The 144,179-nt window shown below is 30.2% G+C and overlaps 8 protein-coding genes and 1 long non-coding RNA gene across 21 annotated transcripts; 2 read left to right on the top strand and 7 right to left on the bottom strand.

The window, feature by feature from the left end:
• Positions 1-13,636: 13,636 nt before the first annotated feature.
• Positions 13,637-15,098, bottom strand: Act57B (Actin 57B). The gene has a single exon (XM_088181948.1). It carries the CDS (start codon positions 15,011-15,013, stop codon positions 13,883-13,885), a length of 1,131 nt encoding a protein of 376 aa, XP_088038074.1. The 5' UTR covers positions 15,014-15,098; the 3' UTR covers positions 13,637-13,882.
• Positions 15,099-41,753: 26,655 nt separating this feature from the next.
• Positions 41,754-62,034, bottom strand: LOC148238916 (uncharacterized). The gene is made up of 4 exons (XM_088186802.1): positions 61,785-62,034; positions 51,875-52,188; positions 47,535-47,622; positions 41,754-42,570 (listed from the first exon to the last, which is right to left on the bottom strand). The coding sequence occupies exons 1-4, from the start codon at positions 61,912-61,914 to the stop codon at positions 42,044-42,046; spliced, it is 1,059 nt and encodes a 352-aa protein (XP_088042928.1). The 5' UTR covers positions 61,915-62,034; the 3' UTR covers positions 41,754-42,043.
• Positions 62,035-92,515: 30,481 nt separating this feature from the next.
• On the bottom strand, positions 92,516-94,023 carry LOC148238915 (uncharacterized). Of its 4 annotated transcripts, none has more exons than XR_015812744.1 (6): positions 93,939-94,023; positions 93,344-93,468; positions 93,222-93,278; positions 93,049-93,152; positions 92,863-92,984; positions 92,516-92,784 (listed from the first exon to the last, which is right to left on the bottom strand). It is a non-coding gene; the product is annotated as an uncharacterized LOC148238915 (long non-coding RNA). The 4 variants fall into 4 exon arrangements; XR_015812756.1 differs by having other exon boundaries at positions 92,863-92,997; positions 93,840-94,007; XR_015812737.1 differs by having other exon boundaries at positions 93,840-94,007.
• Positions 94,024-94,212: 189 nt separating this feature from the next.
• On the top strand, positions 94,213-98,185 carry LOC148238914 (GATA zinc finger domain-containing protein 1-like). The gene is made up of 3 exons (XM_088205932.1): positions 94,213-94,647; positions 94,721-94,907; positions 97,385-98,185. The coding sequence occupies exons 1-3, from the start codon at positions 94,237-94,239 to the stop codon at positions 97,555-97,557; spliced, it is 771 nt and encodes a 256-aa protein (XP_088062058.1). The 5' UTR covers positions 94,213-94,236; the 3' UTR covers positions 97,558-98,185.
• A 1,446-nt stretch (positions 98,186-99,631) lies between these two features.
• On the top strand, positions 99,632-100,516 carry LOC148238913 (U6 snRNA-associated Sm-like protein LSm6). Its single transcript, XM_088205809.1, has 2 exons — positions 99,632-99,767; positions 100,275-100,516. Exons 1-2 carry the CDS (start codon positions 99,647-99,649, stop codon positions 100,421-100,423), a joined length of 270 nt encoding a protein of 89 aa, XP_088061935.1. The 5' UTR covers positions 99,632-99,646; the 3' UTR covers positions 100,424-100,516.
• On the bottom strand, positions 100,509-103,395 carry LOC148238912 (uncharacterized). The gene is made up of 3 exons (XM_088205690.1): positions 103,182-103,395; positions 100,959-101,041; positions 100,509-100,857 (listed from the first exon to the last, which is right to left on the bottom strand). Exons 1-3 carry the CDS (start codon positions 103,326-103,328, stop codon positions 100,740-100,742), a joined length of 348 nt encoding a protein of 115 aa, XP_088061816.1. The 5' UTR covers positions 103,329-103,395; the 3' UTR covers positions 100,509-100,739.
• A 2,372-nt stretch (positions 103,396-105,767) lies between these two features.
• Positions 105,768-106,791, bottom strand: Xrcc2 (X-ray repair cross complementing 2). Its single transcript, XM_088205576.1, has 2 exons — positions 106,658-106,791; positions 105,768-106,592 (listed from the first exon to the last, which is right to left on the bottom strand). The coding sequence occupies exon 2, from the start codon at positions 106,577-106,579 to the stop codon at positions 105,773-105,775; it is 807 nt and encodes a 268-aa protein (XP_088061702.1). The 5' UTR covers positions 106,580-106,592; positions 106,658-106,791; the 3' UTR covers positions 105,768-105,772.
• A 4,678-nt stretch (positions 106,792-111,469) lies between these two features.
• Positions 111,470-113,414, bottom strand: Mdh1 (malate dehydrogenase 1). The gene is made up of 3 exons (XM_088205465.1): positions 113,277-113,414; positions 112,773-113,144; positions 111,470-112,695 (listed from the first exon to the last, which is right to left on the bottom strand). Exons 1-3 carry the CDS (start codon positions 113,277-113,279, stop codon positions 112,072-112,074), a joined length of 999 nt encoding a protein of 332 aa, XP_088061591.1. The 5' UTR covers positions 113,280-113,414; the 3' UTR covers positions 111,470-112,071.
• A 7,599-nt stretch (positions 113,415-121,013) lies between these two features.
• Positions 121,014-143,681, bottom strand: Ufd4 (ubiquitin fusion-degradation 4-like). Of its 10 annotated transcripts, none has more exons than XM_088196552.1 (39): positions 143,522-143,681; positions 140,744-140,775; positions 138,895-139,034; positions 138,711-138,826; positions 138,383-138,641; positions 138,130-138,305; positions 137,415-137,566; positions 134,847-135,225; positions 134,610-134,774; positions 134,407-134,539; positions 133,597-133,780; positions 132,571-132,793; positions 132,217-132,432; positions 130,925-130,960; positions 130,204-130,336; positions 130,004-130,134; positions 129,562-129,945; positions 129,094-129,497; positions 128,210-128,509; positions 127,930-128,130; positions 127,578-127,861; positions 126,445-126,652; positions 126,222-126,375; positions 125,960-126,150; positions 125,529-125,648; positions 125,001-125,266; positions 124,585-124,930; positions 124,317-124,524; positions 123,976-124,246; positions 123,794-123,906; positions 123,543-123,729; positions 123,336-123,476; positions 123,049-123,172; positions 122,686-122,985; positions 122,425-122,621; positions 122,141-122,354; positions 121,833-122,074; positions 121,625-121,769; positions 121,014-121,553 (listed from the first exon to the last, which is right to left on the bottom strand). In XM_088196552.1, the coding sequence occupies exons 3-39, from the start codon at positions 139,032-139,034 to the stop codon at positions 121,416-121,418; spliced, it is 7,581 nt and encodes a 2,526-aa protein (XP_088052678.1). In that variant the 5' UTR covers positions 140,744-140,775; positions 143,522-143,681; the 3' UTR covers positions 121,014-121,415. The 10 variants fall into 10 exon arrangements, with proteins under 10 accessions (XP_088052678.1, XP_088052703.1, XP_088052695.1 ...); XM_088196577.1 differs by having other exon boundaries at positions 125,972-126,150; XM_088196569.1 differs by having other exon boundaries at positions 125,960-126,144.
• Between the last annotated feature and the right edge of the window lie 498 nt (positions 143,682-144,179).

The raw sequence follows: 144,179 nt of genomic DNA, 5'->3' as shown, positions 1-144,179 counted from the left end.
AATAAAATTTAACTGATAGGCGCTAATATGCTGCTCTAAAATGTCTATGAAACTCAATTTGACAGTTGCGAAACGTACATTTGCTGTTCAAACACAAACTAATGAAAGTTCTAAAGCTAATTATAGTTTTAGAACTTTCATTAGGTCAAGTACAAAATACCAACTAAGCCAACTCACTATCAGAGGAAAATAAGCTAAAGAATAAGTACAGACAGATATTTCATATATATGGCTCCACAATTTGTCTGCATTTCGATATTGCACTATGTTTTAAAATTTGATATTTATCCTTACCGATAGTATTATGGACTTTTAATATAAGAGGGCTGATCAAAGTATATTAAAATCGAATTTTGGTCAATATGAGAGCGCAAAAACAATTATTACTTCTCAATATGTATTTTTAGTATCTATTTTTAATAATTTTTAATGTCTAATTAAAATATTTGGCTTAAAATATGATTTCAAAAAATATGTCACAACGGTGGGTAATTTTTATATTTATTTGTAGCATAGAAAGAGTTAACTCGCTACTATTATTACTTTTAGAAAAAATAGTATAAATATGTTATATAATATATAAGATGCCATTTTTGTCACGAGGCCTGGAATTATTATCGATATTATAAGCATGTTATAAATTGGTAAACACTAGGATAGATATGGGATTCGAACCTAGGTATCTTAGGTATTAGTCAATGATTTATTTTAATTGTTCTATCGTGTTATTATACATAGTGAGCAATAAAGTACAATGTACTTTATTTTATTTTACTCATAAGTAACTGATATTAATCCAAGACATAATTGTCACAATTTATAATCCAAAATTTGTTAAAAAAAATATTTTTTTTATATAAAAAATATTCCAATTTATAATTATCATTAGATCACTATGCATATATTTTTAAATAAATGCCAAAATATTATTGTGTATATGTGTTAAGCTTTACGCCGGTTGCTGAAAATTCTTGGCGTTTATAACAAATTTCTCAAAATAAACGACCAGCAAACTTTTCGTCTAACACAAATTTTCCAAAAAATATTTTCGCAAATAATCGCGTGTATCTTGCTCACAGATAGCACCCATTACCGTTATGAACTCTGGTACTTCGTTTCACATACCAAAGATACCTTAAAATTATTACGACCATAATTCGGTAGCAAAACTTTTCGAAACTACTTCAAGTATTCGCCCTTTCGCATATGAAAATCAACAGTCGTTTTGTGTGAATACGTTTAATATTGCATATAATATTTTATTTTATGTTATACAATATTCAAAAATGTAATGAAATCGCACAGCTTTCACTACTGGCCGGTAGGTGAAGTATTTCAAAAAATTACGATTGGTTTGAAAATTAGCTAATAATTTAATGTTATTTTTTAGCGTTTTGATTTTTAAATTCTAATTTATTTAGATCAAATTATTTAAAACTTTATTGAAAATTAACAACACGTCCATTATATTAACAATTAAAACACGCAAGAACAATATGTCTGCAACGTCGCGGGCCAAACATTTAATGTGAGGATAGAACAAGATGCTGCGACGAATATAAAAAAGTAATATTCGAATTAGCACCTGAGGACGGTTAAAATATCGCAAACGAAAACTTGTGCGAATAAATAATGTTGATTAGTCATATTTTTTACTCAATTTCTAGGAACCTGTATAATAATTATTTTTTATCAAAAAATCAATTACAGATAATTCGTGATCATGGCTGGAAAATCGCAGCCGAAATATAGAAAGAAAGTAAGTGAAAATCGCGATGAAAGCCGAGACTCAAATTATCGCGAGATATATATTTATAATCAATATTGGCTACGGATGCCGTCACGATCTTACTTGAATGTGAGCGTCTAACGTTTCGAAGAGTCTGTCACTCTTCATCCTCGGAGACCTCCTCTGTCGCTCTCGTCCTCGACCTAGACATGTAGGGGTTCACCGGTGTTAGATTAGATAGATTGTTAGATTTTTTTTAGTTTTTAGGAAAAACACTCACACCAATAGATATCTGTATGCCAAGTCGCATCATCACCATGCACAACTGAGATCGGTGGCTGCAACGCTTTACGACAGAGCGGAAAAACTAACTAAAGAGCTCAGTCCTTTAAGCTAATGTTTATAAAAAAGAGTTGCGTCGTGTTTATTATTTTTCCGTTTGTTTGTTACTAAGGAACCAACAAATGGATTCATTTTCGAAATATTTTGTTTAAATAAATATATATTTGTATGAACTTTGTTTAAAAAGTTTAAATTACCTTGGTTTAAAATCTATCTGTTATTTTATTTAGTGCTATTTTAATTTTAATTTAGATTTCAATTACATCTCTACTCTTTTTTACAATTGAGTTTTTAATTTTGCCTAAAGTTTTAGTTGTATCAAAGTTTATATGATGATTTTCATTGATAGTGTGATTTGCCAAAGTTAATTTTTCATCAAAACAATTTTTCGCGTTTCATGATATTTATCTAATCAATATAAATTTCACGAGCATAAAAAATTTGGCACAATATAATAAAATAAACACTTTTTAATTAATTGTTTTAGAGTAGATAGGATTATATATATAAAGCATTGTATAAAAGTTTCGCCTCAAAGTGCATTTTAGGGCTGTAAAACATATTAAAGTCTAGTATATATTTAAATAATAATATTAACGTTTTATCTGACTTTTACAAGTACAATAATAATATATTATAATATATGTTATAAAAGGTATAAGGTGTGTTTCGATTATAACGTGAAAATTGTATTGATTTTCCAAAGTCCATTATTTCAAGTTCCTTGGATGAAGTTTAGCAACCATTAAGGCTAAGCCAACACAAAGCGGTTCCCCTCGTTAGTTTGAGGTTTCATTAGATTTTTTGCGTCAGAGAGCGTCTGCGCCGAGGAGCGGGGCACGAAAAGTCGTCAATTGTAACGAGGCGAAAGGGATGATACGATTTTGTCGACAAAGGGTGTCCCAATTGGTCGGGAAGACAGGTAATTAACTCACCCTAATTACTCTGTCCGCCGATAATGGACCTGCGCCTGACAGCTTAATTCTGGAAATAAACAACATCTCATGGAAACACAATAGGTACACAATTTAAATAAATCAAACATTGCTTGTGTCAGACGACCTGGGATATTAAAATTACCAGTGTAGCGGTTATTTAATAGCACATATGTATATACGTATATCACTAATCTAGTGGACAAAATATATTAAAGTGTATCACTTACAACTCGTTCGTTATTCTCCTTATAAAAAAATAATAAAAGAACGAATGAGAGATTCAAAATAAAAGAAAATCACGTCGCAGTGGGAACGCTCGGTAACGAGCATTCCACTGCGACGGCGACGGCACGATTTTATTGTTTTTGACGTGGATTTTTTACTTCTGAGAAGGGATCATTTTTTTGCGCTATCCTATTGGTTAAAATTCGGCTTAGACGTTCTTTATTAGATTCTGACTTATTGTAAGTCGTAATATTGTTATAACCGCCTCATAAAAGATGAAATGAAAAGCTCCCTTCCGACTTAATAATTAAAAAAATCTAGATAAAAAAATAAGGAGCGAAAATTTATACATATTTAATTTATTTTTATATTTATTGGCTACACAAATAAATTGTAACTCAAAAAACTATCAAAAATATTCTATAATAGCTATTAAAATTATATGAAAATAAAATGTAAGACTCTTTTTACAAACTTTTATAAATATATGTATATACATAATTACATATAAATATGTATATATTTTTTTATAAAAAAATATTTCAAAAATGTACATGCATAGGTGCAATACCATACAGACACATTAAATGCACAATACTGGTTCATAAGAAATGCCATTGTTTACAATTGGTAAAGTTATATAATAAAATAAAAAATGATAATAAATTATCCGTAAGTATACTAAGTTTAAGGAAAAATATATAAAACTTTTTACAAATTTAAAATTTATATTTTTTTTAATTATTAATTTTTAAATATTTAGAATACAATATATTCTTTACGCGATTTAATGTAGCAAAATAAATATGCTTATTTCACAGAATTACTTATAATTTTTAAAAAAATATTACTAAAAATTTATGTTTCAAATATATGTTAAATAAAATTAATAATTTAATTATTTATACATAAAATATTTATTTTACTATTTTGCTTTAGAGACATCTATGAGCAATAATAAAAATTTAAGTAATTTTGCTATTTGCCAATAGATGTCATTTAATATATTTAATTAAAACTCATAGTTTAACATGTTTCTAACACACGTTAATAAAGAATATTTTTTATAAATAACTATAAAATTATATAGACATATATTATTTATTATATACTACACCTAACTGAGCCTTTTAAGCAAAAACTTGTATTTCTTCTATTAATAATATAAATTAATAAATAACTTGAGATTTAATAATTTTATTTCAAAGTGTAAAACACACTTCACACTAATTTTCCAAAAGAAAAAACCTTCCAGCCACCGATAGACGCGGGGTGCATATTAAAGAGCCACAAAGAGAATTAATTGTCTTCGTCGTCTGCTTTATCGTGGCGCAGAGCAAATTGTCAGTATTCTTTTAATTACTTGTCTATATTAAGCGACGTCCACCTTCCTTCCTTCCTCAAAGCATCGACAAAAATACAATTATCCCAGTTTTAATTAGTGGAGTAATTTCAAACGAAGTGCAAATGATAGAATAACAATTTAATATTGTCTGTGGCGCAAGACTGTGTGGGGTGGGTGGATGTCTCTCCCTAAACGGTGAATAAAAGGGGCGTATTTGCGACAGATTTATATATCGGATATATAGATATATGAACAAATACTAATTTTCTATTATAAAGCATTACATAATATTTTTAATTAATTAGTTAAAACAATTGGATGTAAAAATCTTTAGCAACCTTTTCAAATGATTTGATTTATTTTATCGTAAAACACAAGCTCTTTATATGTTCCTTTTTTATATCTAAGTCCAAAGATTATTTTATTTTTTTTGTGTTTTATGCATACATATACCAGCTAATGTAAATATTAATATATTAATAAACCAGAATATGTTAAAAAGCAATACAAATGTCTTCCATATACAACTGAATAATCTATTATAATGTATAATTCAATACATGAAGTAGCAAGAAAGATTAGACTCTTAAATTATCGATATTTAACTTATTCAATGGTATTGTTTAGATACAATTCAGAAGGAAAACGGCAAAAACGCAGAGCCCGCGGTTATATATTTAGCCAATGGCCTTTGTAAGAACAATGCGACAACAATTATGTCCACCTTTTGTTAAGATTATCGACCATTACAGGATTAAAACCCCAGAAGCACAATGGTCGTAGCTTTGTCAATAGTGTACACCTTTCGCCGCCGCTACAAAAATAATGCTTCCATTTTCCATTATTTCGTAATCTTGTATCTGCTCCTGTGTTAAATTTGCTTATATGCGCTTCCTTTTGAGTCCATACGTGTAATAGACATTCGCCGCATTTTTCCAAGAATGAGATCAAATCTTTAAATGGCATCTAAAAACCAGTAGCTTACATGCTACCTAATGAAATTATTTCTTAATTTTTTCTAGCCGAGGAATCAAGCAGTTTGGGAGTATAAATGCAAAATTAATATTCGCAAATATATTTATTTTTAATTAATTATAAAAAATATGGAATCTATGAGAGAACATTTGTTACGACTTAATACGTTAAATATGTAACTAATAAAATAAAAAACGATACGGTCAAGAATAGAATTAAAAATGTCATATAAAATAAAATAGCAGTTAATTTTAAGAGTGCTCAAAAGTCAGTATTTCTTAAAAATAAATTTGAATTTAAAATTTTTTTAAATTTTTTTTCAGTTAATAAAAAATACATGGACGATTTTTAACATGAAACGGGGTTTTAATTTAATTCATTAATTTACAAACGCCCTCATACAGCATTAATTTAGGCATATTTTGTAAAATTCAAAAATAATAATAATAATTCAAGAATAATTAAAATAGTTATTATTAATCAATAAATATTATTTTAAATGAATTAGTTACTTTTTTTGCACTAGTTTGTTAAATATTTTTTTATCGGTAAAAACCGAGAAAAATATTATTATTATTATATACCAATATTCGAATACTTCATCCATTTTTATTAAATATTTGAATAATTGAAAACTACGAAAAATTGAGATCCAGGGATTTTATAACTTTTTTAGATAACAAAAGTAGAGGACCCAGATTGGATCAATGTGGCATTCCAGAATGACCGAAATACTTATCGAAGAGATGATTGCCATAGCTCACATACTAACGTTGGCGATATAAGTAATTTAAAAAATAGCTAACAAGATAATTCGAGAAACCGAAACTGCTTAACTTTTGAATAATTAACTTATGACAAACTTTGTCAAATGCTTTTTTATAATCGGTATAGACCATCGCTAACTAATGTATTCTACAATATAAATTCTCATTCGCCTAATTTTCCTTTCTTGATAAATTTATTATATTTATTTTCGAAAGCATACAAATAAATATCATAATAATAAGTAAAATATAAAATTAATATATTATACTGTATGCATACAAAACTAGTTCAACATAAAGTATAAATACCTAATGTGTGTTTGTTTGATATAATTATATCTGAAAGGTAAGATACAACGCATACGTAGATAATTCCTATAAAAAATAAAAATAAATTCATTAAACAAAAATATAAATATTTTTGTACATTGTGCGGTCTATGTGACCCCTGGACGTCTGCAAAAGTATAGACGCAGCAAACGTAATGAAACCGCCAATAAACACACATTCGAGATACATTTTCTGTTATTAATGGCCCCAGGCAACTATCAGCAATTCTATCGAGGACGAAACTGACACAAATTATAAATATCGTCTCTTTATATATATTTTTTCTTTTATTAACTCTTTATCATATACTTGTAAATAATAATAGTATCACGGCACTCTACACACATTTCACTTCTGATTTAAAATATTTGCACTTGTATTTTAAAATAATAAGTGAAACCAAATATATATATTTTTATACAAATTTAATTATTGCCATTTAAATATTACGATATGCTTATAAATCTAATGTAAATATGATGGTATCCAATAAAATCAAATAGTCGAATTACATAATTTCATATAGCATGTTTGCTCTCGGAAGGATCCGCTTTAATGTTAGCGCCAATCCACGAGCCAAGTCGAAATAGTCGCCTAACTGAAACTTAACTTGATTTAGTGAATTATATAGTTTGCGGCAAGGGGTTGAAGAAAGACCACGGGGAGTTAAGGGGGCGATATCTAATATTGAAGTCTGCCCCGTAACCAGTTATGCTTGTCAACATGAAGACGTTACTCAAACAGTGGCGCAGAAAATAGTAAAGTTCAAGCTAAATTTATAATATAATTTAATATGTTGAATAATATATGTAATTCTCTTCGATATATGTAATGGTGCATAAAATAATTTTCTAAATGGTGCATAAAGTAACATATTCATTTTATTATGAATATTATTCGTTTTTTCTAAACATGACACTTTGCCAACTGTATAATCTCATCATCTATTATTGTGAACAGGTATTTAGCAACCTATGAATTTTTGCGACAACAACATAATTAATGCACAAAGAAGAATTTGTCATTAATTTAAAATAATGCATAACAAAACATTAAATTATAATTTTCTATATTTTGCTTAATAAAAAGTATATCAAAATTTATTTATTAATAATTTCATTAATTTATTTTGCAAATATAATTATTTTAACACTAAATTAATTTAAACTGAATTAATTTAAAAAAAGCATACATAAAATAAATATTAACATTTATTTCTTAATGCACAAAGGTGTTTCTTTATTCTATTTAGGAAACCCATTACATTTTTATTTTTTCGTATTTTTCTTGGAATATTATTGTATAATATTCCCCTGGCCGTACTCGATTTCTTATACAGCTAACTGACCTTAAATTGTCTCTATTTCTAGTATTGAATATATGTACTTCTTTATTTCTTATTAAATACTTGTGGTAACCTATTATTTCCTAACTTATATATAAATACTAAAACATTAATCTTCAAAATTGCCTAATCTATTTTTATTTAAAACTACTCTCATTACTCCATATTGTAATTATTACAACATCATTTTATCTAATTACACAATTTAATTTTTTATCCAACATTACTCCTAAATATTTTATATTATCAACTATATCTATAATATAGTTATCTATAAATATTTTTATATTACTATCTAACAAATCTTTATAATTAATAAACATTTTTTAACCATATTTCTATTAAACTTTATTAATTATTAAAAAATACTAGTAACAAATATTAAAAAACAAACGGCCGAATGAGAAATGAGAAAATATCATTAGCTTAGTAAACAAAAAAAATACTAAACTCACCCGAATTGTGCACTTTAAACTTATTTTAATGTATTGATATCTACTGTCTATAAATTTAATAAGTTGTTTTAATATTGAAAAATCCAAGCACTTCACTGTTTTTAGTGTATATCAAAATTAATATTTCTCATAAAAGGGGTGGATTGTGGAGATAGAGAGAGAAACGTACTACGTGTGTCAACGTGTGCATGTCCTCATACAGTCACATATAATTGAAATAGCGACGTTCACGTATTACCGTAAACTAAGTTATATAATTTAATGCGTTATTACTTGACTTAAACCATAATATATACCAGATACACATGGATCGTGCGGAGAATGCAAACACAGCCGACAGATTTTTATTAAGCTATATTAAACTTTCTACGCGACGAGAAATATTAAAAATATATACAAGCGTGTCTTTCCGACATAATTTAAAATAGTAAGAAGAACATAGTAAATGGTTCTTAAATATAACATTCAAGTTTTCGTAACTCTTCCGTAATATAATAAGAAGAAAGAATTCTTGATATAAAAAATATAGTAATAATAATATTAGAATTAACATATGTACAATAATTAAATTAAAATATTTTGAAATATATATTATAGTTTAAAACAATAAAATAGTGCATTTTCGTCTATCGAAGATCTGTGTTCCGCGCAGCTTCCCGCGCGATAAATAGTTCTTGCGCGTTTTAACGATCGCTGCTCCAGTTGCCGCAAGGAATTGGAATCTATTATCATTAGCTTATATTAATAAACTTATTATTTATTTACATTAAATTAAATAAAATTTAATAATTTTGTAATATAGTTAAATCGTAAACTTTTTTTAAGGTCACTGTTATTTTAATACAATTTCGAGATTCATTTATATAAGTTTATATTTTTTTATTACAATATTTAATAAACATTATAGTTTTGAGAAGAATCGCTTTAGTACGTCGTAATTAAATATGATAAAAATCGTTACTGGCCATTCGCTCGAACTATAATATTGGCTCAGCCATTATGTCGGATGTCCCTTTATTACTAAAGTAGATGAAATTGAAATTGTGTGGTCCGGAGCCTGGGGCGAGCAAACACGCCGCCGACCTTTTATTGGATACATTCCTGGCCAAGTCCTAGACTTCTGCACTTACATACACAAGCTAAAGAAGGATATGATAATACCGACGTAACGAGCCGTAAGCTTCATTGTTGGCGGATGGCAAACATCAATCGATTATGCTTCTATAATAAATTACTTTATGGACGAGTATAATGTTATAAATTTATGGAACATTAATTACATTTATTTACTCCATAAAACGTATCATATTCCTTATGATTAAAAATGTTATTTTTAAATATAAGATAACCATCATAAAATAATATTTTTTTCTTATTTTAAGAAAATATATCCAAAAATAATAAATATTTTTGTATAATAATTCGCTTTATTAGAATCTTATTGTTCAAAATAAATATATACTCTCTATAAAATTATATTTCTAATATTATTTTTACATTAAATAATTATATTTTAGATACATAGTGTAATTGCTTTTATTTTTTACAATAAAAATATTTTTTGCACTTTGAAAATTTGTTTTTGCCTAACTGGAATACTTCACGTAATATTTCAAGAACGCAGAAATTTAAAAATCATTTGTGAATCCGACTTCTTTAAATCTAATTTTATGTCATAGCTTACATAAAAAGTAGCACATCAGACCAGCGATATTTTTATATATACTCTGATTATGTTTCTCAATCGAATATTCAAATATTCGAATTATTTGCATGATTTTAAACTATAATTTGAATAAATAATGAAATATTGCTTTATACTATCTCGAATGAAATTTAAAAAAACCTTAGTTCATATAATCGGTTTTCCCTCAATATACACAAATGACTAGTTCCGCTCTAAAATCCATGGTCTTTTATACACAGTGGCGTAGCTATGGTGAGGCGGAGGGGGCGAGCCGGGCGGCACTTACTTGGAGGCGGCATATTCGCGATGGGATTGTCTAGTGTGGTTCTTTACCCTGAATGCACTAAAACATCCACGAATAACAAGATCTTAATAATAACCAATTTATTATTTTAAAAAATGATGATTTTATGACGCTGCAAAAAAGGTATGGGGGGGGGCAATTTTAAGGATCGCCGTGGGCGACACATATCCTAGCTATGCCACTGTTTATACGCCTTTATTTTGTTTAAAAAAAATTGTCTTTTTATCAATATTTATTTTCCATATTTCAACGACAAACAGTCTCAAATCGTATATTTAAAAAGTAATAAAAGCTGCATTCTTTATATTTGCCGAAATATTATATTTTTGATATTTTCATATTTTTGATATTTTCATTCTTTATATTTTATATTTTGCATTATATTTTTGATATTTTCATAAACTCGTCCCTGATCAAAACGTATGTAAAATAAAAAATTAAGCATTTTCCTTTTGACACCCTTAGTGATCAGTAATTTACACAGAATTGTATTATGCATAATTTATGAAATTCAAAAAATTTAACGATTATGTAAATAATTAATGAATAATTAAAATAACTATTTTTTAATCAAATAATATTTTACGGGCAATAAATTGATTTTTTTTACTAACTGATTAAATAAAATAATACCGGTAAAAACCGAGGGAAATAAATACGAATATATTCAATATTTGAATAGTTGAAAACTACGAATAATTAGTGTTATATTATTAACTGAAATTAATTGAATCCTTAGAGACTAGCTAATTACATCACAAACTAGCAATAATTAATAAAATAAATAGCAATCTAAGACAAGTCGAAATTACAAAAAAAAAATATAGAAAGTATAAGCCGATTTTTTTAATTTGAGCTATTAAGTTATTTATTTTTTTAATTAATTTAGTTAAGTGTACGTACATCATGATTTTCGTTGTCAATGAATAAAGTCACTAACAGTCCGAGGCGAAGCTAGGGGGGAGAAAATTTTGAGGCTTAATTTAATTTTAATTCGCATATAAAATCATAATTTTTATTTTTCATGTTTAAATATGACGTAATTGACTAGTTTGCTACAGAAGAAAAATCAAGAAAATATTCTCTACAGGTAATTTATTTTTATTTATAGCTTTTTCTCTTTTTTTGTATGTTTTTATATAATAATATATTTTTAAATCTTTCATGTTGGATTTTTTAATTTTTACAGATCATTATGAAAATCAATATTATTGTTTAGATACTTATTATATTTTCACTTAATAATATTAGCTATATTATTTTTAATTATATAGATCAGGGGTGGCCAAAGCGTCGACTGCGTAACTATTCCTAGTCGTCCGCTAGAAAAAAATAAAAGAACATATTGTTTTATTTATAAAAAAAAATTAAGTTTGTGTGAAGTAACCATTAAGTTAGGTTATTAAAATAACTTTCTATTGAATAGGTATTGTTATTATCTATGTTTATTTTAAATTTAAACTTATTTTTGGCTTTAAACTACTACTTATGATCACTTAACACATACGACGTTAGTAGACCGACGCCAATAATTTAAAAAAATTAAACATTAAATAAAAGATTTTATTAGTTATGTTTACAATCCCATAGAAAATTATTATTAGTTATATTTACAATCCCATAAAAATTATAATAAACAATTTTATTTTAATAAAATTTATATTACTGTTTGAAAAATGTTTTTGAAAATTGCGAAATATATATATAAAATGAGAGGGGGGGCATTTGGATAGTTTGGCGCATCCGGGCGCCAAATATTCTAGCTACGCCTCTACTAACATAAAGCTGGAATAGATTTGCTTTTAAATAATTTGGGGCATGGATGTGTAAAAAAAACAGTGTAAATTTGGATGATGAAATACGAGTGAATATTGAGATGACCAAATAAGCAGTTGGCAATACAATAAAAAATGTACAGCAGTGTCTAGTTACACTGCTTACGGATATGCGCGACTGATTCTGTAATTGTGAAGATCATGAATAAGCTCGAAGTTTTTAAATGTGGTATTATAGAATATAGTCGAATATTGAAGATTGCATGGGAAAACGTGTGTAATGAACAACACGTTACAAAAAATAAAATATTAAAATTCATGTAATATTTCAGGCTCCTTCAGTTACTAATAAAAAGAAAAATTGTAAATTTAAGCTTGCAAGTATTATATTATATAAAAGTCACACAGACTGAATTCTAAAAAAACATAATTATAGTAAAGAATATAATAACAAAATCGATCATAAATATTATATACATACATAAGAGCTGGTGTCAAAAGATCGAGGGAAACCCCCAGCAACTTGGCGTCCCTAAAATAATCAGTGCGGCTGAATGGTGTCTGCCTGTGTATGGGCCCCGACGCCGCACTCTATTCCTGGCTTCACTGCCATTCATGGGCCGCCGCATGGTTCCACCAAATGCGTGAATGTGTGAGTGTGTCCGTGTAATCGTATTTCCAAACCAAGGTCATGGCATCCTAGCATGAGCCCTTTGCCAAGAGTTCAAAGACTTCCGAGAGATCCGTCGAAGCGAGAGCTTTCACTGAAAGAAGAACATCAAGATTATTGATTGAATTATGCAATAAATATAATAGTTACTGAATGTTGATGAAGCTTACGATCAAATCGGTTCAAATATACCAAGACCAAGAATAACTCCGAAAAATCTTCGCGGGATAGCATCGACGCTAGAGGAGGTCTTCGCTTCCATCCGCCTAACTTTAAAAGGAGACAAGCTATGCCAACATATGATATTCCGAGTAGATAATATTATGATACTAAAAATTGCTCGTCTATTTCCGGACCACCGGCCTGCTTCGATAGACTCTTGGTACTTTCGTAAATTCCGTCTTGGCATTGCTTGTACATCTATCTATCTACACATACTAGCACTCCTACCTCCTACTTTCCCTCTTGTTGAATGTTTTCTATCGATATGTTATATAATTGGCAACGATTCGTGATTAGCGCATTAGGAAAATACTATCGAATTTCAATCATAAAAATACTTACTTATCGCTGATTCTATTTCTGTATCTATGTTTATGTGTGTTCGCGTATGCTTCCATATGGTAAGATGTAATTCGTCACCGCCGCGTGTTCCAAATGTAAACAAACTCTTACAGGAGATTAAGGACGGATGCGGAAGCAGGTAAGTGAAAAGCGATTGATCAACTGAGCAGAAATGAAAAGTGTAATTAAAAATAAATAAATAATGGTTTATTTATTTAAATACAGTATTCGATCGAGTACATTAATACTCAATATAAAAATTAAATTAAAATTTATTTATAAATTATACAAATTATATCGATGACAGGTAATAATAGTTTCTATAAAATGTAACAATTGTATGAAAGTAATAAGTATGTATAACAGTCGCCACGAGATGTAATGTGGACACGAGCCAAAGATGTAACGTCGCTCCAGCGAATTGCAGGTATTTAGAAGCACTTGCGGTGGACGATTCCAGGGCCGGATTCGTCGTACTCTTCCTTTGAGATCCACATCTGTTGGAAGGTAGACAGGGAAGCGAGGATGGAGCCACCGATCCATACGGAGTACTTCCTTTCTGGGGGAGCGATGATCTTGATCTTGATGGTTGAGGGGGCGAGGGCGGTGATTTCCTTTTGCATACGATCAGCGATACCGGGGTACATGGTGGTGCCTCCAGACATGACGGTGTTGGCGTACAAGTCCTTACGGATGTCGACGTCGCACTTCATGATGGAGTTGTAGACGGTCTCGTGGATTCCGCAAGATTCCATTCCCAAGAATGAGGGTTGGAAGAGGGCTTCTGGGCAACGGAACCTCTCGTTACCGATGGTGATGACCTGTCCGTCGGGAAGCTCGTAGCTCTTTTCCAAAGAGGTGGAAGCGGCGGCGGTGGCCATTTCCTGTTCGAAGTCCAAGGCGACATAGCAAAGCTTCTCCTTGATGTCACGAACGATTTCCCTCTCAGCGGTGGTGGTGAAAGAGTAGCCCCTCTCGGTGAGGATCTTCATGAGGTAGTCGGTCAAGTCGCGGCCAGCCAAGTCCAAACGGAGGATGGCATGGGGAAGGGCATAACCTTCATAGATGGGGACGGTGTGAGAGACACCATCTCCGGAGTCCAAGACGATACCGGTGGTACGACCGGAGGCGTACAAGGAGAGTACGGCTTGGATGGCGACATACATGGCTGGGGAGTTGAAGGTCTCAAACATGATTTGGGTCATCTTTTCCCTGTTGGCCTTGGGGTTGAGGGGAGCCTCAGTGAGGAGGACGGGGTGCTCCTCTGGAGCCACTCGCAGCTCATTGTAGAAGGTGTGATGCCAGATCTTCTCCATATCATCCCAGTTGGTGATGATTCCATGCTCGATGGGGTACTTCAGGGTGAGAATACCTCTCTTGCTCTGGGCTTCATCACCGACATAGGAGTCCTTCTGTCCCATGCCCACCATGACGCCCTGATGACGGGGGCGGCCGACGATGGACGGGAAGACAGCGCGGGGCGCATCGTCTCCGGCGAAACCGGCCTTGCACATGCCGGAGCCATTGTCTACGACCAACGCCGCAACATCATCGTCACACATGGTTAATGGGTGGGCGTCGACTTAACTGACAAGAACTAACTGACTCGAAGACGAGCGGAGCTGCGAGTGTCCCGAAATGCGGCGAACGGGGTTCTTATACCCGCGGGTGCCCCGGGGACCCCACCTCACTCCCGCCTATGCAAACTATTAATATCCAGCTGCGCCGCCCGCTCTTTGCTGCCTTTAAAGGAGATACCGCAGACAACGCGACGCACGCCCTAGCACTTTCTTCGGCCCTTAGAGAACGTTTCTCACCCTGACTAAAAAGAAATCGACAATGACGCATTTCAGACACCTATTCGCCGATTAACTTCCGCTCGAGTCTCAGACTCGAGCTCGAACCATATACGCACCCTCAACACCGACTTTTAATTAGAACCACACACCAAACTATAATCATTTTTTTATCAGCACTAAATTGTTTAACGCTGGTAATTTATTATTTAATTAAATTTACCATAGTCGCGATTGAATATTATTTTGCTTTCATTTTTATTTACACTACAACTAAAATACATACATACAATTCAAATCGTAAGAAAGATGCAAAAATTACAGTATACATACAGCAATATATATATACCAGGACTTCAAACTGTTATTTTTGTTTTTGTTCTGATTCAATTAAAAAATTTATCAATTCGGTTCCGGTTTTCGTTCCGGGAAAACTAAAGTTTTTTTCGGTGTTTCGAGTAATACTTTTTTAAATAATTTTATTAAAATTAAAATGTATTTTCTATCATAATTCCTTCATAATAACCATACTACATGAATGAATACAATAAAATAATAATAATAATAATAAATAATCAATTAAAGGTTTAGTAATTAGAACTGGAAGTATTTAATATATGATATAAATATAATTTATTAAACGAAACAAATTCATTGTTACTTCTAATTATTAAAATATCTTTAAATGAATTTTCATTTAAGCTATACTCGTAGAATAAACTTTATAACACACTTGTGTTGCTGAAGCTTTTAAAACCACCATTGCAATTTTGTATAAATAAGGATATGTATTTTTATTTTACTCCGCAAATTCTAAAATATTTCTTCTATTTAATCTTTATACATGGTTAAAGTTATTCAATGTGAATTCAATGTCCACATTTCTAGAAATAGGGAATCTTATGTGTCTCTATTGCTAATTTTTAACTTCTTAAAAAATCCTCTAAATCTTCGTTTTATCTGATTTGTGATTGAAATGGATTTCTCTAAGAATTGTAATTTGTTATTTGCACTTTTAGTGACTGCATGTTTGAACCTGTTCTGAACTGAAATAAACCGATATCTTTTTCGGTTCAGCTTTGGTTTTCGTACCGACAACAATAACGTTTTTTCCGGTTTTCGATTTTCGGTTCAGTTCCGCTTTAAAGTCCTTATACATACACATTCACATACTCGTATATTTTTTTATAAAAAAAGTTAAACATATTATTAATTTAAATTAACGATTTGTTGTCGCATACAGTTTAAGCAAAATAATATTTTAATTGTAATATATCATATTATATGTACTGTTAATGCTAAAGATAAAGTACAGCAATAATAATAATAATTATTATTATTTTTAAAATGAACAGATGTGAAAAATATTTATTTAGAATAACTTGTTATCATATCCATCGAAGAGATAAAGAATTTTCTCTCATTATAAGCATATCAAATTTATTATATAGTTTTCAAGATTTTAATAAACATGATTTTGAAGAATTATTCAGCAAATATAAAGTAACTGAAGACAATCCAGTTAACATAGCTTTTAGTCCAGAAATCAAAGCAAAAATATCAGTAAATACGAGGAATGAGATTTATTTACTTCAAAAAATTTGCACTGCAAAGTTATTCATTTACAAAATATTTTTTATTTATTTATTGATTTAGCTCATATACCTAATTTCATATACACTTAACAAAACATAAACAGAATAAAAAAAATACTTTAGTATAATAATTTATTTCGATTGTAGAATCCTGCTTCATTTATTTTTGCTAATTGTTCTAGGAATATTTCTACACAAATTCACATTTCCGTACATTCCTTAAATTATCTCTATTTCTAGTATTAAATCTATTTACATATTATTACATACTCTGGTAACATAATAATTTCTATCTTATACATAAATAGTATAAAAATATATTTTAATATCTCTTGAATATGTATATGAAATGATTAAAAATAAAAGTCTAACTTTTAATAAATATTATCTAAGAACAATAAACTAATGAGTGTTTTTTCTAAATATTTATTACTTACAAGAAGAAAAAATTTAATACTAAATAAAATATTTACGTTAATTTTGTTTTTTTAATTAAAATAATAAAATCTATAACTTTTATCGTGTAAATTAAGGGACTCTCCACATATAATAGTCATAAGAGCCGTTAGAAAGCATAATAAAAAGTTTTTGCGATAATAAGTAAGTTTATATTACAGAAAAAAAAATAAAATAAAATTTTAATACTTAAAAAAGGTAAGAAGTATTTTTCTGATAGGTTATATAAGTGCATAATTTTAATATACACTGTGATCCCTTTTTATATGGTAGATGCGTACCACAAAATACCCCATAAAAAATATTGAAAAATTAGAAATGCGTTTTATAATTAATTTAATTACAAATACGTTCTATAAGTTCTAAACCGCATTATTTTTTTATTTTAAAATCTTTCGTTGTAACCTGACAGGCTTCAACCCAATGCGTTACAAAGGGGTAAATCCTAGTCAATCAGACATAATAAATACCTACAAATAATTATTAACCACCAGACTAAAAGACTGGTGCCATGAATATTATTAAATATTAATTATTGTGTATAATTTATAATTAACTGTTACTGCAGCTAGATCTGGTTTTATGCATTTATGTTGCGTAATGTACTGCGCAATTCTGACCTTTCTCTAAATTAGTGAGCCAAAATATGCTCTCAAAAAAATGTTTCAGAAAAATAATACGGTCTAAAAATTCTTACGATTTTTTTTATTCATTTAATTTTAATTTTAATTTAAAATTTTATTACATGTATTTTTTTAGAATTATCGTCACTATCTATTGTTCAGCACGATTTTTAATTTTTTTTTAAATTGATTTTATCATTAATGGTCATCAGATATATGTATATGTATTTAAAGACAATGTTCTTACTATCGATCGGTGTTAATTTAACAACCTTCAAGGTAATCAGCGATTTGTCTTTGTGATGCTTTTATTGATTTGATGATTATTTTTTTATACAATTCCTGATACCCGGACAAACAGTTCTTAAACTCCGCTTTTCTTCCGCTTCATTATCTTTTTCTGGTTCGTCGGCGATATCTAAAGTTATATTTATAATACCTTATTTATTTAAGGCATTATTCGCAAGTAATTCATCGACATAATTTGGGCTAAGGTTACTAAAACCTTCTCCAGGAATTTTATTCGCCAAAGTAGTGATTTTCGTTGATATATTTGATGCTGTATCTAACACATCCAGGCCATTCAGCTTTCCAGCAAGAATTTAAAGTTTGTAGTCTTATTTCAGCGATAGCGGATGAAACATGATTAAAATAGTCTCAACTAGAAAACGCTTTCCAAAAGTCAGTTAGTGTTAATGCCACATTTTTTATTTATCTATAATTCATCGATAAGTGATCTTAATGTTATTTTTTAAATAAGCATTTATGACTTGATCGAATGGATGAATATTACTTGTTTTGTGTGGAAGAAACACTATCTGCACATTTTGCTTTTCTAAATGCAAATGCCCTGGTGCATTGACGACAATCAATAAAACTTTAGAATTGAGAGCTTTCAGCTTCATATATCCACTTATGGTAAAAAGCAAGTCGTGAAACATTCAGTAAATATAGCAGCAGTCACCCAGACCTCATGATATTAAAAGAGACTTTACGATAATAAAAATTACAATATTTTTTTTTCGAGAATTTGCGATAAATAATAACTATAAAATCGTATTAAAAAAATACGCATAAATAGAGAGTTTATTGTATATATATTTAATTTTTTTTTTATATTAAAATTAGGTAAGTTTTAAATTGCTTATCCTTTGATAGCTAAATAAAATATTTGCTTTAGGTTACTCAAATATATTAACATACTATCAAAGGTAATTCGTAAATTAAAATACAAAAGAGGTTTAAACCAACCTACTAAACTGACTATTTATTTCACTAAAAACTTTAAATTAACTCATATTAAAAATCTGAAAAAGGAGCACATTAAAATGAGTGTAGATTTTAATAATAATAAATATTATTTTTCACAAAAATTTAATGATAAATAAATTTTGCTTTTAAGATATTGTTAAAAGCTATATAAATAGCAAATAAGAAAATTTATTAAAGTTTATATTTTAAGTTTGGATTTAAATATGATTTAACAGTAGTGAATATAACTCAAGTCTAAAAGCAACTGACTAGATGTTAAGGTAAAATAAATTATTGCATTTTTTTATTTCCGAAATACTAAATATTTAAATATAATAAACGTCGAAGCAATTCATGAACCATTGTATTATATTTCTCATTATAATTTCCCTGTGCATACAATTTCATTGTGAATTTATGAATTTTACTTATTTATTTTAAGAATTAGATTATATGCCTATATATTTTTAATATATATATATTTATGAAAAAGTATAACAGTTTGCTCAAACAATCTAAATTTACGGGCTGCTTGGCTTTTCGGAAAAACCATAAGCTTATCAACATTATATTTTATTTTTATACTAAATAAAAAATAATATTTCGACACTTTCATTGCGGAGAATGACATTCTTAAGAAAAGTTTATACTGCTAATATAAAATAATATATTCTTTTCTAATAATAATATTTACTTAAAAGAAAATTATCTACAGATTTTTTTACTTTGTACGACAAATGTTTAATAATATGATATTACAATTTGAACATGATAAGAACGTTAATGGAAATAAGTTAAAATTAATTCCTATTTTATGTTATTGGCTTTAAATTTTTTACAAATTTTTATGGCACATTTTTAACGGTCGTTGTGCATATTACACCTCTGAAACTATATGATACTGAGAACATTTATTTAATTATTGCTTTTTGAGTAATTTAATTGTTTATATTTTTTTAATAAAGTTATTATAAAATACGCGAAACATGTCTAAATACAAATGTGTCAGTCTGTAAAAGACATCAATATTTTGCATATATTTTCTCTTTAAATGCAAATCTTTTATATGTTTTACATATAATATTCCAATTTCATTCATTATGAATTAATAACAAGGTTTCAGTTTATCGCATAACAATAATATTATTACATATTTTATAGGTTTTTAATCTCATTACTATCCTAAACACATGCTTACATGTGTACATAAATACATATCTATAACAGGTAATTTGTATCAAAGCGCGCCTATAGCTATGTAAAGCTTTTAAAGCTCGCGCGCCTAACAACTTCAGGTTCAAGAATGTCCAACCGTCCAAAAGTCAAGTTCTTCACATTTGTACCGACATTTTTGGCCACCGTTCAAACATTCATTTGAACTCATTGATCTGCAGCCGTTGCCTTCGATTTAAAAATCGATCATTAAGACTACAACGAGAGAAAGCTCCATTCATCGAGGACAGGTTAATTATTTAGTGTGTGCATCGTTCCGAGAATAATCCATTGACGATACAATTGAACCGATCGGTTACTCGACATCTATTTTAGAGTATTGCGTTTAGACCGATGCTAATTCGGTTAGTTGTTCTTTGAATTGATTCCAATTAAATATTTTTATTACTCAGCTATTTATTTATCGTCCCTTCTCTTGAGTTTTTCTAGGATTGATTACCTAATATGGACACTGATATTTAAAGCATTCGACAACTCCCCCTAGCTTACTTCCCACGACGTATGTGGGTGGCATTCTTAGCACGCTATATTGAATCACCTGTTGGTTTATTTCAGTACATAATACAAGCATTATTAAACTGTCGATGATAAGTTTTCGCAATTGTCGTAGCGTTAATTTATATCAAATATAGCTTTCGTACCTGGTTTCGCTCGCTTTTTGTTCCTTTTTATACATCATAGTAGTTTTCAATAATTGACCACATACGATCCTTTTTGATAAATTGTTTAAATGCTCTGCTTGTGACAGCGTGACATAAAATGTACCATTAAAGACACACAAATCTTTTAATTAAATTTATCTTATATTATATACATAATGACTGTCATATAGTAGTGAATTAATTTTTAGATACATATATTATCTGAATATTTACGTAATTTCTCATGAGTGATAAATAACTCATTCTACGGTTACAATTTTATACATTAAAATTATAAATTGAATACGTATACGTTTAGAAAAATATAATAAATACACTTAAAATATTATTTATTAAATTTTAAAAGAGCAAAATAGAAAAATAAGAAGCATGTCAAATGAAAACAAAAATAACATCTATTATATATTATATATGTATTATTTATTAATTTTATTTTATTTGCTTAAAGTTACATGAATTCATTAAAAAAATATTTTTTAATTTTGGCAGATTTAATTACATTTATTTTTAAATCCGTACTATAAATGTGTTACAAAATTAATTTATTCTATTAGGTAGAATTGATTTAATTTTTTTTATATAACTAGATAAAACAGACATAGGGCGATAATTGTTAGTGATCCTATTTTTTTCGGCTTGTATAAAGGAGTTATTATTGCAATTTTCAGACAATCGGAAAATATTTCCTTTTTCAATAATTTATTCAATAATTTTACTAAAATAGGAGCAATAGAACTGTTAATTGATTTGGTTGTTTCAACTATTATGCCATCAGTATCAGGCACTGAATTATTTTTTAATTTGTTAGTATATCTTATGACTTCTTCTAATTTAATTTGGTGAAAATAAATGCATCTTTTAATTCTAGCTATATTAGTGATGGTGTTTATATCATTTGCTCTGATAGAAATGTTGCAATTAAGATGAAATATTTATTAAATTCATTAACTATTATATTAGGTTTAGACATATAGACAACGCCTTTACAACTAATGGCGATTCATTGTAGAACTTGAATGATTCGAAATTCCTAAGCGACATATGACAATGAAAGTAAGTTTGCGATATAATAAGTCACTTGAATTTAGAAAAATAAAAAGCCTAACAAATCTGTTCATTATTTTGTTACTTTAGTAGAAATGAGTAAAAGTAGAAAGTGATTTTGCTTATTGCTTGGCGCAAATATTGCACTTTTAAAACATCACTGCTTATCTGAAATATTTATTTATACTGTAACGTTTGGGCTAGTGGCTTTTATTTATTGCCAACTATTTTAAATAAAACAAGTGCTGAAATGGAAATAATAACTTTGTTTAGGCATCGCCCAGAAAATCCTCTCACAACTACAAAAATGTATGTAAATTGCCCAGATAGTGCTTTGGTGTATACAATGAAATTAATTGAAAAGTCCTGGTGGATTTAGACTAAAAGTAGGGGAGGATTCGGGCCGAGACCAGACCAAAGGGCGGGAGGACACCCTTCCGCCATCGCCATTAAGGGCCACGCGGCCCGCGCGCGCCGCCCGCCGCCGCTAATTTGAAATAAAACCCTTCGCAGATTTACCGAGATAACGACCGTAGGACAGAGACGATAAAGTGTGTCATTTTATTGGCTGCGGCCCCAACTAGTCGCGCGGCAAAAAGGGCAATAACTTTTTTAATAGACCCGTCGCCGCCGCTCTTTGGCTTATTGAATTTGATGCGTTTAAAAAGCTTTCAAATTTAAACAATTTAAAATATATCGGTCGAGTAGACTTTACAAATCTGTAAACATTAAGTTTAGGTCATTTAATGTGACAAATCCAATATCAATGTATATTTTGTGTGTAATATATATGAAATAATAATTACAAATAAAATTTTAAGACCCGAGAATACCCATAATTTAATAAAATCTAATTTCTGAAAACATGTTCAGAGTCAAATAATAATCACTAAAATGTTACTGATAAACGTGAGTTTAAAATTAGAATCTCAAAAAAATATAATTAAATATATTGGTAATACATATATTTTCATCACTTAAAAATCACGGAAAATATTCCACATGCTTCGGATAGCTTTGCTCGTTCCAACCAATGCTTAAATAAATCAGATATTATGCGGTTACGAATTGCATACAATTTTAAATGAACATGTGTAGAAGTTAGTCAAAAATAGACGCTCTCACGTAGAGAACGTTTTCTCTACACCTGGCATCAAAAATAGAACTTTAATGAAAACGATTTCAGCGCCACTCCAAGAAACTGTATACCATTTTTTACTACTCGTTTTATGTATTTTAATAAGCGAATCTAGAAAAAATCACGTATTTCATATATTGCGCACTTCCGCACACAAATATAATGCTAGTTATAAATATATAATCTCGCTTTTCGATTTTAATAGTATCGACGACATGCGTAGTTAAATCTGACAAACGCAAATATGCCGTTTATTTATGCGGTGTGTAGTCATAAAACACGCGGAAAATCCTCGACAATTTACTCGACATTCAAGGACAAAGTGTGTGAAGAAAAGCTTTTTTTCCAGTGCCAAATGAAAATGTTGTGAAAATAACACTTTCATGGTCAGAAGCGAGTGCTTGCCACGAGGCCAAGATCAAACGACAAATTACTTGTGACTGATATTAAAAGAATTTATGTGGGAAGATATACAGGTAATAAAATACTTTGGAAACAATACAGATTTTAAATACAATAATATTAAAAATAATAAACCTTCATGAAACTAATATTCATGGTTAAAAACTAAATTAACGCCTCATGTATATAACATAATGTATAAAATATATGCCAGCTCAATCCTTATCACTATTTTTATTGTAATCAATTAAGTATATCGCGATTATGTTATGGAAGTGGTTCATTGCTTAGCACCCTCCCAATTTCTCGCTTCATTGAATACAATATTGTTGCTAGAATTTATTATTGCGCTAGTTTGACAATGCATTTATCTAGTAACGCATTTAGGACCTATATACAAATATATTTAAACTTTAATTAAAAATACTTCATTACTAACGTTTAAAGTGTTAAGTTTTGCCAACTGTGCCGTTTGCCAATTGAATATAACTCAAAGTGTGACTATCAAAATAATAATTACAATTATACAATCAATAAAGTAGAGTGACGCAAGAGTACGCACCTAATTTTTTACAATAACTTTTTTACACATAATCTAATGATATTTGTTTTCTAATTAATTTTAAAAAAAATTAATTTAAAAGAACATTAAAACAAATTATAAATCAATTAATATAATTTTATAGACGAGATATTAGTATTAAAATCTATCTAGGAAAACATGTTTTATACCACTACTCAAATTTCTTACACATAATCCAATCCTGCAACGAAAATTGACTGTTGTTGTTAAATTAGTATTGATTTTTAATAGTATAGAATACAAAATTTTATAATGTTATAATAATTAATATTTATATGAATATATGAAGAAGAACTCAATGAAAACTTCAAAGCTGTAGTGATACCATAACATTAAATTTACTTGAAGATGTATTTAAGATAAATATATATTTTTCAGTTATGCCTTAATTAAACTTTAGTTTAACTAATCTGTTTATTTGTATTTTATTATATATTGCCGCCCCCTAAATCGTACAGGTTCTGGTTACAATTCCTAATTAAATTTAATATACGTATTATTTTTCAAATCCTTTTCGAGTGACTTGCTTGGGGTAACGAATCATCTAACGACTTAGCCTTTCCAAACATATATGTACACTATATGTCCTGTACAAATAATAAGGTATTTGCAGGGATTAAGCTCAGCAGGTCACGTGTCTAGGCGCCTGTCGGCTACTAGTCCCTGTTTATATAGTCAACTGCTCAAAGGAAGCCCTGGACAATTAGCCCTCAGGGTAATAACAAAGCCAATAATATATCGATGAACAAAAATTATAATTAAATTTTGCTTTATTAAAAAAACTTTTTTCTCTCGTATTTAGTTATTGAATTTCAATTCAATTTAAGATCGCTCATATACCATAGACCATGTAAATAATCTGTTTTTAAATGCACACAGCACAATAGAACTATTTCTCTCTGTCTCTCCCCAATCTCCCCCTCGGAATAAATGTTAAACAAATAGTAGGTTTAATATTACGATCTGACGAAATGAGATTTGTTCGTTGCCGTCAAACATCCCCCATTATTCCAATTATTTAACAATATTCTCACGCACATAACGATAATATCGTGCGCCAGATTATTAATCGGGTCTAATGAAAAAACATCACAAATCTTGGCAACGAGGTTGAACTTGAATTTTAACTCAACTGAAAAAATTGTCCATTGAAACTAGATCTGAGTAAATGGGTCAGTGTCCTGTGTTTTTATTATTTATTTGTGAAAAGCTTTCGATCTGATCGATCGATCTATTTTAGGGATTTAACCGGGGTCCATTTATGTTTCGCTTTCTCTATCCGTTTCGTTATAAACATATATAGCAAGCGAAGGGTGAAGAATTTATAAAACAGACCGCCGCTGCAGTCTATTAATGGATCTCTTCAAGAGTAGCTCACCACACGTCATAGCACATAAGAATAACACGTCTGACGGTGTGCGGTCAAAAATTCGACAGACTTAGAACACTTAAAATATATTATTTCTAACTTTAACTGAGTTTTGTTCCCAGTAAAATCGAATCATTCGACACTTGACCATTGACAGTGTTTTTGGTAAATTACTTCAATTACTTTTGGTAAATTTGGTAATAAACATTATTATTTAAAATTAAATACTGTTAGCAATATGATAAAGCTATCAATCAAAACAGTACGAAAAAAATTAAACTGTATGAATTAAAAAAGCGTGTTTAATAAATTCGCTACTAAATATATAGTACATTACATAAATTTAAATAATTATTCCACTACCTAATTCATAATATTATTTAAAAAAACAAAAACTTGAATTTTTATTATAAAGCCAGAGCAATTATTTTTTTATAATATTTTTCTATTGATCGTGATCATACATTTACTGCAACGCTTACATCTAACAATATACTAATCGTGTTAACTAAATTTCTATGAGAATACAAAAAGCTTAAGTTAAATTATCTTACGATGATAATCATGATCTATTCAAATAGTTTTATTATTACCTAATAATTAGAGATGTATCGTTATAGAATATATAGTTACAATTAAATTATTCCATAACTTGCCATAACTTTGGTGTTTTGTTTAATTATCGTACAATTTAATACAAGTAATTTAGGTTTAATATACATACCTAAAGAGTTTTATATCACAAATTGCACTACAGTCTCTATTTAATATTGTTCTCTAAATATATAGTAAAAAATATGTTTTTATCTCGTCTCATGACATTATATCATTTCTCATGTTTTTTAGGATTATCATTGTTTTTAGTCTGATATTTTGTTACCTCATAAATTTATAATTCGGCTTCTTAATTCGTCTCGGTAGTTTTTCTGATCCATCATTATAAAGCCCACACATTTTTATTTAATTAGTCTGTGAATATTTTTTAAGAATTAATAAACTTATACTTAACTACTAACTTGTACATTTATTAAATAAAAGGAAAAGTATGCACCGCCAGATATGGAATAGAAAAATAGAGTCGAATCGTATAAAACTTTTATTGTATTTTCATTGGCAAAAATACATAATTAATATAATACATCTGCTGCTATTAAATTATTGTCATATTACAAACATAAAATTTAAATTAATATTAAACGCTAAGTCATGCTTTTTTATTCTCTCACCAATCCGTGGAGTTGCTAACTATAGTGACGTCTTGGTACTGGCGAACCCATAACATTACTTAATTTGGATATTTCTTATTTTGGAAACCCAGTCAACGTGCCAAGAATGTATGCTCTAACAAAAATAATACTGTATTATATGTTTATTGTACTTTATGAAAAATAAAATATTTAATACAAGATAGCTATGAACACTATATCGAACAATTACAAATATTTTTTTAATATTAATTTGGGTTAAAAATATAATATTATTAATTGATTTATTTTATGATTCATTAAAAATTCTCATATCCAAGTCGAACGCCTTAAAATTAGTTGCGATTAGAATAGATTTAAAATTGTATATTTGTATTCATATATATAATATAAACAATAGTATTAATAGATCTACAAGTAATTAAATACTGCCTAATAATCTTTGAACAATTCATATATAATGAAGATTAGATTTGATGTTTAATAAATAATTTTTCATAGGTTTCATGTGTTATTTTATTCATGTGGATATTTCAACGGTAAAGAAAAATTTAAAGTGTAATAATAATATTATAGCTTTTGCAATAATATTCTTTGAGAATATGCCGATGAAATATAATATTTTTTGTAGTCGATTTATTAGCTTGAATATTTTATTTAATCATCCAAAATTAAATATTTTAACTATGTATTAGATATATAAATAGATAATAATTTAATACTATTTTAAATTATAATTATTATTTTTATTTAACACTCGAGCTTGTTGCTTAATGCGTTACAATAGAACGATAAAAGGCAGACTAAACAAATCTAAGAGCATCAGACTTCAATTTTAATTTATTATTTGTATTTTACTATTTAAATCTCTATGTGCTATACAATTATTAATGTATAACCTTTATTTAGTGATACTGCATTTTTAATATAATATATATTTACTTGCAAGATAATAATGAAAAATAAATATATATTACTTCTTATTATTCCTACAGATAATCAAACATCTACACTTTTTAGGCAATTTTCAATAGTCAATGAAAATTAAATTTATTATTATCCGGGCGCTCGGGAAAATCCCACGGCGTAATGTTGTCAGTTCTTTTCCCAGACTTTCCCCACCACATTTTCGTTCGCCTGCCAAGCAAATCATATAAGGTTTGCTCGAGATGAGCAACAGTTTACTGCGACCCTCACTCCTTTTAGCGTCCGAGCGGCTACCGGCCAATCTCGCCATACCATCAGATCAAAAAGACGTTTCTTGCTAGCAACCAAAGAACACGTCAGAATACCATTTACAAACCAGTCTCAGTGCTTAGCTTATAACATGTGAATTATTAACATCGATATAGTGAATAGTTTGTGATAAAACAATTTTTAAATTTCGCCATAAATCATACATAGCCTATCAAAGCTTGTCTCATTACGCATACGAGGAATGCTAACATAAAAATAAGACGTATAAAGCTCGCGTCCAAAAGCACTAAACATACATCATCATCTGATGCATCGCCTTCCCTTTGCACGTTGAATCAAAGGTAAAATTTGTCTGGCTTATCTTCAAGAATTTGCCCTCACTTAGCGTCAGTCTCGGCGGTGTTTCGTTGCTTGGTGCCATTCTTAGTGCGTTTCGAATTCTTCGTATAATTAAAATGCTCGCCGGTGCGGAGGGCGTTTATCTTTTCCTTTAATTTTAGACAGTAGTAGAGCTTTTGTAAAGGAAATGAATGTTTTGAGTGAGAGAAAAAATGTTTCGACGCCGTTTTTACACCTTTGAAAGATGCGTAAAGTGCACTCGACCGGCGTAAAAGCATATGCATAAACCGATGCAGGTAAATAATTTGACATAATGAAGGTAAATCCTTCGAGGAAGCTAGAGGTGAGATCGCGTTTTCTGCACAAATGCATTTAAACTTTCCACGAATGCCGATGAAGTGAGTCGAACTTCCTTCGAATTTGACTGCAAAAAGCAATAATATATTTTTTATTCACATGACAGGTTTTCTATAAACCACAACCCTGTATCTAAGAATCGTCGTGTTTTGATGAAAGTTAATTTAATAAATAGTAAGTGCGGGATTGATGGTCTTAAATTAATGTTGACTAAATATATTTACTAATTATTTCAATATGTGCTTTTATACATAGATAACTTTATGAATGTCGAAACAGAATTTAAATTGTTAATTTTACGTAATAATTTTTTTTATATTCATATTCAATCACGCGGATTAGAGATTTATATTTTTACAATGCGCTATGTTCTATTTAAAATATATATTTAGAAAATTCTCGGATAGCTACTTTTATATTTTTCGTCAGTTACAATATTAATTTTATAAGATATTTTTAATTATTGTCTTTTATAAAATATTTTTAAAAATTACCCTTTATTTATAAAATATTATTTATACTCGTTCCATAAAATTAGATTGTAAATTAAATTAATTGAATTTTACAAATTACAAATACAGGTAATGTCGTTAACACTGTAAATTATTGTAAATTTATTATGTGATTTACTGGGGTTTTTTATAATGCTAACTAAATACTTTTGATAAATCTAATTTTTAGTGTACATGTTTATTATATATTAAAAATCTGTTAATTCAATTGGATTATAATGATAAAAAACCAAAGTAGAAATAGAGTATATTTTTAATACATATAAGGTTTTGTTGTGGCCAGTGTATATTTATTAAAATATCCCTAATATTTTCATTCTAAAATTCGACCGCGATCGTTTTATCCACCATAACTAATTTATCTAATTATTCAAAAATATCATTGAAAAGTAAAAGGTATATAATAAAACAGTGTGATTGAAAAAGTAAATACAAACTTAACGTACTATACGTAATTTTAAGAGATTTTATTAAATTCTATAATAAAATAATATAAATTCAAAATGATCTCGAATTTTAAAATAATTTATGATAGATTATGATATAAGTAGACTTACTTAATTTATTTATTTTATTTGCAAGTTTTCTTTTTATTTTTTATATTCTATTAATCTTTATGCTTTTATTTTGTTACATGCTGTATTTATGGTCATGTTTTTTTTCTACAAACTCGGCATGAAAACGTTGTTTACACCACTTTAAACAGTTTGTCCATGAAATTGGATGACACCTGGACGTGAATGAAGACATTTGTGTCAGTAAGTATGTGCCGAATTTTGTCGCAGACCTTTTATAATATTACAAACATGCACTTTCCGGTTGAATTAAGCGCATTGTAAAACGCACTTCCTTTCCCCTTCTAACTCGTACAAAAAGAGGGCTCAAAAGGGATGGAAGTTCGTTATTGATACGATGTAATAGAGCGACTAAATAATACCTTTAACATTGTAATGTCGAACGATAAAAGATCGTTAATTTTTTTCTGTATCATTACGCTGTGATTAATGTTCGTTTCATTTGATATTAACAATGCACTGATAACGCACTGAATTACATTGCTAGTTATTTATGTTTAAACACAATTAATATATCGGTCAAATTAAATGTAAATTTTATATTTTTTACTAATCGAAAAAATACAAATATGATTATGAAAGAACTCGTTTTACGCGGTTGAAATACTGCCGTTTCCGCTAGTGTCCGAGTGACAAAATTTACATGGCCTCAGTTGCATAAACGTATTTTTAAAATATCAGTGTCAATTTCTTATCTTACTAATTGCAAAGTTTGTTTAAGAATCTGTTTTTTCTGTGCGAAAGGAGAAAAAAATGCTTGTGTTAATGACAATAATGTTACGAACAAACAAAAAAACGGCTTGAATTTAAAGCATGAAAAAAATTAAAAATCTAAGAAGACAATAGTTTTAATATTAGTTTAACAAATTAAATACAGAACGGTTACCGGTAATTACCACACTATGTGTCGAAAATAGTCAGCGCCAGATTTCAATGACTTGAAATCAAGAAACTTGTCCTTAAAAGAGTACTGTAAACGTATATAATATTTTTTGGACCTTAAATCTTTACTCTTTTTATACAAGCAGTGTCTAGATCTTGTTACAACCCTATTACAAATGACATTACATATTCATCGCCAATTTCACATGTCAACCGGAATGTCATAATGCCAAATTTAGGCTATCGAATCACTTTTACGAGTTTCAATGAGTAATCGCAGAGGACCGGTCGTGTTTTATTGTCCAAAGACCGTTTCAGACCTGCGGATTAGACCGCCTGCTGATATGGCACAAAACACCCCAACCGTCTCTCGTTAGTTAAAAAAATGTTGGGTTTTCATTTGAAAATTTAACCAAAAGTCTATCGACCGTGTTTATAATCAAAACTTTAAGTTAATAAATCTGCAGAGTATTAAATAATTCATAAATATATAATATACTGAAATGTGAGACGCTGTTTGCTATATTGTAATGCTATACTAGCCTATTTTGCATTGTTGTATATTTGTGAATGATTTTTACAATGGAACGTAAACATTGTGGTTTGAATGTTTTTTTTATACTATATATGTATGTTACAATTTGACGAAAGTGTCACAATGGAGACCACATGCAGTGTTAATTGTCAATATGAAACCGCGTGAAAATATAAGTGTAGTGTGTAGTATCATACTACGCCCTGCCATACTTTTTATATAACAGAAAGCGATTCCCAAATGCTTATACATGTTGTATTTTTTTATATATTTTTAATAATATTGTATTAATTGGGACAAGTTTTATATGATGTATAATTTTTCTTTTAACATGCAATAGCATTAGAAAATATTATATTATATTATAATTACATATATAATTCTACTTATTTTGCTATATTTAGTATAGTAATTCATTTTTAATTGAGAACTATTGGTATTTAAATTATATTTTACCCTTAACCTCTTAAAATACATATTTTTTATTATTACATTTCAGTAACATATTTAAATTTTTAAAAAGCTTTTCAAGAATTTGACACAAGAACTCTACTTCTTAGAAAAGTTAATTGCAAATACATTTTATTTATTTAAATAAGCATTTATAAATACATGGTTAAGTATGTATATCAAAATTAGAATTAATAGAAATTGCGTTCTTAAAAAAATAAAAATAAAAATTCCTTACATATTATATTCTAAAAGCGGTAACTACCAGAAGACAAAAAAATACGGCTCGCGAGCCGCATGAATGTATATTATTTTTAAAAAGTTATTTTAAGCGCCTAAATGATCTTTCATCTATTGCGTTGTTTTTTTTTTGTAAAATTACTGGTTTATAAAACATCTCGAGATTAATTTGATCTAGTTATGAAATACAGAATAAATAAATATGAATCTTGCAGTTCTTCAAGTGTACTACGCAGTTTTTTAATGCGAAAATAATTAGAGGTACATAATTCTTTCAATTTGCGAACTAAGTAAAGATTTTTTAGAGACATTCCTTCTTGTTGAATAATAACTTGAAATTGTAAGTTAAACATAAAGCCATTAAATATTTAAATTTTATATTTACGTATAAAACTAAAAATGATTTAAAATAAAATATTATTAAATAACTATTTGAGAACTTTCGCAAATGACGTATGTCACAACTTTACAAAATGAAGCGAAAGTCCATTATATTGCACTATGAATGGATCGGCGCGTAACGCGATATGAAAATAACAAAATGATTGTCAATCGTTACAAACAAATCATGCGCAAAAAACTGTCAGTATATACAAAAGTGTCAATATACGCAAAAAATATTACACCCTCAAATGTATATTTAAATATCTCACATCTTTTATCATAAAACGTAATATAGTTTAAATAATAAAAATCTAATTAAGCAATGACGTATAATATTTTATCATATTACATTTATCATAAATGTGTTTTTTTCTATAATATTATATACAGAAACGCGACAAGAGTCACGTACACTTTTGATATTATAAAAAGGGCAATTATTCTAAAATGGAAGACGGAAACATTCATTACGAACATTCGATGTCGAATCAGAGCGCCACACGTTTGTTGGGGACCTCTTTTAATGCAACACAAAAGAGTATGTATACTTTCATAAATATAAAATTCTTCTTTGTGACTTTGTGAAAATGTAGCATTCGATTGTGGAAAAATTCAATACGGTGATGGTATCAAATATACTACGTCGTTATCGCCCATTTCCACGCGTACATACAAATAATTTCCGAAAATCCGCCCGCTTTGTGATAATGTATTTTTTATTATTAATAAAAATTTAACAAACGATACCATTTTTTTCTGAAATATTTAAATAATAATGACTAAGTATTTAATCGACTAAAAGAATCAATAATTTTAATTAATTATAAAATTTACGGCATTGTGCACAAAAATCATTAAATTGAATTTTTCACAAAAACATGCATTCTATTTAAGAATCGGATCATCATCACCAAAGTCATCCAAAACGAATTTTTATTTTTATTTTGTAAAAACTAAAAAAATTACATGAATATCGATTTATTACATCCAATAACTGTCTTCATTAAAATAAAATATTTACCGATGACCATACAATTAAATTAATATATAAAAACGAAGAAATACATCAAAAAAATTGCCTAAATATTTATTTTCTAATTTATTGAGGTAAATAGTTAAGTAAATGGATATAGAAAAGCATTGCAAATTTTAACTAAACAGACATATGTATAATACGCAATATAAACATAAACAGAAAATAAAAAAAATAACTTTAGTATTATACGAAGGTATTCCTTTATTCAATTTTGAAAACTGTGTCCTAGGAATATTATTAAACAAATCTACATTATTCCCCTCGCCGTACTCGTTTTCTTATACCTATCTATCCTTAAATTGTCTCTATTTCTATTATTAAATCTATGTATATCTTTATTTCTTAATAAATACTATTAACATATTATTTTATAGCTTATATACAGGCCTGCCGAGAGACGTAGAAAAGGGAGCAATTTCCGGAGCCTATTCTCTTAGAAGGGCCCGAAAATCATAGCAAGAATATATTTATAAAAAAAGTAAAAATGGACCTCAAATTATGAATCTGAACTAAGCTACAGTTGTTTGAGATTTGTGTATTGATGAATTTCAGGTATAATTTCCTTCAGTCTTTTTTATACATACAGGAAATAAAAGGAGCGGAACATTGCCTTCAATGATGATTTTTAACAATTTAACAAGAATTTTTTTCAACATTTCGAATAAATACGTATTATAAACTATTAAATTTTTACATTCTTTCTCGAAATTAATTTTCACACAAAACATCAAAACTTACAATTATTTTTTTTCATACATTTCAATACGAACACACAATTAAAATATTTTGCCCTCCATACCATAGTGCAATGGATCGAAATTAATTCGCGTGTAAGCGACACCCAGTGAATGAGAGCCGAAAGACGAAAAGTTAGTTTGGGGTTCGCAAAATCAAAAAGAACCAAACCAGGCACATTCTCACGGGAATGAGTGGGTTTAATGAGACAGATAACCATACACAATGGCTATTCTCGGTTTAATTACTTAATTTTCAGAGGTTGGACAGATGGTTCGGTAGACTATTGATTGTTGATTGTCCACGCTAATCGAATTAAGGAGTATTCGCAAACTTTCATTCATCTAATACAATAACATTTTTTCTTTAGAAAGCATGAGAAAATTGAACTATAAAAAAATAAATCAAATTTTTTGGGTTGTTTTATTTATATATATATATATGTACTAATTTTCCAATTTAATTTCCAGGTTAATACAGAAAAAAGTTACATAGGTTTTTGTACATTTATATGTTCAGATACAAACCCAAAATACGTTATTTTTTTAATCCTACGTTATTAGTAGATGACTGATCGATTTCACATACATATTACATTTAACCGCAGAAATAATCCCTTTTTTGCATTGTAAAAAAGTGTAGACACGTGTCGCTAGCGTTGTGTAGTGGCCACTCCTCGGAATCAAACACTAAATTGAGCAATTAAACGCACTCAAACAGCATCTCGAAAGCCTCTCGACGTCCTCCAACATATAAAATTCCAATTTAATCCCAACCCCATTGCGAGTAATTGCCGAAATTAATACGTCATCCACTCAAAATCAACTCGTGTCGTTTGATTTCACCATTATTAAGCAACGCGTGCACATTTAGATGAATTCTCATCGAATAATTAAATGGAACCACAACCACTTAAGTATCAATCTTTCTAATATAATAGTAACTTGTTCAGCAAATAAATAATTAAATGAAGCTTAAGATTTGTGCCGATTTTTGGTCACTATTACATAATTATAACCTATTCTTATAATTATTTTTATCATTGAAGGGAATTTAAGCAAGCAAAAAATATTTAAATTATAGATTAGTAACTGCGCGATTTTTCAATAAATAAATCTTTTCCTTGTGATAATTTTCTCGTTTTATTTTTAATGTCCATGCATTTCAAATCTCATTCTCTCTATTCTGTACATATTCCTTACGTGATTGTATCAAAAATATACACTACGTGATCCCACATTGTAAAAAGCGCCAGAATCTTAAAATATTATATAGTATATCGCAAATTCTAATTTCATTTTCATTTTTATTTAAAATTTAATAAGGTTTTTATTTATTTATTGTAAGTCTTCTATTGTAATATTAATATATGTGAAAGTCTTCCATTGTAATATTAATAATAATATACGATAAGTATACGAGTACCCACTAGACTGAAACTAAATTTATCTATTTGCTTAATTGTAAAATTTTATTATAGCTTTCAATTTCAATATGTCACTATGCAATTGAAACTTGTTTTACTATTCAATAAAACTTATATAATAAATAATAAATACCTTCATTTCGGGAGTTAAACCATCTGCTAAGCAATTGAGACGTTAAGAAGAATAATGGCGAATTAACAATCGAGATAATTAATTTGGTATATTTAAACTTCTTGGTCTTACCACAACTTTTTAAAATCAGATTATTGAGTAATTAGACTATGTAACAAAATATGTATCCCACACTATACTTTATTCCTCACTATACATAAGAATATTAGAAATCACGCATTTTGGATTGAGTTCAAATTAATTCTGGTAAATTTTCTATATTTATACCGCTTAGTGCAGATTTTTTTATAATAAAATTTTAGAGTTATATTGTGTTTCTCTTTAAGGTTGTTTTTATAAAATAAATAAACTAAAATCTGCTCTAACTTCCAAAATACCAAAAAAATATTGTATAAAACTGACCATCATAGCATTTCATTATAAAAATATTATCTATACATTTACTAACATATAATAATGGGTGTAAATATAGTACATCTATTTTAACTTATGATAAACGAGTTGTCAGATATATACTAATTTTATAAAAATTACAGTTATATTAAGTATGAATCATTGAAGCATTACTAATTATAAATATATTAATATCACGCCACACTTTAGATAGGAAAGAGCAATTAAAAATATATTTATGGCTCACTGAAAATGTATTATTATATATAGTAATATAATATTTTAAATCAACTCTTTGTAGTAACAAATATTTATAGCTAATTACATTTCACAAAATGATACATAAATATAATTTTCGCCGCATAATTGCCTTTGTAAAAAGTTAAAGTTTAACTTGCCGGCCGTAAGATTAATCCTGTTTATCTGACTGTGGGTGGCCACGATTTTAATATGTTAAGTCAAGAACGGATTTACGAGGGTGAATGCTTTCGCTCCATTGTTTCTGGTCGTGACTCATGAAAATCTGTTTTCATCTTTTCCATTCGCTCAAAGACGATTAATATTGTATAATTTTAGCGTTTGATATTTTATTTAGTCTTGAAACTTATTAATCGCTGGCAATCTTCAAACAAAAATCGATGGTATATGTTTAATTAACTCATGTATTAGATAATAAGCTGAATATGTAATCCTAGATTTTTTGAAATATTTAACCATCGCTAAAAATTAAAATGCTTCTTAGCCTGCATTAAAATAATCTCGTCCTAAATATTTTTTTTGAATAATAGCGCATTATTTTTATGAATAAAAATTCTAGTGTCGCTGACGGAGCTGGAACCCGCAACCTCAGAATTTATAGTCTGTTATGTGCGCAGTTTAAGAAACACTGCAGCATTTTTACATATATGAATCAGTGAATTCTATCAATGTTTTATTGACATTAGCAGAAAATGCGCCTAACGTAGTGGCGATATCCTTGAGGTGATGATGACCTTAAAGAATTATTAAAATACTGTAGATTTATCAACAACTCTTTAATACATTTCATTAGTGAATATAATAATTTAACACTTTATTGATTTGAAAAAACATGTTTTCTGTGAAATGCATTATAGTGATTTTTGGATTAACATGACAGCCAAAAGGACCTTAAAATTGTTGTTAAAACAATTTTAAAATAGCAATTCTGAGCTGAGCTTGAAATTTCAATGGCCAATTAAAGAGAAATTAAATAATTTAAAAAAACATACATTGATGTCATTAATTGAATATTTGCAAAATAGTTAATTTTTCATTAATCATAAAAAGAATAACTTTTTTAGTTATTCTTCAAAATCAGAGTATGTAAAATGGGGAAAGATATTATTCGCAGATTATTTAATGGCTCCATGAATTTGAAAGACCCTTGAGACTCAATTGAACCATTAGAATCTATAGAATCCATTGACGAAATATCATCAATAATTAGAGAAAGAAATTTTTTCAGCCTTATAGAAAGTAGTCTAGGAAAACCAATATCACACCGATTAATGGAGAAATAATTTTAAATATTTAAATCGATAGTCAAGAAAACAAATAATGTATAGTGCCTTTTTGAAGTATTGTTGTCGACTAAACAACATCAACAGAAAACTAAGAATTTTCTACGGGCAAAAATCTTTTAACAAAAAAAAGGATGTTTATTTTAAGAATATTATATTAAGAATATTATATTAAAATGTATCTAATATTAATTCATACATACAATAATAATAAATTATTAATGTTTTACTATTCTTCCTCTTCAATCAATCCGACCTTCTACTTTACATTCTTCAAAAACGCATGCATGAAAACTCGTTTCTAATCCAAATTTAAGAGTATTTTGCGCTTTGAAAATTATACAAAATATAAATAAAAAACTCGAGTAAAAAATTCTTATGTCGTGGCGAAGATTTGATAAAAATTAGACACTTTCTTGATTTTTCTAACAATAGTACGTACTACGATCTAAAGAATTATCCAAAATGCAAACATAATAATAAATTTATAATTACACATATAAAATCTTAAATTTTTTTAAGAATCAGCTAAAACTCAAATAAACTTAAACTAAAATACCATCACTTTTATACATTTATTGCTAATTATTAATAATTTTGAAATCCGTATATTTACACAAAATAATAATAAATAAAAATTCTCTTATTTTACTTGAAAGTAATTAAAAAAAGTGAATAATTTTAATTTAAAAAGAATCTGCGAGTCGTCAATATTTTTAAAGAGACCGCCACGCAGGAAATTTTTTTTTTTTAAAATGGTCTACAACAATATATTGAAAAAAATCATTGCACGCCTAACCACTTTTTTTTAATGTTTATGTAGACGTATTTATTCCTTATGGCAAAACCGATAATTTTTAAATATGCTTATTACAATATGTATTATACTCAATGGAAAAAAATATACATATGTACATTTTTATTATATAAATAATGATATTTTTCATATTGTAAATCAAGGGTTGAAATAAATGCGATTCAATCTGCATATATCATTACAAAAATATATGTTTAATATAAATAATATACAATAAACACGCTTATTGCAAAATGTTATTTTATATTTTTAGAAAATATAATATATTAATTTATTTTAAAGTTTTGAATTACCATGAAAATAATGAACGATTTTTCGTTCGACGTCGGTAGTATTGAACGCACGGGGTTTAAGACCAATTTACTAAATGCCTGCCTCTTGTAATATGTTTGGATGAGGGATCGAAAAGAAAGAACTTAAAACCTGCACTTTGAAAAGCATTCAGTTGCTTGAGTGGAAAATCTTGCATATAGAACGGTGTTAAACCGTTTCCGATAGCTGCAAAATTAAATAAAAAGTTAATACGGAATATTAAAAAAAGTCCTACTTATACAATACATTACATGGAATATTTTATATGTTCTATACTGCTACATAATTAAATATTATAAAGTGACATCTCATTTTAGATATGAATTAATTATAAAAATTTAATTTTATGTTCTGTATATAATAACGTAAAATATTATATTGTCAAAGCAAGAGTTGGTTAATTTAAAATAATTTTTTTGACGGTATATAATGACTATTTTGTAGTTATTTTAATATGTATTTACCGTTATTTCTTATAAAAATACATATTTATATTCTAGGGAACATCCCTTAACTATTACTTAGTTGAAAATATATTATACTGACCCTGTATTTGATTTTATTTTATTTTTTTATTACGTCGATTTAAGCCGACCGGTAATAATCTGATGTACACATATAATGCAAATATTGCGATAATACCTCTTCTACATTAATAATCATTAAACCGTATTTTATTATGAAGTGGACGGTTTATTAAGTCAGGTGAATTAATACAAAAACATTATTAAACGTTCGATACACGTTAATGTGAGCAATAAAAAGCAGGTGCTAGTGCTCATGCTGATAAAACGATATCGAAATATTATTGAAATTTAATACACGTATTGCATACGTTTTTCGTTTTTTACAGTTGAAAAACTTGTATTTATTTAGGTTTTTTAAACAAAAATAAAAAATATAATAAGTTAAATATTAACGTAAATCATGTTGACTTTTAATAAAGTTTATAATATTTTATTGATTGTTATGTATTTTATGGTGAAACTACTAATAGTCTATCTTGTATCCAAGCATAATTATTTTTTTTATCTATGTGAGATTATATTATAACAAAAAAACCCATAAAAATTGCTCTTGTGATAGCCTTAAAACCGCTGATGCTACATAATAAGATACAAGATAAATAAATTATGATTTCAAGTAATTTTAATTGATGTGTCACATATAATCTCAAAAAAATTATTGTTTATATTTTCATTGTAACATTAAAATTTTCTATACCTTTTGCGCACCATGAATGTAATTTACCATTACTGTTACAGTTAAATAATCAATTTGTTTTTTAAGCATATACTTTTAAAGATGTTCAACTACCATTGGAAACAAAATATAGTCATTGTCATCACCATTTGGAACAAAGTAAAGCCAGATTAAGAAAAAAAATGTTTAGTAGCATAAAAGTTTTATAATATTTATTTCAATAAAATATATAAAAAACGTGTATTTAAAAAAAATAAAAATGGGAATAAGTTAACAAATAACTTTTGCTTATAGCTTTCATAATCATAAAATACTACATAGGATCGTACTATATAACAATGTTTTTGTCGGCAAGCTTTATTCATAATAACTAATGTATTCAAATTTTCTAAAAAATTATTTTTTAAATCTAAAATGCTCATAATCACTCGCTTCTATCTACTGGTAGATAAGAACAGGCGTCCACTTTCTATCTACCAGTAGATAGTAGAACGGTACTGGTATATAACCATCTGCCTACCTAGCGACAATTGAATAAAAAAGATGAACTGCCATAATTGCATATAATAACAAAAACTATTATTTATTAAAAAAATAACTTAGCTTTTAAAAGATACTTATGCTTTTTATCGATTTTTGTACCAATTATTACGCTTACTGTAAAGCAGAAATGCTTAAAAATAAATAGACAATTAAAAAAATAATTAAGTTATGTCTGTGACAAAAATCTGTAGATTTGTATTTTTTTTACAATAGCTGTTAAAAAAATGTCGACTTAGTTATTTGATACTTGCCTATTTATTAGGTAGTGTATTAAAATATTTATGACGTATATTTTCGTTTTTTATTCAGTTTCGTGGAAGTATGCGTGGCACTGGTTCGTTATTACATTTTAATATTGTCCGTTCGAGTATGTTGTGTGTATAAAGAGTTTTTGTGATAAGGTAATATATCATTATGATATGAAAATTAATCTATTTTTCCACCATTAGAACATATATCAAACGTTAATTGCTATACCTGCGGAGAAAACTGTATTATTACAGTTTGTCGACTAATGATAGCAACCCACAAAAATCGTTTGTCGTTAAAAGGGAGTTCGTTTGGAGTGACATACATATTTATACTGCAACCAGAAAAATATTTTATTGTTATTAAATTACATTATAATTATTTTTAGTGTGATTCGTGCCCGATGCGTTGATTAAGAGTCACCTGCTTAAAACCATGCATATGAGAACAAAACAGGTGTAAAAGCTCACCCTTTATGACGTGTGATCAATCGCAAACACACCTGTGTGCCATAAAATTCTGACAAATAACAAAATTACTGTATTTTTATTATTATCGGTGTCTTACTTCATCCCTGTTGTAGTGTAAATAATCTATCAATCAAAACAACACAATAATGCTTACTTTGGAATGTTATTTTATTTTATATCATTAATTACATGGTGATAATTTGCGATTACTAATACATACCTACGATTTAATTTTTGGTTTTAATTTAAAATACTCGATTAACGTGTTGTTTAACATACATATTTACATTTTTATACTAGATTACAAAATTTGATATGATATAATTGTCAATAGTTTATATAATACACAATGACTCATACTAAAATTGACCAAACATAAATACTTTCCTAAACACGAAACCGTTATATTATATTATATAATGAAGCAATATTAATTTAATTATATACATTTTTATTGTTTATTGCACGTAATTAATATTATTAAACGATACACTATTTGTATTCTTTAATGAAATATTTATATAAATAACTACAACATACATAACTTTTAAATACTAAGAAATATTTAATTGATAACACTTCTATAGTGCATTGATCCAATACAAATCAGTTATTATTTTTTATAATTTGTGATACTACTAATATTAGAAGAGAGTAAGTTCAACTTTACTTGGGCTTGTAAATGAGAAATAAGTATATAATTTTATCTCTAATTAATGCAAAAAAATCGGGTCTCCTAGATTTTTTTCTTCTAATTGTTTCGCCCCTTTCTTTAGTTTACATTTAATATGCATTCAATTGAAATAAATATATGTTTTTACTCAGTTAAACGAACCCTCTCTAGTATGGCAGCGTCGAAGCTCTGAACTCTAGAAATGGCTTTTAAAATACATTGACTCAATCTTATTATGTTTGAAGTTTAGGCTTTGGCAAAAGCAGATGTTGTCCTCCACTCATTAATAGATGCTCTTGAGCGCGGATTCTCAAAGCGTCAATGCTATTCTTTCTCGATTCTTCAGAGTCCATAGGCGGAGAACGGCTTCCTTCGTCACTCCTGCCCGTCGATCTTGGGCTTTTAGAGCTTTCTCTCACATCATCCGGAGACATGGATCTAGACGGAGCAGGATTTGAGCTCAGGCTCGGTTGTCCTGGTATATGTGCAAAAGACGGAAAACCAGGTATCCCTGGAAAGCCTGGCGGCACAGGAAGATTCGCGCTTCCGGCTAGCATGTACTGAGACAAAAGCGCGTGAAAGGACGGAACCGGAAACTGGGGAGGACTCTTAGCATCCTGAGTGGACCACGGCAGTCCCAAGTTCGAAGGATTGGGATGCAGACCGGCGAACATGTGAGGGAATCCCAATCCCGGCCAGAAAGGATCGGCAGACACCGGCGGCATGGCCAGTTGAGCGTGCAACGCGAAATCGGGTACACCTGGAACAAAAAAATGCATATAATGTTTATTTGTCGATTAGAATGCCTATCTGAACTTTCATCGGTAAGCGCGTGTTTCAATAAAAATAACAACAATAAAAACGCGAGTTTTAAGTAAATTATAAATAATTACTCAAAAACAGTGCTGTCGATTGTACGATTAGAATGATAAGGCGTATTATAATGACACCTTGTATGCGTCATGGGGTGTGGAAATTGCAATTTGCCACATATGTACACTGAAAATATGTTTAAAACATGCGATGTTAACTAAACGTGTATATGTATAATAAATAAAATCGCTTAATATCAAAATCCATTAAGTTCGCGTCATAAGCAACACTAATGTATCTAATATATATTAAAATACTTAAGCGAAACAATCCTTTCTTATCTTCAACTTTACTTTAACGCGTATTTGCGCAATAAACTGGGCTTTAACCAACAACAAAATTTTCATCAAAAGAGCATCATAATGCTTAGATATATAATTTGCGTTTCCGCTATCAGTTAAATAACAAAAATTACTTTAAAAATATTTTAATTTAATATCAAAGCATTTAGGATAATAAATTAATAATTTAACAAATATGTATGACAAATTGTTTTTATTTATATATTCTCTTCAAACATAACAAATCCATTGTAGAAGGTGACTAAAATACACTACAGCTATGCGTTATCCAATAATACTTATATTTCTTGGATTCATGTAGCAATCCTTAGTTAATAAAAAATAAATTATATAAAAGTCATTATATAATACTTAAATAAAAATATGATAAACTATTTTAAAATTGTAAAATATATCACCATACTACATGATTTGTTTATAATAGATATGTTTTTTAATACATATTTACAATAAAAACTTAATGGACATGACAACTGAACCAAGCCGATGAAAAAGATAATTTAATTGCAAAATCAATACAACAGTTATGTTATGGTGTGATAGTTTGTTATATTTGTATCGGATATGATACCGGTATTAATATACATGGTGTTATATTTCTAAACTTAAGGCGCTATAAATAAATAATACGCGAGGTCTGTGCCAATTATTTTAATATCTCTTACATTCGTGTGAAAGTAATAAAAAAATTAATTAAATTGTCTTTCACAACAACAGTTTATTAATATATTTAACACTTTTCAAATGTAACAGGTGATATTGGTGATAATTTTTAAAATTTTAATTCAATAATAATAAATAATCATATTACTAAATACGATACTAGTTTTAAAATTATTTGCGTTAATAGTTACCAATAACAATAATTGTTGAATCTAAAATATATTGTTCTATCACAAAAAAAAATTCAGGACTATAAGAAAGTTCTCTAAAATATCTCTTCTTCCTCACTATCTACAAACTCGATGTAGAATACAAAGGTAAACCACTACACCAAATTTAATATTCGGATACAAAAATAAAATGTATAAAATTTAACACCATGTACAGTACGAAATTAGCGCTAATCGTGTTTAAGGTTAGGAAACGTGTAAATAAAAACGCGGACAAGATCCGTATCTTTTAAAATGGTAATGCGACAATAATGGCGATAGGTGTATAAAACGGGGGGGACAACTAACTATCATCATTTATTTCATGTCATTATAAAATATTGCCCACGCACTTAGAACGTGTTTTAAAATGAATAAGAACTGTCCGACACGTATAAAGCGAATTATCCTACCCGGTCATAAATATATGTAGTACTAAAAGCTAACGTTTACACTAATATGTATACACATTTTATTACATGTCAATCGTATCGCCGCCATTTTGTTTCACTGCACAGTCGTTATACAAGGTTACTCTAATGTGTTTACATATTAAATTAATGTGTATAATATATTAGATTTTCAGATTTTATGGAATTTTTTTGTCGAGTAAATAGACACTAATATCACAATTCTAAAAAAACGTTTTAAGGAATTTCGTTATTTAAGTCAAAGAAAATGAGAAAAAAAATTATCGTCCGCAATTCACCGCCAGCAATTTATCGCTAGCAATTTACCGCCGCGTCAGTTGAACGCATAAACAATTTATAGCCTACAAATGATCGCCAGCATTTTGCTGTCTAGAAGCAATAAGATGTGTTTAAACAAACCTAATTGGTTAATAAACGGTGCGGTAAGTCTAAAAAAAATATTATTTTAAATTAAAATTTTGAGAAGTTTAAATTATGAAATGTTTTAAAATATTTTACGGTTACAAAACGTTCATTTGCTGATCAAACCCAAACCTAACCTGAAAGAATGGATCTTATGGAAATTCAAATACTATAATTTGTTTTAGAACTTTCATTAGGTTATGTTTGGATTTGAACAGCAAATGGACGTTTCGCAAATGTTACAGAGAAGATATATTTTTAATAATTTATAATATAATTTTACTAACTATGCCAGTTAAAATATATCGAAAAGTTATTTATAATTTCACTGGTAATATCAGTAAAACTGTATTTATTCCCTGCGCAGATGATAAAAATAACACCTATAGAAATTATAAAAAGATCAATAAATTTATATAAATGATACGTATTGCCTGGCGATAAAATATCTTAGCGATCATTTGTAGGTTTTAAATTGTGTATGCGAGCCAATGACGCTGCGGTAAACCACAAGCGATTAATTGCTGGTTGCGAATTGCTGGCGATAAATTTTCCGGACTCCGAAGAAATTATGCTGAAAAGGCAATTATTTTGTGATAATAGTAAGCATTTATAATTAATAAGGTTTAATTAAAAATTAAAAAATATTTACCAACCTTTGACAAAAATAAGCAATTTCAGGATTTGTATGCTAAAGATATTCTAATAAAAGATTCATTGGGAAAATACCTGATACAATGACTTTTCCCATTTAATGAAGAAATTTTAGCTGAGAATCCTTATCAGAAAGGTATACTAATACGAGAGGTAGAATAAAAATATAATATTCTGACTAAATTCAATTAGAAAAAGAATTATAAAAATAACAATATAAATAATAAAGTTTATACAATATATACTAGCAAAATTATTTTTAAAAATCGTTTAATCTTAAATTTAAAGCCAAAAATCTTTAATTGCGGAGATCAAGTGTCGAGAATTCATAAACCAAATAGGATGCAGCAAAAAAAATATTTTTATAATGTACTAATTAGGTATAGCAATTATACCAGGATTTTTAATACTAGTATTAAAATCACTATTATTATTTTAATTAATTGGTAAAATAAAGACCGAAAAATAAATCAATTGGCAAAACCCAAATATTCCAATACCCTAGCAAAAATTGTTCTGGTATATTAAATATTTTAATTATATTATTATCCCTTTAAATGTTTACTACATTTCACCACAGGTGATTATGTTTTGTAGAAATTTGTGTGTGCTTTTAGATTTTTTTATTTCTTAATGAATTGTTTTTTTGCAATTACAACTAAATCTTATTGATCAGATAATCTCTAAGCATCGCTCACCAGAGATGCAAAACAAAAAAGGTCAATTATCAGCGGGTAAAAATAATGAAAAATATAAAAACATAATATAGAATTAAAAATACGTAAAATATGTATAATAATATTATACTTTACTTTCCTACACCGATAACACTACTGAACAAATAAAATGTACTGATTTAAAAAAAATTGGTACTATCGGTAATATTTTTTTTGTAATACCGGTAGTATCGACGATAGATTTTTGCCCAAATACCGGTATTATTGGTATCGGTACTTCCAGTATGGCAATCCCTAGTACTATAAACTGGTGGTACCATGTACGATTTCCAGCAGCTTAATCAAATAAGTGCTGCTGTAAACTACAACTATCTGTATTATATATAATTTACAATAAACTAAAAATTACTGTCTTGTATGATATAAATTACTAAAATAAATATCGCAGTATATTTATTAGAAGCCCTTTTTGTGTAGATAGTTTTAAGGTAAAAAACTGCCATAATTTAAATAGAGCCACGTGAATAACGGCAACACAAAATATGAAAAAATAAACTTTCTATGGGTATGCAAATACACACCGGGAATAGAGGAGTTAATTTACAAAGAGTAATGGGGTTAGCGATGACAGGACGCAAAAATGCCTCTAGACATAATATCGATGTAAATTTGCCATTTTTCGATTAAATCTCTGCACATGCGAAAGGGACGTTGACAGACAAAAATTTGCGTGTATGTGTAAATTTTTTTTAATTAAAATTGTAATAACCCATAGAATATCCCCACAAAATTAATAATTCGTTATGAGTTGCATTTAACACATACGTGTTTAAAATTAAAACTCATTTTGCATGTATAAAAAAATAACTAGATATTGAGATAATAAGCAATAATGTAAAGAAACATGGTTTAATATAGCTATACGATCATATTTTATATTGATGAAATTGAAGTAGTACTTCTATTAACTAGTCGCTTATTCATCGTTAATAACTTTAAAATTTACTATGTACTTTAAAATCACTTATTATTATATGAATAAAGCATCGAGCTCGTTTTTCAGGCGATGAAGATAGGGCGAGACATATTTTTTTCGGTATACAGATATTTCAAGCTAGCAAAGTTAATCGCTTTTTAATTACGAGTTCAGTACTATAGTTTTTTTGTAAATGAATATATCACAAAACGTGGTCCTAATTGACGCCGGTGTTTAATATCCCTATCTTCGTATATGTTTTTAATGATATTTGATTTTTAAGCGAACGTGATCTTATCGAATCTGAAAACGTGTTGTCACGCCATATTTTTTTTCTATAATAATGTTTATAAATTAAATGTATTTTTAATAAGCATATGTAATTATGAAAATATTTTTTACATTGCAATTTGTTGTGTCTTTTTTTGCATTTAATTTAAAAAGAATATAATATAGTGCCGATATAATTTTAGACGTTACAATTGTACGATGGTATAGTTGTTTATTTAATTAAATATAATAAAACATAAAAAATACCTTGATCGGGATGCATGAATGATGAAGTATCTCTCCCTAGTGCCTTTTCACGCTTACGCCATTTTGCTCTTCGATTTTGAAACCAAACCTAAAAAAAAAGATTAATATATAAATCAATAGAGTAACGCAATGATTATTATACATATTTTCTTTCAATCTGGTAATTATCCCAAATATGAATTGTAGCAATTTTATTGCAAAAAAATACTTGCAATTGTATGTTTTAAGTTCGATTCGTGGTTTGTTAGCAAAATGTAATTTTATAACATTATGTTAACAAAATGATCATTAACACATAAGCGATATATACATCAGCTGATTTCAATAATATTTGCAGTTATGTGCAATATTCATACTTCTCTAAAAAAATCAAAGTTAATAATTCGTTCAATTGAATAACTTAACTACTCTAATCTTGCATTTAACCGAATAGTTGATAATTGCCACAATTAGACATTTAATTCGTTAATGCTTAAACGCTTCTGAAACAGGTGTACACACAATTAAACTGCATTAACTGTATATTGTATGCAATAATTGTGTCAGTTAAATGCCTAACTAATTACGCCCATTTAACGCTCTCGCGCGCGCGCCAAAGATTCGCAACATTTTTTCATAAAGAATATTCTTATTTTTAAGTGAATGCTGCTAAATCATACATTTAAGACAGTGCTAAGTCTCTATCACGACCCAATAACCATAGTATCGCGTTAACAACTCAATCCACAGCCGAACAACCCTGCCGCACCATTTACATTTCAATGCTGCGGTAATTCGCTTAATACACGCTACATTACGAGCATTGGCTCTCAAACTATGTAGGATTTGACAAAAAATATATATTCGGATATAATTATTATATTTAAAATAAAATTCTTAATCTAATAATATGGATTCCTTCGAATAATACGATCGTTAACAGTTAAAATTGAAATTCTCTGAAACGCGAAACGTAGTCAAAATTTTTCGAATTTAACTACCCTTTCATATGCGGGGGCTGGTTGTGGTGGGTGCAAAGAGACCACCCATCCAATTGGCGCTCATTACGTGATCCATTGTTGCTTTACAATAATACAGCGAATTATTGCACCGAGCCACTATAATTTAATAATCCTTCATAGTGTGGCATAGGTAGAGCAGTTACAGTTTCACGTATAATCTTCACATGTTCGAATGCATTTACATATTTTAAAGTTAATCATTTAATTTTTACTAATATAAAAAAAATATGTTATCCTAATAAATACTTTTTTCTTATGATAAATTATTTTTTATTTTTTATTGGATCATGTGATAATTATACCTTTGCTCTATCGTGTTGGTATGTATATCTTCTACCCATATAAATAATTATTATAAATAGGTAAAATTTATGGTAGGTAATAACTTCTACCTATTTATAATAAAATAAAAAATCTATGATTTGATATTGTGACATGTAGCAAGATCGAATCAAATATGACGCATAAGGGCCAGACTACGCGCGTGATGATCACTCATTGAAGATCAAAACGTAATAAATCTTCCACTTCTTATTTATTTTCTTAATTTTACTGTGTTTTTTCAATACAAGACTTGACATATGGTTCCAGCAGAATCTATTTCTAATTAAAATGCAACTAACATCAAAATATAGAGTTGAAATATTATTTTGCTTCATTAATATCTATTGTATATTTATATGAACCATATAATATTAAAATAAAATATTTAGCTAAAACTTTAAAGATTATTTTTACGACATTCAATCTTTATTTAAACATTAAAAATAAATAATAAACGCTTTTACAAAAACTTGTTTTTTTTATAATTCAATAATATTTATCTTATTAATATTAAAAATATGATTACTTTAACTTTGTATAAAAAAAATAGTTTACTTATCCACCGACAAAATTGATATCAATTTGACCCATCAGGGACAATTTATATATAGATAGATGAAAGTGATGGTCGTAATTAGGGTGTGTGCCGAGCTACAATGGTACCCAATCGGAAATGAATTAGCAGACGACACTCGTGTAGGCGACGAATGGTATCAATGAGCAGTGTGAGGCACTAAATGAAGATATATAATATAATACACGTATGGGTTGTTCCACAAGTATATATTTATAGACTTTCATTTCAATAACTCTATAGAAAAATATTTTTGGCACTTATTTTCAGTTATATTATATTTTATATAAATACATATTTTATATATTATACATAAGTACATACATTATAACATAACGTATAAATATAATATATGAAATTGGTTAAATTACGGTTAATCCCCTTGTTCAACCCTCGGAACAATCCGTCGCCATTATGCAAGTGCTAATTACAAAATTACTTAAATGCCCAGTTACCGCCTGGTTAACTTAAATTACGGAAATTCAATTATACAGACCATTGTTACGTACACAGGCGCACACACACAGTTATTCCGCCATTGTACTGCTGGTTATTTCACATAATTACTTTAAATTTGTTCGCGAGTTGATTCATTTAAAAGTTTTAACCGTAACTTTTATTTGAATAGTCTGAACATATTAATTATTATAATTTTAATCTTATTGCAGCACTTGAGGAGTGTGCAGAATATTTATCTCGAAACCATTATCTTTTTTCGGTGTTTTTTTTAATAATTAATATAATATCACATAATAAATATTTAATTAATGATTTTAAACCATGATGAAAATACAATAATTAACTACCAATAAAACATGCAGTGCAGTGTAACTTTACACTTAATTTCTACTCTACAATATAGTCTGCAGCTACAATATATACTGTATTCAGAAAAATTTAAACGAATCAAAAAAAATATTTAGAACGCAAAAAGTTTATGGTCCGGTATTTATACACTCACTAGCTGCGGTACCTCACAGCAGCGAGGGGCCGACAGCTAGTATTATTGAATGGACCAGATAATCAATAATACAAATTATAATTGAATTATGTAATATATAATCAGTATAAAAAAAACTTCCAGATAATCTATATAATTTTTATATATTATCATTAAAATTTCATCAGTATGATACTAGAAGCATAGTACCCGTTATGATTTCTTTTAAATGTTCTGGTTGTGCAACATTGCTACGCGTATATAAATTAGTAGTTAATAACGACAATAATTGAACTCGACGATTTACCAAATTCGCTTAATTAACTGTTATAGCCGTCGGCCTCAGTTAAAATCGTTCAAAGTGTACAGCGTTGACGCTGATCAATGATTTATAATATTGAAAATTATTCGCCATTAATTACATGACCATATACATTCGCCAAGCGATGCACACTCGATTCGCGTTATCAAAATCGGATTAAATTGCAATTTTCATTTTGTGTTATAACAATGTCATAATTAAATTGAAACACAATTATCGGTTTGAATGGAAACGCTCATACACCCACTCGAAGTATCGTTAACAAATACCGGTAACGCAAGAAATTTTAATAATAATTAAAAATATCATAACACACTATTTACGAACATTCTCTCTGTAAGCAAGTCGAAAAATTAAAGTAGCTGTGTATGGATATCGGTAACGCGATCAAATACTACAATAATAAAACAATTTTATTTATCAAAATTTCAGTATCTTACTTGAAAATATTTTTACTGTATGGCTTTTAATTTATAGGTAATTACTGCATTATTTCCGTGTCGAAAAATTATAAAAGCAAAATTGCCTTCGGGCAACTTTATTAGCAAAATTAGTGTGTAACTAACAATACTCATTTATAACATAACTCAAATTTGTTTTATAATGTTATATAAAATGTGCGTATTTAATTAAAATGACGTATATTTGACATCATGGAAATATTTTAGCTTAAATTTATATTTAATTAATTGACGTACTACAACCTTAAGGCATAATTATTCACAGTATATCAATGAACAATTCCGGTATTAGCAAAAATGACTAAATCCGGTTTTTGAAACAAAAAAGCTTATAATCATTTTTTACGTTTATAAATTAATATTCTTTGAATTTTATTAAACGGCATATTATTATTTTTATAAAATTTTGCTACAGCATAGGCGCTTAGCTAATACTAAATTATAACTGGGAAAGAACCAAAAGCTACTAGTATGTATTTTAACACCATACTAGTGAGGGCTTTTTTATATTAAAAATATTTCAATGTATCTAAAACAATAAAAGGCAATAGAATAAAGCTAAATTGAAATAATTTAATCAAATTATCACAATATATTAGATAAATCATTTGTTCTATAGCTCTATAAAATATTTCACTATTGAATATATTAGTTATTGAAGTGTTATTTAGGTGTAGTTAAAAAAATATATTCATAAAACGTTCAAAATTATACTAACTTGGACTCTAGCTTCGCTGAGGTCCAACCTCATTGCCAATTCTTCTCTGGTAAACACATCAGGATACTGTGTTTTATCAAAAGCCCTCTCCAACTGATGCAACTGATAAGTAGTGAAAGTCGTTCTCGATCGTCTAACTTTTCTAGGTCGTTCGTTTCCTGCTTCGTCTCTGGAAACAAGATCAGCCAACATAGGCAAATCTCCCAAGGATTCTTGCTGCTGCTGATGCTGCTGTTCTTCTGAATCTCCTTCGACTTCTTCCTGGTCTGAAGCCAATTCGGGGCTCATCGACTCCGGCTTCGACATGTGAACTTCTGCAACAATAAAAAATAAATCCGATCGTTAGTATCCAATTATGAGATGACAAGGGTTCTCATTGGGTTTAAATATATGGTACCTTAATCTCTCGTCCGCCGTATTATTATACAAATATTCACATGGCTTCGACAAACGATTCACATGTACATAAATACAAACATTACTAGTTTTTTTATATGAGTGTAACGGTGTATATATTTTTAAGGGATTAATCCCTTGAAAACGTGGGGTCAAAAATGAAAACCTTTTAATAAAAAGGCAAACAAGCGTATTATGCGATTTGAAGGGCGTAATGCAATGAAAGAAATGAACTATCATGCTGAAATCTCTCAGTAACAAATATCTATAATGTGATTATGTAATTGAAATACATGTATTATTTAAATAAATATTTTTTTTAATTAAATATATTTCTAAGAATTAAAAAACAACATTTAACTGAACTTTGTAAAGGGATACTTCCAATAAATAAATTAAATGTTCAGTGTATATTAATTTTAATTCAGTTCCTTGGCAAAAACTTTTTCTTTATATAAAAGATAGTTTTATTAGTTGAAATATGTTTGTACTGTGCTAGTTAAAAACTTTAAAATTTGATTTATATTTATACATAAATATGCAAGATGGGTGCATGATCTAATTAAACCAAATCCATGATCTAATTAAAAAATATTGTCAAATTGACTATTTGACTAAATACTATATATATTATTATTATTATGTTGTAAATAAGAGTTAATTTCTGCGAACTGGCAACTTATTTATATCAATGACAAAAATTACAAAATAGTGTTGGGAATGTAAGGCTGAAAGAAGATTATAATATAAAATTGCATTTAAGGCGCTCCTTTGCCATCGATTAATTTAGTAAAAAAACATATATTGATAATAGTCCTTTAGTCCTACTTTAAAACGCTGGAATCAAAAAGCTCATCGATGTCCATATGATTACCTTCTTGAAAAATATAAGAAATGCTTAAAAAATATTTTCTGGAATTAGAATCTTTACTTTTTGTCTCTATATCTATATTTAGGCCTGCCGAGAAGATGGGAGAAAAGACAAACTCCAGGGGCTGTTCTCCTTGAGGGGCCCAACTCCGGAAAAAATCATAGCAAAAATATATTTACAAATATAACCTCAAATAAAGAATCTGTTTAAGATATACCTATATACTGATCTATTTCAGGTATAAGTTTCTTTAACCGTTTTTATATATATTATACAAGAAATAAAAGAAACGGAACATTGCCTTCAAAATCACCTACTTTCTAGATAGTACTTTCACAATAAACATTATTATTTAAAGGGGCAGATTGTAATTTTTGTCGCGGCTTCGTTTATGTTAAAATTTGTTTGCAAATTAAAGTTGACTTTATTGCTTTTTGAACGTTGAAAAAATATTATATAAGAGAGGAAATATTCAATGAATGTAAATTAGTAGCAGTAAATATTCAGATCGAATACGTAACAAAGAAGCAAAGAAATACCAAAAAATCAACAACAGCACCAGCTGAATTACATAAATTTAATGTTTTTATAGATTGTATTATCGGTAATTTGACAACTAGATTTAATGCAGAAAAATAAATAAATAATACACTCACTTTCATATGCTTATTCTTATAATAAAATCTATAAAAAAAGTCTCGAATATATCCCGAAAATATTTTTTTATATATATCGTTTCAGTAAAATCATATCGGAATACATTTTCACCAATAGATATATATTTTTACCAGTGAAATATAAATTATCTGGCAGATGCTAGTAAAATGATTTAATTTCAACTTTTTTATATATAGTAATATAAATATATTATTACATACTTATCATTATTTATTTCCATCTGATGTATAAATGTTACAGCGAATGTGAAGTTATATTTTTACTAGTTGTCCAAATACATTTTCACCAGTAGATACATATATATTTCTATTAACGAAAGTTAATTTAAACTGATATGTATATGAAACTCAATTTTAGTGGGAACGCTCGATAACGAGCGTTCCCCTTACGATGGCTACGGCACAATTTTATTGTTTTTGACGTTGATTTTTGACTTCTGAGAAGAGATAATTGTTTTTCGCGCTCCCTTATTGGTCAAAATTTGGCGAAAAAAACGATGGCACAATTTTAGTGCTTTTGACCTGGACTGTAAATTCACTATATGGCAACACTGAGCAGCAAAGAAAACACGACAATCAGGTAAATTTTATGACTAGATATTTTTAATAATTTTTAATGGCAATTTAAAATATTTCGCATAAAATATGAATTCAGAAAACAAGTTGCAACGTTGGCTAATTTTTATATTTATTTGTAGCATAGAAAGTGTTAACTTGTATCTATTTAAAGTTATTAAATAAATTATATATGATTTTAGAAATATATAAAATGACATTTTTGACATGAGGCCCGGAATCATAGTTTTCGCAAGTATCGGGCACACACGGCGGCCCTGTCTATATTCCTCACTTCTGATACATATGAGTTGCTTATCGTCAAGATAATTTTCTACTGTAAACAATCTTTATAAATTGTTGGAAAAAAAAGAAAAATCGAAATTTACAAATGTCTGATTAACTAACTAAATACGTACAAATATTGCACGATTAAACTCGTTTCTGGTACAATATTTGCCAAATTATTCCCAGTATATAAAAAGCAGTGCCACAAAGACGATTTGCGCTAATTGGACGGTTTGCTTTCAGCGAATTTAAATTAGTGGATGTTGAAAAATATCAATGTATGTTTTACACATAGAATTATGTATACATACATAAATGTATATTTTTGTGTACGTGTGTGTAAAAAATGGCTAGCAACGGGCGATGCACCAACGCGGAGGCACACGTCATTTAATTCCACTTATACAAGAATGGCTTTATTGTGCTCGCGGATTACCATTTGTGAAACTTCAGCTTTTTATTTCCCTCGCCGTGTGGACCCTCTGCTCTCTCACACTACCGGCCCCTGGCACCAAGGGGACACTATTTGTTACGTGCCTGTGTTCCAAATACGCAATCGTACTTCACGGCGCTGCAGTGCAAATCGACAGATTTTTGCATCAAGCTCTGCCCGAAATGGTTTTAATCGCGCAGGTATTTGGCGACGGTTAAAAGCTAAAATGTTTCTTGACATTTCCTCAATAATTCTAAACTGCTTATAAAAGACATTGGGGGGAAATAATACAAGTCACATCGGTAAATTTCCTTTCATAAAAAGTCATATTTCTGGTTTTTAATTTAGATTTACGAAAATTGTTATAAAAATGATACTTCATATTATTATCTTTATTTCTAATCTTTAATATTATAAAATATTTAGTTAAAATTTTGGTTGCTCAAAATAAAATACTTTAGAAACTAAAGAACATTTTTTTTAAAAAAGTAATCACTCACATAGTACAATATTTATGTTATATAACGATTGTAATGTCCATCAAAGTAAATTTGTAACAAGAACTAAAAAAAAATATTTTCAGTCCTTATCGTTGATATCAAATATCAAATTTTTGGTGCACAGAAATGGCTTAAAAATGATTTATAGTCTAGCATAATTAATCAAAATTCGATTATATATGAATTTGGGTACTGGATATCTTAAAAACAGCGTCGTGTTTAAAAATACTTAAATCTTTTTGTAGTGTGCAAATTATCTAGGAATATAAAATTATTACTTTTTTAATGAATAGATAGTAAATATCTTCAATATCATAAATTGAAACAAACATCATTTATTTTAACCATATTACTTTATGTTATAATTGAATATTATAAACATTATGATGAGTAAATTAATAAGCTCTTTTGACGTCACAATAATAGTTCATTAATCATCGAATGTCAAGTTATAGATTGAATAATAATTAATTATTAGTTGTTAATTGATTTTGAATTTAAAAACTATATTAGTAATTACTACTGTATGTTTGCAATTTATATAATTATTTTATATTAATGTTTCTATTAGACAATCTCAATGAAAATAATGCATACATTATTTAATATAAGATTTGTCAAATATTTTTTAATACCAGTACGTTTATATGAAGCTTTAAATTTTCAATAACAATAACAATTATCCGTAAAAAATTTCGATTCTCTACCCTTCTCGTCATAACCGACGTTAATGAACACGAAACGTCGGGTCATAAAGCGGGGAACAACGCATAAAAAGGGGTGATACAATATTTTGATACTTGTGCGGTGTTCAAATGATCACTTATGAATATGTATGCTCGTGTTTTACACAAAGGCAGTATATCAGCGCCGGAGGGGACGAACTCACCCCATTGATTGATACACAATTAAAACCCATTTAAGACACATTACTTTCTGTCCGGCGGAGCAGCCAATTTCTGTCATATATTTCCAAAGGAATAAAATTTTAGTGTTCATTAATAGAATCATAACTGTTTAAACGGCAACAATAGAAACGAAGACGAGCATTAAACGGCTTTTGTCAGTAAATTGGCGCACTCGAAACTACTATGCTTTGAGCGGTATTTTGTTTGATTTCATTATAATACTGTGTAGCCAGTGAGACATAAGTGGTCCGACTATTGTAAGCGTTTACCCCTAATTTCAACCCCTCGCCGACCCCTGGTACTGTAAAGAAATAATCGGCCGTTTTTTTTTTATCAAACTGCACGTATGATGGCCTCACTTAAAATTAAATCCGATGACTAATTGCCCGGATACGATTTTTAACTGTTCTTTGAAACATACTCGTATATGCACCATTATAAGCACCTGGGTCTTGTACAACGCATGAAGCTAGTCGCGAGTGAAATAATACATATTTTAAAGTAACTTAATTTATTTACTTTTAATCATTATTTTATTGTCTGTGTTAAAAGAAAAGAATAATTTAATTTTATACAATAGTAAAATTGCAAATTTTTTCCTAGTACATACGATATTTAATATATTTTTAGAGTACTATATTTATAGATTATTTTATTATAATGATTATTTTTTAGAATTAATAATGGAAAACTTTACTTGAATATCTCTAATACGAGGGATGTAGAAAATATGAAGAAAACGAGTCCAGAACTTTTTTCAAAAACTACTTATTATTATGGGATTGACTGATATTGCCTTCAGAACGTCAATCACAATCTCTGGATCAAGTTTCTTAATTCTAACGTCCTAAAATTCTCGCACCTGCTTTTTCTCTTTTCTGGCACCCACCGCAGCTTTCGATAGCCTAATCTTTTAATAACCGTTTAATAAAACAGAAACAGTTCAGTTTCTCAAATAAGTTCATCAGTGACATGAAATGGCATACTAATATTTTTTTGCTATTTAAATTCGCACTGCCTTACACACTATTGCGTAACAATAATCCATGAAATAAAACCAAAACAAAGAAGAGGGAAGAACAAAAAATATAAAAATACTATTACTGAAATATTTCGAATTGCATCTAATTTAAAAATATATATAAAAATTGCTGCCATACACATATGTATATAATTGGCTCAAATAAAATATAATATAAATAATTGAGAACTATTGCTTTTTTCTGGTTAATAGGGGCTTTATGTCGATCGGGGAGAGTCGGTGTGACCAATTATGTTATAAGATCGGATCATCAAGCAATGCTTCCCCAGCCAATTTCCTCCTTGCATTTCTCATACTCGGTTATCCCACGTAAATTCAGAAATAACAACTTTTCAAATGGGATAACAGTACGTTGCTTCAAAGCAAAGTCGATTTAAAAAGCGCAAATCCTTGATTTCATCCCCTTTTAATATATAAGAGGGTACATTTATTATCTACGGCACGATAGACAGACGATAGCACACTTGCTGGTATTAAAATATTTTTAGTAGGTTATCTCGTGGCTCGTAGTTTACATGATATTTTTGCTAAAGATAGTTCCATTTTAATGAACTCATACACCTCGTTAGAAGCGTTATGCATATATGCAAACGTTACACAAAGGGCGTTAAAAGCAAAACCGGACCTTTGATATTTTCATCTCAATTGGATCCGTTTAAAGCCGACCGGTTATATGTGATTTCGTTTGCATATTTTCCTGAAATGGCTGGACTTTCGTTTGAATACATAATATTAAACAGATTTTGGACGCAAAGATAGAGAGCATTCTATGTAAATTTATTAAGTGATAAGAACCGAGCAATTATACGCAAATTTTTTACGTGGAATATATTTCAAACAAAATAAAGCTATATTTTTTAATAAATTAATATTGAATTCATTCAATAGTATTTTAGTATTTATTTTACTATATATCATATTTTTTTTCATAAATATGACCAGGTCTGCCGAGAGGGAGAGGTGACAAATTCACGGAACCCGTTCTCCTTGAGTGGCCAGACTCATAGCAGGAATATATTTATAAAAAATGTAAAAATCGACCTCAAATAATGAATCTGAACTAATATGTTCCTTCAGCCTTTTTTATACATACAAGAAAAAAAAGAGCGGAACATTGCCTTCAAAAGCACCCACTTTCTAGGTAGTTCTTTAACAATAAACATTATTATTTAAAAGAACATATTGTAGTCTTTGATGCGGCTCTACTTGTGTTAAAATTTGTTTGCAAATTATTGTTGATTTTATTGCTTTTTGAATTTTTGAAAATATTAGATATGAGAGGAAATATTTAGCAGTAAATTTAGGAATTCAATCTGAATTTTTAGATCGAATACCTAAGGAAGAAGCAAAGAAATAACAAAAAAATCAACAACAGCACCGGCTGAATTAGATAAATTTAATGTTTTTATATATTGTATTATCGATAATTAGACAACTGGATTTAATGCAGCAAAATAAATAAATAAGACATTCAGTTTCATGTGGTTATTCCTAAAAGAAAGTCTAAAAATACAGTATCGAATCTATCCGAAAATATTTTTTAAAATATGTCATTTCAGTAAAATCATATCGGAATACATTTTCACCAGTAGATACATATTTTTACCAGTAAAAATATCAATAATAAAAAATAAAAATAAGAGTAAGTAAAAATTTTTTTTAAATAAAAATAAATTTTTTAATTATAAATAAATATTTAACAGAGCGCCCTCGACAATTCAATATAAGTTAAAAGATTGAAATGCATACTATTTAACATAAAGCCTAACAGTAAGCTGTTGTGGTTATTAGGAAGTTATCAAATTCTATACGTGCTACATCTAATTAGTTACTCTTCTATAAACAACAGTATTTTTTATGCCATCTTATTTTTTTCTTCCAATATTATTTACGATTATAATTTGGCAAATTTAATTATCTATATAATTATAAATTGTCTATTTTTTTCAGTGGTTATAATAAAAAATACACGTTTATGAACTAATTGTATTGCTGTAAACTAACTTGGATTTCTGTTCATTTTATTTTAATGCTATTTTATGCTTGTATCCAAAATTTCAAGATTATTTTATTTGTACTAAGAGTGGGTGCTTCGTTTATTATTAGATATTTCTCAATCATTTAGTTATGAAAGATTCTTAAGGGCAGCTTTATGAAAGCTACGCGAACTGTAAACAATTATTTTTTTAGAAACACCGCCAGATGCGGACTGTGTAAATCCGTCATTATTAAAGTTACACAATGTGCATTATAAAGGCGCAGCGGGAATTCAGCCGCTACAAGTCTATTTATTTAAACAAATATAAATAGTGTATTGTGTTTTTGAGACGAGGCGCGAACCGCGTACGAGCCACATGGATTGCTAATATTCAGCGGTACACTGATAATTCGAGTGGGGAAATGAAAGGATATTGTCGAACGAAGGTTTTGAAAGGCCCTCCAGATATCGTATAGGCTAAAATGTAACCCTTTGCTACAAATCACGATGCATTAAACTCTCGAGACGCACTCTAGCCGTTCAAGAAAGAATATTGCAGATGAAACACAATGCGCCATTTACGGAATGCTCTCTGACTGCTCCACTGCTGCGCCCTGTTATTAATTTTCGATTATGGTGTTAATGGTTTTCCTCTCTGAGTGAGCAACCGTATCTAAGAAATTAATATAATTTGTAAATTCATTTAAATATTATTTAATTTTATTATCTATATACATTACGACGGGATTAATGAGTATAGCAATAAAATATGAATCATGTGAATCATGATATCTAAAATTTCTAAAAAGGAATTTCATTTCATTTAAATATACAAATGTAAAGTAATTATTTCAAGTGAACATAAACACCATGCTATAAGATAAAATCCCGTAGTATATTAATTTAAATTCATATTTGTAAAATTAGGAAATAGATATAAAACTAGGCACTAATATTTGTATTTTAAATATTGTAATTTATTGTACCACTATTTTATATCGAAATAAAAACATTAAAAAAAAATTAAAAATTATTTCAATTTACATAATACAGATTTTTTCGAAAAGTTAGTTGATAAAAATGTAGTAAACTTTGCAATATGAATAACAATATTTTTTTTATTCTAATTTCTAGAATAATAAAAATCAATATTTATATATAAAAATTTTAACCAATATATCAATTGCGAGCGATAAAATGTTTATTATATTTAATTCATTATGAATTACACTTATAATAAATTTATAAATTAAAAACTTATTTTTTATATATCGATTTATTGCAACTATATTTTTTTTATATGAAGTTCGATCCCGAATACTTTAAAAATTAAATTTCGATCGTCATTATTATAAATATTTTACCATTCATTCTTAAAATGTTTAACTATAAAAAACTAAAATATCTTGCATTTATATTTTTAAAAACATGCCAAATTATAACATAATATTATAATATTTATATACTCACATTAATAAAATATAATAAATATGACATTAATGTACATATATTACCTTATAAATATATTTATATTTAAATTCTTTCAAATAATAAAATTAATGACTAATTAACGATTTTCCTGTTATTTGATAATATTATCCATTTCTTCACAACAATCTTATCGCAATATTTGTATAATTATATTGCAAATAAAGTAAAATTTTAAAAACAGTAATTAAATAGTAATTAACTTTTTAACAAAATAATTACTTATATTTTATTTCCGGAATACATCGCGCAAATATTACTAATAATAGGGAAAAATAATAATATGCAACTTACTACACCCTCGTCAGTTTTTATTTGTAGCATATTGTATGTAAGTATTTTCTTGCACAGATTTATAATTTATAAAAAATAGTATTATTTAATTTTTGATAATGACCTCTGTTATTTTTCTACTAAAAAATATTATTTAAAACAAAACCATATTGAACCAAAATACAATTTCCTAAATGATTTGATCGATTTTTAAACTAAAATTTGATACCTAAGTATAAAGCAGTATCGATATGCACATACATATTAAATTAATTTGTCTTATTGTGTATTATTTTATGCATGCAACAATGCTTATAAAAAACAACTAATTAATCTAAAAAAATATAATCAATAATAAACCATTTCAAAATAATATCATAAAGAATATGTGAATTTAATTAATTTAGTTTATCGTTATGCAGTTAACAATTAAATCACATTGATTTAGTACTAGTTAAAAGTAAGTTGCTTGTTTTTATTTTAATAAAATACTTAACATACCTTGATGCTTCCTAAACGGATCCTGCGTAGATTGAGTGTTTCCCAAAATTTGATCAATGCTGTATAGCGATCTTGGCCTCATTCCCGAAGTTGCAGTCGGCCTCGTGTTTCCTTGTCTCGAAATCATCATAGATTCATAAAACACTTGAAGTACTGTCACACATACAAACACTCCTCTACAGTTTTAAACAATGTTTCCGAGACGAAAGCAGGGCTACGAATGACACCCAAAGTGAATCAAATCGAATTTATGTGACGTAAATCATTAATTATAAATTGATGACAAGTGACGACGATTTATGTCCGTATCTCGTGGTGTGCTATTTATTTGACAGGTCGATCAAAGATCGAAACAAGTTGTTAGACACTGTCGAGGGGTGGAAGGGAGGTCTATGTCGCACAGCCCTTCCAGCGAGACTGTCGAACGACAACTGAAACGGGGTACGAATTGCAGGGGTCGCACAAACACACGGTCATCGGCGATCACGTGGTGTGCAAAATCTGATACAGGTACACACCCCACTCCCTGATAAAAAAAACATTATAAAATAGTATTGCACGCGATATCCGTGCTAAATGCACGGTATCGTATATTTGTAATTACTGGTTGGATTTACAACATCTTAATTTGGATAATATAATGTTGACAGAGAAGTTTAATGTAAACTGTCGCTTCATTGATAATCGATTAATTAATTAATGAAGCGGAAATTAAATTAATATTACATAATTTTAATGGCCTAAAGGGATTGCTGTAATTTAATTATAAATAGTAATATTTTAATAATAATATATAAAATATACTTATATTGTTAAATATCATATGTATATTAATTGTTATATGAACAAATACTTTTTTAATATTTTTAAGAATAACAGATTAAATTTCGACTTCATTTTGAAACAATGCTAATTGTTTTATTATTATTTTTTGTAAAACATATTAGACACGGCATATGAACGATTTATTAGGTTATTTATAATAAACAATATTATATGTTTAATAAAAGTCGTCTTTGATCGAATCAAAGACGACGCAGCTGAAAAGTCTGCGGAGGTCAAAATAAAAACCAGACTTCGCCTGAAATGACGACCCCCAACATCGGAGGTGGAAACGTCGGCAAAAGAGATGAGAAGAAGAACGATAAGCGAGCCCTACCATCTTCAAAAGCTAAGTGACATGTTGATATCCGCAAGTTTTCGTTGTTTTCGTTTGAAATATTTGGTTGTATGAGTTTTTGCAATAAATTTAATTTAATTTAATTTAGTTTGGTTTAAATTTTATATTTCATTGCTATTTTTTTTTATTTGTATTTTTTATCACTATAGTATTTCTAACAGTTGGGTTTTTAATTTTGAATAAAGTTTTAGTGGTATGAAAATGTATATGGTGGTTTTCGTTGTAAGTGTGGTTTGCTAATGCTGATTGTTAATTAAAAATTTCGATCGCGTTTTTATGTTCTATTTTTTTTTGTGAAATTTCACGGTGTATTTTTATGCTCTCTTTTGTCACAATTGCCGCAGAAATTTTTTTATAATCTTTTTGATTCATTTTATATTTTACCCTTTTTATTTGGTAAAATGCATCCTATTTTATTATACGATTTAAAAATTGATTTTAACCTCCTTTTTGTAAAGAATTAGACCTACCTTTTCCGAGATTCCTCGAACATATTCTGAATGTAAAATACTATTTTTTTATATTTTTTTATTATTTTTGTTAAATTACAAATATTAGAAAAGCTACTTAACTTTAATGATTTTTTTATTTTTTAAATTCCTTAAATTTATCTGAAAAGCTGCTATATACTTTTATTAAGAAGGATGATGGTGATAATTTAATTATAGCTTTGCGAGATGGAAGGGCTCGCGTATCACGCCTTTTCTATCTCTCCTCTTTTTGCCGACTTTAATCTCGATTTTAATCTCATCATCACGGCCACCGCAGACTTTTCAGCTGTGTCGTTTTTGATTCGATCCTGTAACTTGTATCTTAGTGTCGATCTTATTTCGTTGCGGCGTCGTCTTTGACCTGATCGTGTGATAGAACTAATTAATTAAATTTATATTAATGCATATTTTTCGAAAAGTTTAATTTTGGAAAAACTATTTTTATTTTTATATTTTTTTTTAATCTGATTTCTAGAATATAAAAAATCAATATTCATACAAAAAATTCTAATCAATATATGAATTATTAGCTATAAAATGTATATTTTATTAAATACAATATAGATTTTATTTTATTTTATTTGTATTATTAATTAAAAACTTTTACAAGTTATAGTTTTTTATATTGAGATCGAATGCTATTATTATTTTTTTCGATCCCGAATACTTTTATATAAAAATATAATTCGTACTTTATAATAAAATTAAAAGTCGATCGTCATTATTTGTAAAATAATAATCTTGTTAAATATAAGGAATATCATGTAATCATCACTCCCAATTTTTCTTTAAAAGTTGGCGTTTATATATTTAATTACCACTATGGTTAATTTGATTTATAATAACAACATGTTTTTATATTTATTTTTATTTTTTACTAATAAAAAAATATATATTTTACATATACACAGTAAGAAAATGGCGGTAAATATATTTTTTAATGAGTAGGTATGACATTTTTTTATTGATATTTGCAATTTAATTTTTTTAAATATTTATGTGACAAATAATAAAAATATGATATTGAAATTATATGTTTTATTTTCAAATAGTGAATTGATTTTACTGCTTAATATTCCATAACTAAAATATTTTAGGCACTTCGAATTCATAATAATACCTACTACTTTTTTAAACACTAAATAATAAAACTTATAAATTTTCTACAAATTATAACACTGAAATACAAAAAAATAACAATATTATTTACATATTATAATATTTTACCGTAATTAATTAATTATTTTTAAAAAAAAATATTTTCTAAAAATCAAGTTAGCATAAAAGCTTTAATATTCCTAATAGCAGTAAGTGCTTTTTAGGCATAATTTTTAATCTAAAAATGCGTTAAATACCTGACATTCGTTTTACCATATTTATCTAACCCGTTTTTTCGCCACTTTTATCTAAGAGTTAATATGATTAGCAAACCACAAAGAACATTTCAGCTTAAAAAAGATAACGTTATGATACCTGCGCTATACACTTTAGCTAACTGATTAAAAATAAAAAATATAAGATCCATAAAATTTTACCTATCTCAACATTTCGAAACACGGCAATTTTTTGGAATAGCAAAATTTCTTTTACAAAAATCCATTTTCTAAACTGTGGTTAGCAATATTTGTGGTTTTTTACAGTTTTCCTTATCTGAAATACCTACAAACGATTATTCTAGCACACCACAATCCTTTACACACTAAAATCATAATCTTCAACTGCAGGTACTGATCCAACTTTTAAATTCTCTGGATAGACAAAGTAATAATTATACTTCTCAGTATTCAAAGTTTACTCATATTTTTGATTTAGATTTTCATACACCTGTCTCCATTTAAAATTTTGGGTACATTGCAAAATCACAAAAAAAATCACGCTCTTGGTATTTTTGTTAATGATGTTGGAGAATAATCGTTTTTGTCTGGTTCTTTTCCAACCCGCTTCTGACAATGTTGCACTTACTAATCCTATATTAGGAATGGTCTTACTCTTTATCATAATAATGATATTATCATTCTATATACATATAATAAATTATATGCATATGTATGTATATTCAAATAATTGTATATAGATTCTACATGATTAATTAAATTTTAAAGGCACCTAAATGCTATAAAATCTGTCCATACTGTACCATCATGTTTAGGCCGTATCTACATCATAGTCCCGGATGTGAGCCACCAATGTGGCTGGAGGGACCGCTAATTGAATTAAAGCCGCGCCGCGGAGGGTGGGAGGCAGTAGAGCCCAACCATTGGTCGAAATGCCTCCACGTGACCCCGCGACGGGTTACGCCCTTCGATACAAGTACAACCTTTTTATAATTTACACTTCATCAACTATGCTACTTTTGAGTATTTCATAAAACACATTTCACACATCAACATCCCATACGTGCAATTATTATGTGATACAAACACGTTATGGTTAATTGGCAAAATGACATTGAGTTAAAAAATATTATTTTTTGTGAGTGCTATTTGAAGCTAAGCAAAATCAGTACTATATTTAATATGTGACTGAGTTCTCGCATGTTTGCTTAAAATATAAGACAAAAATTGCCAATCTTAATATTTAGTTTCATTGTTTACTTACTACTTGCCATCGCCGAATAGTTTACAATATAAACAGAATACAGTCTTTAGAAATTGAGTACTGTAGCTATAATTGTTTGCTATATACAAAGGTTTTTACTAGTAAAATGTTCTATGTAAGATATCTCTGGGAAAATCCCATTTTTTTATTTTTCCAATTATAGGCCACGCACTTGCATCTTTCGAGTTAAAATCGCATAAAGATAATTGTTATGGTTTCTTCAGTCCTGTTAAACTACTGATTTTTTTTAATATTCTATATTCTAAAATGAGATAGATAATGTTCTGTATTATTATAAGTAATTAGGTAAGAGAAATAGAAATTTAAAATCTATTTAATCTAAAAAAATGTATTAATATTAATTTAATTTTTACTGTGCATCATTATATAAATCATTAGCTCTTTTCGTTTTAAAAATTCAATCAAATACCATTTTTACCATTGACAATAATATTTAAAGTCATGTATTTATTGCGTCAGTAATTTTGCTAGATTTTGCTTAGTAATTTATTTAAAAAGTTAGTAGTTAAAGTAAATGTTCAATAACTTAAATAAATGATCAGTAGTTAAATAGTTGGTATATTAACAAAGAAATGTAATAAACTTTTATTGTTTATTAAAAATCAAGTATACAATAATGTATACAAAAAATAATGTAATACTTGCTTAGTTTTAGTAGAATTGTCCATAATCGAAGCTTTACAGACCGTTTGTAAAAAGTTTCTAATCATGTATTACCCGATTTATTCATAAGTCGCTATTTGGAATTAAGACGCATGGGATTAAGATAAAAGACCACCCAAGAAAAGTAAGACACCTTCCATTATCACTTTCTTTGTACGATAAAAATTAACTTATCTATTTATGACAATGGATTTTTATTGAAAAGTAGTGCTATTACGAAAAGTGATATATACATAAATCTTATACGTGAACGATTTTAATTAAATAAAATAATAGTTCAAAAAACAGTTATACTTATATTTTTTAAGTAGGTTTTCGTATTTTTTAAAAAATGTTTGGTAACATATTCGTGATGATAGTTATTATTATCTTTATACTTAAATACGTGCTTACACTAAATCAGTTAATTAGGCAACAATAGCATTTTTTGCCTTACCTGCAATAAGTTGCACTCAGGCGCCTTCCGGAAAAAAAGGAAGTTATGTTAAATGAATAGAAAAAACTACAACTAATCCGTTTAAGTTAATAATACAACGTTCTACGAAACTCGTCTCGAGTAAAATGAATCAATTTTGAACGAAACTATCGACTGACGCCACCTTAATCCCCAGACTCTCATTGAGAACCATTTGTAAATTACCTGCTAATTTGGCACCACAATAGCAAAAGTTGTACATAAAAATATTATCCAATATCGAGAATGTATCTGTATTTAAGTTGTTTTTTCTTTATGCAAGTTGCTCCGTATGCGACAAAGCGTTCCTAAGATATCAATTACCCAGTACGGGTTGGTATAGACGAGGTGAGTAAGAAGGAGATTTCAGTCTTATTGCAGTCCCATTTGCGGCGGTGGTAACACAATAAAGGCTAAAAGTTCACCCGGGATCAACCCCAATGAGCAAAATAAAGTTACGTTAGCTTTTATCAGGTTTATTAAATAACTCGGGCTTTCTTGCAACTAGGGATGATAGACGAAGCGGTACGCTTTTGATGCTTTTGGTATTTGTTCAAAACTAATTGTAGTTTATTAAAACAATTATTATATTTCGATAAGTGATTAGTTAGTGTATACTTATAGTTAATTTATAGCATGTTAATAAAAATACATGAGGATTTTTTTTCGCACTTTTTTTATTGGTTTTAATGTTAAAAATACGTTAGTTGGAATATTATTACCCTCACTGCTCCGCGGATAGGAGCATACTAAAAATTTTTTTATCGATTGTTTGTCGTATTGTTACAAATCTTCGATCGTTGAAAACGATATACAGCACATTACTGTTATTATTATTATTATTTTATATTTTACGCGATATTATATTTAAAAAAAAATTATTTACGTGTTTTTTTCGCGTTCATCATGTTTTTTGAATAAGTCTCTATATTTCACCGAAGATTGTCCCAGCATCATCAGGAGTTTTCACATTTTTTAGAGTACACTTTTTTTACATCGCGTAGAGAAGGATTTTTTATTCGCACTTTTTTTATTGGTTTTAATTTTAAAAACACGTTTATTTGAATATAATTACTCTCACTGCTCCGCGGATAAGAGCATAATAAAAAAAAATTATCGATCGTTTGTCGTATTGTTACAAATGTTCGATCGTTGAAAACGATATACAGCACGTTACTGTTATTATTAATAAATTGTTTATATTTTACGCGATATTATATTATTTTTTAATTATTTACGTGTTTTTTTCGCGTTCATCAAAAACACGTAAATAATTTTTTTGCTATTATATAATTATTTATAATTTATTATAAAAAAAAAATTATTATAAAAAACAACATAATTTGTTTAAAGAAAAAAAATCTTATTAAATGAAAGGCGTGATGATGAATACAAATAGTGCCCGACCGTTGGTTTTATTAAAGTTGTTCATGGCAGAACTGGCTGGTTTACTTAAATGGCGCAGATTTCAGTTCTCAGTCTAACATCTGATTAAATGTGCTCGCTGCAAACATTACCTTTAATTATGACTAATACATCTATAAATTATTAGATAGCAAAGAATAAAAGTAAATTACCCTTAAATGAAAAATTTTAATTTTCGTTCCTATAATTTAATTAATTAATTAATTAATTAATTAATGTTCCTTAATAGTTCGCATTACTATGTTAATTTAAAAGATAGATATTTTTCTTAATTAAAAAACTTTATATCAATTTTACATGTAAATAAATACAATATTTGAGATACAATAATGATAATAATTTTACAATTTTTTGTCAAAAAAATTATTTTTATTTAATACGTAAAATGTACACTGGTTTAAAATCCCTGATTTAAAGATTGATTAAAAAATTAGTCATTAGCCACCATTTTTATATATTTTTTATTGCATATTTGCTATACTAAATATCATACATTGTATGTTTAATTAATTTGAATGTAAATAAATTTGATAGAAATAGATTTTACAAAATGTTTTTTGCTATTATAGTGACATAAAATATTTTAAAAAGTTTTTTATTAGCAAGAATAGTTTATTTTTATTTTGAGTCTACCATTTTTGCAGCTATACGCTAAAAACGGAGGGGAAAAAAATATTTATTTGGAATCATCCTGCAATTACACATTTAACTCGATTTACTTATTTATATTTTTGACAAAAATATTATTATGTGTAATTTAATAATGGTAAAGAAATAACGTACTTTAAATTTATAAGAATAAAATAAGCAAATAATAGTGAATGGACTCAACAAACAGTAATGAAACCTACACTTTCATCTTGGTTCTTTGGTCAAAATTATTATTTTATGTTTTATGATACTTTTTTATAAGAACAGTTATTTTTAATTATACTATAAGGTTACAGCAAGAGCACTAAGAAATCATTATAGTGTTTTCTAGGCAATGAAGAAAACATTAGGAACATTCTTACATTAACAATAAACTACTTAGGTTACGACTGATATTTTAGAAATATCCCTATATTCACAAGTTTCTTAAAAAAATATGCAGAAAAAGTTTAAAAATCCACAAAAGATTTTACAGAAAAAAAAATATTTATCCTTGCAGTGAAAACTTATTGTACCAAAATTTGTTGGGGTTTTTTTTTTGCATCACATTTTCTCTTCATTAATGCATTTTGCTAATATTTCTCCACTAAATAATTGCTTTGCAATTATTTGTGAAACGCTGGTCCACAGTTGAATCGTGTATATATATCATATATGTATATTTGCACATGATTGAGTAATTGATTAGAACGCCAAAGTTATTCTGGCACAAAAATGCAACGTGATGTGTCACCATTGTTATAGGTTCACTTTGAAGAGGTGTTGCGTGTTTGATGTCGACTCACAATATGGAAATTACTGCGAAGCAGAATTGAACGCTAACAGAGATGTAATAAGTGGAGATTAATATGAGCTGGGACATGCCTCCATCGTCCCGTTCCAAAGGGCGACCTCCCCCCCTCCTTTCGTACTATTGTCGACGTTTATCCAACCATTTTGGAGTCAGGACAGCGGACCACGACTCCGGGGAATAGTCGATTAAATCCGATTGCTAACATTAATATATCTTAAATTAAAATATGATGAAATTCTAAATAATTTAAAATGACATTAGTTAGTTTATGATTACTATAAATTGAGATCTACTGAGAGAGGGCACTTTGGAATGTTGTTATTGAGAACTGCATGCAAGCAATAATACAAATATATTAAGATATTTAATAAAACTGTTATTTTTTTCGTAGTCACCTAATGCATCCATTCTTCTCTATCCGGTAAAGTACAGCACGCAATTTGTACAGCATCTTTTATATAGAAAATTATCTGTTTACAACACAGCAGTCATATCGCAGATTGTTCTTGTGAAACGCGGATTGTTTTTGGTGCTCACGGTAGACCCGCGGTCATTCTTCGCGATAATCCGCGATCTGACCCTTATACAAGATCTCTCTTCTTTCCTTCTTACATCATAAAACATATGCTAGTGTTTTCATGATTATAAGATATATTGTTTAGAATCTCACAACAGTCATCTTGTCAAAAATAATATATTTTATTATAAAATATATGTTTTTAAACATACCAATCATCGTCCCTATCATGAAAGTTTTATTTTTGTTATAAATTAAAAATATGTATATTACTAAATATCTTATTGAAAGTTAACATATTATTGGTACCCAGTTTATATATGTACAAGATAAATGCATACAAATCAATAAATACTATTTAAATATCTTGATAAAATTAATAAATTCAATAGCATTAAACAAAGACTTTCTATTAGATATTAGAGTTTTTTTTAAATATTATTGTTTGTTCTCTTGACAGCAACTATTTACAGTTGAATCAAAACTCGCATACTAATGTGAGCGGAGAAAGTTGTCAGCGTTCTATTTTTTAATAACTCCTACGCAAGCGATAAACGGGGATGAAGACCGTCAAATTGGGGAGATTATCGAAAGATGAGCGAGGTATGCGGCCGTTCAGGAATGAGGGGTGGGTGGGCGTACGATCATCCCTCTTTGATCCCGTTGCTCTTTTGTCAACACAATGGCGTTCATCCGTAAATTCTTTCCACTTAACTGCGAATATAATGATAATTAACTTGTCTAGCGTTCCTTTTAACGAACCGAATCACTCGCTACTATGATTTCGTTTTTATCTTTCACTACGACGACGTCTGGCAGCCATTGAAAGTAAATTCGTCGTTTAGAAGCTTCTATAGTTCTATAATACGAAGCGAGATGAGAAACGGCACGGATTACAAGTATGTAGCACAAAATACGTTTTCAGCACTCGGAATAATGCGGAAATGCTTATTATGCTTTCAAATGTAACTAATTAATAATAATTCAGCTACTGCTAGCTTATTAATTTGACTTTCATTAAAAGTTTCTCATTTTCTATACATAAAGTAGCAAATATACGTCCATACCTATACATATTTATTAATAACTTTTACAAATAATTTGTGTAATTTTACATATGATTTTTTTAAGAATTTTACCAACGTGCCAACAGCGATACGATTGCCATTTCAACTAGATATTTATTTCCATTGAATTTTTCAGAATTTTTAACAAATAGCACAATGGACCAGTAGAATAAATTGCTGATAGTGTTCTTTTAATTTCTATAGTGTAAAGGAGATCAAAATTAGTAATTATTATATATTTGTAATTACAATAGACTATTAGATTTTCGAAATATTTCTAATCTAAGTGATAAACAATAAAATTTAAATATAGCTTGATCGTGCCATTTCTGTAAAAATAATTATTTAGTAAAATAGATGTCAGTATTGTAAAGCATTGAGCACGTCAACTGTTGCAAAGAAATATTTATAATAAATATTGCAACGTAAAATAAAAACATATTTACTGTGCATAAGTCAATATAATTTTATAATTGATATTTTAAATAAAGAAATTAAGTTCTCAATGGATATACTATCTACTGAACTGCTTCTTGATTTTTAAACGATAACATTGTACAGTTTTATTTATTTATTTAGCTAATTTAGTAAGTTATTTATACACTGAACAAATATAATCAAAACTTATAAAACATAAATAGAATATAAAAAATACTTTACTTTTTTTTTATTTATTTTATATACTCTGGTAACATATTATTTTCTAACTAATATATATATATATGTAAATACTAAAATACATATTTATAATATTTCTTGAATACCCAACCATTCCAATCCTTCAATTATACTTCTACAGCTAGTAAATATATTTTTATTTAAAACAACTCTCATTGTCCAATTTTGTAATTTTTGCAACGTCGTTTTATCTAATTTATTAGGCATATTCTTGCACAATAATTAAAGTGGGGCATTATAATACTATTGTAGATTATTTTTTTGTATTTATGCTAAACATATTTCTCAATCTAAATAATATACCTATTTTTCTACAATTCCTTTTAATTGTGTAATTACAATCTTCTTTATCATTTTTTTATCAACAATAATGAAAATAAAAAAAAAACGAAAAAAAATGTATTTTAAATTTATCATAAATTCAAAAAAATGATAAAAAAGCAAATAGGCCATATTAAAAAAAATAATATTGCTCTACATGTAAATTAAAATATGGAATATTGTGGTTAAATACGTTTATTGAAATTTCGAATGGATATAAAATAACCGAGAAAATGACGAAAATAAAAAAAATTAAACTTATACATTTTTTGGTGGCAATTTTTATAACAAAAAAATAATAAATGATCTAGAGTTCAAAACTCAGTTTTAATACATTTTATGTTTCATAATTTGATGATCTATATCTATGTAACTATATTTCTAAAACAATAATAGTTTATAATTAACAAATATATTTTTTTATATTTTTTACTAATTCATTCATTTTATAATACCTAAATAAATTTAGTTTTTATTATTAACTGTGGTAAAAATCACGTAACCTAGTCAATAGGAATGACACATAATACAATATTCTCGGATCGTGAGAATCGTATTTAATACAAAACACAGCACTCCAATACAAACATAATAAAATAAATAGTATTAATATCATACAAATAGACTCATCACAAAACAACAACAATTTTCCACCAAGTCGAGTTCGCATATATATAGATACATCTACTACAATAAAAGCCGAGAATATAAGTATGTATGCATATTTTCATTATATATTATGCTATACACATACATACATGAGTATAGAGGGGCTCTTAATGTTTTTAATCGCGTAATTTACATCAAAGCAACTCTGACACTATTATGCGAGAACATTATTAAATTTTATATTAAATATGTTCAGAATTTGGCACCCCATTCAATACGTGAGAGACTCACAAACAATTTAATATAAGAGTTAATAGTCTTGCTTTGTGTAATTACCTATTAAATTCGGCGAGTTTCAGCTACTACAATATTATCTCCTGATCATAAGGGTCGACCTGTGAATTAAAACAATCTATACATGCGCGAAAGCACAATTTACTGACATGCTTTAATTAAATTAGGTATTTATGTAATTAATTATTATTATATTTTTAACTGAAATTATTTTTCGACTGAAACATATTTTTTCAATATGAAGGCTTACCTATGCAAAAAATATTTTAAGAGCTAATGCAACTTGTTCATAAAAAAATATTTGCCCGAGTGGGATACATTGAAGTGTCCTTTTATATAAATGTATCTATGATACAATTATGCTGAATAAAGATGCCTCACCCCCGGAATTCCGTAACGGGTAATGGATACTATAATGAAACTCCAACAAATATCTTGGATTTCATTATCGATCTTCTTAGTCAGTTATCATAGAGTATTGATGAATTTTCTATTTCGCTCGAAGACTTACTTGAAGAATCCATATTTGAAAAAACTAGGTCTTCTCCTGGCCACGGGGTCAAATTCAATTCTATCATAGGAAAACAAAATGATAATATACATATATATGTTCTTTTAAATAACTGGCGTGATCTTATGGAGATTTATGGTGACACTTAAGAAATTTCTTAGTTTGTTGATCGATTATTTTTTTGGTATGCATTTCACATTTCTATTTTACGTGACTGTAACTGTGTCAGTGTAAAGGAAATAATTAAAAAAATATTGCACAATATTTGTATAGAGTAAAACTCCCAGCTCAATATTCTGGCACACAATCTACTAAAATATAATGTATGTATACTTAACTGTAGACCTAATCGCGTAAATATGTTAAAACTAGCAAATATATTGATAATGTTTAGGTATTATTTTAGTAATTATTATTTTCTAAGCAAAATCTCGACCTTTAACAACTAAATTATATTGAGATATATTATATATTAAGACGATAATAAAACACAATGTAATTTTGTGATAATTGTTTAAAGAAAGACTTCAATGGTAGACTTTCTGTATGTTGTATTTTTTCTTCAAGTACCTAGCTGAAAAATTGCATATAATAAAAATTGCTTATTATCCTTTGACAGATTGCAAAATAAGGGAAAACAAATATTGAAATCACTTATTGTTTCTTTGATCTATCTCAATGTTACTTTAATAAATATAATATTTTTTAACAATAGTACACTTTTTAAATAAAGCATAAATAGCACAATGGTTTAATTTTTAACGATTCGGTCAAAATCTACTTACCACCATATTTCGAGATGGGGACGTATGAATTTTGGCCATGGCTGCTGAAGTACTACATGCACAATAAATCTCAAGTGTTTGCCCGTTTTTTAATCTGTCGACGTTTTATTGAGCCACGCTGTGCACGATAAAAGTATAATGCACCCTCGAATCGCAAAAATGTCTCCGCTTCACAATTAAACGTCGCAAATATCAATACAATCCTTCAATATTCAATATATTTATAATTATGATAATATCCCATAACTAATCATCTATATAATTCAAGTTATTTACTTTAATTACGGGTTTTCATAGCCGATAAAAAAGTGTCGCTTTCATAGTTTATGAACCTGTCTTTGACTTCAAACACACAGGATATTCATAGCGAGCTTTCGCAAAAAAAAGCTCAGCATCAATAATCCGCTATTTGCAATCTCTGCTTGCCATCAATCGCTCATACACATCGTATATATATTTATTAAATACTATATCATAAACCTATATTGTATCTTTATATATTTATTTAATATAATATTACGTAAGTAATAATAGCACAACACGATGCTAGATATCAGGGTTCACCTGCAAGGGACAGCGCCCGCTTACCCTGTAATTATGTAAACTTGGATAATAAATAGCATTACGGTGACATCTTTTGTTAAGACATCAGATACACTCTGCAGTACCCCCCTTTCGTAAGTTGATAGAAGCAAACGATGATAGCTTTTAATAAGAACTAAAAATATATGGTAACGATTTCCAATTTTAATTATTTTAAACATGCTTTCGCATTTCTTTAAGTAATTTTATTTTTTATAAAATTACCATTACAATTTTTTTGTTATTCTTTAACAGTTAAATATCATTACGCAAGACATTTTATAGATAAGAATAGTGATTTAAAATATTAATTATTTAAAATCAAGTTATTTTAAAAATATTTAATTATATTTATAAATACATTTTACGTTATATGGTGAAATTATTATTGTATTAATATTATTACACAATATAGTAATTAAAAGTAATATAAAACATACGTAAATTTTGAGATATACACACGAACGATCAAGCTCTCTATTTACGACTTTGAATGTATTTATGAAAAACAGTCAAAATTATTGGTATTGACTGTTTTTCATTACGTTTTAAATTAATTGGTAATAAAAAAGACTAGAAAAATAACCCGATTACTACTCGCATTACTGCTTGTAAATTTAATGTCATTATATTGAGAAACAATGTCATCCTTCATTGACATCAATTCTACAGAAATTAATTTATGATGTAATACATTTTAATTGTATAACAAAATATATGTATATTTGTATCATTAAGCATCGATATCGAGCCAATTATTAGAATAATGGACCAAAGTCGAACCTTTGGTAAAGTTCAACAATTGTCTTTCAAAAGAACGCAGTTTACCGCAGATTGATTAAGTTACCATTGCGCACCGCTGCTAATTTGCCGGTTTCCTTCCTGTGTGTTCTTCTTTGTACTGTTATTGCGAAGATATATGTTGATTGAATTGCGGTAATTCAGTTTCAATAACCGCTATACCGTTATTTAACCTACATATATTTTTGCAAAATCACACATCGCGGACCAATCGATTTCTGCGAGGATAGAAGATGATTACTTGCTTGAAAATAATACTTTAGTTCCACTCAGTACATGAAGATGATCGCCACATCGCGATCGAAAGCTTATGCGAAAATATATATATATATTGCTTTATTTTGTTTAGTGCATATATACTTACTTATATTAGCTTAATAAATTATTATTATTATGTGACTGTACTGCACTAATTGCAAGTGTTGCTAGTAGTTGAAAGGATACACGAACAATTTAAAGCTTCTTTCTACAATGAATATAGGCAGAACAGACTTATAGAAAGCACATTTCATTTTTAACACAAAGGGTTTCTTTTTGTCATGTCGAAGCTTGTTATAAACGTATTTAATAATCTAAAGTTCAATCAATCAATTGTGCCTTTAACAGTGTAATTTTCTATAAAAATCTGAAAATTGCATTTCAATATTAATTAGTTAAAAATCTCGTCTGTTCTATCGGGACACCCTGACAAAGCCGCCACAGACAATCGTCCGTCTCTTTTTGTGTCCGCTCGGTGGAAAATTTAAAATGTCTTTCTTTCTTCTTGCTCTTTATTATTTACAATTATTCGTCAATCGGTGCAATTTGGACCTCCCCTTCTTCTTCCGACATCCCCTAGCGGCTTCCTCTATCCGCAAATTACGTTCTAAAAAGGAATGCTCGACCACTCACGCAAATTACTAATATTCTCATACATACATAAAATATACGAAACAACTTATACGATATTCAGAAAAATTATAAAAATATTTATAATGCATAGAAACAATCTCTAATGTTGGGTTTTTAATAAGTAATGCAAATATGAACTATAAACATAATTGTAGAATAAAAATATTATTATATTCGTTAAAATCATTTGCTGTGCGATCAAATAAATAACAACATTATTTTTAACACTTTTTTTAAACAATTACTAGTAAGAAATCTGAAATAAGTATGTGAGGAATTTAATTTCAACCTCAAACAGATAAAGATATCTAAGAAACTTTTATTTATTTGTGGTTTTAGGCTTTTAAAGTTATTTTGAAAAGTATCCTTACATCTTAATACGATAACATTTTGTTTAAAAAATGAAACCAAGGTTTAGAAAGTTCATGCGTCGTTCATTTTACGATCTAAGATAAAATTATCTGTTCATAACGCGTAGTTGAAGTCTAGTCTAGTTTAACATTAGAAAAATATATTTATTGAATATTAGCGTTATTGAAAGAATAATAAAATATATTCTCTGTTGAAAAATGATAAACAATATTTAACAAAAATCATATTTTAACCGCCTGACTGACACGTTTTTAGACAATGATATCAAAATTAATATAAATAACATTATAATCATTAAACAATCCTTTAGTAATGCACTTTACTCTGCATTTCGTTACAAATATTTTTATGTTGCTGTTTTTAATTTTATGTATGACACAATTCATTTAAATTATTGTATTTAATTGAACATATTTATTTATAAACATATATATTTTTTTATAATTATATATTTATTTATTTACGCTAACTACCGAGAATTCAGTAATAAGAAAGCATTAAAAAATACATTTTCAAAAATAATATAGTACATTCTTACCTACATATAAATTATAACATACTGTCTTATTTCATAAAATACAACAATATTAATCTCACGCGGCATAAACGATTGGGTGGGTTTTAAATTAAGCTTTCTTTTAAAATACAATATTTGAGTATTCAGCAGCATTTATATTTAAGGTTATATCACCATTAACAATATAAATTGCATTTAGTATTATGAAATAGATACCTTTATCGAACACACTAAATTAAATAAAAAAACACCGCGAGAGAATAAAATCTCATAATGTATAATATATCAAGAATAAATTAAAACATTTTTTTCTTATTAAATTATAATACAATAATAGTTAATTTAAATAAAATAAAATAAATTTATGTATGCGTGTATAAAAGAAATTATAGAATAAAAAATTTAAAAATGCTGATGTTTGTCAATACAAACATCTACCATAACCAGCTAAATAGGTAAGAGATCATTATCTAGAAACTGCGATAAATATTTTATACTGTATATGCTTTATAAATTAATTACATTTTCCAATAATTTATTTATTGATACTATTATAATATATTTTTTTTATTATACTAACCTTTTTATTTACTACTATTAAATTGACGTTGTTATATGCAATAACTTCAATAGATAACTATTTTAAAATCGAATTGAAATATTGATGCATTTAAATTATCAATTTTAAAAAATATATTATAGTCAAAAAAAATAAGACAATAGGCGTTGATTATAATCTCGAGATCTGGTGAAGAATAAGTATCCATATTACACCACAGTCAATGACATGGCACCAGCCATTGTCAATGGAGATTAATTCTAGACGTAGCAGAGAACAAGTATCCGCTTCCAAGTTAATGCTCCTCGAGCGCTCATTACTTACTCAATACAAAATAAAATATTTTATTAAGTTTTATATATAACGTATAAATAATCTATTTAAAATAATAATTAAAATATTTCTAATATGTATCATACTTTCAGAATCTACTTAGATACAATGGCTCATGCTTCCTTTTTTAATTACGAAGCGACAAAAAAAAGAATTTATTAATTGATGTAAATATAAATAGAAAATATGAGACCTCTCAGCGTAAAGCATTAATGGCAGGGCCGCGGTCGCCATTATCGGCTTTTCTTATTTGCCCGTCATTTTGCTTGCTCGCTTGCACGTTTTAATAAATTCGGCCCTAGGTACAACGATCCAAAGAGATTTTATAAATATATTTATTATTTATTTCCTTCTAATAATCAATAATATTTACCACCCCCAAAGTTTTATTTCGTGCAGAGTCACATTTTGAATACGATCTATGTATATTAGCAATCCCATAACATGGCCCAAAGCGCATAAATAATTCCACCTCATCTTGAATGTCAGCATAATTGTACTAAATGAAATGATTCTTCACCTTTTAATCAAGTTTGAAGCTTGGAACAGACAATAAAATAATTAAGTATCCGGACGATGCACATATCTTCAGTACTTTGTAATTAAATGGTTTCCAATGAATGCAAAATGATGATTTGGAAATGCAACTTTCAGAATTTTAAGATAAGATCTAGGCTCAAGAGTTTGTCAAATTTAGTTTCAAACTTAATAATCTGAAAATAAATTGTTTGTAGAATCAAAAAGAGTACTACTACGAACAAGAAATTTAGAGTGCTCGAAACTGATTACCAGATACTTTTAGCACCCTAAAAAATCTAACGATGACTTTCACCCATTTTTTCCCTCTACAAACTTTTAGAGACCTTATTTTCGGCGTTAAATAATATCAAAACCAAAAAAAGAAAACGACCGATAGATTAAGTGAGTAAGCTTGAAGTGCACTAAGTACCAACCCTATTATATATTAAAGATTTAGCAAATGCAATTCAGCAACAAAAAAGTTATTAAGTTAAATATTTATTTGATTTGTTTTTTAATAAATAAATATGGCAAAAATACATTTTAGAAAAAATTATGGATATTTTAGATTTTATTTTATTTTTATTAAATCTTCCGTTTTAACCTGACAGGCTAAGTCCAATGTGTTACAGCGGGGTAAATCTGTACCAACTAAGTAAATCAATCAGATATAATGAAGAGATGTGACACGGTATCCAAGTTAAGCTAAAAATTTGTTTTAACTTTGCCACTATTAAAAATTGTTTTCATAATAAAAACTTTTTTTCATGGTTAACTCTACGATGTCAGATTTATATGCCAATGTGAAGTTCGGTTAAATTGCAAAATTTATTTGAAGAAGGACACGATTATAACCCTACCATTTGGCCGGCAATTTTCTAGTCAGGTCTTTTGGAGCTCAGTTAAATATTTTGCATCGGATTAATTAAATGTTTTATGAAAACAATTATCACTTCTCAGAAGTCAAAAATTCACGTCAAAAGCAATAAAATCGTGTCGGCGCCGTCGCAGTGGGAACGTGGATTTTTGACTTCTGAGAAGGGAGAATTGTTTTCTGCGTTCTTCTATTGGTCAAAATTCGATTTTTACCGAATACCCACTAATAACAGAGTATTTTGAAAATTGTATGTCATGTGTATGTACTGCAGGTACATTATCTGAATTAAAAACACATTAAATGAAAGATTGTTTATTCGTATAACTTTCATTTTGTGGGAGAAACAGGTAAACGCTCCTAACACTTTCTTGTTAGTTCTTCAAATTTTTGAAAGAACGTTTATTTTTACACTTTTTAATATTCGTGACTACAGTTGGTCAACAACAGTTCCTGATATTTATTTATTTTATAACAGTTCAGTCTCGCCGGTAAAGAAAAACGGTCGTGAAATCTTGGTTGAAATAATCAACATAAAATCTAGAAAGCCAATATTTTTTAAATTGTTTAGGTATCCTTTAACATTTTGACGTTTATAATTTGTCGTACTGTACATTTTATTAATGTTGAAAATATAAAATTCTCAAATGTTTGTTATTTTGTAATGAATATTTGTCCTAGCGTTATCCATTCGGTCGACTGTGCTCACAAAGGGAAAATTAATCCACCATATCAAGTGTAGGTTAAAAAGAGGCAGCTAAGTGTATGGAAATGATTATGTATTTAAAGGCCGCAATGTCTTCGACTTCCTATCGTCATCGCCGGATCGAGCTGTAATCGTTCCACTTAACCCACACCCCCCAGTGCGCTGCCCCTACACTTGCAATACTTCATCAGACGCGACAGGGCCAGCTTAGTGAAGTAAATAACGATTGCTCTCAATCTGAAATTTGGTATAAACACCAATATTTTTTTATTGTATCTATTTATGTGATGATAATAAATTCGTGCATTTGATTTTTAGAAATTATATTTCACATATCACCAGGTGATGGTTTACTTAATATGACTTATTTATATAAGGGTTTAAAATATTAAGCGGCAACCCAACGAATTTATTTTTTGAGATAATCAATAATAATCAATAATAAGTAGCAACTAAAATACCCGTAAAAATATGTATTAACAAATGAAATTTTTTAAACACAAAACATCACCTATGCACCCTAAAGTCAAGTTTTAAAGGATACACTATAACCTGGGACGTCATTTGGGGAAGGGGGGGGGGACATTTGCATCCTGTTCTAGAATTTAGTCAAAGAAATACATGTCATTTAATGAAATACTGTGAATTTAAATGTAATCGAAATATTAATAAAACGACCCTGAAAAATATATAAAAAAAACATTCTTGAATTTATCTCGAAAGAATATTTTTAATATATTATGTCATTTCAGTGAAATCATATCTAAATACATTTTCACGGGTAGATATATATTTTTACCAGTGAAAATATAATTTTTCTGGCAGGTGCTAGTAAAATTATATGATTTCAACTTTTCTATATGCAATGTATAAATGTTACAGTAAATGTGTATTTTTCAAAGAATATATATTTTCACTAGTGATGTATAAATATATTTTCACCGGTAGATATATATAATATTTCTACTAGAAAAATATAATTTAACTGATAGCGTCAGTGAATTATATTCTGCTCTAAAATGTCTATAAAACTCAATTTGACAGTTGCGAAACTTCCTTTTTCTGTTCAAACATAAACTAACCTGTATGAATTAACCAAACCCAACTTGACAAATTATAGTTTTAGAACTTTCATTAGGTTAAATCTAAAATACAAACTAAGCCAACTCATCTCTCAGGGGAATATATGTTTGTGCATGGTTCCTTACATAACGGTAATTATTTTATTATATTTTTATTTATACATTATAGGTGAAAACGTCCATTAAGCGCAACAGTAAAGAGATGTCGGTGTTGCCATAACGATAAAAATCGCTAACGGATATAATCTGCGCTTGATATGAGGTGAAGGCGCGACGTCAGATCACCATTATGCACATAGTCAATATCGACTCGCGGATGCTGCATCAAAGGGGAATTTGCATTTATTGCTGTTTCCGCTTTTGATTTTGTCGCGATATGTCGAGTGTTGCCATTCCGTCCTTTGAGTGTTACCCGATGCGCCCTACGCCACGGCCGGGCCTGCGACTTTATTGCCGCGCCATGTCAACTTATTGACATATCAGATTCCGTTCGCCAAACCGTTTTATATTTGCGACTCGAAAATGTAACGGTCAAAAATATATACATATATGCTCCGTAAAACATGCTAAAATATATTATGTTTGTCGAGTTACAAAACTAATGTTCGTATGTACATATACAATGACTAAACAATGTATGCATTAACTTTGAGTTTTGGTTAAAGCTTACAATGCTTTTCGTGTATATTTTCCCTAGATAATGTATGCTTTAACTAGTGAGTGGCGTTAAACATTATTGTAATAATTTTCATTCCTTTTTTAATAATTCTTTTAATAATCGATAAATGGTCAAATATTACATCAAAAAGAAGAGGTTAAATACTTGGGAGTATATCTGGACAGAAATCTCACTTAGTGGAAACATATCTTTACTAAAAGGAAACAATTTCGAATTCAACTGCACTAGATGATGGGAAGAAGATCTCAGATGTCTCTGGAAAACAAGCTACTAATGTAAAAGTCAATTATCAAACCAGTATGGACATGTGAGATTTGACTTTGGGGTAGTACCTGTGCTTCAACAAAAACTAAATACAAAAACAGATTAGATGGATAAGATGACATTCCTTTGCAAATCACAACGATTATTCCAGATATAAATATGCATTGCGATAAAAAAAACAGGTCCAACCTAGTCATTAATGATTTTTTATATTAATTTTACTTGTGTAACTTTGTGTTTTTTTATTATTTAGCTCTTGTATTTGTGTGTATCAATTAGTTTTGTATTGACGTGTTTCATAGAAAATAAAGTATTATTGCGTATTTTTCTTTTTATTTTTTAACCAGTGTTTCAATGGTCTGGAATTATTTTTTTCTGAGGTAGTCTACCCTCACTGTTGATTGTGATAAGCAAAAGAATGTTTAAATGGGCACTGTCTTAAATTGTAATCTAATTTTAGGGTTGCTTGAAGAATATTATAAACTAGAGGTGTTCTAAAGGGTGTGGAAAGTTGAAGACCTCTGAAATAAACCAATAGGCTATCTCATAGGAATATTGAACAATTATTACTTTCAATTAAAACGTTTTTATTGCTTGTTTTTATATGAAATACTGGTTTATATAAACCTAAAAGTGCCGCGGTGTATTTAGGGGTCGCAAATGTGATCTCCCCGCGGCTCACACCCCCAGTGCCCCTACAAACTCACCTCGCCACCCTGCCCCTAAGGCAGCCTTTATTAAATTCATATCAATGAAATCAATAAAGAGTATAAGTACACCTTGAGATCATGTCTAGAGGGACGCATCTCGAACTAATAAATCTTCCCCGCCTACATGCAATTAATTTTTAAAATCGATAAAATATTTCCAACTTACTATTATAGTTTATTGTGAATATCATTGCATATGAATATGTTTCTTATTTTAAATTATATATTACATAATAAATATATAGTTGGTCATTAATTATCTTTTTATCTAAAATAAAATTATTTCAACAGATAAAAAATAGACAGTATAAACCCCATGCTAACTGACATTTTTGTCATAAATTAGTTATTAATTAACATTCAGTAGACCATGTTTTATGGCTCTAAAATGAACACACTCGCGTTTCTCGAAAACGGCAAAAAAGTCTAGTACCAACAAATTGAGCAAATGTAGCAAATTCTTTCAAATTCTACCTACTATTGAACAGACGATATACCAGGATGATTCAGCTCAAGTTTTGTAATTAACTACAGTTTTTTTGGGAAAAATTATAGTTTAAAAATAAATATATAATTGCTAATTTACGTATTTTTTAACAATTCAGTCTTCATATCCATTATACAACTAAAAACACATCTCAATTTTCGAATGGCTAAATAATATCTTTAAACTACCTGTACTATCATGCATATTTTATTATTTTGATTGCTATATTATACATTTAAAAAATATTTCTCTATGACAAAATAAAAAAGTGGCATTCTGACATAAACATTGCTACAACCCTGGCGTTAAAGATTAGATGAAATTGAATAGAGTATTGGGCCGGATTTGTGGAAATGTCCTCAATAAAGTGGGCGCCATGGGCGGACCTGTTGGGGGCGGAGCCGCCCCCAAACGCGGCTTACTTTTATATCACCGTCATGGAAAACCAACATTTTTTGCTAGATTTTTTTATGCAACAACATTTTTTTACAAAAAATATTGCATTTTACACATATTTAATTTTATGTGCAATATACTAATGGTATTTATTTGGTTATATGTTTTTATACTAATCAAGTAATTTTACATACATGTAATTTCAGGTTAATATTGATATATTTTATAGTTTTAATTTTTAAACAATCTGATAATTACATATGCCATCCAGATATAAAAAACATGTTACCTTTTCTAATTATAAATTATAAATTCAATAGAATATTAATTCAATTAATTGATAATTTGAGAGACAGAGAAATTTTATGACAAGTAGTGCAATGTCTAAGCATTATGTCAACCTACAGAGCGGCCAAACTTTTTTACGATTTTTTACTGAATTTTTTAATGATACCATTGTCAAATATATATTAGCGAACTTGGAAGAAATGAGGAATAACAAACGCATGGCAACTTTAATCATTCTGTTTGACCTAATATCTTATTGGTTGTTGGCATATACACTTAGTAGTATTAAAACAAAAATTATCTACCAGTTCTAATATTTGAACATTATATAATACATCCAATAATGCATGAGTTGAATTAAAAAACACAACAATTCCTTGTATGTGTTGACCATTATCTGCTAGTTAATATATAAATTAATATATCAGTTATGGATTTAAATCTGCGTATAACCCGTAATAAAAAATACTTTATACGCCCCATGGCGCGCGAGCGGGGTCACGGAGACCCATTAAATTAAAAGGGAGTTTGATTCTTGTGCAAACATTAATAATAAAAAAGAGCTATCAAAAGCTTATCAAGTCTTCCTGCGCTCGTGATCGAAATTCTGAAAGGCCCTGGCTTGGTGGCCGTGTTTGCCGAGGTCTTTGCACGTTAATTCTCACACTTTGTCAAAATTGTACCCTTACATTCCGCCCCTACGATAAATTCGGCGGCAATATACCAACTTATTCTAGCGCTTTATTTGTGCCACCCCCTAAACCCGGGCGCCCGCCGCCTCCATCGTAGTGTGTAGGGTAGGTGCGGCTCTTTGGCGTTCGTCCCGCTCGCGCTAATGCCAATAACGCTTTAACTGAATACCCCAACTTTACATGGGGCTAAAAAAACCGAAAAGAGCGCCAGCCTACTGTTGGAATACAAATGCCACGCGAAATCGGAAAGCGTGGGCTAGTGGTAATGTAGAGTTTTTTCTTTCGGGATTTTTTGCTTACCCGAAAATCGAGTTTTTTAATAAAATAGTGCAACATTTTATTTAAATCATCCTGGCAGATAACTGCTACTTAACCATCTCCTCGCGTATTGAAAGTGAAACTCTAAAGCCGCAAGGGTCTGAATGACGTAATCCGTAGGATTCTGAATAATCCAAAATCATGGGCTCAATTCCCGCAACAGAGTCGATGTTTTATTTCTAGTAAAAAATGCACTAGCAAAAAAATTAGACCAAGTTGTATTTAAAGTAATGTAAAGTTATACTATAGTACAATTTTTTTTATTTTTTTAAATAGATGCACCAATTACCAAATCTCACTTTCAGCCCGATGTTAATTGTTAACCTCAATGCAACGAATAAGACTAAAGATAAAACTGTCAATTCAAAACAATACTGACAATAAGATATTTACAAAAATGAACTATGAAAATAAAAAAATAAAATATTTTGAACAAAATTATCCATTAATATATTGTGGGGTATTATTAAGTTACAAAATTAATGCAACGTGGTTTTTTATGCTGTACGTTTATCAATAATGCACCAAAATAACGGAAGGAAAATTAAAGTATGTCACCAAAAACTTGGACTGCTCAAATTATTTAACAAATACATTACCCTCTGACGTAATGCAATTTAAATAAACGGACTCCGTAAAATTAAAGTGGACTTTTAAAGAACGTCATTCGGAAATTCTTCCCCGTCAGCAGCTTGACATCAACGTCTCATCAATCGAATTTTATTTCTCACTTATGTAAACTATTTTAACTGTCAATATCCGTCTGTGTATTATTCGTTATTATTGATTTGTAATTTTAATTCAACAATAAAGTTAAATTTCAATAAATATGAAAAATATGCTTCAATTGAAATCATTATCTCAAAACTGTCGAGCTGTGAATTAATAATTTTGATTGTTTTTATAGCACTTTTTCTCCTGGTATTTTTTCTTGCCATATTATTTCCTTACTTTTTTGCTGTAATCGGTGAGGGTAGTTTCTAAATTTATTCCTTACCTCTTTATATTTTATAAGTTTTGTATGTATTAAGTTATATACAGAATTTTACTGTAACTAAACGTGCTTAGAACCATAGTATTATACCTTACTATTAAACATATGTATATATAATACATACTTATTAATTAGTTAATTGTTAGCTACGCTACTCCGATGTGACAACGTTAATTTTTCAATATAAATAAAAAATAAATATATATAAATCACGGCGAAGTAAAATGGAGTAGCGATCGGGATAACACGGATAGAGTCCTCGACTCTGCAATTTTCCAGCGTCGAATAAAAGATGAAGAAGTTAATAATGGCAGATGAAAAATACACGAGTGGAGCAAATGCCGGCCCGACTACTTACACACGGCTGATGCGCTCGGAATACTGTAACCGGCGATGGTGCGAGGGTCGTGGAGGCTCTGGCGGATCCATGGTGTGGGAAACCACCTGGTCGAGACCTAGACATGGAGCGTGGGAAACCAACACCAGCATATTTGACAAATTAATTACTATTTATCTTTTGTACATTAAATATTTTTTTTATTTTATTTCCACGCGTTTAAGTACTTACTCGTCGGATAAGAACAACTTTAATTTTTACACCATTGCTTACTTCAAAAAATAAAACAATAACTACAACTGACGAACTTTTCTGTGTAATATTATTTTTAGTGTACATATACATATAATTGTATATGTTACCTAAAATTGTCATATATAATGAATAAAGTAAGAGAAGCATGTGCTAACTATAATTTTTATCGCTTACTTCCACTTTTCTTTATTTATAAATGATCTCACTAGCATAGCTTAAAAACGGTTGGAATTTTTTAATTAAATTTAGAACTAGCAAATGAAGAACATATTTACTACACATTTGTATGTAAGCTAAATATTATATGTACATAATATTTGGCACAAATGTGTTAAGTGAACATATTTTTACTAAAAAAAAAGTTTGGCTATAGGATCGCGATCGACATTTGGCTATAGAACAGCGCGTTTCTTTGAAATTAAAATTACTTCAGGATGATAAAAATGTTGTTCTGTTTTGTGAGAGCATTATGTAAAACGTGTTTTATTTACAGCACAATTTATTTTCATTTTTTCTTTTATGTGGGATTAAACATTTTTTTTGAGAACATGATAACTGCAGTAATTTAGATTATATCGACATAAAGTATTATATATATTGTGACTATTTTCAATAAGTTCTTTATCCATCCTGATCATTTATCTAATTTTAAAATAGCGACTAAAAATTAAATTGTTACATTTATAATTTAAAAATTGTAGCTCTGCTTAAGAAAAATCTTGGAGAAAAAATTAAAAAAAAAATAATATAAAAATTATAACGCAAAACTTTTTTACATATTGTTCAATATACATATACAGAAATCTACCTAACTTTTTTCTACCTACATTTTATTTTTAATGTAATTAATATAAATATTTAAAACATAGAACATTCTTTAATGCCATATGTAATTGACACAATGCCATTGAATATCAAATAATTATCAAAATTAGGTATTACCTGTTCTGAGAGAGATAGAGAGAGAGAGAAATTTTGCTGTTTAATAAATTTACATTTTTATGAATAAAAAGACAGCGGCGAAAACAACTGTATGGCAACCACAGAGCAAAGAATATAATGACAATCAACCAAAGAGGGTACAGTAAAATAAAATATATGGTTACTGTGATATTATTTATGTTGTCCTATTCCAAATCATTATTTTCACTATTCAGGGAAGCTAAAAATATTTTTAATCCTTTGCTATAATTGTTTTAGGGAAAGTAAAATAATATTTTTCGATCAGAATATTTAAATATACTGAATATATTATTATCATTTGCAATAGTTTAATATTAGAAGATCCCAGGGCATTGGCATTTTTTTCAAACATAATTTATAAATAATTCACAAGTACAATAGAAAAACAATACACGTGTAATTACATTTATAAACTTAGACAAATCAAGGTCAATCAAAACCAGATACGTCATTTTAGTTTATTATAGGGGAGGGCAATTTTTTTGATTCATAATAAATATAACTAAGATTTTTAGAATTTAAACGCTCGTTCAGTAAATTCCCTTGAGATTGGTGTTAATGAATTTAGATTTGCTAAAATAACATCCACACAAACCAGTTGTATATATGTATAATGCACGTTTACATATCCAGTATATAATGTATACACTCTGGATACTACTATGCGTTTTCCTACACTACTGGATATTGATAAAAATGGATAAAGGATGTTTGGATAAATTTTAACGATTAGTTGCTATTCTATCATGCAATTATATCTATATATTTATTATTATTATTAATCGAAATTTGGGTTTTAAATTGAATTTAATTAAATAAGGTTCCGTCTCTAATTTATGTATTGTTGAAACACTCACACACGTACGTATGTATATATAATATGTATATGTGTTGTAGGTATGTATATATGTGCATATTCATTACAAAGAGGGAAAAAAGCTTTGTAGAAAGACTCCACGTGACCATCGGAACCAAGTTGAGTTTTCATTAAAGTTAGTTACAAACATGAACGGTGGCGGCGACGGGGGCTGACGGTGGATCTGTGGGGTTAGCAAACACCCCGGTGAAATTCAATAAAATTCCGTGGTGCTTCCTCGGCAAACTGCGGATTTCATCAGATCTTCGCAATCTGGGAATAATTGTAAAGGGTGTAATAGACCGTCTAGCTGCTCTGTGTAAATAAAAATTTATACACCTCCGAATACCGCACATATTAATAACAACGTCTATTCAAGCACCCCGCGATAAACGCAAATGGTGTACTTATACTTTAGTTGTATTAGTGTAGAAGATTTTATAATATAAATTAAATAAACAACTAACCACAATGAATCATTAGTTAAAAAATAAAATCAATATTTTAATAGCTTTTCGTGTGCAAAGTTCCATATTTAAGCCTCTAAATCTAATTTTAAATGCTAAATAACAATTGTTAAAATATAAATATGCAAGATTACTAACTGTTATTTTCTGGTGTTTATTTCAGCATTTTTTTATTATAATGATAATAAATATATTATATTCAATCGATAATAATAAATATAGGATAATTGTTTTTTTACCGATTTTCGACCTTCAATAAATCTTAATTCATTTTAATTGATTTAAGCCTTTCTCACAGGAAGCTGTAGTTACAGAAAGATTGAGAAATATTCCAATGGCAATAATAGTATCCGGATAAAACTTAATTAAATAAAAGTCACGAATATACTGTAAGATAATTGCAGTTTTAATGCTTATATATAAGTATCGAGACTTCGGTGTTAGCAAACATCCTGTACGTGTATTTTATGAGTGGTAGGTGGATGGCAGTTCGAATGCTCTAAAATGGAGCAGCGCTCTATAGCAGTCACGCGTTTAATTTTATAGAATACAAAGTTATTAAAATAATAATTTAAAAATGAATTTAAAAAAAAATCAAAAACGTTTTTGAAATACAGTACAAGTCAGCGAGCGTATGTGTGACCGCGTGCATACAATTAGACACTACCAATACATGTTTTCAGCATCAACGGCAAATGGAAAATATTATTGGATAACAGATTTAACTTTAAAACCATTTTGTGAGTCATTAGGGAAGTCGTATTGAATGTCTTAAACCGTTAAAATATCAAACTATACCATGTAATTTTAGATAATGTACTAAACTCTTTTAAAAAGCGTTTTCAACAAACTTACGATCATCTGAAACAAAGCCGTGCGAACGAAGGGAGGGGGTCGGCCCAGGGCCGCGAAATCAGGAGGTGCGCAAAATCGTCATTACAAATTTGAACTTTAAATATAAGTTTTAAACTCATAAATTCAAAATAAAATGGAAAATCATATTGAAGGCAATAATTTATTAAATATTCTTAATTGTACTGAAAATAATTTGACATTATGAGGTTCGTCAAATTAAATTGACAGTAAAGATTGCGACATTTTTCTTAAAACTATGAATTACCCAGAAATACACTGCTATGTCAAAGCCGCAAAACATCCAGGAAAAACAATAGTTTACTCAGAATAAATTTATACCATACTTGCCAGTGAAGTGTGAAATCTTTTTTTTAATGAAATTCATACACAAAGCACTTTTCCATTGTACTACATTATGATCACAGTGCCCAAATTACTTAAATTATAAGATATGTTAAGATTATGAATAATATTAATAATGAACTAGTATTGGAATTAATTTTGAGTATTTCCAATTGAATCTGAATTTTGCTTCAGAATAATTTTATTTAAAATCCAAAGATTATATTTTGAAATACACTAAAGATAAATATTTTATCGTTACAAATGTGGTACAAAAATTAATGTCTTCTATTGACACTACATATTTGGCTGAATCCGCATTTTCTGACATTATAAAATCAGATAAACGAAATTATTTGCGTGATGAATATATTGATCAATGTTCACGACTATTTCTTTTGTCGTATAATCCATATTGCCAAATCTGGGCAGATTAACGATCTCATTAATAATATTTAATAATATTTATGTAGTATCGTGATGATATTCTATAGACCAGCGTACACTACAGCTTCCACTTTTTATCCAAAAAACACGCACACTAAACTAATACATCGAATGTAGGCGTTAACAACCTGCTATTGTGATATTATATATTATTTATTTTGTGCTAAATGGGCCGAAATATTTACATTTATCGCCGGATGTGATCTAGACGAAATACCTTGAAACTAGCATTACCGCTTTACGAACAAGCGAGACAACTTAATATCTCAGGACATTAACTCAGGAAATTGCATTGATTATATTATCGTGCAAATTAACTTTTAAAAAAATATTTCAGAATGAATTATTGGATGTTTTTTGGATCAAAATGGGTTATAAGGAATATATAGAATTGAGTGGAAGGGATGCCATTCCAAACAACCTATCTTTGTGAACAAACATTCTCAAAAATGGTGTCAACAATAAAGAAAAATAGAAATCACATTCAATTAGAGAATTGCAATATCTACAATTATACCTAGGATTGACATAATGATTAAATAATGTATCTGATGTGTGAAGAGGATTTTGGTTGTATGGCGGTCCGGGACGCAGCATACGCGAAAGTGAAGTCCCGCTGAGCCTTGCACCCGAACTAAGCGGTGCCGTACAATGACGCCGCATCTCCGCGGCCGCAAGCAACGCGCGGATTGGGGATACTTTTGCGCATCCGACCGGGAATATAAGGCAGGGCCAAAAGTTCACATATTCATTCGACTCCGGAATTCCGACTCTGCAACACTCACTGGACTACAACTCGCCGCTCCAATCTCATCTTCGCTCGACTTTTAAACTCGGATTCTACACCTCGCCTCCTGTCTGAGCAACTATCTCCAGGACACGCGCTCGAGGATTAATATCGACGACTGTCGAAGGATCATCGTCAAAACGCGCCAAGAACTTTCTGGAAGATTTCGCAAGGGACACTTTGTACAGTTCGCTGTACAAACGTCCTACCGCAAATCGTCAACCGGACCCGCCGAAAACTACAAAATAGAAGCGTAAACACGACCGCTTCAGTTGATTGGGTACAAAAGGAAGTTGATTGTTTGTTTAATATTTTTTGTATATTTTTAGAAATACATATATGACTAAAAATTTAGTATTTTTACTTACAACTTATATTTTCTATGTAAATTTTCTGTAAATATATTTTCTATGCACGTAAATCTATATCTATGATATGTATGTAACTTTCGGTTTTTTGCTTTAGTTACATTCACTGGAACTTCAATCACCGAAGCTTTTAGAAATTGCACACATTTTTCTAAAATAGCAATTTTTTATGCCAATGTCCCCTCATCTGGATATTGCTTTCTATTAACATATATAAATCGTAAGATTGTATGTAATATGATTAATAATAATAAATAAAAATACATATTTTACACTAACAAAAACGTTTTCAGTTTAATCAAATACTCTTCCTTCATTAATCGGGATCGTTTTATATATTCATTCTTTTCTTCCACCGAAAGGGCTTTATATGCACTTATAATTTTAGAGAAGATCTCATTCTGTAAGTTTAAGCTTTTGATTAACATCGAAGTTAGTTAGATTAAAGTAGATAGGACTACCCACAAATAATGCATCAGGATTTTGCCTTCGTACAAATGGCTGTTATTCTTTGATATATATATTTGAATCGCATCCAATGGTTTTTTGGGTTTATCGGGAAGAGAATTCTAAAAAAAAATAATTAAAATGCAATAGAATATTTCGATAATCTAAGAAACAGTCTAAAAAAAGCTTACAGACGCTTTACTCCGACACATATTTTTACAATCTTCAGTGTAATTGTCAAAAGTAATCTAAAAGCAAGTAATATATACAAATGAGCGCCAAAAACAAGTATAGTACATTATCTAAATATTACCTTCTCCTATGGAAGTTTATTTACGTGCGGCTTAAAAGTTAAGCGGTCAGGTATTAAGTAAGGTATTTGTTCCTCTAATAGTTTTAACAACTTTAATATGTCGCTTTCTGGCCAATTCAATGTATCTATGAAACATTACATATATAAATAACATTAGACATAATATATACATAGAGAGTCGTTATTTGTAATTTGTTTGTGGTTTTAGCTGTTCCAAGCCTTTTTTTTATTAATCTAAAATATATAATATTGTGTATATTTTAACAGAGCGTAAGCAACATTAAATAAAGTAAATTAAAAAGTACACTCATACACATATAAGTAAAAACACGAAAACAAGATAACATAACAGACACAAATCACCTCAACAGGTGTGCATTGTCCCATACGAATTGAACCAAAACTCCATATGGGCATGTGAAAATGTCTCTGTGTGTGTCTGACTCCATGATCAAATATGTATGTAATATTTTGTTGCGATATTAAAGTTGTTTACATGTTTACCAAACGGACGCCCGGAAGATTGCCAGTGGCGAGAATAGTGCCGCCAACTTTTGGCCATAACAAAATCTAAATTTAAATGCAAATATTATACCGGTTTTGATAAAAAGCCATTGAAACTCAGCGTCAAGTTGACAGTTACGTTAAAATCGTTCATAGCAATAGTTGGACCTAATACCATGAATTGTTGAGCATGGCAGATATATATATGGAGTGAAAACCTTTTCAGAATTTAATATTATTTTAGTTTAAAAAAAAACAATATCAAAACAAAATCATCGCTCAAAAATGATATACACATAAATAAAAATGTAAAAATTTGCGATTTGCGAACGCACGCACGCGCACGCGAACGCCGCGTCGTATGCATTGTCAGAATTGTTAGCGTCGAAATGCCGAAGAATCCCGTGTGCGTCCAGTGCGACTCGACCCAATCCCTATTGTGGAGGTCGATCGAGGGCGGAAAGTTATGTCATGAGTGCTACCTGATGGACGGCGGCGTCGGCGGCGCCGGGCCGGCCAATCCGGAGGAAGTCAGGGACGAGTCCGAAGACGCGAAAGAGAAGCCGGAAGAGCAGAGTCCGGCTCCCGCCAGGTCGACCAAAAAGGGCGGCAATCGCTGGACGCGCGCCCGCACCGGAGCCGCCGCAGCCGCCGCCTCCGCCTCCACCTCGTCGACGCCGAACCCTCCGAAGAGCGCCCCCGCGAGAGGCCGCGGCAGACGCTCTCTGTTCAAGCGCACTCCTCTCAAAGCTCCGACGGCCACCGCTACGGTGGTCACTTCGGACACCGTGTTTCACAACGTACTTGCCCATACCTATTCGCACTTATTAAATAAATATTTACTTAATAAATAAATAACACCGCTCATTTCAGGGCATGTATATGCAAGTCGGAGATATAGTCTCAATGATCGACGAGGAAGAAGATATCTACTATGCACAGATACGAGGCTTCGTAACGGACCAGTATTGCGAGAAGAGCGCTGTTATCACGTGGCTCTTGCCGACGAAAGCTAGCCCTCCGCCGAATCGAGGCTTCGATCCGCCCACTTATATCATCGGTAAATTAATGTCAATTCCCTCTTTATTTCAATATTATTCATGCCATATATTTAAAGGGGTTCGGTTATTATCATATAAACCTATACCAGCAAAAACTATGGCAACAGCTTGGGATCAAAATAAATATCAAAACATTTAAAATATCATTTATTTTAGTTATATCTTATAAAATATATCGCGAGCACCAAAACTGTTAGACAGGTTAGGTGTTAGCACGCATTGGTCAGAACATTAAACACCCTACCAATAACTAAACGAATCCATTTAACACCTTGATAATGGCCATCTGTCAACATAAAACTGCCCTTGAGGTTAAAATACAGATCATATAATATAAATACTAATTGAAAAAATTATTCTTCCTTAGAAATTCTCACCCGAAAAATACGAGCCATAAAATATTACAACTTTCTTTTTCAAAGCGTCGACTGAATAATAAATTTAATTTATCTCACATTAGCTGAACTCGCAAACGACTGAAGTTGGTCAGCTTGTTCCTCAAGTCTATGCAGTCTTTTTCTTACATCTGCAAAAATATATAACTTTTTATAAATTAACGATAATTTCGGTATTCTTTCAGTGTTTGTTGATGGTAGTCATATCAATGATGCTATTTAGTAACGGGATGTTTTTTCTTTTAATATTTTCAACCCTAAATCAACAATGGCAGTGGAGATAAAATAATCTCAATTAAGCTTTATTATGCTTAATGAGTTTCAACTGGGTCATAATGTGCCATTAGCAGTTAAAAACATCTAAAATGCAATGGGCAAGGATGCCATTAAATTTAGAAACTGTCAAATGTGGTTCTGAAAATTTTGTTCTGGGAATTTTGCCATTGAATATATACATTTTAAGGGGTTATTAGTGAAGATATTAGGGCTGCCATCAAAACAAGTATGAGATTAACGATACAGAAGCTAGCACAATAGCTCAACGTATCGCCTACATCAGTTCACAAACATTTTTTAAAATTAGAAAATGTGTTAATTTGTGAATATGGGGTCAAAAATCTCAATATGCCAATAATTCTAGAACAGAAATATTTATTTTAGAGTCGAATTGTTACTGAAGATGAGAAGTGGTGAGAACTTTACTTTAACATGCGACCTAAAACCATAATTCATTTTGAGTAATTTAATTATAGGCAGACAATGCGCTCGGCTAGTTCGTTTTAAAGCGACTAACCATTAAGACCTCTTATAAATCAAAGAAGCGTAATTTTAAACCAAAAACACCTCTCGCCCCCATGTAAAGAAGAAAACGATAGAAAAAATCGATGAATTTCCTTGGAAACCCTTTATCACCCATTGTATTCTTCGGACATTTCTCCAAAGGACTATCATCTATTCAAATCCTCGAAATAGTTTTTTTGCTTTAAAAAAATATTTTACAAAAAAGGATACAAAAAACAACACTAAAGAATTTATTGCTTCCACAAATACATTATTTTTCGAATCAAATTAACCTGCACATTAAAAAACACAAAGACTACCTGATAAAATGCTAATAAAGATTTGTTATTTTTTAAATAAAATAAAACACTTGTACATGATCATTGATACAATAATTTTAACAGATTTGAAAATTTAGTCAAAACTTTTGACTAATGTTAATTAAGTATGTACTTTCCTTTAATATAGAATAAAATTTCTTCAGGTGTTGCTTTCCATTTTAGAATAACTTCCGGGTCACGTTTTCACTCGGAGCAGTTATTCTCACCGTTTTCCTATTAATTGTTTACTGCGATCTTCCGCCCATCGAGGGCATTCATGGTACAGCGTTTCATAAACGAGCACTTCACTGTCGTTTCCAAGCGGCTAACATTTTTTAGATGCCATTGATTATAAAACGCACCCCTGAATTCATTGTCTCCAAAACATGGTAATTATAAATTTTTATCAACGAACCAAATCCCTCCTGCAGAGGAGCTGGAAGAATCACTGGCAAGAGCTGAATAACATTGACGAATCGTGCAATGGATTCCTCTCGCTTAGAGGAGTTGATTACTTTTATCTAAAATACCAACTATGACCAAAAATATATAAAAACTTTGTCATTTATAAGTGTTCGTGTTACCCGTAAACGGTATACCTTTCTGACACATTTTCAAAATGTTACTCGCTGCACCTTAAATAGCCTCGCAAGCTACGGGTCGAACGTCACTGCGATAGGCAATTTCAGGAACAATAACAAAATTGTAATACCAAGAGTTACGTACTTATATTATTCTTCTAATGAAGGTCGGTAATCATCTGAGCCCCCATCATATCTTTATATGCTATCATTTAATTTTCCCTAAAAATATAAAATTCAGATACAAATAAGGAAACCTTTTCACATATATTTTTTCAGTACATGTTGCCATTTATACTTCTATTTGAATGTCAGTGTAATCCCAATTTTACAAATATGCAACATTTTTATCAACTAGTAGGGTTAAATTTATTTATGTTTATTTTTAATTAATTTTCAGGTCCAGAGGAAGATCTGCCTCGTAAATTAGAGTACATGGAATTTGTCATGCATGCACCTTCCGAATATTATAAGAGCAACAACAATCCGTATCCGCCTGTCGAGGCCGAAATGATCTCCAAGGCAGTCAGTGGCTTTGTGTGGTGGTCGATGGAGCCAGTCGACAAATCATAATATATTAAAAAACGATAGCCGTGTTGTTTGACCCTTTATGAACCATTTATATTTTTTTCCGTTTAATATTATATTCATATTTTTTAAAACAAAAATTATGATCGTATTGTTCGAAAATAGCCAATAAATACCAAAGATTTTCAAAATAAGTTAAAAAGCATGCATTCCAATTTATTGTTTCCGATCGATCGAAGTAAGCTAGTCAATTTTAAAAGTCTACTTTGTAACTATTTTGTTGATTTTCTTTTATATCTGTAGCAATATATTCACGATTAATTTTATTTTAAAGGGTTCGTGGGTTAACATTTGACCAAATTAAAAATTTTGGGTATATGAATTAATACAATTTTGAATTCATTATTGTATAGATAAATATTTTTATTACTGAATTAAAATTATAGCAAAAGAATATATAATAATTATATTACTGGTTTATTTTAGCTTAGTTGAAAAAATATGGATTCTGTGTATTTAGTTAGTTTGGATTAGTTTTGTTTTGTATACTTATTTGTTATTATATATTAAGCATTTTTGATAAAATTCTCGCTTACGGCTTTTATATATTGTATTTTATTTTAATTTTTACCAAATATCATTAGTGTTTACGAATAAAATATTCACTATTATATAATCTGCCTTTTTATTTAATAGTATTATGTACAGTTAATAAAGAATGGAATGGAATCAATAAACGCATAGCAGATAATATAAAAAATTTAAAACTGCTGAGAATAATATAAAATGGCTATGAGAATTTAATTTCTCACATTGAATTGCAAATACATAAATTTTGCTACTATTTATTTTCAACGATCGATATCTTTGCAATCTTTTAATAATTAAAAATATTAATAAATGTTTTCTGAAAATTTACAACTTTCACCAAGTTGTATTATTATGCCAAAATAGTAATTTTTCTTACTCTACCAATATTGAGGAAAGAGTTAATGATGACAACGACAACTTGATAGAAATATAATTATTATGCTTACATACATATTTTACTTTGTATATTAATTTATTTTAAGTCACTCCTTTCTGTTCGACACATACACACTGAAAATATTACACAAATAATGCTGCATATGCTATTGTTTTATAATATCTATAAAATCCTTCTTATTTTAAAGTCACTAAATATTAAAAATTGCTACTTTGACTGACATGATTTTTTAAAACTTTATAATTCTTTAATTAATTTTAAACTGTATTAATGAAATAGAAGAAGTTAGATATCCACTCCTCTTAAAATAGTTTGGAGACCAGTGACCTAGAATAGCGCTCTCCGACTTGTTTTAGCTTACGGGGCCACATAAACGATAGTTATTTCTTGAATCAGTGATTTCATCAATTATAAATTATAAGAATCTTTTAATTTTAATTATATATTGCTTACATATAAATTTAATAATTTTAAATATGATTTTTTTTTAATTTTAATAGTAATATTTAAATGGTTTAATTAAAATATAGAGATGTAGAATTAAAGAAATTATAATAAATTCTACGTAAATGGCTAATAATATTAAAGAATTTATATTTGCCTAAATTAAAATTAATTTTAGTTTAAGAATTTGTAATTAAACTTTTCGCTCGGCCACAATAAATAATTGTTTATTTAATTATTAAAAAAACTTGAATTTCAATAATAATAGATTTTCACTTATGGTGCTTTCTAAAATGTTGTCACAAGAATTTTTTACCCCCCTCCTTATGTTACAAGATTTCATTGAGCCAGTCTCCTGTTTGTTTCACACTGTCACAATTTTGCTAGCCCCCCTCTAAACCTGTGACATAATTTATTATATAATAATTAAAATTTTAATAGAAATTATAATGATCGGGTACTTTTTTAGACGAAGAAAGTAATGTAAAATAGTCAAAAATAATAGCCAGCTACTACCTACTTATAAAAGTATATTTGTAGCCCTACTAAATTATTAAAGCTAGTAACAAAAAGCATGAATATCCGCGAAGAGACGTAAAGTCAAATAGTTCTAGCAAATAAATAATAATCAAGTTTTAAATAAAAAAATAAATGGGTATTTTTGCTATTGAAAGAATTATACGTATATAAATATAGATATACATGTCCGACATTTTTATTGTTATTGCCAAAATGAGCCGTAAAGAAGCTCTGTCAACTTTCATCCAGCAAATTCACGGACGTCCCGTCGTCGTGAAGCTCAATAGTGGCGTGGATTATCGTGGTAAGTCTAAATTAAGGTTAACTATGATATAAAATATATATTTATTCTAGTAAACAACTATACGATATACATAACCTCAATTTTTTCCGACCGGTATTGTTAAATAGTATAGTAGATCTTTATATTTTACGGTAAAAAATAGCATTTTACCTGGAATTAATTATTGAAACAGATATTGAGGCCACTTTAGTATCACCCCGCACCCAATTAAAAGTGACATTAACATACTATTTAATGACAAATATTTTATATTAAAATCTGTTAAAGAATATATTTGCACGTTTTACATTTATTAACGAAACTCATAATTGGACCAAAATATCAATACTTGATGGATTAAGTTGAATTGACGGTACGTGTAAATTTACAATTTTAAAATAGATTAATTCATGAATGTATATTAAGAATACTTTTTATTTAAGTTATACTCATAAATTGAAACACAATATTTAGTATAAATTAACTAATTATATTTGTCATTTTTAACTAACATATTGATTTTTATAGGTGTACTCGCTTGTTTGGATGGCTATATGAACATAGCATTGGAACAAACTGAAGAATATGCCAATGGACAACTGAAGAACAAATACGGAGATGCTTTTATACGAGGAAACAACGTTCTGTACATCAGCACTCAAAGACGACGTGTTTGATTTAATTTATAAATAATTTTAATTTTCTCATCATGTTAAATCCCAACATGTAAATATTTAATTTTATAAAAATAAATAACACAAATTAAAGTATAGAGCTGTATTTTTTATAATAATAAGCTTATATTTAAAACTATAATTCTCATATTTTTATGAATATTTAATTCAATATCTCATTATTATTATCTACATTCAATTTAAATATACGGTAATAATCGTTAATCTTCAATGGTCTTGCTTATAAAATTAATACTAATTTGAAGATTTGTCCGTATCAATATGTTACAATAATAAATACTATTTGATAAATTTTGATTTAATGAATTCCTTCCAAAGGCGAATATGTCTTGTATTGATACAATTCTGGACCACCATATCCATACAGAAGTTTTCCTTTGCCATTTTCATCATAGTATGGATATCTGTATTTTGGTCTGAAAAATATTTACATCACAATATTATTGATTATATACTATATGAGTAATTTTATTGTAAGAATATTACATGTATCTTATTTTAATTTATAATTATTTACCTTTCGAAATATTGAAAATTTGGTGCTCTCGGTGTTATTGTTGCTAGAGTCGGTACTGTGATATAAAGAAGGAATAATAGCGTCTGAAAGTAAAATAAATACTGCTTTAATAACTTTTTAATTAATTCCATATTCATATTTTTATTTTTCACGAGAAAATTGAGACAACGGTACAAAGCTTACTGATTATTTATATTGAGTTTTGTAATTAAATAACGCTCATTAGAAATTCTGGATGCCTGTCCAATTCTGTTCAAAGAGTCAGGTGAGTTTTTGGATATTATAAAAAATTCGAGAGATAAAAATAAAATGGGTATTTTAAACATACAAAGGTATTTAAATACGAAAGCTTGCATATAAAAACACGACTTAAAATTGTTAAAATTAATGAGATGTGTAGAAAACTTCAACGTAAACCACAAAATGTATAATATATGATATTTTATATTTCGACAAATGTTCATAATACGAAAGCTTGCATATAAAAACACGACTTAAAATTGTTAAAATTAATGAGATGTGTAGAAAACTTCAACGTAAACCACAAAATGTATAATATATGATATTTTATATTTCGACAAATGTTCATAATCATGTGTTAATCGCTCATTTGGTATCATTATTTATAGTTAACCATTTTTTAAATGTAAACCCCATTTTTTAAACAAATTAACAACTCTTAAACATGTTAAATGATAAGACAATGTCAAATCACATATTTTATAAAAAGTGTAATTAAACATAAAACAATATTTATTCGTAAACCAAGATTAAAAATTCTCACAATGGGCAACTTTGGTTGAAAAAAAAAGATTATCTTTTGGCTACCGTACGCTAAACAAGACGATGTTTCCTATGACCACTTTGAACGACTTTTCGAGAGAGATAAACATGCGTGATAAGACCTATATAAAAGATAGAAATCGTTTGCTTATCACACTTTTCTGAGTGCTTTCGAGGTACCCTCTCTTTCATCAGGCGCTAAAGAGAGCAACAGCTTATATCGGGTCGTCGGCCAAAGCAGAGTATAGTGCATTCCCCATTTTCTTGGCCTTGCAGCAGGGCTTCTTTAAGCCCTCAACTTGTCGCCAAGCTCTCGTCCTTAGCCGGTCGTCCCCATCGAAGACTTCACCTCGTTTAAGGTATCCTCCGAAGAACGACTCCATCGAGACATCCTGAGACTGCACCTTCACGAAACGAGTAAACAACAAGCGACGGAAAAACAGAAATAAATTAAGATACACAATCGAGTCGAAGACGACGCAGCTAGAAAATCTGCATCAATAGAGATGAGATCAAGACTACAAGAAGGAACTATCTACCCTTCCATCTTTTGCGTAATATGTTTATGTAATTGGTCCGTTCTGTGTGAAAAACGGGATATTTCTGACATTAAAATTAAAAAAAAAAGTTTTAATTTTTATCGTGAAATCACTATTTTTAATAAATAAACGTACAAATAACAATTGTTATTTAATTTCATTATATTTTTACTCCATCGTCATCTACATTTGCAACGTATAAATTCAGTTCGATTTTGACTGATAATTAAAAAGACAATTTCGGCCGGTCATTCTTTATTTGTAGATTCATACCGTAGGCAACGACCGTGAATGAATTCACGATTGCGAAATAAAATTGCGAGGAAAGTTAAACTTAGTACGCGCGCTTGGTCGCGTCACCATGAACGGACAACAACCAATAATTACATTTAAAATGGTCACAAAAAGTGAGAATGACTTCACAAAAACCATATTAATAATATTAACAAAAAATAGTTTTGCAATAATCACAGTGCACTATGTTATGATTCCGGTATGTGATTTCAATCTACGGAAATCCATCGAATTCAAACGTTACATAAAAGTGTTACAATCGAATCTGAATAATTTTCCACGCTCTATCGCTTTTATTCATAGTTATGTAAAAAGAGCCATTGAAATTGCGTAAAATTTTAGAAATTTTGTTGACCTTGTTGAAAGTAAGCTGTATTACCGAAAACCATTACCGAAAATCGATGGCCGCAATTAAAACGCTAAAAAGGTCAAAGAACAAAAAACCAGTTAAGCGCACTTTTCACAGTTAATGTGCACTTTTGAGTGCAAAATATGCGTTACTCGTACTTTGTATGAATCTTAAAAAATCTATAAAACATGATCACGTAGATTTTTTACGGAATAGGGAAGAAAATATCAAAATATATGTTTATTTTAAACAACTTACTAAGAGAAAACGAATGACCGCCATGATCGCGTCGACGTCGAGTGTCTCAACACTGACGTTCGCTTGCAGTCGAACAGGTTGAATATCAATGGAGGGGAAGTCAGGTGTTTTCAATTTTCTCCTTATTATTTTGCTGATCCTTAACATTAGTTAAGCATTTTTAAATATATGCAACCATCAAATAAACTAATTATCATGGAATAAAGTTTGTCCTAAAAAATAACAGATCCGAAAATTATTTAAGATGCCATCAAACAATTTTAATATTTTAACAAAAACCTTTCTTTAATCCTGCCATGAAACGTTCAAATAAAGATTAAAAACAAATCTTCAAAAATGATCGTGAAATATCTCGCTACGCGGTACACAAGTTTCAAATCGATAATTTTACGTTTTTGATAACTTTCGATAAATATATCTTGTAACAAAACACATTTGTTTATAAAATAATCATTCAGTAAGATACAGAAATACGTGTTAAATAAATAAAAAAGTCAAATTTCAATCCAATAATACATTGTTTAATAAAAGATAACTATAACGCACGTAAAGATTATAAATAAAACAAATATATAACTAAAAAATAATTCACATACAAGCATCATGGTGTAACTACTACATGGTAAATGTAATTAAATAGATACATTTATAGAATAGAGGTAAAAATATTCGTCTAGCAAACTTTCAAAGAAAATATAAATATAAAAAAATACGCCAGAATGGATTATTACTTTTTGTCTCAACCTTGAACACAGGGACGGCATTTGGGGGTACAGGTGGGGACATTTCCTCCCCCTCGAATTTGGCCAGAAAACTGCATTTCATTCAATAAAATACTATGAATCTTAATGATATCGAAATAATAAAAAAACGACGACTGACTGGAAATACTTTCCCCCCCCCTTGAAAAAAGCTGAAATGAAATGCCCCTGATACTAAACCAGAAATTTTCGGGTTATCTCTCCCGAAAATATTTTTTTAAATATGTCATTTCAGTAAAATAATACCGAAATACATTTTCACCGGTAGATATGCATATATTTTTTACATAATTTATGCTTTCAACTTTTCCACACGTGGTAATCGTAACCTTTGTCTATAAGACAAAATATTATGATTATACTTAATATTGCGCAAAAATTTTAATCAAGTTAACGTACTACTTATATAGGTATTAATGTTATTGTATATGTGAAGTTCTCTTACCGTGTTTGCGTCCGAAGATTACAATCGTTTCAGAAGCGGGTTGAACTCTGTATTCCGGACGTCGAGATGGACCAGGGTGAAGTCAAGCGTGAAGCGGTTGCTTCTTCGATCGTCTCCATCTATTGTTGGTCAGCCATTCAGCTGTTTTCGTGTTTGCACAAACTCATTGTTTAAAAAAAATTACACTTCGCAAATATGAAATTACTTATTTATTTTAATACAGAAACAATTTGTTAATGTTACACATTAAAAACACCTGATACTGAACGAAAGTGAAACTTGCACATAACTACTGATACACAATAAAATATGACTAAGGTGGGGAGTGGGGAATCACACTTTCACTTTTTCGACCATCCACTTGCTTATGCTTATCGTTTCTATCTAATGCTGTATTATAATATATCTATATTATACTGATCACTGTAAACATGGTTTTATTATATAAAAATGTATATGTTGTTTTGATTTGTTATTACATATATACGATAAATTATAAATATTAATTAAATAATAATAAAAAACGCATCCAATAAATTAGATTGTTTTATATTATATCATAAATATACAAGTCGCTATTTAAAAGCAAATTCTCACTATCATCCTTCTCTATACCATTAGCTTCCCTACGCCATAGAACAGATAAACATCAGATAATAAACATAAATTTAAGGGATTTTAAAAAGTCAAGAACCATTAAAATGAAATGCCTTTATAATATTTGTAAATAATTAATATGAATAAAAATCAGATAAATATGAAAATTTTAATAGTATTTCACATTTTCCATATGTTCGAGGGATCACAGAAAAGTTTGGGTAAGTCCTTTCCAAAAAAGGTGTTAAAACAATTTTTAAATCTTATAATAAAATATGTACCATTTTACCGAATAGGAAAGACAAAATTTAAAATGAATCAGAAGGAGAATATCAAACTTCACATGGTAGGTATAACAAAAATTACATCAGTTATAAAAAAGCAATCTAAAATTTTTATGAAAAATTAGCTTTGCCAAACCATATTTTCGATTAAAATTATCATATAAATGTTGATACAACCAAAACATTAAGGCAAAATAAAAACCCAATTGTTAAAAATTATAGAGAAGCAATATAAATATAAAAAAAATTTAGCAATAAAGAAAAGAGACGACGCAAAATCAATTTCAAAGACTTCGTTACAAGTTTAAACCAAGCTAAATTAAATTATAATAAAATACATACAAACAAACATTTCAAAAATAAGTTATAAAATCACACAATAGAGTATAATACAATATATTAACAATAAATTTCAATCTTATCATATTAATGTTCGCAATAATCACCGAACTTATAATATATGTACAATATAATAATGAATTGATAAATAAAACAATAATATTTTTACACCCAATTTATTTCATCACTCTTAAAATAAAAACGTTTTAAAAATGTACGGTTAACATCTTTAACACTAACATTATACAAGTCCGTAACACCTTTTTGTTCGCTGTTTTTCTTTATAAAAAGCTTGTAATTAATTTTCTCTAACCCAGATTCTTGAGAACACTGTACGCCTTCGTTGAATAAAGCGGACTTTGAAACAAAATATGACGGTTTAGTATACACAATGACCGGCTTATACTCCTTTATGAGAACTTGCAAAGATCTCAATATTTTTTTCAAGTATAAATCCATTTTAAATATACTTTTACCGTTTAATCTATCAGACCAATAAAATGCAGATATGGTATCAACAACCACCATAGCTAAATCAGCTTTAGCTGCAAACATTCGTTCCACTGACTTCATAGTGATAAAAAGATTGCTTGAGTCATATACTTGCATTATATATACTAGATTCAACGAGTTTTCAACTATAGTTTTAATACTGTCTTCATCATAATTGGATCTCAGTTTTAATTTGAAACGTAGCATTTTAGCCAAAGTTGAAACATCAAAGTGTCCATCGGTTATTATTATAACTACCGATGCATTCTTTCCACCATATTTAGCCGGTAATATAACGTTAGATATAAGATCGCATAGTATTGCATTTTGAGGCGCGTCGTTTTCATAACTTATTTCTATTACTTGTAATGGAAGTGGTCCGTCCGGAAACAACTGTGGATGCAACGACACCAGAGATGGAGGATGTGTTAAACGAGCGAACAATTGTAAGCCAGATTCTACTAAACACGAATAATTCATATTTTTCCTTGATCTAAAATTTGAAACAGAGATTTAAAAAATAAAATATACCAAGTAATGTAACGAAATTGTTTATACTTTTTCTTAAATATATAGTATTTGTATATAAATATGTGTATATTTTATAAATAAGTATTTTTTATATAAATATTCGTATTTGTATATTTTAAACGGGTGCGACAGAAAGCTGTCAAATTTGACGTTTGACTTTTAAAACAAAATGGCGCAATATTTGTTGGCCATAGCAGTATATACTATCAGGCTGAAATTTATGAAATGTCAAAAGAAGGTAAATGCTAAAAACATGGGTATTTTAATTTAATTTTTATACAAGGCAACTCATTAAAAATTGGACAATGATTGTTGTTTCTATTTTATTTCTCTAAAAAATAATTTTACTATTTACTTTAATATTTAATTTAACTTGTACGTTCATAAATTCGTTATTATTTAGTTTTACCTATATAACTATAGTTTAATTAAAATCACGAATATTACAAATAAAAAGCAAATCATAAAATATTGTTTTATAATAACTAACGGATCGTCAAAATGAAAGGCGTTCCTTATTATAACAAATCAGAGCATCTTGGAAGATTTATGTTTATTTCAGTAATATTTTGTAAACCGTCCAATATTTTATCGTCAAAGTTCATTACTTTCGGCGTCGACTGAGTAGCGGGTTTAGTGTTAATGAATTTAATGAAAAAGTGCTAATCGAACGCACGGTAGAGCAATTCATAGAAGGCCGTTGGGGAACATTTAACATCAACGCACTCGCCCACTCGATTCCAGTCCATACATAAAAGTAAAATATTCAATAAATCAAAATTTACACAATTTCCAAAAAAAGCTAATCGCTCACGCATTCCACCTAATTCGTAATTATGCTATTTTCATTTACACTTAACTTTATCATTAGCGCCGAGTGATAATTATCTTCTGGCACTGATGTGAATTCGCTCTTAATTACAAAGTAATTATTTACATTAGTATAAATTAAATCTAACTTGTCACCAAAATTATTATTGACACAATTTATTTGATTTTAATTAAAAATATTACTTATTAAAGTTGTGTTAATATTGGCGCCAACGTTCGTAGATAAATTAAAATCGCTCAAGGTGATACATTTTTTCTGCAAAACATATTCAGACTCCGTCGAAAAAACGCGGCAGGGACGTCTTATAGTTGATTCGACAGTAAGTAGAGCACGCATAAACGATTGAAGCTCGTTTCATCTCTACGAGGATCCAGAAATGTTCTCCGTCAGCATCGAAATGATCAAGCTTGCGCGCATCATGTAGTGTCATCACAGAAAACAACCGTTCACCACTTGCATTGCAAATGAGTATAGCCAACCCCTGCCCCCCTTCCAAATGACGTCCCTGTTTAGTATTCACGTCAAAAGCAATAAAATCGCGCCATCGTAAAAGAAACGCTTGGTTATTTAGTGCTCATATTAAGATTTTTATAAAAATTTTAAGACTTACAATAAGTGAGAATCGAATGAAACATATCTAAACCGAATTTTGACCAATAGGAGAGCGCAAAAAACAATTATCCCTTCTCAGAAGTTAAGCTTCCACGTCAAGAGGAATAAAATCGTACCATAGCCGCTGCAGTAGCACTGCAGCTGCATCGACACGATTTTATTGCTTTTGACGTGAATTTTTGCCTTCTGAGAAGTGATAATTATTTTTGCACCCTCCTATTGACCAAAATTCCTTATATCAGAAGTCCGTAGTAATATCGGTAAGGATAGTTATTACTTTTTTTTTAAATAGTGTAATATGCAAGTGCAGATCAACTATGGAGCAATATGTGAGATGCGACGTCTGTCTGTACTTATTCTACCACTTATTTTTCTCTGGGAAATGAGTTGGCTTAGCTTGTATTTAGTATGGTTAGCTTTCGATTTAAACAGCAAATACACGTTTCGAAACTGTTATGCTTCCACTTCACTCTCCGAAAGTAGGCGACAGTTGGCCAAGGACGGGAAATATAATGTGAAAATTCGGGCTTACTTCGGTCGAGCTCGGTTGTCCCCGCGCTAAAATCTCTCGCAAGTTCTCCGAGGTCACCGCGAACGGGAGGAAAACTGGGGGTAATTTTGGTCGAGGCGGCCGACTTCGTCGCCTCCAAAAATTCCCTCGCTTTCCGAAGTTAATACCCGAAGACGCTTCGAGCGCGAGCGGCGAGATACTTCCCCTTTCGCTCTCTCGCGTGACGAGAGAGAGAGAGATAGAGATGGTTTATCGCAAACTGAGATAGAACGATTCAATTTTAATATGGGCGTCTTCACGATCGCGCCACTGTTTGGTATTTTTGCCCGATCTGGACGGCCAAAAGTATTTCTCCACTTTAGTTGATTCCATAAGTGCTCTTAGTCAAATATATAATATTATAAGTGCTAAAAAATACAATTATTTAAAGTATTTCTTTAATTGTAGGCCCGAGGAATAGGAATTCCGTGTTGAACGGTCGTGCGAATATCGCCGCGTAGCGTAAAAAAAAATTGTATATGTCACAAATTTGCTGTTTTTTATTAAGAAAAAGTATTTGACTAGCATTTTACCATACTCGGTATCGTTTTTTTAAATATGTATATATTTAGTCATTCCAAACAAATTTTTATTTTATTTCATTAGTACGCGATCCACAATTTGACGTTTACTGATTTTACCACGGTAACCATATTATTAAAAAATTACAATCATTACAAAACTGTATTTTAAATTTGACGTTAACATTTCTTTAATTGTAGGCCCGAGGAAGAGGAATTCCGTGTTTAACGGCCGTGCGTAGCGTAATAAAAAAATTTAGCCGCGTAGCGTAAAAAAAAAAATTGTATATGTCACAAATTTGCTGTTTTATATTAAGAAAAAGTATTTGACTAGCATTTTATCATACCCGGTATCGTTTTTTTAAATATGTGTATATTTGGTGATTCTGAACAAATTTTTAGGTCGTAACTTTCGCGACTAAGCCCCGTCCCATTTTTAAGAATAATACATTTTTAAGGTATGCAATGTGTTAAAAACCGCAAAAATCCGCAGTCAATTTTGCATGTATCATAAAGAGAAAGACCTAAGCTATATATTGTATATAAAATCTCAATTCAGCAAATTGACTTTCCATACTTTTCCTTAAAAAATAATAGAAATTATTCATTAGTTGCACACTTGAACGTTTCCTGTTTATTATTTATTAGTGACAGTGAAGCCTCGATTCAACATAAAATGTCTTATTTACTAACATTGATCTATTCCGGTGCATTGCAATCATCCACCATCTCCTTTTTCTCCATTTGGCTTTAATTTTTTTTGTGTTTAAAACACGCACGTAGTTATAATACGCGAGGTTGAGAAGCGTGCACGCGTATGAAATTCCCGGCTGTGCGAACGCTATTCGAAAAACTGCGACCTTGACCGACTTCGGTCGAACTTCCACTAGGACAACTTTCGGAGAGTGAAGTACAGGTATTACATTTATTTTTATAGACATTTTAGAGCAGATTATAATTTCACTAGTGCCTATTAGTTGAATAATATTTTCGCTAGTAGAAGTATATGTATATCTACTGGGGAAAATGTATTTAGACTTCTAGTGAAAATATAACTTCATTAAAAATACATACCCGCTGTAACATTTATACATCGCACGTAAATAAATAATGATAAGTATGTAAATTTATATTTATTACCACATAAGAAAAAATTGAAACCATATCATTTTCCTAGCACCTGCTAGATAAATTATATTTTTACTGGTAAAAATATATATCTACTAGTGAAAATGTATTCCAATATAATTTTACTGAAATGAAATATTTAAAAAAATATTTTTGGGATAGATTTGTGACTGTTTTTTATAGATTTTCATTTAAGGATAACCTAAGAATTTCTTGTTTAGAATCAAGGACGTCATTTCAACTTATTTAATATTTTTATTTCAATAAGATACATAGTATTTAATTATATGATATACATTTTTCTGGCCAAATTCAACGGAGGGCAAATGCTCTCACTTACTCCCCAAATGGCGTCTCTGTTGATATGTATAAAGTAATCTTAAATCAATTGCAATATTGAAAAATATTGGTTCGAGATTAAGTTGTATTATTTTATTTAGCAACTGTATATGTAAAATGTTTGTAACTTCAATTTTAAATGTAATATTTCTTCGGATAACAGCTCACCAAGATCATCGCTATTTGTTTATTAGTTTTTTACCTATTTCCGGATCTCGTTGTTATTCAAGTTCTGATATTACCAGATGAAATAGAATGCATTGCTTTTTTATTTTTCTGAATCAAATCCAGTTGTAAAATTACCCATAATACATTCTATAAAAATATTAAATTAATTTAAATCAGCTAAATTCAGATCGTGTACCTAAATTTACTGCTACTAATTTTCGTTCGTTGAATATTTCCTCCCATGTCAAATATTTTTTAAAAATCCATTTCAAATAAATACAATATGTCGCTTTGAAGTATAATGTTTATTGTCAAAGTACTTCTTAGGAAGTGGGTGCTTTTGAATGCAAGGTTCCGCTCCTTTTATTTATTGTATGTATAAAAAAAGGCTAAAGGAACTTATACTTGAAATGCATACATCTCAAACAACTAGTTTAGTTCAGGTTCGTTTTTACTTTTTTAGGCCTCGGGAATTTATCCCTCGGCAGGCCTGGGCGGGATGCTGTTGAGATTTTGTGAAACCGGGAAAATCATGATAAAACCAGGACTATTTCTGAACACAATGTTGCTACGAAAATGTCTGATTTGTATTTTTTTATTTAACCAAAAGCATTGTGAAGTATTAGATTTATTTTATAAAATATTGTTTAATTAACTAGTTAAATATTTATTTGTAAATAATTCAAGTCTTTTAAATAAAAATATATTTATTTATAACATTAACAATGCATCGATTTTAATAAAAACAAAACCATTTCACCTAATACATACATTATTCATCGCATTATAATGAAAATTTTCTAATCATATTTCATTTTTAACTATTGTATCACAATCTCAATTCCAAAATATATCTATATAGCTACAAGCTTATTGCATCGCGAAATTGAATACAAATAATTAGTGTCTAATTACCATTGTTGTCACCAGAAGCTCGGCGCATAGGTAGATAATAAAAAAATAAGTGATAAGCCCGCTCAAAAAAATGCAAAACATTATTATCTAAATGTTGGAACAAACAACATACGGGTGTGTACAAGTCTCTCAATAAACGGAAGTGTTATCAGTGAGTTATCACCGCGTCAGCCAAAGGGCAAAACGTTAACATTAAAATAAATATTTGTTCAAGTCATTTCAATAACATACACACACACATAATAAGATATTCTGTAAAAAAAATAGTGTAAAATATGCAATCGTAATATCGTAGAAAATGCATAAGCGGAAATGTAAGAATACTTTATAATTGCAACTCTGACACGATTTTTTTGTACTCCTACAATTTAGATAGTCAATCTTGACAAACGACGAGAGCTTCTTCCCTCTCTTCGAGCAACTCTTTGCCGGTGGCGTCTAACATCTTCCTGGCGAATTCGCTCACAGCTAAGCCTTGGACAATCTTCCAAGTCTTGTTGCCGATCGTGACCGGGAAGGAGAATACCACGCCCTCGGGGCAGCCGTAAGATCCATCGGAAACCACTCCCATTGAAACGTACGCTCCTGAGGGAGTTCCACACCACCAATCCCTCATGTGATCACTAGCTGCCTTGGCTGCGGACATAGCTGATGACATTTTTCTGGCAGCGATCACGGCCGCCCCTCTCTTCTGTACGGTCTCGACGAAGCTTCCCTTGATAAAGCCGTCGTCGTTTATCGCGTCGGCCACCTTTCGCTCCTTGCCGTCGATCGTCACAAGAGCGCTGCTAGCATCTGGGAATTGAGTTGAAGAGTGATTACCCCAGATTATCACATTGCGCACTTTAGCAACGGCTACGCCCAATTTAGCTGATATTTGTGCTTGAGCGCGGTTCTGATCTAGTCTGGTCATGGCGGTGAAGTTCTCCTTTGGAATAGAAGGGGCGTACTTGGAGCAAATTAATGCGTTGGTGTTAGCCGGATTACCAACTACGAGCACCTGAAATTCAAGTAAATAATTTGATTTATCGATATTTTCAACCCAATTGAACAGACTGTAAACTGTAATAGACATACTTTAACGTCTTTTTTAGCGCATTTGTCGAGGGCTTCTCCTTGGACTTTGAATATTCTGACGTTGGCCGACAGAAGATCCTTGCGTTCCATGCCTTGCTTGCGAGGCATGGAGCCGACTAAAAATGCGGCCGATACATCTTTGAAGGCCACCTCCGGATCGGCCGTGGGCACTACGGCCGACAGCAGAGGCAACGCGCAATCGGCGAGCTCCATTACTACTCCCTGCAAAACTTCCATCATGGGGGCGATGTCAAGGAGGTGCAGGACCAAAGACTGATCGCGACCGAACACTTCGCCGGAGGCGATCTGGTACAACAGCGAATAAGCGATCTGCCCGGCTGCACCGGTTACAACGACTCTGATCGGTTCGGCCTGTAATTGTGTAATTAGTGACATGTTCTCGAATTTGGTAACAAGCAAAGGTCAATTCAATGACAATGACAAATTATTTATTAAAGGCTAAAATTAAACTATAAGCGTGGAAGGTGATGCTATAAATCTTACCATTTTGTTTCGTTGGTGCGTTTAATGCGGCAATACGGCAACTCAATGCGCGCAACCCCTAGGAAGTCTCGATACAAAGTGCCAAGGCACTGAGGGTCGAATATAGAGCAGGCGGGTCGACGTCGACAAGCGTGTGTTGCCAGAAAGTAAAAACAAATTTCAAAAGCAGAAACAACTCTTGGCTAAATTATGCAATATTGGTTCGAAAACTTGCTAAATAAAAATATTTTTAATAAATTTATTAATTATAGAATTAATAAATTAAAAAACGTCACGTTTTATTTCATACAGTAAAGCAGGAATCGTCATTCAAAAAGCAGAGACATCTGTTAGCACAATTATGCAATATATTAAAGGAAAAATTTTTTCAAACTACATATTTGCTAATTGTTAATAAAAACTATTTATATCGATTGACTTATTCTAGGACTAGCGGTCCCGGCAAGTTTCGCTTTTGCTAAATTTCAATATCGAACTTCAATTGAAGACTTCCTTTTAAAAAGTAGATATGTATGTCCATAAAACCAAATTTTACAAGAGAGCAAAAACACTATTTTTCTTCTTTATTTTTAAAAAATTCCTAATCTTATATTTTTTACATTTAGAAATACGATACATAAAAAGAATAACAAAAGAAAAAAATTAAAAGGTGTACAATAAAAATAATAAAAAATAAAAACCGACGTGGACATCGCACATTTTCAGTCGAGCAACTGGACATGTTTCGTTTTTACGATAAACAAAAAATATTTTTTGTTACTACTTGATATGCCTTCACTGTTTTGTTTCACAAACTTTCGATTATTCTAAATTTTCATAAAACTGTTTATTTATAGGAGTTTAGAAGTAGTTAGTTAATATTAGAAAATCTTTTTTTTGCTGCTTTAATTAGTACCGGTTTAAAATACAATGGGGAAAAAGTAAATTGTTTTAGTAAATGATATTCCGAAAATCATATTAAAGATTTGCCTTTTGTCTAAAAACGAAACAGTCCAAGCACTTTTCGATAAAAACAACGATGTCCAGCACGTTTCGTATTTTTATTATAAAAAGACTTGTTTGCTAAATTTTTCTTTTAACTTTTGTATAAACGATACATTGTCTTTTGTATAAACGATTCTAAATTTTTGTATAAACGATACATGGGTTTACTTGGAACCACCTAAATGGTATTATGTATATATTTATTAAGCCGAAAAAATAATTTTTATTTTATAAATTTAAAATAAAATAAATATAATATAATATAACAAATTTCACATATTAATCTCCTATGTTGTAACTGCATTCCCTATATATAAACACATATACATATAATTAAATGGATACTAAAATTGTTGATTTAGTGATCTAACGTCTACCTACCTTAACTTTGTCAATACATAAAGGTTGCTGCTTTTACATCTGGCAGGGTGTGAGTTAGCACACGGACTATTCTTTTGGTGTGAGGAATCATTGGGTTTTGGGCGTTTGATGGACAACATTTTTTCGAGGTCGAGGTTTCGAGGAAAAGAGACCATATGTAAAGCAATAAGAACTATCGATTGGAGCAATAAACCCATTTTCGAAAAAATTGGACAAATCTAGTTTTTAAAAGGAAGTCTTCAATTGTATTTATTTAATTCATATATGTATATTCTATTTTACAATAGTAATATATAAAAGACGCATTACAATAATATTTAAAGTGTAAGTGAATGATTTTTTTGCAAAAATGAAGCCATGTTGGCCCATTCGGGTGAGGTGTCGAGAGTTCACAGACATGTTCGAATTTGACTTCTTACAATTTGTGAGTTCTCGGCTGGAGAGACGTAGCTTTCGCTATTGTTTCAAGAGACGTGTTGCATTCCCCCGCGAAGGAGAAAGAACGGTTTATATGGTTATCGGATTTAATCCAACGACAATAAATCTACGCAATAGTTGTATAAATACCCCTATATTGTACATTTCCATTGGCCGGTCTTAAGGTCACCGGCCCGACCTTACCCAAACGGCCGCGGACTCCGCAACAAATTGTTGTTGGAAGTTGTATATATACAGACTTTGTGAAGAGATTCTGTTTGCGAAACACATTTTATTATTTTATAAATTTAACACAAAATATACAATCAAAATAAAGTATACATCCTATTTAAAATACACTAAAAAATCGTATTAACAAATAAAAATAAAGTATGTAGTGCATTTTTAATCAGTAAAAATGATATATACACGCAACTCTCATACAAAATATGAAGTGGGTATTGAAAGCACGTGCTTCCATCTAGTGTCAATAAAAAGCAAAGCAATATAATAATACAAATATTATTATATCTATTAAGAGATGTCACTACAATCGCTGAATAATTTGTCTAGCTAGCCAAGTTTTAACTATTTTTTTAATTTAATTTAAATAAATTATTATATATTATTATTAAAATATTTTATTATTTTCCTTACAAATTTAAATAAAATATTCACCAGGTGATTGTATAAAAAATATAAATTAGGCACGTAGCTATTAAAATAATATTATATTCACAATTATCGTAAAAAATATAAAGTGAAGAAGTTCTTGGAGCGAAAATGTAGTCCGAGTGTCGAGGTGCAGTAGAATCAGTGGTGTCACCCTCGGCCTAAGGTCTTCATAGGTTTCCGGAAACATGTTAAAAATCAAAAATTCAAAAAAATTTTGTGATTTTTGTTAAAAATTGCATTTCTACAAATATTTTAAAATTATTTTCGACGATTACAACCTTGAAAACAAGATATAGTGGTAGACCAGTGCTTCCCAAACTTTCGACATCTGTGTACTCCTTCTATAATTTTTGTAGCACTGAGTACCCTTTGTTGAGAAAAAAAATTGCAATTAAGAAAAAAAAATTTCCGTTTTTTGTACATAAACAAAATAATAATAAACGAAAAATAAAATTCATTCATAATAAAATATAAATAAAAGTTATATTATAAATAACATTCATTATAATCACTGAGATGGATGAAATTGTTTATGTTGAGACGATAGTTCATCATAATTTGGCTTCTTGATTATTAATTTTAATGTGAGCTGCGGTTCCACGTTCAAAAGCCTATTTCTTTTTTTGACTTAATGTCTACAAATGGTGAAGAAGCAACTTCACATAGATATGAAGTTGTAAAAGACAATATGTACATATTTCAGGACTTTCTCTGTTAAAACTGGATATACATTTTTCAAGAATCCGTCAGAAGCTAATTCCAACAATTGCACTTCTTCTGCATGCGATAAACCTTCTGGCATGGATGTTGTAATAATATTGAACGAATATCTTATCCATTCAATATTTTTGTTTAAATCAGGAAAACAGTTTTTCGGACCCAATTGTAAATTCTCTGAAAGCTTTATACATTTCAGAATGTCAGCACCAATTTTGATAGCCGAACTTGTTATAAACTCACGAAGAGAGGGAAACGAGTCCACTTCTCCATTACCAACTCTCTTTAGCCACAAATTTAAATTTGCCATGGTAGCGTTCACTTTATCTTGAACGTGAAACAATGAAATTTCTTTGACATGTAACGATAAGTTGAGACAATTTAAAACATAGAATATATCTGCTAAGTATGCCAATTTACAGAGCCATTTCCAGTCATGTAAACAGTTTCTCAGCTCATAAGAAAAACTCGAAGTTCATGTCTAAGTTCAAATAATCGGTTTAGAATTTTCCCTCGAGATAGCCAATGAACATCGGTATGAAAAAGAAGCTGAGAATGACTATTTCTCATTTCTTCACACGTTTGCGAAAAAATCGTGGATTCAAAGGACGGTCTTTAAAGCAGTTAACGATTTTCACGCTTTCATCCAGAACATCAGATAGATCAGCGGGCATCTTTCGTGTTGCCAAAGCCTCTCTGTATATGTAGCAATGTGTAGATATGACATTTGGGGTAACATTTTAAATTCTTGCAACGAGCCCTTTATTAATTCCGACCATATTTTTTGCTCCGTCTGTGCTTATTCCAATCAATTTTGTTCTCTTGCATAAATTTATTCATAACATTAAAAATATCTTCTCCTGTTGTGTAACCTGATAAAGGCTGGCAAAATAAAAAGTCGTCATGAATTTATTGATCTTTTTCGTATCCAACAAAAGCCATAAGATTTGCAAAATTCGCAATATCAGTAGACTCATCGATTTGTAATGCATAATAACGACTTTAAAAAATATCAGGCAATAACATCTGTTTTACATTATTAGACATATCAATGGTCCGTCAATGAAATTTGAAAGGGGAAGACGGTCAAAAGTTCGTTTTGCCTTATCTTCTATCAGTACTTTTGTCATTATTTTGGCTGCAAGCTTAATTAAAGTTTCGCCAATCGTCTCCGTTGCACTGTATTTCGAAATTAAAAGCGACACGCGATACGAAGCTTCCAAGGTTTTTTGATTGTCACCTCCTGTCAAACCCCGCATTACTTTTTGAGGTTGATTTAAATTCTTAAATTTGTTTTCAAAAATATCGATTGATTTATCTTTGTACTGATTGTGGTTTGTCTCAAAATGAAGTCTTAAGTTGGATGGTTTCATACTTTAATTTGTTAGATTTTCAGCACAAATGACGCAATGTGGAATAGGCTCTTTTTCATCTCCAGTCCATGAGAATCCAAATCAAAGATATTCTTTACCGAACTTGCGAGTTTTCTTTACTTTTTTCTTAACAGGTTTTTTCGGAATTGAATGTGGTTCACCCTCGTTAATTTCATTATTTTCTGTTAGTTGATTGTTACTACAATCTTACTCTTTCTTTATCTCAATCGATCTCTTTCTTTCTATACTCAATCTATCTCTTTCTTTCGGTTTAAAAGTCTTAGATTTCAACAACTGATCCATAATCTTGAACATTAGGGATAAAAATTATACTTAGTATGAATTATTAAGATCAATGGGGCTTACTGAAGTTCATAACAAACGTACTCTTACCATAGTCTTCCCGTACCCCTTACCCCGTACACCCCGTAGACAATCGAATACATAGCAGGTAGGAGAAGGACCTTATGTGTAAGCGAAGTTTGCTGTTAGCCATTCAATGTGAACTGCACTTATAGTCCTTCCCAGTAAAAAGTCATAAACTTTATTGTCCAAGTTGTGGGAATAATGGAACCCGAAAACAAGTCGAATTTTTTTTCAAACATGCAGATTTACTTCATCTTGCAGTTTAGCATGTTCTTTGAAGTAAAACAGACGTATTTTTATTTCGGTTTTCTTGATTGAACTGCTACTTTATTTTTATTTATTAAGATTTTTGGCGACGGAAGGAGACTGGTGGCAATTAGACACAGGTTTTTTAGGTAAAAATAAATATGCCTAAGAATACCGTTTACTACAACCGTGAATATACGAATTTGCTTTGTCTACATACGTTTCGTTGAATAATTTATATTGTTATCTTATATTATATTAGAACAATTATATATAAGATACTTATATTTTTAATTATTAAATATTAAATATTATTATTTATATTACATTATTGTATCAAATAATATAGTATACTTATAGCTATGACATGTTTTAAAATATGGTAGGAAACTAATTTGTAATACAACTAAAAACATTTAAAAAATAATCACTCGGAGCTAAACCGATGTGTATTCCGGAACGAAAAAATAACGGTTCTATGCCCCACAAATAACTCAATAATCTTAAATTATGAGTGTAAAAATTTTCGTGGGACATAGGCATATCATGCGATGTTAGGCGTTTTAGTCTAACCCTAGGGCCTCACTACATCTGCATACTTAATTCAACAAAGTTCAAAATGTGCTGTAGATTGTTGTTTTGGTCAGATCTTCAATTGTTTGAATTGATTTTGGATTTGAACCTGCAAAATAGATGCACTTTTACATCGTTTTTGAAAAAGAAGACAGAATTTTGGACCATATAATATGTGCTGCAGCTGCTGTACGTGATCTGCGCTTTCGTGGAGTTTTATCTTACACTTTATTTATATCTTAAAATATGTTTTAACAAATTTATTCTTCCTTTTATATTTGATCCTCAATATTAAAGTTATATACAATATTATAATTTGTTTGTTTATTTTTATATTTGATCATGTCTAAAATAAAAAATATTAGAAATAAATTATGTATCATTTATTTTGATGACTCCGCAACAGCTGCTTTAAATTTATTTGAATTAGGTTTTCATTATTATTTTCTTCAATAAAGGCTCAACAAATTGAGTCCCGGCCAGTGGCGTAGCTATGGGGGGGCGGGCCGCCCCGGGCGGCACTTGCTTGGGGGCGGCATATTCGCAATGGGATCATCTAGTGTGGTCCTTAACCCTGAATGTACTAATACATAAACCCACGAATAACAAGAGTTAAATAATAACCAATTTATTATTTTAAGAAATGCCGATTTTATGACCCTGCAAAAATTGTATGGGGGGGGGCGGCAATTTCAAGGATCACCCTGGGCGGCACATACCCTAGCTACGCCGCTGGTCCCGGCACCTTTTTTCTGTCTGTCTGTAGCACTACACAATGTAGTGTATAGGTACGTCTACAGTTAAAACTAATCTACTATTGAAGTTGAAAGATATGTGGATATACACATTCAAAGGTGGACTAGAGCAAAAATAATTTAAAAAAATATATTTTATTAATTTTTATTATATAGTTTTATAATATTATATATATATATATATATATATATATATATATATATATATATATATATATATATATATATATATATATATATATATATATATATATATATATATATATATATATATATATATATATATACATATATTAAATTATTCTTTTTTATTATTATCTCGCAGGCATATATTTGATTTTTACAATTTTGAATATGTTCTCCCCGCAACCATTATTATTTTTCTTTGCACGAAAAAAAAATATTTTAATGAAATTAAAAATAAAATTGTAAGATTTTTTCAAATTTTATTTGAGATAGTTTAAACGAATATTTTAGGAATCAATTATTTGAATATTCATATAGTTGAAAATCGGGCGAATAATTCGAATATTCATTTGAGAATCCTAATAGAAGATTGCTACGATGTAAACAAGTAACACTTTATTCAGCACCTGTGGATGATTACCACATTGCCTTTGAAAGAAAGAAAAATAAAATAGCTGCCGAAAGGAGAACGTATTCAAAATTGAAAAAAATCATATATAAATATATATATATATATATATATATGTATATACATACATATACAGTCAGATTGCGTTTAACAATAACGATACAATACTGAAAAAAGCAATTGATAGTGAATCTGCTAGTGTATTATTTTTTAAATTATATAAAACAAAAAATGTGAGCGTATTGATAGTAAATGTGTGTTAGAATTTTAGTGTCAAATGATACAGTATTGACGTTAAGCCGTTAAGCATAGTCTGACTGCACATAATTTTTTATTACTTATACTACTACTTATTACATGATTCATAAGTTAAACATTCAAAATAATATCAATTGGAACACTAAAACCGTCACTAGTATTAAATACCCGACAGGTTAAAGGAATTAGTCAACAATAATATTTTTTTATCAACAAGATCATAAGTTTACTAGTATTATCAAAATGACGCTACAATTGATTAATTCACTAGTTAAATCACCAAGTTTTATACTCGTCGCAAGATTCAAAAAACAAATGTTACATTTTATTTTTAGAAGATAAATTAATCTTAGCGAATATTCAAATGTTATTTTTTTTATTAGTTAGTAAAATCATATTCGAAGAATTTTTTTATTAAGCTAATAACACAGACATATCAACAAAAATAAATTTTATTATAAAAATATATATAGTTATAATTGTTCAACATTGTATTTATTCAAAGAATATTAATCACTTATCTGTATCTCGATCTAATTTTGGGATTTTGTTTAACTACAAATTAAATTGTTAAAATTTACATAATTCACTCAAATACTAATAATAATAAGATTGACAGCAAAAAATCAGTTTTGTATCTATATGTTTTTTTAATAAAATGCAATATTTTATAAAAATCCAAGCGATATATTTACTATACATATTTAGTTTAAATACAATCTTAAATTTATTAGAAAAAACAATATTGCATTGTATTAAAAAATATACACGTGTTATTCGTATTTTACATTCAAGAAAATTAGTTAAGATGAAATCCCTTTTCATTGGTGGCGTCTAATAAACGCTGGCGCAAAATTTCTTTAGAAGAATATTCGGGTAATTTGAGGTAGTGCACGCATGTGTTGACCGAAGGATAGGAACCTTCACCCGAATCAACCTATAAGTAAACGATATTTATATACAACGTAAATTATGAATAAAACACAGAATTGAAGAATTTCTAAATACCTTTCTAACAACTGTTAGACGTGGGTGCAAATTAGCTAAACCACCGGGTGGAAGACTTGAACAGCCAGTGGCAAATTGTAAGAAAGCCTTTCTTTCGGAAGGCTCCATTTCTACTAACACGTCAACTAGTCTTAAAAATCCAGCGCTAAAAAATGACACAAATTAGCAATATATCCAGAAAATATTATATTTTGCCACAAAAATGTACCTCTCTTTAGTATAACCGAGCTTTGGTTCTGTGTAATTCAACAAATCTTCGCGAGTCCAATGCGGAGCTTGCTGACCGCATAGCATAAGGCGTAATTCTTCAGGACTAAAGGCACGTAAGCGACGCGGTGGAAATACAGCGGCGAATCCTGCGTTGAACGCCTCTAGTTGACGTGCAATGCCTCTCCACAATATCCAATCGGAAGTTAAACGTATATACTCCGATAAATTTGTTATTGTCACCTGTAAAATCATAAATTTTTAACATAACGAAACATCAGATTAATATGTAAATATATGATTTTATACCTCAATGTTTTCACCATCTTCACACAACGGCACATGAGAATAATTATGAATAGAAGAAGCTGGCGTATAAACCATGGTGAGTACTAAATCTTTAATGGATACGCCGTGTAATCCCAAGTGAGACAATTTTTCTTCTTTGTCTTCGTCGGAATAATCACCGCTGTTAGAAATCACTTCGCCTTCAGCACATACTGCTTCTAGATCTTTGAGGAACCTTAAAAAGTACTCGTATAGTAAATTATTCCAGTCTATTTTAAATAATACACAAGTATTGAGAAACGTACTTATATCTAATTGGATCTATGTCTTCCAAATCATCGAAAGCGAGTACTTGACGATGCCACGGAGCTCTCGAGTGAACTGGCAGTCTAGGTACGCAAGTGCAGCCTCCCTCTCCGCCGGCTTCCGTACCCCCGCCGCACATTATTTTTAAAAAGGAACGAGACAATGGCAAGTCGACGAGACGGCCATCTTGTAATACCTATTATATAATAAAATATAATATAACAATCGTACAAAAAAAAATATTTTTTTTTAATGCATACTTTAGCTAAAAACACTCCCAAAAACCAAAAGTATTTGCAGAGTTGATCACAAAAGGTCGAGTTCTGAGGAACGGGCGCAGGGAAGAGACCGTTCGGGCGAACGATGTAATATCCTGCTTTACTGTCGGGATGTATTTCTTTAGCATCATCATCTTGACATAGCCACATCCCCAAGTTTTTTCTTTGGAGTTCCCCGGCGACTAAAGCGTAAAATTCTAAAGTTGGACCCAATCCTGTACCTTCTTCGCCGGCAAATTCCACTTCTAGTACTGATTTACGGCCACAATGTACTGTCATCACCTGAACACAAACAATAGACAATTAACAAGAGTCTAAAGTAATACAAGTGAATGATGAAATTACCTGCATTGCCCATTCTAATAAATTAGGAGTACGTGGTACACGCACTCGTTCATGTCTCAAACGACCCACCCTGAACTCTTGAGCTTCTAATTCTGCACGTCGCGGTGACAACACAGAAGGACCCCTTTACAAAAATGTAAATTAGCAATAAAAAAAAGGATACAACATACTTATTATATTTAACAACATAATATAGTACAAGCTTGCATATTTTATTTATAAATAATTTTATAATTTCATATTATGTTTTTTAATTTCTTTCAGTCAATATATTCAATTTAACAAACCTCTGCCGATCAACAGCTTGATCTCTTTGGGCCTGCAACCACACAATAGTTCGTGATACTCCAAATGCTGTGCATCCAAAGAAGAGTTGCCTAGTATCGAACGGGAAAAGGAAGGGACACCAATCCATTAGTTGAGAGCACCTAAAACGTATTCAATATTAAAAAGTTATCATAAAATCTAAATAAATTCATAGAATATATAGTTACCAGCCAGGTTCCGAGTGGGCAGCTAACGTGAGAGCGTCTTGCAACTGTTGCTGCAGCTTACCAGTTAATTTCTTGCTAAGGAAAGTATCTAACGGAAGTATGGAAGACGGTGCGGCAACTTTCAGAGCTCGAAGAACACTCACAACTTCCCAAACGGCGCATTCAGAACCTCCGTTGCACGTTTTTCCTGCACACGACGCATTAAAATAGATAATAATTTTATTTATAAGATTAGTCGACAGATTGCTAACCCGATATGGAATCGATGTCTTCTGTTAGAGTTGTCGGTTCATCGTCATCATCAGCGGCAGATATCAACGGAGCTTCAGAGTTATCTGAAGTGTCGGCTTCTTTATATAATATTCTATAATTTAAGAAATAGATTAAATCATGCATAATTTCTAGACGCCAGATTCGATGAGTCTATACTCACGTGTAAGTATTTTCAAATAGCCTCTTGTGACGTTCTTGTCGAGTAGTCGATTGATTACTACTGTAACACTTTTCCATTTGCAAAGTTTGCACGGCTCGGAATAAAGTCCAATCGGAATGCTCCCATAATGGCATGGTAGAACCGTTAGCTACTCGAAGCCAAAGATGCAACCCACGAACGGTTCCGGCTCCAACTATGGAGCTCATTTCGGCACTGGCGGCGTTACTTTCCACAGTGTTGATTTCAATACCGGGTGGTGGAACTTCGAGATCTATGAAACAATCGATAAGATATACATCACACCATTATCGTAAAATTTCAGAGCAAAAGAACAACAATACCTGTTGTTTGATTAACATTAGTACGACCCGGTCGAGGATCGAAAGCAGGAATTAGAGCCGAGAACTGTCTCTTTAGTACGAAATCGTCGTCCCACGATCGCCGCTTAGTGGCTGCTATTCCAGCTTCATTTGGGGCACTATTTCCACGTGCAGCTACTTCTAACGCATCTTCTTCCATCAACGATAAGAGATTTCGTGACACCATAACCTATAAAATTGGTGATTTTAACAAGTTTTTTTTACTAAATAAACTATAAAGCAATCATACCAATGGATGCCCTTCTTGATAGTGAGGATCGTCTTCGTTGTTATCGTCCATTGCATCGTCGCCTTCATCGTCGTCTTCATATCCGGGAGGGAGAAGCGTCGGCGCACGGCACGATTCCAAAAAGTCTTCAAAAGAAACTTGCTCGCTGTCGCTACTGGTCGACGTCAAGCTCATTGTCAGGGCTTGACCGAGACCCCCAGATGCGACTTGAGCAGTTGAAGGTGCTCCGGGAGCGTTCGGCGGACCAGAAGAAAGACTGGGATAACTTTGCGCTGCCGACAATAAGCCCCCAGGGAAGTTTGTAGAGAGAGCCAATCTGACGAGACTCGAAACAGCATTTGGTCCCCTACGTTTTCATTTGATATATCATAAATAATTTATTATTTAAATTTACGTCATTAAGATTGAGACCCCACCTTGGAAATAAATGAGAACCAGGATTGTTTGACTGTTGCATATTATTAGTGGGCGGTTGAGGCGGATGGACCGGGCCTCGGCGGAGAGCCATAGCTGCAAACGTTTCCAATAAGCCCTGAGGTTCTTCGACGCGGCTTGATTCTCGGCCTCCGCCTCCTCCTCCTCGTCCAGTGAGATTCGGTTCGCTTGCACTCATAGAATTAGCACCGGATGAACGTGGCGAATCTTTCTTTTCACAGCAGTCAGATACCATCTGGTTTTCACACTAAAAGTATTTTTATAAAATCAAATTACTATAATAACTACATTGAAACTAACACTATTGATTGTTTGCCACTATATAAACAACTACATCTAAATATACAATATGAAGTTCATAAATTTTCTTGTTATTTATTACAAAACATGCATACTATTCGGCAATTAGTTAGATTGAAAACCTCGACCACTTTATTTCTCATACTAATATATACATATTTTAAAAACAACACTACATAAAGTTAAAATAATAGTTTAGCATGTATTACTGATATATGGAGTTGTGGGGTAGTGCGTAAGTTGACGAGTAATGCGCTAGGTAGTTCACCAGAGAGAATACTATTTGTGTTGTTGCGAACTGCTTCTCCTGTAGAGGTTTTATCTGATATCTGTAATATAATACAACGATATGCTTGTACATATTCACTTTCACATACCGAACTCTGAGAAGAAGTAAAGAACGCATTTGAAATTTTTCAATTAATCGAACCCTAAAATAGCAATATGTTGATCAGTTTTATATTGCTTTATTTCACCATCCCCTTGTAATATGTATGTACAAATGTATTAGTAATCATTTATTTACACATAGTATAAATTGTTAAATCAGCAAAGCACAAATGTTGCCATTTGTGAGTAATAATTAACATAATAAATATTTACATCTCATTGTTAAAAAAAAAAGAAACAAGAATCTTACATCGATGCTCACCGAAACGTGGGGATCCTTAGCCGGATAAGGTTTTGTGATATTTGTGATAGTTGTGGCGGCCAAAGGTGGCGGCGGTGGCGGTGTGTCCGTACAACTCTGATGACGCCTCAATGAATTACCACGACCTCGCATCACCATAACCTCCCCGAGCGTCAGGGACTCGACAATTGTAGCTAAATCTTTACAATGTGTTGTCATTATTATTAAGATTATATTTTTAAGCTTATTTAAGAAGGATTATACAATTTACCTGTATTTATGTGGTGAGTTGAGTTATTTATTGTTGATAAATCGACTGTGTTTGGAGGAGGATGGGGTAGGGCGACTTCGGCGATAGCTTCAGCTGCTTGTTTAGCGGACAAGTTATCGGCAGAAGCTGCCTGCTCCGTAGACGCCACAGAAACCTAAGAAAGAATAAATAATTTAATGAGATATATAGTCATATATTTAAGCTTTTATATTTTTTTAAATACCTGATTGTCAGTGGCATCGGGTAGACTCGGGGTAGAAAGAGATTTACGGGTATTAAGATGACGAGATGAACGAGGCGTCGGTATAGTGGACGATGGAGCTGGGCTTCCGGCGCCATCCCTGTCTTCTCGGACAGTGTTTGACGCCAATTTTAAGTCGTATTTCCCTTCGGCTCCCATTCTATAGGAATTTCGTACTCCATGATCCCATCTAAATAAAACATTTAAATTTTTTAAAGTATTTTTTTTGGGTCATAAATTATATAACAAAGCCATAAATTATATAATAAATTTAATTTGACCCATATTAGCTCAGTAATGCATAAACAATTCGTTTATATATTGCTCATTTAAAATGTCCTTTATTTAAAATCTTCAATCAGTGGCGGAACTAAAATACGTCATGCCTCGCAACACTGTTTGATATTTAAGTTTTATAACCTTCCAAATCTTAAGAATAAGCCAATAACTTCAAATTAAAGAAATACGAATTAATAAATATAAACAATACTAACATGCTAAACTAACACGAATTTCTATATTGATAAAATCACAAGTAAATTAAGTGAATATATTATTAAATGATTTGAATATTTGCAGTAAAATATTTTGGGGGGCCACCTGTACCTATCTCCATCGCACAGCCCCACTTGCAACTGGTTGTGCAATGGAGATAGATACGGGAGCAGTTCCGCTCAATCAGCTACAGATGAACGGGTCGTTTTTACCTACATTTATGACTACTAAGAAGAATTCGTAAAAGACCCTTGCATGAAACAAACAGTCGAAACATGGAATTTGGAACGGGTATAAGGTATACCCTAAATAAGTAGTACATAAATAATAGGTAAGAACCCAATTTTTGTGATTAAATAAATTGGACCGCAGTAGATTTAATTTAATAAGAAAAAAAAATATTTAACCTCAAAAGGTAAGTAAAGTGTATTAAAATATGATTCCAATAAAAGTAGTCTTTATCCAGCCTGTTTATTAAATAGTTTAAGGACCATTGATATACAGTAGACCCCCCAATAACACGATAAATTGGGAACATGCTATTTAGGCATGTGTAGTTGTGGGACTAGAAAATAATCATACAATTTTTTGAAATACATTGCACGCAAATAATACACTACCTGACATCAATCCACCCATTATGTACATCGCTGCATACTGTTCCTTCAGCAGGTGGAGGGCCATCCTGATCGCACCACTTCCAATCCAATCCTCTAACCACACGAGCGCCAGTCCCCATCGATCGAAACTGTCCCCTCAAAATACGGCGCTCTCTGCGAGCCTTTACTTCTGCTTCTTTGTTGTTACTTCCAGTCATAGTTAATTTTTCAATTGTCGATGTATTAGTCTCTTTTATTGTGCTCGATGGAATACTTGCTTTTAGATCTTCACACACTCCGACAACCTAGGATAGCAAAAATACAGAATTAATATGTTACATTTATAATATAAACACATTAATATTATTGGTACCTGTCCGTATAGTTCGAAACCGCTCAGTGACAAATAATGCGTTTGTCCGCTAGCATTTTTACCGTTTTGTTGAATACGAACATGACGATAGCTCTCTAATGAACAATCAATTGGCCAAGTTGCCGTAGCTCCAGGTTCGCACAGAAGAACATCATCGGCATGAGCCAATAAGGTCACCCAAGTACTTCCATCTCTAGACATCTAAAATTTATTGAAAAAGATAAATATATTAGTTATATTTCATTTAAATACACATGCAATATAATTAAATAGAACGTACTTGGAAGAGCCAATTTCTAAGTGCCGAACGACCGTAGCCTCTAGCGTGTCTTAGAGTATAGGCTGAAGGTATCACCCAGAGTCCTAGATCTACACTGAACCAAGCACGTTTATCATCGCTGCTGTGACAGTTAAGCGGTTGAGTGTCGCGCGATAGAATATCTTCAGAACGACCGTAGGGCAAGCCACAGCCGTCGAAACACGACACAGTAACTAAACCGTGAGCACCAGGATTGACCCATTCGCAAGAGCCACCATCCGAGCCAATGTAATAAATTATCCCATTTTCGTCGAAATCGTGCTGTACATGAAAAGAAATCAGATTGCTTCATTATTCATATAAATTTTATCCAATAAAACTCAAGATGCCCATTGACTGTCTGAGAAAAGATTTGATAACTTACTCTAAAATCTATAATAGAACAATTGACATATTTGGAAGGGTCATAGATTGATAATATATTAAGAATTTTGCCACAAATAAAATATACAATTAAAAATTAATTTTAAGTACTATGCCAAATCAAATGTTAAAAAACAATAAATTTGAAAAAAAATGTTATTAAACATATACATTGCATTATCCTATGTTTATGGAAAAAGTGCAAAATTACAGCAATTTGTTATTTATTTTCAATGTTATCAGAAGTTATAAATTTTGTGCTATTGTGATTTTTCTTTTATATCATTTATAAATTAATCATTTGTTTCCATGCCCAAGGTCACCTGGTTACCTCAATGAATAGCCATGGGCATGGTAACAAATTTTTTCAGTTAGTGTATTTTAGAGATTAAAGAATTAAGTATAATTGCACATATATTCTAAAACAAAAAAGTATCAAATCAAACAGCTAATATATATATATATACAAATAAAATTCATACCTGATATGTGAATGAAACGGGTAGATTCTTTTTCAAGACTCGAAGATAATGGAAGGTGGTGCGTTCCAAATCATACCATTGACGAGCCACTGCTTTTAATATAAATTTTTCCAGTTGTCGAACTGTGACTAGTGGTTCGGTGCGCAGAGAGCGTCCGGTCCTTTCTAGCAAACCGGTTTCGCCAACGGCTCGCTCTAATTGGAACCGAAGGCGTCTAGTCAATATTTGAAGACCGGGAGCGGCCGGAGGAGCGTCGTAAGCAACGACTGGAAGCCGTTCGACATTTTCTAGAACTGCAATTAAATGCCGTACCAACAAACCAGCCCCTCCACTTTTAGCCCAATCCTTGACAACGATGGTCCTTTCATTGCACAGTTGCTCAGCTTCGAAAACCCCCATTTCGTCTAAAAATCATATAAAATTCAGTAACAAAATGATAATAAAAACTTATAAATAAAAAGCAATTACCGGTAGAATGAGGATAAAGTAAAGTCCTCATAGCTGGAACTAATCCTGACGAATGGATTTCATAAGCCGATAATAGACCATCGCCTTCTAATAATTTTCCTAAGCTGTTTAAAGTGTCTCTTAAATTTTGTTTCCAATTGACGTCATGATTCAACTGAGTGTGTATGACAGTTTTTAAACTGTCTACTAAAATGGTTAATTCGGCCACAGCACCGCGTGGTTCTTTTTGTGCACGCACAAAATGGGTATCGTAAAGCGCTCGAGCACGAGAGGCTATCTGAGCCCGGAGAGCTTCGGCGCGGCCGCGAGGTCGACCAGATCTAGTACTGGAAGCGACAGCTTTTCTCACTGTACCACCAGCCCAACCGACGCCGATTTCTGGCCCTGAAAGATTGCAAATTGTACATGACGTAGAAGCGACTTAGGAGTGCAAGAAAGTTACCTAAAGAAGTTTCTGCAGTAAAAGAGTGTTTTGTTCCACGATTTGATTCAAATATAAAACCAGGCAAATCTTCCCTTAAAAGTGTGGCTTGTTGTTGACCATCCGAATTGTGAATTTGGAGTTCACGTTCTCTGTAACAGAAATGCATAAATGAAATGCGGAAATGAAATGATTTTATATATATTACATTAATCGCTTACTTTTTGGATGTTAAAGACCAATTTCCTACAATTAGCTTTGTTGGACCAGGATGAGAGAGAATCGGTTGCGGTACTGCATTTTTAATACCAGAACGCGCTCTTTGTAGCTTTTCTATGAATTCGCCACGATTTTCTGTTTGATGTGTAAAAATTCAATAAATTATTTATTAAATAAAAATGTTGCCTTACAAATTTCATATTTTAAATGAACTTGAAACACTATTTATTTATAAAGTTAAAATGTAAAAGTACAGAGTTAAATTTAACTGTTCAAATTATTAATTTTCTCGATAGATTTACATATGTACATTCAAGCAGAAAGATCGTCTTTTAATTGTTATAATATTTGTGAATAACAATCGTAAAAAAGTACATAGCTTGACTGTCCATGTTTGAAGAGATGCAAATGATACATAAAATTATTAAGTGTTGTAACAAAATATAAGTGGATCAACATGGTGAACTAAATTTGTAAATTATACACTGCAAAACATTAGCAAATATTAAAAAAACAACTAATCGAACTAGAAGAAATGATGTTATATTTTTTTGCTTTATAATAAATAAGCGCTTCATCTCTTTATATTCAAATATATCTCAATAAAATTTATGTATCAAAATGTGTATGACTATATTTAGTGCGCTTGATAATATTGTACATCTAGAAGTTTGAACTGATAAAATAAAAATATGAATTGTTAAAAAATGAAGGGTGCGTTACCTTCGCTGGTTAGGGGGTCAGAATTTCTTCCTTTGCCTATAATTGGAGAAAAATAAAAAGAGGGTAGGTTAAATACAATGAAATGAAAAATCAAGCAAAATAAAATGGTACAATTCAAAGAGGGTACACAACAATTGTAATATGGATATAATTTATAAATATAAAGCTGAACCATTAAATTACACCTACATAAAAATCTTGATATATTAAATTAAAGCAAATATATTTATCACAAGCTTTTTATTTCATTGATAGTCATTTTTTTCATAACTTTATTGTTTATAAATATCAAACATCTCAAGTTGTATATGAGTAAGCATGTTTATGAATCATTCAAGGACGTGATTTGAAATATCGGTAATGCCATAAATAGATGCCATTTTACAAGTCTCAAATTGCTATGCAATTTGAGACTTTCTTGTTAGTTTATTTAGACCTGACTTAGCATCCACACGTACAAATTTCACGAGAAAATAGTCATCAATATGGAAGTAAATTGAATGCATTCGACATATAGTTTTTATTCAAAAAAGCAAATCTGCTGCCAAGTGGCGTAACTTGGGGAGGGAGGACCGCCCCAGGCGGCACAATTTTGGGAGGGGCATTTTCGCGATGGAAGGATCGTTCGTGTATTGTGGTTCTGAAACTGAATGCCTTAAAAAATATATTTTCATTTTCATCACATCCGAAATTTGCCTTTTTTTCATAAAGGCCTCACAAAAAGTTCCAATTAAACTTTACTTAATATTTATTTGTTTGTCAACTAGTTAAAAATGTTACAAAAATATAAAAAAAAACAGCTTCTCTTTGTTTTTTGCCTCTAAACCAAAAGAAATTTAAGATATTATTATTAAAAACTTGTTAATTATATAGCAAATAGTACTAGATTCAGATGGAAAATACATAACTGATTAAAATTCTGCTTTTATTTTTTTCTTGCCCCTGATTAGAATAAAAAAACTACACAAATTTATGGCACTACTGTGATATATACCGCTTTACTTTAAACCAAAATGAAAATGACCTACAGCAATATTCATAAGAATCTGTGACACGATAGATAATTTACAAGTATTTTTTAATCAATCAATTAACATTTAAAATATATACATACATATGTTCAAACATTAATGGAATTTGCAATACCTATGAGCTATACGGTATCGAGATATTATTGTAGTATCAAATATATATGTTTTTAATCATAATGAATATCTGATAAACTGCTCTTTTTGAAAAATTATTAATAAATGATATTAAATTAATCATACTTTATTAAAGTAATATCTTACCAGTGTTATCGGTTTGGTGTTCCGGGCTGCCGCTGCTGTACATTGTGGCCAATTTACCGTCTAGTATAAAGCGGAACCATCCATTGCTGCCGTTGCTTAGTTCCAGAGCGGCAGAATCGCTCCACAAGTACAAGCAATCGCGCCCACGACACAGAGACCAATCCTTCCACCAATAAGCACCTCCCAATATTAATTCTTGGGCGTCGTCTGCTTCAGCTAGAATTAAAATCATACACATCAACACTGAAAATAAGATGCAACCAAAATAACGCTATTTTTATTTTAGCAAGTTTCAAGCTTATCAAGTGTTTGACAAACTGAGAACTTTTGATATTATTATAACTATATTGTCACCTGAGTTGTTCTGTTCAGATCCATTATCGGAAGCGATTTCTCCGGTGCCAACAGGTGTAGACTGATCGTTATGAGTGATTTTTTCAGTTTCATTTGTCAAAGCCAATTGCTGAACTTTGCAGAATATTCCCAATCGGGCGAACTGCTCCAGATATATATCTCCAGCTTTCTGCATCAGCTCTTCGGCTATAGTTAATACTGCAATTTGACCATCTTCGTCCTCCTGTTGAATTAATAATAAACTGATGAAATCATAGTAAAAAAAAAACAGTATAGCAGACACAATCAATGAAATGATATCACACTGTAATGTAATTAATAATGTGTCCCTAATACAGATGAGATTTGTCATTTTGAATATGTACAAAAAAAATCACAATATAACTTATCTTAACTACCACTCAAAGATTGATAATAAGAGGAATATCGAGATTGAATCAATGACATATGAAAATGTATACAATGACAATATGTAGTCACTGTTGTTCATGAGTTCGTTATCAGCTGGTGCTCGGGTATATGCTTATCTAATACACATATAAAGATGAACTGTTAGTTTGCCGGCAATAGAACAAGGTATGAAAAAAGTAAAGAGGAGCAGCAACCGGTCATTTGGGTCATTTTATTTTTACCACAACTGGCGGTTTTATGTAGAGATGAGCAGGATGCTTAGTAGACACCGTACGAGCATTGTTGAGCCACCAGTAGCTGTACGTCGCTTCCTGCAATACGCCTGACTATATAACGGAATGACCACCCTCGACATATACCAAAATAACAATAAAACACTGATAACTTATTGCAAATTTACTTTCTTATAATTAACTGCAATGTTTTGGAATATATAAAATTGGGTTAACAAAATTATATTAAGTAATTCATTGCGTCATTTCACATGCAACTACCGATAATTAATTGCTTGTCATTAATCGCATGCTTCTTTTACTTTTAAACCTCGATATGTCTATGTTTAAACCTCGATATAAATGGGGTATATAATTCAACTACAAATTTAAAAATACTTACCTCGTTGTCTAAAACAGAAGCTATGAGTTGTGTCAAAGATGCAGCAGCTTGCGGCTCGCTGAGAGTGACTAACAATGGAGCAGGGCAGTAATGCACCATCTTTCTCACCAAACTGAGGCAGGCACGTCTGACACCTGGCACCACGGATCCCAAATATCGTCCACAAAACACAGGCAATAAACGTCTGGATAATGAAAAAAAGGGTTGATTTATTAGTTGGTGGACAACGCAAGAGTGAAAAAATAGCTAGATTGTGTTAATGGCAATTCAATTCCCTGATTGACGCTACATCATTAGATTCACATGAAATTATACGGAAAGTAAAGCAGTATATAACAGTGCATATTGTTATGAATAAAGGTTGAACACTATATTCGTACAAGTGTGTTTATATGGTTTAAAAATAAAAAATAAGTACGTGAGAATGTTTAAGATGATGCTAGAATATTCATTAATTACTCAAATTTGATTTGATGAGTAATACACGAAGAACGCGAAACTTTTAAGCATTTTAACTGAATTCAAAAAAATTCTTTTTCCATTGTATGTGACCATTCCCATAAAACACAGATTTATACCATTAATCAACCTACTCGATTCACCAGACTTGACAAAAGTAAAAACTATTGTCGTAAGGAAATTATTTCAAGTTCTAATTCCTGCGAAGATTTGCCAGTATATGATTCACGTGTGTGCTAATTATATGTTTGTAAATGCATTTACCGCAGTGAAATAAACGTTTATTAAAACTTTGAAAAAAGCTGCTTGTTAAGCGGTTAATAATATAATCTTTATTATTTGATAACTTACTTGAGATAATGGGGTGCCATTTCTTTATCTCCTTGAAGGTGAGCAGTTTCAGCTTCAGCATCGGGAACATTACAACTTCCGACAACCAGCCATTCACCAGGACATTGCAATATAGCGGCAACTTCCCTATGTCCTACAACATTTTAAAATTATCTTAACATTCCATCAATATTACAATAAGTACATTAAAAATAGGACTTTACCTTGATCGTGACGCTCTCTAGCTTTATCCAACGGAGTCTTTCCATCCTCATCCCTCAAATCAGCATTTGCACCGTGACGCAGGAGCACTTTCGCCACAGCTGGACGGCCAAAACAAGCTGCATAATGAAGTGAAGAACTACGCTGTCCTTTATTTACATCGGCTCCTATTTTTTTTTTAAATAAAATTTATAAATTTGCACAATTTCAATAAACAAATTTCGAAATTGAAACAGTACCCTTTTCGCACAAAAATTCGACCATCTCATGAGTGCCGAACGCGGCTGCCCAATTTAGCAGCGTCTGGCCAACGTCGTCCATAAAATTCACATCTACGTTTCCCGATGTGATGGCTTCCACGAGAGCGTCGGTATCCTTGCTCCTGATACAGTCAATCAGTTGCCGATGTGATTTGTCCCCACTGGCACTCTCGCTTCGACGGCAACTAGCCGAAGTACCGGACAATGCCCCCCCACCACTCGACCTTTGAATAGCGTGTCTTCCTTCACACAACAGAACGAGAAGCAGATCTACTAGTCGCATACATTCTAGACACCAGCGTTCGTCAGCGGCCACGGCTCTCTCGATCGCTGCGCACAGATCTAACCTAACTAAGTTCTAAAAATAAAATAAGCATTAATTATTACAAGTTACGTCCTTTATTCAAGTTTTTAAAATATTTCTTAAGGAATTATTTTTTACCAAGTAGCATACATAATCAAGATAAAAGATTGACTTGTATCTTAATTGGCTATTAGAGAACCGGAAAGTAGCTAATTTTTGATACAAAGATTGATAACCTGATGTTAAGTAAAAATTCATGAGTTTAAATGGCATTAGTTTCAAATGTTTTATAACTAGGTATAGGTTTTGACTATTTTTAACAAAATTTGCCATATCTTTATTATTATTGCAGCAGGTCTCCAGTTATCCAGTGTGGAGTAATCGCTTGCTTCTTTAGACCAATATAAAGGGTCAAAAAAAGGAAGCAATACTCGCCTCTCAGACCTAGAACTGGCAAATGATCGCGGAACATGTTTTTTTAAAAAATGGTTTAAAATAACTGATGTTGAAAAGTAAATTTTCAATGGCAATGATATCGAGTGACAAATAATTCGTTAAGAATCGATGGGATTCTGAGAATGAACGAATTCTTATTAGGATTGCATGTTTTTAATGCCTTCAAAATCAACTGCATTTTATTATAAAGCATTGGGGGATTCAAAGTCTTTAGCAACATAAAGCGACTATTAACCTTGAATGATAGTTTATGCTCTTGGATTCAGAGAAAAAGAGCACAATTTCAACGTGGTAAATGGTATAATCGTCTTCATCCATTGTGTTGACAATTGAGTGCAATAAATATTAGTTTTTGAAGCTATTTGTTGTAGGTACTTGGATAATTATTTAAATTAAATTTAAAAATAATGAAAATTAACACATTGTTGTCGGGACACGGATTTTTCCGTTTTTGCGGAATTGCTGCTGGATTGCGGGACCCGTAAAAATCCGTTTTTTGTAGTCTGTTGCTAGAAGTCGGCTCACGTGTTTATCCGTGTAATTTGAACTGCATTTTTTTTTGTTGTCAGCAGCTAGATGTCACTGCTTTGATATTTAGTAAAGACATTATTTTATTCGTCGTCGCATTTATTACATTTCCACCAAATGTATTGTACTAATTTTGATATTGAATTTTTATTCCGTACAAAAAATTAAATAACGAACTATAAACAATTCCTGTTATCCCAAATATCTTCTATTATGTTCAATTCTATTCAAGATACTTCGAGGAATTACTTTCTACCTGATGTAAAAGAAGGGATGGTTGGGAGTGAGAAAACAAAACAAATTCCAATGAAACTTGACCTGGGGTAGATAACAAGCAACAGTCATTGCGACATCTGTGACTTGTTATAAAAAAAAAAGACATCATTACAGTTACGCGTAAATGTTCGGTCGTTCGGTTGTCTAAAAAATAGTTTTACACCCCGAAATGTTTTCACCCGATAAAAATAAATCTGACGATGAATTTTGTGTGGATAATTTATCTGATTATTGATAATTGGGCCAAAAGTGTAGCTATGTATCTTTTGACATACCTCTACACAGAGGTACGTGTTTTTAGAGATATCATACGTTGAAAAACTATTCATAAAAACAGATTGTGCCATATTTTAGTTTTATTTAGTGTTTAATTCGATTTTTTATTACATACATTTTTATAGTACTTTTATGTGCAAAATAAACGCAAGTTTCCAGTGAATATAAAACTGTCAACCTCCATGTTTCTTCTTCATTTGATAGTACTGTTTATGGTAAGTCTATGTTTAAAATTTCATAATTTTATATTGTATAGTATAAAAGTTATGGCGAGTTTCCGAAAAAAAACGCGGAAATTCTTCGTTTCCGAAAAATTCCGCGGCTGCTAAAAAATGGCCCGCGCCAGGCTTGAAACAATGCGCGAAATCACCCGACAACAATGTGTTAAGTATGTTCAACCCTTTTACAGCGGGTGGAATTTATGCACGCCATTTTCAACTTTGCTAATATGTATGGGGTACATATTCATTCCATAATTTTTTGAAATCTTATAGTTTAATAAATTCGAGGGATTTTTAGCCTTATATTATATTTATTACAAGGCTTAAATATTCATGGAACCTATAGGTTTTCTTGATGACATGTATAGATGCCAACCGCAGCGAAAGGGTTAAAAAGCCAATTACTAAATCTTACTATATTGTTGTTGTTTCACAATTGTATTATAATTATTTGAAGTAGTACAATACGAAAATTAGATATCTTACGTGAGTAATTTGCGGAGATCCTCGACAAAGTGTCGACAATAAACTAACAGTTGTTGAGACAGAAGTGTGAGCATGAGACGGCAAAGGTTCTTCTGCGTTTTCCGTGGTTCCGCCGCACGCACCCAATCTTCTCACAAGTTCTTCAACTAAGCCTGTTGACAATTCGAAGAATTTAACATACACATTTATTAACAAATTGAATACTGTGTGCACAAATTTGCGCATTTTAAAAACATTAGGTTGCGTCCGTGTACAGAAATTTGTGCATTTTCTCATTTTAACTTCATATAAGAAAAACACGTCAAACTGCGTAATTATCGTAACATACTTATTTAGCACTTTGTCCACAGATGTTACTAATATCATATTTACTAAAATAATTTAAAAAGGGTATTACATTTTATCATAATCTGTATTGTTTTTATTATAAAAATATGTATATTTGGTGATTCTGAACATAAATTAAGTTTTTATTTTATTGATAAGGAATCCACAGTTTGACGTTTATTGATTTTACCATTGTGAATACAAAAACAATCATTACGAAACTGTATTTCAAATTTTACGTTACAACATTAACTAATTAAAAAGTTGTTTAAAAAAAATAGATTTAGATTCTAATTTCTGCAAATAAAACCTGTCGCGCGGCTAAATTTTTGGAAATAATATGCCTAGTATGCAAAATGTCAAGTATGTAATTTTATATTTTTCACACCATGTTGAGCTAGCGGAGCAGGATCTTGTTGACGACGAGCAAAGCGATCAGCCAAAGAAGCGAAACAACGTAAAGCACCATCCGCTACCCTCGCATCAGAATGTCTCAGAAGAACGCTCAACGCTTCTACGCTACCACCCAAGGCTGGATCTCCCGGTTCCATTTTACCGCACACCCTATAGATAAGATAAGATTTAATAAAACCATGGTGATAGTTTATATTTTATTTTAAATATATTTTTGAGCACACTACCTGGAAACCACTGCCATTGCCGAGTGCAACGTATCCTTGTGAACTCTGGATCCATGTTCTGTGATAAAAGCTAAGACGCAAGGTAAACCACCTCCTTCCCAAACGGCTCCGGCCTCTCTGGTGCAAACCAATTCGAGGACCTTGATGCACTGCTCGGCTAGATCTCGGCTAGTTCGGTTTTCTAATTCTACAGTGAGTAGGCGACTGCATATAGCCTTCACAGCTCCGTCGATAGCCACAATTCTTCTGGTACATTCAGCTGCAAAATCATAAATAAAATAAATTAAGAACAAATTTATATAAACAAATTTTAAAACAAAATACTAACCAGAAACATCCAGGTAATAAGTAATGGCCCTAGCCGTGACTTCGAGAACGTTATCAGGTGCACATTCATCCAAAAATATCTTACACAAAGCTGGCAAAAATGTTCTCGGAGGGCAGCTGAAACAAAAATCGCAATTGTGAATAGATTACAACATTTTTTTAATTATACCAGTAAAAATATTTACCTTTCGAAGCAACGATCGACATTGTCGGACATCAGCAGCAACATGCAAAGCTGTTCTAGAGCAATCAACTGCATATCCCTTTCCTCGCCTTGTCCGGTGCACAGCCATTCTAAAAGCGTTTCTGGATCTACCTCCGTCATCTAAGATACAAATTAATTGTTATTCAAGATGTGACATCTAGAATCAACATCAGATATTTATTTTAAAAACAACCAATCAAATGCTTAGGTTTAGTCATGTGATCAGATGTTATGTAGTGTGACTGTTTCAATGATTGGTTGGTATATTAATTTTTTTACCCTTTTTCTCTATGGATATATTTATGCAAATCTTTAATACTAGATTTACCGGTATAAATCTGTCAATTTGATGGGTGTCATTAAAAATAAGTATATATTGACTAATTTTCAAAAATAAAAATAGTGTTAATATAATATAAAAAATAGTGTTTTGGATTGTTCAAATATAAAGTCATAAAAAAACCCCAGAAAAAATACTGTATGATACAAATCAAACCAGAAACCCGTAAATTTGACGGATTTCGTAAATCTAATGTTAAATCTCATAATTCGCTAAATTCAAGTGATTTATCAACCTTAAATTATATGAAATAAACATACTTTAGGTGGCAAGCACATAAAATAAAGAGTTTAGTTGGTTTTATCAATATAATACAAGCCAGCAGAGTTTCCTTCTATATCGAAAGACATGTATGTCTAAAAATTTCTGTAAAACGTAGAACAGATAAAAATCCAATGGAGAGAGAGATCCAGAGAATAATGTATATAAAGCAACAATCCCCATTCAAAATGTTTTTTTAGCTCGCATAGTCATGGTGTAAGATGACACAATGCCTGTTGATCAGCCCTGGACGAGTTTCGCCTTTAATCTCTTGAATTGTTGGAAATAGACGACCAACGTATTGCATTTATTAATTTGTAGCAATTCAAAACGGATTACTCCTAAATTCCGCTACACACACAATATCACTAGACTTGCCTTTCTGGTGGAATACCTACATTACTTACATTGCCTTTGGTGTTTATTGGTGCCATAAATGCTTCATTTTTAATCTTCAGTAACAATGTGCCTTAAGAAGGTTGTTTTTTTGTCGCACCAGATGTGAAAGACACACATTGACACGTTGCATTCAGTTCACTGACGTTAGATAATGTTATACCTATCGGTTTAATTTAGACACTACCGATCGACAACAAATGTCGACCATCGAATGAGTTGATCCGAATATCTTCGCTATTACACTGACATATATGCTTGGATCCTCCTTCACAAAATCTCTACACTCTACTCTCAAATTAGTCCACCAACAAAAAGTTACTGGCTCGAAATCAAACCACTTTATATGCATTCGATTGGTCAAATTTAAGTATTCCTTAAATATAAAAGGTTTTACGTACAATGTATTTTGCATCTAACCTAAAAATGTCTAAATGTGAAAGTCTGATATTGATTGACATTATGGTTATTGTAGTTTAATTAGGACTGATTATTTTTCCTAAAAAAAATATCTGGCAACTCATGTCTGTGAGAATCTAAAATATAACCAAATTTCTATATTTAGAATGGCACACAAACGTTCAGCGGGAATACCAGTGATACACAAGAAAGACTATTTTACTATAATTTTTTAACTTTCATTTACCAGTAAAAATAAACACGAAAAATTAAAAGTTAAAAAGCACCAAAGGATAAAATGTGTGATTTCAATATCAGCATATTCCATAATTTTATGTAATTTAGCTTTTACTGATTTTTGTATATTTTTAAATATTGCACAAAATTTAAATAAACAAACCAAAAAACTGAATTTAATCATTATCAAACTCACCTTGGTGACTTAACAGGGATGTTTGGTGAGACCTGCAAAAAAATAATACGTTAATCAAGTTTGCCACACAGGGAAGATAAAATTAAAAAGATGAGACGAATGAGTGAATAATGAGGAGTTTTTTTTGTATCCCCTTACATGTAGCAAAATTTAATGTTTTAAATTTTACAATATACAAGCTGCACAGTAACAACACCAGTGCACAAAACGAAGATTGTAAGCGAATTCTTTGCCAATCAAGGCATCGTAGTGCTCAGCCATTCTCTGTATTCACCTGATTTGGCTCCCTGTGACTTTTGGCTATTCCCAGAAATTAAGTTGGTCTTGAAGGGAAAACGTTTTGACACCATTGATGACGTCCAAAAGGATTAGACCGAGGCCTTAAATGCACTTCCAGAATTTTTTTACAATAGATGTTTAAAAATGTTCTATGATCAACTTTAGCGTTGTATTGACTCAGAAGGGGTGTATTTTGAATAAATAAATATAATATTGCAGAATAACAAACGCTTTCCATTTGTTTTTTTTTTGATCAGTGCTCACGGATTTGGGACAAAGTATATGGTTGGTTTAGTTTTTTTTTCTGAATATCATAACTGACTTTTGAACATGCATAATAAAGTTTGTTTCCAAGTAGAATACATTTTCTAATTTGTTCGTTCAGTATGTTTCAATCATTAAGTGAAGATCCTAAATAGGTGAAGCTATTAACGCTCATATACGTGTATATCCCACTTGGATACTGTCTATTGACTGGGTCTCATGTTGACTGATCGCAAAGTTCGTCTTGTCCTAGTGATGCTCTGTTTACTTTTACTTGTTATTACTGCATCATCAGCATATGCAAGCACTTAGGATATATTACAATCCATATATCCATTTATAATTATGACTTCCATCACAAGGTTGAAGATGAATGTGGATAATGCATCCCCCTTGTTTGACACCAGATTTTATTTCAAACTTTTTTGTGTATTAACTATCGCTTTTAAGCCTTTTAATATTGTTTTAACCAATCTCGTTAATTTATCCGAGATGCCTAGTATTTTCAGAACATATAACATTTTTTTCTCTTGGAATGCTATCGAAAGCCTGTTTAAAGTCTATGAATAGTGTTATATAATATTCATAGGCTTTTTCCAGTATCTGTCTCATTGTGTGGATATGATCTATGGTAGACCTGTTGGCTCGGAATCCACACTGGTATTCACCCAGTATTTCATTGGCATATTTTTCTAGCCTTCTATACATGTTGAGAATACTTTGTATATGTTACAGTATATACATACTGTATATACTTTTTCCATATGGGGATAATAATTGCCGTCATCCAGTCTTCTAGTATTATTTCATTTTTTAGGCGTTACATATTACTATATGTATTATTGTAACCAGAGCATCATCTCTCCAGTAAGTTTGTCTATCCCTGGTGCCTTGTGAACTAAAAACTGTTGCTTGTTTCTATTATTTATCTCAGTCGAGATGTGGATGTTTTATTATAATTAATATTTTGAAATGTTTCTCCTGAAAAAACTATCTATTCTATGGTGAAACAGTCTCCTTGATGATATATTTGTATTAACTCTATAAACATCAGCGACTAATTAGTGGGTTTATTCCTCTTCAAGTGTCATTATCTCTTTTTTTAAATAAATACAAAATACTTGGTTTACTGATAAATGATGCTAGTATTACATCTTAATTAAGAAATTAAGAAATAATTATTTGTAAATAATTAAAATAATGTTTTAAAAAATGAATTTGTATTAAAAAATTATCAACAAGTTATTCCCGGGGTCTGCCACAGGAGGCATTTTTGGTTTACTAAAGTAGTCAGGGAACCATACAATATTATGTGTGATGTGTTTTAAATTTAATTATTTTACCTTCGTGTTTGAGGGGCGGCAAATTTAAGGACAGCCGTGGGAAGCACAAACTCGTGCCCATGTTACTATTATTTATTTTTGGGGGGAGAGATTTTAATATCTTCGAAACGTAACATTGAGAAAAAGACTAACATCTCTACTTATATAAAGAACAATATTTTCATGATACTGCCAGAAAGACGTATTATTTATAGAAAGACACATTTTCACATTGCAATACTTCTTGTAAGGTACTATTTAACAGGGAATTATTTTGAGATATGTTCATTTAAATAAATACTTTGTAAGGTAAATCTTTAGAAAACGATTTGTTGGAAAAAGTTATTCATAATGTGTTCACTGTTCTGACCAACAGTAATGTACAAACAATTCGTTTATTGTATGATATGTAACTAATTGTAGTTTTTCTAAGGTCAGCCACATACTATCTAAAAGTCAGTGCTTCTCAATAGAAATATTCACAAACGGTCGATTGTTTATTTCGTAAAATTCCATAAGCCAAATGTTCGGAGCGTGAATTTCTGACGGCTTTGCTTCTTTAAGGAAAAGATATCAAGGATGCTTAGACTTCATACCACCCCACCGATAAAGAACAGAAATGTTAATGATTATTCAACAAATAATTATTTACACCGAATATCGATTTGTCCGCACTCTTTTCGACCGAGGAGTGACACAGACGAATCGTCTAGAAAATAGGAAAATGAACTGCTATCGAACCAAAACGGCGTAAACGTCAAGGGTTTTCATTCTCGACTCGACCTAGGCCAAAAGACGGTAAAAGAAAAACGTCCGTGGGAACGCTCGGTTGCGAAACGTCCCGTTCGTGAGTGAAATCGCGCAGTTGTGTGTGCAGTATGTGCGTGCGTGTGTATATTTAGCAATGTCAGACCGTGCTGCGGGGGCGTCGCGGCTGACTGAGCCCCTGCCCGCTCGGCCTGTAGCCCCTCAGCCCCGTGCTCCGTGCCCCGTGCCCCGAAGCGCTGACCGACTGCTCCCCTTCTCGACACTCTCCTCTATCGACTGCTTATTTTCTCCGATCGCGACGGGGTGGCCAGCGCAGAAAAACACCGCTGCCACAATTCGCGATGACTCGATATTGCGAATTTTTCCGACGATTTATTTACCACTTTACTATAATTTCAAAAGTATAATTTCAATGTGAAACTCAATAGAGACAAAGGAATTAAAATACTATTTTTTTAACATAAATTCGTTCCATGTTACAATTTCTCTCTTAAATGCTTTCTAGACATCTAAACAATGTCACCGTACGTTTACCCAATCGTTAAATATAACCACAGTGTTTGTTGAAAAAAAAAACGAAAGTCCATTTATAACTCGAATATTTAAAAAAACATTGAAACAGTAAATAGTATCAGTATATTTCTGAAAAGTAAACTAAAAATACAACAAAAAGTCAAGAGACACTGGCTGCGAAGGAAAAAAGAATACATAATTTATTTATTTGAAGAAAATTACCCCCAACACTTCATGATGTAAAAGAAATTTAAAAATATCATAAAATAATAAAATTAAATAATACGAAC

The sequence above is a fragment of the Plectrocnemia conspersa genome, unplaced genomic scaffold (assembly GCF_051122295.1).
Source record: "Plectrocnemia conspersa isolate PC_06_02 unplaced genomic scaffold, ASM5112229v1 ptg000001l, whole genome shotgun sequence".
Classification (NCBI taxonomy): Eukaryota; Metazoa; Arthropoda; class Insecta; order Trichoptera; family Polycentropodidae; genus Plectrocnemia; species Plectrocnemia conspersa.
Note: the sequence above shows the minus strand (reverse complement) of the source record. Positions and strands in the feature narration are given on the sequence as shown.

Excerpts from the sequence above, each read along its gene's own strand:
- Mdh1 (XM_088205465.1), bottom strand. Across the intron at positions 112,696-112,772 it reads GCGCTAAAAAAGACGTTAAA|GTGCTCGTAGTTGGTAATCC; the intron begins GTATGTCTATTA and ends CTTGAATTTCAG.
- Xrcc2 (XM_088205576.1), bottom strand. The coding sequence starts at position 106,579 with ATGAATTATTCGTGTTTAGTAGAATCTGGCTTACAATTGTTCGCTCGT.
- LOC148238916 (XM_088186802.1), bottom strand. The coding sequence starts at position 61,914 with ATGATGATTTCGAGACAAGGAAACACGAGGCCGACTGCAACTTCGGGA. Across the intron at positions 47,623-51,874 it reads TCAGCGAAGCTAGAGTCCAA|GTTTGGTTTCAAAATCGAAG; the intron begins GTTAGTATAATT and ends CTTTTTTTTTAG. Across the intron at positions 42,571-47,534 it reads ATTCATGCATCCCGATCAAG|GTGTACCCGATTTCGCGTTG; the intron begins GTATTTTTTATG and ends TTTTTGTTCCAG.
- Ufd4 (XM_088196552.1), bottom strand. The coding sequence starts at position 139,034 with ATGACGGAGGTAGATCCAGAAACGCTTTTAGAATGGCTGTGCACCGGA. Across the intron at positions 138,642-138,710 it reads TTATTACCTGGATGTTTCTG|CTGAATGTACCAGAAGAATT; the intron begins GTTAGTATTTTG and ends ATGATTTTGCAG. Across the intron at positions 124,931-125,000 it reads GGTTCTCATTTATTTCCAAG|GGGACCAAATGCTGTTTCGA; the intron begins GTGGGGTCTCAA and ends ATGAAAACGTAG.
- LOC148238914 (XM_088205932.1), top strand. The coding sequence starts at position 94,237 with ATGCCGAAGAATCCCGTGTGCGTCCAGTGCGACTCGACCCAATCCCTA. Across the intron at positions 94,648-94,720 it reads CGGACACCGTGTTTCACAAC|GGCATGTATATGCAAGTCGG; the intron begins GTACTTGCCCAT and ends CGCTCATTTCAG. Across the intron at positions 94,908-97,384 it reads TCCGCCCACTTATATCATCG|GTCCAGAGGAAGATCTGCCT; the intron begins GTAAATTAATGT and ends ATTAATTTTCAG.
- LOC148238913 (XM_088205809.1), top strand. The coding sequence starts at position 99,647 with ATGTCCGACATTTTTATTGTTATTGCCAAAATGAGCCGTAAAGAAGCT. Across the intron at positions 99,768-100,274 it reads TAGTGGCGTGGATTATCGTG|GTGTACTCGCTTGTTTGGAT; the intron begins GTAAGTCTAAAT and ends TGATTTTTATAG.
- LOC148238912 (XM_088205690.1), bottom strand. The coding sequence starts at position 103,328 with ATGTTAAGGATCAGCAAAATAATAAGGAGAAAATTGAAAACACCTGAC. Across the intron at positions 101,042-103,181 it reads CGGTCATTCGTTTTCTCTTA|ACGCTATTATTCCTTCTTTA; the intron begins GTAAGTTGTTTA and ends TTTTACTTTCAG. Across the intron at positions 100,858-100,958 it reads AATTTTCAATATTTCGAAAG|ACCAAAATACAGATATCCAT; the intron begins GTAAATAATTAT and ends AATATTTTTCAG.
- Act57B (XM_088181948.1), bottom strand. The coding sequence starts at position 15,013 with ATGTGTGACGATGATGTTGCGGCGTTGGTCGTAGACAATGGCTCCGGC.